This window comes from Synchiropus splendidus, chromosome 16 (assembly GCF_027744825.2).
Source record: "Synchiropus splendidus isolate RoL2022-P1 chromosome 16, RoL_Sspl_1.0, whole genome shotgun sequence".
Lineage (NCBI taxonomy): Eukaryota > Metazoa > Chordata > Actinopteri > Syngnathiformes > Callionymidae > Synchiropus > Synchiropus splendidus.
Window position 1 is genome coordinate 16,602,208 of NC_071349.1, and position 125,293 is coordinate 16,727,500.

The 125,293-nt window shown below is 43.3% G+C and overlaps 3 protein-coding genes across 7 annotated transcripts; 1 reads left to right on the forward strand and 2 right to left on the reverse strand.

The window, feature by feature from the left end:
- Nucleotides 1-12,541: 12,541 nt before the first annotated feature.
- Nucleotides 12,542-38,745, reverse strand: rnf144aa (ring finger protein 144aa). 2 transcript variants are annotated; one of them, XM_053845311.1, is made up of 9 exons: nucleotides 38,635-38,715; nucleotides 38,228-38,446; nucleotides 27,454-27,604; nucleotides 26,604-26,708; nucleotides 24,751-24,811; nucleotides 22,068-22,284; nucleotides 19,361-19,508; nucleotides 18,377-18,466; nucleotides 12,542-16,395 (listed from the first exon to the last, which is right to left on the reverse strand). In XM_053845311.1, the coding sequence occupies exons 3-9, from the start codon at nucleotides 27,586-27,588 to the stop codon at nucleotides 16,264-16,266; spliced, it is 888 nt and encodes a 295-aa protein (XP_053701286.1). In that variant the 5' UTR covers nucleotides 27,589-27,604; nucleotides 38,228-38,446; nucleotides 38,635-38,715; the 3' UTR covers nucleotides 12,542-16,263. The 2 variants fall into 2 exon arrangements, with proteins under 2 accessions (XP_053701286.1, XP_053701285.1); XM_053845310.1 differs by having other exon boundaries at nucleotides 38,228-38,745.
- Nucleotides 38,746-39,278: 533 nt separating this feature from the next.
- rsad2 (radical S-adenosyl methionine domain containing 2) lies at nucleotides 39,279-41,241 on the reverse strand. Its single transcript, XM_053845706.1, has 6 exons — nucleotides 40,908-41,241; nucleotides 40,687-40,848; nucleotides 40,384-40,613; nucleotides 40,162-40,311; nucleotides 40,031-40,063; nucleotides 39,279-39,941 (listed from the first exon to the last, which is right to left on the reverse strand). Exons 1-6 carry the CDS (start codon nucleotides 41,239-41,241, stop codon nucleotides 39,777-39,779), a joined length of 1,074 nt encoding a protein of 357 aa, XP_053701681.1. The 3' UTR covers nucleotides 39,279-39,776.
- A 490-nt stretch (nucleotides 41,242-41,731) lies between these two features.
- Nucleotides 41,732-121,187, forward strand: cmpk2 (cytidine monophosphate (UMP-CMP) kinase 2, mitochondrial). 4 transcript variants are annotated; one of them, XM_053845704.1, is made up of 6 exons: nucleotides 41,732-42,336; nucleotides 43,337-43,451; nucleotides 44,293-44,494; nucleotides 44,591-44,824; nucleotides 74,289-74,332; nucleotides 113,812-121,187. In XM_053845704.1, the coding sequence occupies exons 1-6, from the start codon at nucleotides 41,755-41,757 to the stop codon at nucleotides 113,850-113,852; spliced, it is 1,218 nt and encodes a 405-aa protein (XP_053701679.1). In that variant the 5' UTR covers nucleotides 41,732-41,754; the 3' UTR covers nucleotides 113,853-121,187. The 4 variants fall into 4 exon arrangements, with proteins under 4 accessions (XP_053701679.1, XP_053701678.1, XP_053701680.1 ...); XM_053845703.1 differs by lacking the exon at nucleotides 113,812-121,187 and adding an exon at nucleotides 83,703-94,965; XM_053845705.1 differs by lacking the exons at nucleotides 74,289-74,332; nucleotides 113,812-121,187 and adding an exon at nucleotides 64,542-68,346.
- The last annotated feature ends 4,106 nt before the right edge of the window (nucleotides 121,188-125,293 follow it).

Consider the following 125,293-nt stretch of genomic DNA (forward strand, 5'->3'; position numbering starts at 1 on the left):
GGCAGGAGGGAGAACAGTGCATAGTTTGGATGAGTAGAGTCCGCGATGATCCTTTGTGCCCTGGATAAGCAGCGAATATCTGCTATGTCCTTGATGGCAGGGAGCGGGGTCCCGGTGATTTTCTCCGCTGTCCTCACCACCCTCTGCAGAGACTTCCAGTCTGATGCACTGCAGCTCCCAGACCAGACGGAGATGCAGCTGGTCAGCAGGCTCTCGATTGTTCCTCTGTAGAAGGTGGTCAGGATGGGGGGGGGCAGGGAAGCTCTTCTCATCCGCCTCAGGAAGTGCAGACGCTGCTGTGCCTTCTTTGCCAGGGAGGAGGTGTGGAGTGACCAGCTAAGATCGTCTGTGATGTGCACACCCAGGTATTTGGTTGTACTCACCACTTCCACAGCCCTGTCGTTGATGTAAAGAGGGGCATGGCTGTGTCTTGATCTCCCGAAGTCCACGACAATCTCCTTCGTCTTGTCGAGATTCAGGGCCAGATTGTTTGTCTCACACCAGTCCACCAGATGTTGCACCTCCTCCCTGTAGGCCAGTTCATCATTGTCCTGGATGAGACCCACAACCATTGTGTCGTCCGCGTACTTCAGGATGTGGTTGCTGCTATACTTGGGGCGACAGTCGTGGGTCAGCAGAGTGAACAGCAGTGGGCTGAGGACACATCCCTGGGGGGAGCCGATGTTCTGGGAGATAACACTTGACGTGTTACTTCCTACTCGGACAGACTGGGGTCTGTTGGTGAGAAAGTCCAGCAGCCAGTTGCACATGGAGGTCTCCACTCCTAGTTGCTCCAATTTATGTACCAGGTCCTGTGGGATGATGGTATTAAAAGCTGAGCTGAAGTCCAGGAACAGCATCCGAACCAGAGCGTTCTTCTTCTCTAGGTGCTCCAGGCTCAGGTGGAGAGCAGTGGAGATGGCGTCCTCAGTGGAGCAGTTCGGCTGGTACGCAAACTGGAACGGGTCGAATGATGCGGGGAGTATGGAGACGATGTGGTCCTTCACCACCCTCTCGAAGCACTTCATGATGGTGGATGTTAGTGCAACGGGGCGAAAGTCGTTCAGACACGTGGTGGTCGGTTTCTTGGGCACAGGAATAATTATGGCCGACTTGAAACATGGAGGGACGACCGCCTGGGTCAGAGAGGTGTTGAAGATGTCCGTGAGCACTTGGGACAGCTGGTCAGCACATTCCTTAATCAGTCGTCCAGGAATGTTGTCAGGGCCTGCAGCCTTACTTGCGTTCACCTTCCTCAGAGTTCTCTGCACCGTAGCGGTGTCCAGTCTGAGCGTCTGTTCGTCAGAGTGGGTGGCAGCTTTCCTCGCAGGGTTGGTATTGAGAGCTTCAAACCTTCCAAAGAAGTTATTCAGCTCATTGAGGAAGCTGATGTCGTCACGGCAGGGAGGGGGAGAGGCTTTATAGCCTGTGACCGTCTGGATGCCCTGCCACAGTTGCCTGGTGTTGCTGGCATTCTGAAAGAAGCCTTGGACCTTCCGACTGTGGGCGCGCTTCGCTGCCCGGATTTCACGGTTCAGATTCGCCCTCGCTGATCTGAGTGCCGCTCCATCTCCAGATTTGAACGCAGCATTTCGCTCCCTCAGTCTATCACGCACCTCTTTCGTCATCCAAGGCTTCTGATTGGCCCGAGTGACGATGGTCTTGTTGACTGTGACCCTCTCCATGCACCAGTGGATGTAGCCAGTCACCACTGACGCATACTCCTCTACGTCTGTTTGCTGACTGACTGACTGATAGAATCTAAAGGGTCACCTTTATGTGACACTTTTACGATACTCCTGTTTAAACAATGTGATGCAGACGAGTGCGACGCTCGGCCGTCATGAACGGGTCAAACACCGGTGCCACCTTGTGCTGTAACCGGAGGTACCAACTCTGTTAACAAGCGCGGCTGACGGCATGGAAGCGGAGGAAGTCGCGGACAATGTCAGCAAATATTTGAGGAAGAAGTGCTTCATGTTTTTATTTAACATTTGACATCAATCTCCAGACTCTTTTATTCAAACCAGTTGGTTATGGAAGCGATGACCTGCACTTAAGAATGACGCTATGGCGTCGGCTTGAGTCCGACTGCTAATAAATAGTGAATATAAATATGAAATAACAACTCATCATCTCTCCGATGGCGTAATAAATTGGCGCTTGGAAAGTGGACTTTTGTGTCCTATTCTGATGAAAAAGGCAGCCTTCAGCGTTGCATGTTGAAACATAGGCGTTTCAATGGATTAACATTGAGAATGCATGAGGCAGGGGAGCGTGAGGAGCATCGCAAAGGATCGGGAGTCGCACAGAACTGCTCTTCACTGAATCATTTTGGATGTCAGCTGCCATTTACAACCCTTGAACATGTTAGGTTTAGAATGAATGGAGCACCATCCCAAGACTTAATTCCAATCTTAAGAAAGGTGAACAGTGATCAAAGGGAGCAATCCTTTCCCGGTGACTGTCAGAACCACTGCTTCTCTCCGTCGCTTTTCACATTCCTTTTTGTTTATATTTGCAAACTGTGGGTTTTTGCAGTCGGTTTCGAACCCGTTTGAGGCAAACTTTCAGGCCAAACTGGAGTACAGATGATGCAGAGGGTTGCCACTCGTCCCTTGTTATTTTAAGGTGCTTCACCCATTTCTTGTGACGCTGTGCATCTTTTGGGGAGAACAGGTTTGCATGGTCAATGGCACGACTTGAAGATCCAGTCTGTGGAACACTGTGGAGTAAATCTCTATGATGCTGACGCTGAAGAGCTTCTTTACCCGGCACTTCGCGGACTGGAGCTCACTCTTGTGATGAATTTGAATTCATTTTTAGACGTATTTATTTTTCCAATAAAACATTGCCAACAAATTCATACACCATTCCCCAGCCATTTTGGTGAATCTTAAAGCAACAGTAGTGAGTCAATATTTGGTGTGTTATTGATAGCGTCAAGACTGGTTCTTGCATTGAAGCGAATGGTGTTGGCAGATGCTGAATGTAACACTGAGTAACTTGTCGTTACTGTTTTAGATGGCAGTAATGTGTTTGTCGCGCTGTGCATGCAAGAGAGTCAAACTCAACAAACTCTTCATCCATGTTTGCCAAAATGGCCGCCAAAGTACCGCCGTGTTGACTTTGTGTCTGGCTGCGGTCATTGTTGTTGTTCTTTGCTTTCTTTTCTTGCCCGAGCAGCGATGAGGTGAACGTATCCATGAACGTCTTGTTATCTGCTACACAGTGATGCGGCACTGAACACAACACAAACTTGGAGAAACTTCGAGAACAAGCTACTTGAATGCTACTGTGAAAGACACGGTCGAGGGAGCCGAGTGTTACTCGGTTATTCACTAGTTGTGTACGTGTTCCGAGTACAACCTGATGCGGCGGAGCACTTCCCTGTCACCAGACTGATCATATGAGAAAAATGTTCCGCATTCTTCGTCTGATCTTCAGGAGGGAAATTTGGGGGCCAACTTGTCGCCCGGCTCATTGGTGCATCTTTTCCGTGGGAGCACTTTGGCAGGCACCATTACCACCCAGCACTAAATTGCCTTGTAAATTACAGTGCTGGGTAATAAAGCCAGATTTGTACATCACCGGGAGTGGAGAGTGTATCTGTCTTGTAAATTTAATTAAACAGCAGGTGCAAAATCAGGTCATATGGCTTTGATGTGCCCCATGTGAGAATGACAAGCAGACAAAGATTCTCGTACAGGAAGCATTTACATATTTTTGCATGTGGCTGGAGGCTTGAATGGAAGCAACAAGATCTTCAACTATCAGGTTGTTAAGGTTGCTGGAAGTTAAAAATAGCTCGAGCTAGTGCTCGCTTAGTAGGTCTTTTCTAAAAAAGAATGGTACTTTGTTTCTTTAAAATGCAGTTTCTTGGGTTACATGAAAGCAATTGTCACCCAAATGTGGTGCGCCTTCCACCTCAGCACCATTTTTCTGTGATTCTTTTTGAAGGTTAAGTGGAACTACAAGTATATTCTTAAATTTTTAGTTTTTTGTGGCAGTAACACAGTATACTACCATCTGATGTAGTATCCTACAGTATTACAGGGTCGATGAAACTGTGTCCTATTTTTCAGATGCCACTAGGTGGCGCTCTTGGTTTAGAGTGATCTGAGGTTTCATTGAATTAGTTGTTCAAGTCCAAACATTTTACAGCCTCTGAGAGTCAGGACACTGTTTCATGAAACCCCGTGTAGGCTACAAAGCTGGAGGCAAAAAGGTGCAGTAAGATGGTGGCAACTGTTTGTCACATTGCTTATTGCAACAGAACAGAAATTTTGTTTTTCTGGAGCTCTGTTCAAGATCGTGAGAGGTAGTGGGTGTCAGAGGGGATTGAATTTTCCACATGGTCCCCTTGTTCCAGTGGGCATCTTGACAGGCCCACCTTCAGCAAGTAACCAATGTTTGGACCCTAGACTCAAGAAGGTGTATCACATTTTGGGGGTTCGAGCATTGTAAAGTAGTGGATGAATACATCTTGTCTGAGAACACCAAAGATGGGTGGGTCTTCCTTCATAGAGCCTGTCAACACTCCTCAACCCAAGAGAAACCTATGGAGGGTCATTTGAGCTCCAAGAAAACACAGTCTTGAAGGACTTTCTGTTGGCAGAAATGGACTCTCAACATGGTGACCAACTCGTGTCTCAAAACTGTGTTTTTGTTTGTTACAGACGTAGCTTGTTGGCGACAAAGAGGTTTGCGTCCGGAGACTGTCGTGGAAAGGAACAAAGCGCCACCCTCTGGGATGTGTTTCTCTGAACTGGTTTCGACAGTTGCACCCTGATGTAGAGGCGCAAAGCTGTTGGAACAAAGACGGATCGGAAGCGTCCCGTCCCAATTCGAGGGTAATGAGTCTTTGACAAAAGGTGTTCTCCATCTGTTATCATCATGTCGCTGGGTCTTCGGGGGTGGGGCTTTTGTCTCCAGCCCCCCTCTCCATTACTATCACCACAGTATCATCGGAACCATTACGAGTCGCTAATCCCAACCATTCCGAAGCGGAGTATTTAACAGCTAAAGCAAAACCAGACGTCCAGGCTCAACGGTGCTTAGTTAGCCTATGCTATGCTGCAGCGCTACAATAGGAGACATCAGAGCGTGTTGGAATTATCTTATAAGCGGTTCTCATGCTTGATCACACATGAAGAAATCGGCCGCCCGCATGATAATCTTAAAGAAAACACGTTTTCTAACTGACATTGATCTCAGACTGCTGTTCACTGGAGCCAAAAATCTCCCTCTTAAAGCTTCCTGTGACCTGTGACTCTGTCAACATGGCGTCTGGGCTCCAGACGGCCCTTATCTGTATGACGATTTGAGTCCGTTGCCAGAACGCCGGCGAACGTGTCAGCGGCATCAGTTGACCCGTCGGCAACACCTTCACTTGTTTCTTCTATTTTTTGTTTGGGAGGAAGTGGTTGATAATTACCACCTAGGATGTAGCCATCTGTGCCGCCCTTTCACGGCCTGTTAAGCTCGCTTCTCACAAAGTTTACTGTTGACAGAGGGCACACAAGAGGAGCGAACACCAGAGCGGGTTTTAAAGTCTGCACGCTCAGGCAGTGAAGGAGGTGCTCCGAGGAGCTGTTGTTTTCTAGTCGTGGTGGCGGAGCATGTGAGTAAAGCCTGGTGAAACTGTCCGATATTGTATACTCTCAAAGGTAGACTCAGTTGTGTACAGTTGATATTTGAAAATATACTCATCTGAAATCTTGGTAAAGCCCTGGACTAAAGTGTTGAGTTAATATTGAGACTTCTTTTCGCAGTAATTATCCTAAATTTACGATTTTCTTGACCAGTTGCAAATGTACAGGGGTCCAGTTCCAAGCCGGAAAGGAAGATGACATCCATGAAAGTTATCCACACTTGTGCCTTTTTATAAACAGCTTCTTGAGAAATACTAGCTGTGTTTGCAAGAAGAAAATCCTCAGGATGAAACACAAATTCGCAGAATGTGTTTGTTTCTATTGCCGCATTTCATTGAGTCAAAACTTCCTGCTTATGTTCGGGGAAGCCATTTTGGATCTTGCCGTCGGGGTGGTGAGGATTGTCTGACTTTTCGACTTGGAAATTCTTCTTTGGTTGACGTCACCAGGGGGCGTAACTAAATATTTCCCACCTCTGAGCACAACTCTCAACAATATCTTTGTGGGAACCAATAGCTTCTTCTCCTTGTGCGCCTCGTCTTTTGGCCACTGTTGTCTATCAGGCCACATTTACTCCCAGAAGTGTTGTTTGCGACATTATTTTTCTCTCTGATAAAAACCCTGGCCATTTTTTCCTTGATCTTTTATTGTAACTAGCAGAAAACAGAAGGCCTATTTACAAGCCGTTGCTATCCCGCTAGCACTGTTGCTTCCTCCTTAGTGGCCCTAGGCTACATGCTAGCTGTTCTTTGGACAGTTCTCTCCACCTTTGACTGTGTTTTTTCGCAAATCTGGATCTCGTAAAGAGGGCAGTGACGTGTCCGAAAGAAAGTGTTGAGAACTGCCCACTCTCTTGGACGGATCGCTGGAACGGTGGAACGGAACATTGTCGAGTAAGGGGAGGCCACCATGGGTCTGAGACTTGGAACCATTTTATCATCAATATTTCCATCAAGCTAGTACGATGCTCACGATGTAGCCGTCTGCTGTGTCCTTGAGAGCAGTGGAGAGGGTTGCTGGGAGGTTCAAGGGTTGCTGCAGGAAAGGTGGCTGCAGTTTCTGAACAGAGTGAGGCTCCCTTGACCTATTTCTCTTTAGTAGTTTGAAACGCAAAGAAAATAAACACTACATTATCAGGAGGCCCATTTTAGCTCGGGCTCCATCTCAAAACAAACAAAGATATGCTAGTTTTCTCCATCTTGAGCCAAAAGAACGTCCATTCATTTAGGTTCGATCTTTCATTTTTTTAAGGACGTTTCAACTGCTGATGTTGTGCCAGATTTTCTTCAAGTCTCGCGAAGCTATTGTGCTGGAGGAAATCCATTTTTGCTGCACTTGAGATTCATTCTGGACCAGCTATTTAAACCTCTTGACGGTCATAAAAAATGGTCTGGCGGCCTGGATGTGGCCCCCGGGCCGTGTGTTTGACGCATCCTTATGGTGCACCTGCCCGTGTTGGGGGGTCATTCTTCAAGTGTCTTGGTCCACCTTCTTCTGTCACTCTGTTTTGTCTCCATCTGTTGGCGACACCGGTGTTCCTCCAACAGTTACGGTCGAGCTGCCAGTTCTCTGTCACCACGGCAGAATCTACCTCAGCTGTCAAAGGCTGCCTTGATAGGAAGAGTGCGTGCGACAAGCCGCCCGACACACTCATGACTGAGAGGTCGCAAGAAGTCAAGCAGCAGTTCTCAAACTTGTTTTCCAGGCTAAGTAACTTAGAGCGCTTGAGGGAGCTGGAGAAATGTAATTTAAAGAGAAAAACCTGCTGTGAATGTGACAGAACCCTGGTCGGCTGTGTTCGCAGGGAACGTCTTCCTGACAGGAAACACTTCCCTGGTGGCTCAGGTGAAAAACCGCAGGCAGAATGGATGAGTTCCACCGGTGCAGGGAGGTGAAGAGACTTTTATGAAGGTGCAGGACGACCGGAGGGAGACGCCGGCGAGGAAGAGGAGTGTTACATTTGCTTTTCCTCGCCGTCACGCCGCCAAGTTTTCTGAAGTGGAAAACCCTCGCTGGTATTTACAAGTGCTGTAAGGTTGTTTGTGCTACTTGTGGTTCATTAGTCGCCCTAATGTGACGAGTCAAGCTCTGCCAGCGAGAGGATGAGAGGGCAGCGCTATTAATAGCCGATGAGCTGGAATCATCGGGCCCAGAAAAAAAAACACACAAACACGGCTCAGCAGCTCAAAAGGCCAGCGAGCGGGGCTTCAGATGAAGTTGGTGGAGTTGTGATGCAGCCGCCTGGCAGCGTTTCTGAGCGAGCTGCGGTGGAGTGACACGGCCGTCACAAGGAAAGACTCTCTGGGACGATGGTTGCCTCGCTATTATTCTTATTGTCATAGAAATACACGATCGGAAATGAATATTCTGGTGACGGGGTGAGCTTTAATGTTTATGTTCTGGTGAGTGCCGCTGCACCAAGGTGTCATTCTTTGAGCGAACTTGTGAGTTTTCCTTACGCTTGCATGAGGTTTCTCAGGCACTCTGGTTTCCTCCCATGGTCCAAAACACAACCTCAAATGAAGTGAGAACTCAAAATCCTTTTCTGCGGATGGTTCACTCAGGGTGTGTCGCTGTGACTGCCTTGCTTGATGGAAGAGACTCGCCAAAGAGCTGTCGCTCCTCCACTGACTTCAGTCTTTGTAGGATGCTTCTCTTGTTGGGTGATGGGTAGATGAGGTTTCATGAAACAGTGGGTGATTTTCAGAGGCCGGATGGATTTGGACTTGAGCGACTAATTCAATGAAACCTCACAACATTTCTAAACCGAGCGCCTCTGAAAAATGGGACGCTGTTTCATTGACCGTGCAATACTGTTTCATGATACCTCATCTACCCACCAGTATTAGGTACTCTGCCAATGGCCAACTGTGAGGAAGCCCCGGGTCGGACCCAGGAAGTGTTAGACCTGTCACCTGAGAACAATGTCATTGTTCCCCCAAGGGAAACAAGATGGAAGTCTGGGGCTCTTCGCCTTGGCTGCTGCCCCCTTGACCCAACCTCAGAGATTAAACTATAAGTTTAAAAGTACTGTGAAGTAAGTCATAATATGCACCTCTTTATAATTTGAATTTTATCAACAGTATCTCTCTTTACGGCTTTGAGGTGTTGCTCTCTTTAAACACTATCTGCTTCCCCTTACACCAGACGTAGGCAAAGTGCGGCCCGGGGGCCAAATGCAGCCCTTTGACTGTATTTATGTGGCCCCTCGAGGAGTCAGAGTAAAACTATAAAACTGATATTGTTTTTTTGTTCATTATGATTGAAGTGAAACATAACTTTTTCGTGCGATTATTTTTCTACATTGTTCATCTTTTCAGTTAACTATTTTAGGAGTATTTCTAGTCCCTTAAAATACATCGCAATTGAAAGTAGATTTTGAAATGTCTGAGACACAGCGAGATTCTTTAAATGGAATGTGGTTTAAAGTCAATAAAACACAACAAGCCAACATTTTCTGTGCATTTTTAAAGTGTCATTTCATCATCACACATGATGTCATCATTTGATTTTTATTTCCAAATTTTCTCTCCTTTCTTTGGGTTTGAATGCTCCTTTCTACGGTGACAATATATAACCTGGCGCCTTAGGAAATTTAATAGCCCACCTCTGCCTCATACACATTACTTATAAATAAATAAATAACCGATAAATAAAACTGATATATGCATTGTGCAACATGGAAAACTGAAAAATAAAATAAAATAAAATAAAATGAAATAAAATAATGACACAGCCTCAAGAATATTCAGCAGAACAGGGAGAAACAAAGTCACGCTGTTGTCGAATCGATGATCCATGTAGTTTCCTGCCTCATGTTGTGTGGCCTGGCCGCCACAAAAGAGACATCACATCACGTCTTCCCGGGTTGTTGACAGTCCACAGCCTTTTGTAGCCCAAACCACAGGAAGCTAATGAGCGCTAATAGTTGTCACCGGAGCGAAAGACAAAGAGCAGAGCAGCGGCCTGCTGCGAGTCGAGAGCGGCCAGAATCGCTCCTGTCATCTCGTGTCACTCAGACGTTTGACGGCCCCCGGTCTCTTGTAACGTAATGGCCTGGCTATTATTAACCCTGGCTCCCAGACAGAGCTGGCAGAGGCCGACGGTTCCCCAGTGTCACTTGTGTTTACCTTCCAATCCCTCCACAGGAGAGGCCCCTTCACGGAGTTATTATTCATCAATATTCATATTTCTGTTGCGACTCTCTCAGTTCTGAAGAGCAGCGTCTGATGTCGGAGTGGATTTAATGCTGAGAGGTACAGTTTGTTGTCGACCAACAGGATGTGTTGTTTATAAACAGCGCTGTGGTTCCCTCTTCTGGTCTTTTGTGGCTCTGGTGACAGTGAACTCTTCAGATGTATGGAGCTGAGTTGTGCGTTTGTTTTGGGGTGTTAAAGAATCGGTATGACAAAGAAAGAAACACAACATTGAAGATTCAGGCGTGTGCAACTTTAAGTGAATTTTGCATGAAGATAAAAATTAAATAAAAATAATAATAATAATGCTTTTTAAAAAAGCTTGAAAGGCACTGATATTGTGGTACTTTTCTTATATGGATGAAATGGCACGCTCCCTCGTGCAGCAGGGGGCAGTAGCGCACACAAAGGAAGCAAAAGCACAACTTTGGCGTTTGAAAAAAACACACAATTTTCGGTGTTCTCTTTTCAACTGGAGCCATGTTAGCAATACATATTACACAGCAATGCCTCGATTGTAGTGGATAGTCGAGGTGGGAATAATAATAACATAAATATATATATAGGAATATATAATATAATTATAATGAATGGAAAAAGCAATAATGCGTTCCAAGCCTTAAAATAGTCTTTTGTAGGAGTGAATGTAGAGTGTGTGCTGCAGGTGGCTGTTCCTCTATGTGTGTGGCCGCTGCATGTGGGAGGGGTTGCCGAGTGAGTGAGGTCTCTCCAGAAGTGAAGAGGTGCCCGGTGCGTGTCCAGCTCTGAATGTGCGCTTCTGTGCAGTTTGGCTGTGACAAAGTCATAAACCAAGTCACGCTCTGTCCCAGACTCGCCTCATCCCTGTCCCAGCTCCAGCCCACAACAGGACATCAAACCCTGGAGTGAGCGCTCCAGCACCTCCCCTGTGACACTCTACCACGGTCCAGTGCTGAGACAGGAAAGGTTTTACACCTCAATATGAAGAAAAAACAGTCAGTAAATGGCGCTAACGGGACACGTCTGCATACAGAGGCTGCGTTATACACAATAACAGAGCGCGTCGTGGGTCAGCTGATCGGTCCGCGCACCGGCTTTTTTCGGGGGCATTTGAGTTCTGGATTTTCGTTCGAAATCAGAAGCAAAAAAAACTCGAAATTTTTGTTCGAAAAGCGAAGTACCACTGCAGTTGCCAAACATTACAGGGGAGACAGTGCCACCTATTGGCTGCTGAATATTAGAGCACTGCTTCGTGAAGCGCTCATTCGAGTGTTAGCCTCGGCACAAATCCAACTCTGGTGAAGAGAAGCAGGTGCAAGAGGCCTCATCTCTTCATCTTCACCTGGCTCTCTTTGTCGTCCACCGTCCAAAGCCACTCGCCCCCGATAACATCCTCAAAAACCCTTGTCGCCATAGCTCCCGGCGAGAGCCACTTCCTGCGGCGCTCTCCCGCGATTGGCCCACGGACCTCCAAAACAGAGAACAGCTGGCGAGGGATGATGTATCACCCATCGTTTGCACTTTCATTTCCAGCGTTGTCTTGTTAATGCTCCCGGTTCGGCATCTGGCAGGAAGTCGACACAAAGGAGGAGGAGAGGGACAGAACAACCTGTTCTTTGGCAGACCTCAACAAAAGCCTGACACGTGTCTGATGAGCAGGAACAGAGAGCGCGGCGGTGAATATGAAGGAGAGGGCCGTGACGCCACTGAACAAAGAGGAGGCAGCAGACGGCCTGAACATGTGAGGAGAAGAGTTTGATCGCTGAATTACAAAGTGACAGTCTCCTTTCTGCGCTGGAACAAACAAACAATCCCAACAACAATATGGCTGAACCAGAATAAAAGCAATATTTCCTCCCGTGTGACACAGGAAAGATATCGCAAAACCAAGACAACACCAAGTGCATCTGTTTCCACAGGAAAACAAGGTCAAATATTTACACTGAAAACAGTTTAAGTTTGAGTATAATAAATACACATTTAGTGGAAACAAAGTATAAAACTTTGAGGGAATTCAAAATATGAATTTAAATTTAAAATAAAGATTAAACCGGATGCATATTTGTTCATTAAATCTTCAGAAGAATATTGTATTTATAATATTTTTTTAGTTAAACAATAATTTTAAATCAAGCAAGTTAATAAAACAGACGTACTGTATAGCTTTAAAACATTATTTGTTCCTTTTAATGAAGTCCCCACGTTCCACCACTAGAGGGAGCTCATGTGGTGTGTCACGTTTTATTAAATTTTCTACGTTTTTATTGAAATTCTAGGAAAGAGAAATACATATGACATGTATTTATGTATTTTTTTAAAATAAATTTTGAGTTTCAGAATCATTGCTCGTGAGATAGAAATAAATCCTGAGCACTGAATCCTTAAAACACTGAATTGTGGACCACTAATGAAAATTCTTTAAAAAGAGAGTATAGAATATATTATATTTGATATAAAAATAAGTATAAAAAGGGGGAAATTTACTTCAAAATAACACAATTTGTTATTTGTTGTTATTGTTATTTGTTGTTCATAAACTAAAATAAATAAACTCATTAAATACACATTTAAATTGATTCATTTTAAGCTGAATTCCCCTTGTAATATTTTAGAATTTCAATTGAAAGTTTACCATTACAGCCATAGTTTCCTTTTCTGCCACTAGATGGAGCCAGCCACGAAAGTGTTTCCGGAGAAAGAAGGAGCGGGTCATGGTCACAAAAAACATTTAATACCTGGTGTCACAGTGTTAGTGGAACCGTAGATATATTGAACCGATACATATGCCATTGTACAATGTCTGGACCTTCTCTTTTTTCTTTTTTGAAACACCAACATGTCAACAAACGGCACTTATATTCCGACAAAACCGAAGTGAGAATGGTGTCTGCCATGAACTTAAAGTCACAGAGAGGGAAGAGCAACTTTATTGACCGTCGTGGTCCAATTCGAAAGCAGGATGAGAAGCTACCGTTCAGGTGGTGAGGGCTACAATATTAAACAAGTCATGCAAGTTCCTGACAAAATAGGTACAAAGACGTCGTAAGCAAAGTAGCTCTTGTTCTGTGCTGCTGTAGGTTGGAATTGTCGAGTGGATCCTGATGGTCGCGGTTTTGGCCCTTATTCTGTTGCATATTTGATCAACCAGTTTCGTCAAAAACACAGTGGAAGGGATGAGGATTTGTTCGACGCCATATTGTGCCACGTGAAAGTCTCCCGCAGTCGTTTCGATGGTGTTGACATCAAGCTCAGCTGCTGCTTTCGGTAAACACACCAGCTCATGTAACAACTACGGACAGTAGCAGGAGAAGAAGCGTGAAAACGGAGCGACCCTGTAGGGACGGTTCATGAATGGACTTCCGGTCTGCTTGGCACGATTGTCGGAAACAACAGGAAGATGAGTTTGAGACAGGTGAGATGGCTACTGCTGTTAAAAGCTACAGACGACAGGGTGGAACAGCTTCTCCAAAAACAAGCTACCTTGAATTTTGGTGTCTGGAGCCGCACATGGCTGAAATCCTTTGCTACACGAACACTGGCGTGGCCTTCCTCAGTAGAGCCAAAATAAAAATAGGAAAAAAGTGTTTTGTAATTCACACAAAGGGCAGCTCAGTGGTTTCACCAGTGCAACAGCAGAGTGGTCTTTCCAAGATTTCGCAGTGTTCCTTCGCATCTTTGCCGTCCTTTTTGGTGCTCCAGGATGCGTTCAAAGAAAGAGCCAAGCCAGAAGGCAAGCAGGCATCTGGACCTGGAGGTTTCTAGGCCACTTAAATTCACCTGCTGCCCCTGCGATCCGAATTCATACAATGGAAAAACTGACTTTGTCTTCTGCTGACACCTTCTGGAAATTTTTCTTGAGAGATGAAATTGATGAACAATATTTTATTTTAGTCTGGTCTATTCACTCATCTTTATTTCCATTTTAATTTCAATTATTCTATCCCTTTCACTATTTTAATATCTTTTTTTGAAGTTACTTTTTAATATTTATTTCCAATAAATTAAATTAGTTAATAAGGATTAATAACGTTTTTCTGATTCTAAAAAGTTCAGTGAAAACATAATTGAAAGTTTTTAAAAAAGCTCTTTAATAAGTGAAAAATTATTATGAAGAAGAGCACGACGGTCTCAGTAGCAGAAGACGCTTCTTGGATGTGGATGGACGGCTCTCTACTGACACCTACAGGACAACAAAATCACATCTTTTTGTCCACTGTCAAAAAACTTGCAAAAAAAGTCTATTACAGCCAAGTAGTTATTCATTTTTGTTACTATAAAAGTTCTATTTTTTTCCACTTTATCAGTTAAATCAGAATCACATCTAGTAGATCAATTTAGAATTGTTTGATTTGGTAAAGCAGTAAATGAAAAAGCAGCAATCTTTCTGAGGTTTTATGGATCAGTTATTAGCCACCAGTGATGGGTAGATGCGGTATCATGAAACAGTGTTGCAGGGTTCATGAAACAGTGTCACTAGATGGAGCTCTTTTTTTTTAGAACAGGGGTTTTATTGAATTAGTTCAAATCCAAACAGTTTACAGCAGACAGCGCCATCTGGTGGCCTCTGAAAATCAGGACACTGTTTCATGAAGCCTCAGAAGTCTCTTATGGCTCCGCCCTCCACACATCAGTCGGATCTTTTATCGACCCTTCAACAAGTAAATAACTGAGGGTTTCATTCATATTCATATTTCCGCTCACAACTCTGCGAAATCCTGGAGCGAGCACGTTCATCTATGATCGGTTGTTAGGTGAGGATTTTACTGACAAAAAGACTGAAGACTCAGACACCCACGTAGAAAAACGAATTTCCTTCCCCTCTTGAAACAAAAGATATGCGCGTGTACATTCTGTAGCTTCACTCCGCAGCGAACCCTTCCTCGTGACAATGTACAAACTTGCATAGATAAAGTGATATAAAGAGCAGCCTCGTAGAAATGTGCCCAAAAATGTCGACATTCTTGAATGTTTTCGGAGGGAATAGCTGCTTGTTGCTGGGGTCTGACGTCCAACAGAAACTACACAGACCACTGACATATGCAAGTTTGTGATATGAGCGGGGCGGGGTGGACCCGACATGAGAAATGGACGACATCATAGAATCTTACTCTGTAAAGGGATCGTAGTCTGCATTTGCTTTTTCTTTTCTTTTTTTTTTTAATGCAGAGGGTAGAATGGTTTTGGCTAGTCACAAATTAAGGCTTTTTCTTTTTGTTTGTTTTGGCTTTGGGTTTGGGTTTGAGCCCGAGTGGCATCTCTGTTGCTGAACAGGAGGAGTGATGCTGAGGAACAAAGAAGGAGGAGCGCCGCTCGGGTTCTGTTTGACAGACTGGACTTTTATAGTGCGTTCACTTGTGGTGCTGCGGGTTATGGCTAACCCCAGCACCTCAGATCCCACCTAAACTTCTGAACAGTCCCAGCGCACTTGAACGCACCACTTCCATCAGAATCAAATGGCAGCCATTTTATGGCGGCAAGAAATCGACAGGTTTCTCTTTATATTTTGGTAAATTTCTGAGTCTATGCTCTTACTTATGAATCATTTTGAAGGTGTAACATGTCACCCCACTTCCTCACCACTTTTGCCCTCACAGTGTTGCCATACCTAGCTTCACTGTTCCAGTGACTACGGAATCCCAGGAGTGCCAAAATGAGAAAATAAATGTGGAACTAAACACAGAAAAGTAAACAAACCTTAAACGGAAATGCTCTTAAGCATCTCGACTTCATGTATCCATCTTTTATATTTCCTCATTTATTTCCTCTCTTGCCACTCCTAGTTGACTACACTGTTTTGTGCTTCGGTCATTTCAGAGCATGTTGCCAGTTCAGTTATTTTGAACCCAGCGGGCGTCAAACCGAGAGGCGCTCCCCGCTGTGTGACACACTCCCGGGCACAAGACGCGACACACTCTGAGCACGGTCCTGTTCAAAGCGAAGGGTTAAAAAACATTGACATCATCGGGAGGACGTACGCTGAGCTGAGCGGTGGCGCCGCGTCTCTACGTCAGTCGTGGACGTGACCTGGTGTCCCGTGTGCAGGTCGAGCGGTGCCACTCAGATGCTACTGACTGATTCTGTAGAGCTACATGTGTGTGTCGTTGGGGAGTGTCGCAAAATAACGCAGGGCCTCGCTGGCTCTTTCTCAAGTGGCTCGCCGCGTCACTGTTCGAGCCGTAGTTTTCTCGCAAGACGCGCCCCACGCCCCCAATGCGCCGGCGTCCTCGGCCTTGACAAGTTTGGCCTCTTGACACTTGACCCCGCAGCTCTCTGCCGGCAGAGCTGCAACAACCAGCCTCACTCATGCAGAGCGATGGATCCCCGAAGCAGCCGCAGCTTCGCAGCCAAAAATGAAGCAGGGAGTACGATAAATAGGTGAGAATGAGGGAAAATCCATCCTGCGAGGCCACTTACTGCCCCGCCGGCAGGAATGCTTAAGTCGGCAGCGGGTCGTCGTCGCCTTTACTGCATTTACACTTGCAGCAGAGGACGATGGGCGTGGCCAGGAGGAGGAAGGGGGAGGCGACGAGCAGGAGCAGGCCGAATCCAGCGAAGATCCCCACCACCTGCAGGGGGCAGAGTAGACTTAGCCATGTAAAGAGTCCCACTCAGTGGTCGTCTGAAGACAGATCCCAGCAAACTGTTCATTCGTTCCTGAACATGCTCACACTCTAAAAGTGTGGCAAAGTACCTGGCGGGAAAATATTTTCAGGGCGTGTGCAGTACGTATTCCTGACCGCCAGATGGTGACAAACTCGACAAAAGGTCAATTCCAGGATCAATAAAACAAAAAAAATCATAATATGACTGATCATTTTCATTTGTATTTTGTTGTCAATATAACCTCAATATGTCCTCAATGCGCATTTGATTCTGCAGAATTTAATTGGCACCACAACACTGCCATTTTGAAAGACTATCTTTTATTTTACATAGCCAACTTATATTATTATCATGCATTATTATACATCACATTTCATATTAATATGAACACATCCTTCCTGACTAAATAGTAAATCGATTATTACCTTTGCTACGTTCTCCCATTGACATTTTTTTATACGATCATTTTTATTTTCTTTGATAATTTATGAATAATCTTTTTATTTTTTCCATCAAATTACTTAAAAAACTGGTGTTTCACAGAGTAATTTTTTGTCGGATCCAAGAAGTTTGACGGGAGTTGTCTGCAAATTAGATGCTGAAATATTGCGAGAAAGCTTTACAAGCAGGAGTTAAACAAATAAGGCTGTTTGCTTTACAAGTAATGTACTTGTGGCTTAACGATTCCATCTATTGTATATAGCCGGATCAACAATTGTCTTTAATGAGTAGCTTCACTCATCCACCACACGGGGGAGCCAGACTCCAGAATGTCTGCAACCAGTGCGGCTACATAACAGTCACATGCAGATAGCAACTTATAATGGCTCTATAGATGTTGTCTTAAGGTCAAATATCTGGCATCAAAACAAGTATCCCGAGAGTAGAAGATATTTTTTTGATCAATAGGAAGCAGATGATAGGGATTAGGTCCTCACTAAGGACGTCACTGTCTGGGCGCACTCACAGGTCCGGGTAATGGTTTGGAAATGTCAGGACTGTGCAGCGTCTTGTCCATTACTGTGGTTAGAAGCGAGTCAACTGAAGACAAACTAGAGAAGATCAACCTGACCACCAGCTCATACACTCATCCTGTGACTCAGTCGGGCCCAGTGGGCAACAGATGCCACTGTGTGCTTACGACGGCAAACTGACGCCCATGCAGGACAAGTGGACGTCACTGGATTTAATAATAAACTAAAGCGAAAGAAGGAAAGGAAGTAAAACTGGCTTCACTAGTGCTTTCAGGCCTGGAATCTGAAGCCAGTTGTGTATACTTATGTATACTTCATTAGACTTCGGAGACCACACGGCTACATTTTTGAAAAACCTCACGTTGTTTTAGTTTTTCTCTTTTTTTTTGCTCACATGATGAGGAGTCACATGGGAGTTGCACAGTCGAGGCAACAGCGGATCATCAGAACTTATAAAAAAAAAGAAAATTAAAAAGGGGGGCTTGTCTCAGCTTGTCTCAATTTTAAAGTAAAAGTAAGGAAATCTGAAAGCAGTAAACCAGAGCTTGTGTCGCCTCCAGCACCACCCAAACATGGATGAGACTCAGGTGAAGCTCTAACACACGAGTCGATAGTTTCAGGGCTCTCAGTGCAATCACAACTGAATGAAAACCAAAAACTATAGTGGCTTCTAAAGGCAGAAAACAAGAGTTGATCCAGTGATGTAAGCGACATCATCCAAAGTGTGGCGTGCGTCTGCATATCGACGGTAATGGCTAAAAATTTGTCTTATGTTACAGAATGAGAGCAGAGAGACCACCAGGCTGCTCCGTCCTCGCACCCCAGTATGAGTACTTACCCAGGGGTGAAAGTAGTTGCCAGTTATTACCCTGTTATAACATGGCATCTAAGGGGCTTCGATATATGACAGAGCAAACCTGCGCTCACGTGTTTCCACCGCTGAGGCGGCGTGAGTCTCCGGCTTTCTCACCTGTGTTCTGTGCCAGATCACGGACGCTCTGGAGTGTCCCAGTTTGTTCCGACAGGGTCCTTTGTCGTAGTGGATGAGGAGGAAGTCGTCCTGTCAGCAGAAAAAGCACAGACACAATAGAGATGAGGACGATAACTGCTGATTGTAAGAGACAGGGTCGGCTGTTGGAAGAACCTTGCGTTGCAGATGCCCTCTGTGGCGGCGCATGTGGGATTACGTAAGACGCAGTGGCTTATTCAACCTGAACGGTAACCGCTCCTTCTTCACTGTGGCCATGAATCACTAGAAATACTTCGACCACAACTTCCTTAGAAAAGGTTAGAGCAAGGTTTCTCTCCTTAATAGATGCAGTTCTCATTTGATATTACATCTCTATTTGTCATGTAAAGCGTATGAGTTAGATTTTAATATTGTACTATCTAATAAGGGCTGGGACTCAAATGTATGAATTTAGATTAAGTTATTGCAGTAAAAATAAGTTGATGTAGAAAAACTATTTTTCATTGCACCAGTTCCTGCTGCATTTCATTATACAATGTGATGTCATAACCAAAACATCCATGAAGAAGGAGAGTAAACAGGATTGGAAAATTAATTTATATATAATTTATAAATTACATTAATTTATATATTTTTTTATCGAACCCCACCTCTGACATACATATTTTCAGAGTCCCTAAAAAGACGCTGAAAAGCACCGCTACATGTTGCTCTCTCTGCTCACATGAATTAAATATGAATATCCTTGACTTCATTTTTCAGCATCACATTACATTGTAAAATAATGAACTTGACTCTCCCTGCTAAATGAAAAGGATCATAAAATAAACAAGCTGGTATTTTAACCTGGATGTAGATAGTATTTTTTAACATTTCAATCGGTCAGCATCAGTGGTGAGGTAAGCGCTGCGTTGTTTTAGTCAGTAAAAACCTGAAGTGCTGAATGCTAACCAGCGATTCCCGGGGATTGAGACCCAGACTCACGTCGAGAGACTCCAGACAGTACCAGCAGAAGGCGTGCTTGCAATTCTTGCACATCATCTGTGCGCAGCCCTCGTCCCTCTCGATGTAAACTTTACATTTGGGGCAGCGTTTGATTGGTGCGTCGTCCTCTTCGTTCTTGAAGAACGAGCTGCGAACAGAAGCAGGTTACAGTGTTACTACACTTGCGGATGAGCAAAATCGGGCGAGTTGAGGCAGCCTTCTCTTGTTTCAGCGGCGCCGCAGTGAGGCAGGTATCTGTCGCAGGCTGACACGCTCACATTGACAGGGCCTATGAATCGATCTTGTGGTGAGTTCAGAGAACCATCTGCTCATACTCCATCCTGTGACGCATCTGCACCAGTCTCAGTGAGAGCTCGTCGATACTGCAGTCTATTTGTAGACATCACATTCCCAGGTGACTTCTCAGGCCTTTTCCATCGTCTCATATAAAAACACTGAACTTGGACGTGTTTAAAGAAAAAAACTACAACACATTGTTGGTCAGCTAACACGACAGGTCCTGATTTACGAGTCCAAATGACATCACAACACCTTACAGTGACGCAAAACGCCGACGGAGAGAGTCAATCAATCATCCCGCAAGAGGCAGGACAGGACGCCCCGAACATTATTTATACCTCCCGTTTCCACGTAGCCGACGATACACTGGTGAATTCTCAGAGCAAACCCACTTTATTGCTGTTTTCTTCTGCCGAGCAACTGTCCACAGAGAGTTAGTTATATTCCGAGGACGCAGCTGTTGCAGAGATAATACGCTTCCCAGTTTATATTTGTGCCTTGGCTTCAGGTACATCTTACTTTTATCCAGGAAAAAAAAATAGATTTTAGAGGCTGCTTCTGTGCTGAAACACACAGGAATACAACGCAGGGAAAAAGTCAAATAAATACACTGAATATATATGCTATTTTTCAGTGTGTTTTAATAGAATTATACATTTTCTGATCAATTGCGTATTCTTTGTCAGATACTGTGGTCTTTTCCATTTTTTATTTAACCTCATTTTCCCATCTTATTCAACTGTATCATCATCATAATTTACTGTAGTAATTCTGCTTTACACTCTTTCTTGTCAAATTATTAGTTAACATAAAGAGCTTTGTAAATTCTGTTTTTTTTTCACAATACAATGAGACCACAGGTCAGAACACGCCCTTGTGTAGGTGAGTTTAAAACGCTCCCAGCTGGATGGAGGAAACTACCCGCCAGACTGAGAGGACCAGATGGAGAGATTATGTCTTCACTCTGGATTAGGAAGGTTTTAGGATCCCTCAGTCAGATCTGAGAAGTTAGGAAGTTACTACTGACACTGCTACCGAAGAGTAGTGGCAACTGATCAATGAAGTTCCCCAAGGGCTGATGGGAAAAAGTGTTAGCTTTCCTACGTGTGTCGAGCCTGACTTATAAGCAGTGCATTATACTTGATAGATACTGAGTTTATGGCCCTGTAATGTAGCACCATAAAAGTGGTCAGAGCCGAGTCTATTCAGGATCGTCCTTTGAGCTCGAAGTGTAGTTCCCCCCCCCAGCCTGAGTCCACCTGTTAATCCCCCCCGCGGTGAGCTCCGAGCCAGATAGTCGAAAGCCTGACGGAGCTAATGGCATTTCCCGAGTAATAGGATGACACAAAGAAAGGGGTCAGCTCCAGATATTCAAGTCAGGTTTGTTGTCTTCAGACACATCCTGGATTCTCCGCGAAGATTACGTCAGACTTCGCTGCGCGGTTTTCTTTTGGCAGATTGCTCTTTAGTCCCATTAATTAATGCCTGAGCTCTTCTGGTGCTCTTCCGAGCTGCAAGACAAACCAGCTGTCAGACTGAGTTTAGAGACACGCAGGCTGAACGTGCCGCTGTGCTTCATCCAACATGGCACCTGCCATTTTCGGAGATGACTAAAAGGGCCTTCATGGTATCATTGACTGACTGAAACCCTAAAAAAATAATGTATTTATTGATTTATTTGGGGAAATGAACGTGGTTTGTGCATTAAAATATTCTAAAGAAAATTGTACAGTACAGTTTATCATGTTTTATAATAATATTTAACATAAACTCTGCTCATCTGCAGGGACCCTGAGGCCTTCCCAGGCCACCCGAGAGACATATTCCCTCCAACGTGTCCTGGGTCTTCCCTGTGGGGAACGCCCCTCTCTAGGGAGGCGACCGGGAGACGACCGAGCCAACTCCTCTCGATGTGGAGGAGCAGCGGCTCTAGTCTGAGCTCCTGTCTCTGAGGGAGCGCCCAGCCACCCTGCAGAGGAAACTCATTTAGATCTCTTGTGTCCGGGACCTTGTTCTTTTGGTCATGGCCCTGAGTTCATGACCACAGATGAGGGTGGGAATGTAGACTGAGTCTGTCTGACTGAGCTCTGCTCCTTCATCACGACGACAGTCTGGTACAGCGACCGCATCACTGCAGCCGCTGCACCAATCCGTCAATCTCACGCTCCCCTCGTCCCTCACTCATGAACAAGACACCAAGAAACCTTAGCTCCTCCACTTGAGGAAAGGACACTCCACCGACCTGAAGAGGGCAAAGCACCTTTTTCAAGTCGAGAACAATGGCCTCGGATATGGAGGTGCTGATCCTCATCCCGGCCGCTTCACACTCAGCAAAGTTAACTTTTTTCCTCAAATAAATACATGTAATTGCCGGGCAAAAACAAATGGCGAGTATTAGAAAGAGTACCTGTTTTCGCCTGGTAGGAAGGCTGTGATGGGCAGGTTGTTCTCTGGGCAGGCTTGCCCCGGGTGCCAGTTGGCTTTGCAGACCGAGCAGAACTCCAGGGCGCAGACGGCGCACTGGACCAGCTGGGGCATAGCTGGAGAGTCTGCTTCCTTAAGTTGGCACACCGCCTGGCAGGTGGACGAAGGGCACCACGTCCGGCACGGGTCCAGCAGCACCTCTGGTGACACGGGACGCAGCGAGAGACGAGTTTTCAATGAGAAATATCTTGCTTCATGAAGCCTGGCGGCTGACAGTGCATTGATCTAAAGGGTTTAAAGTCAACGAGGCAGCGATAATCTTGCTCACGTTTATTTACATGCTTACCTCACCTCAATTAACTAAATAGAAAAAGAAGGTAAGGCCTGCAAAGGCAGCATATTTGTGGTCCTCTTTTTGTGATATTTATGCGGGTTTTGAACCAAATAGAGGGCAACGGTATCTTCCAAGCATATGGCCGGAGCTGAAAGCGTTTGCCAAAAACATTTTTGACTGTTCTCTTTGCCCAAGAGCGGTGCTAGTTACCAGCCTTTAGCTGCGCTCCATCTGCCATGAGGTTGGTGAGGTCACATCCAACAAAATTGCTTCATGGCCATGAGGCGTGACAAGGCAGATTTAGGTGCACGGCGTGATCTAAGCCCCAAGACTTCCTCTTTCACATGGATCTTGTGCTTTTGTGAGGGTTGTTTTCATCATACAGGGATGACAGTTCATTTATGTGTAATCTCATACCCTCTGACTCACTGAAACCATAAAATAATGCTAAATAAAATAATAAAAAAATACATTTAAACAGAAAGTGTGTGGAAATATATTGAGAAATATATTTGAACACTGAATGATGAGTCAATATTTCAAAAAGCTGATGCAACTTCATTGTAAGCAACACTACCGCCCCCAGTTATATAACTGATCAAACTATAAGTTGAGTAAAGGCATTAAAATCGTCTTATTTCTAATAAACGTGAAGGAGAGGACAATAACACGCATTACAATTGGACAAGAGTCACTTGCTCTTTCATTTCTCGTAGGTTTCTGATCATGAATATACAGTAGATGAGGTGCCAAACGCAAACACAGACTCATATTACATCAGATTTGCATCAGTGTTGTTTCTTACTGACAGACTTTGCCTTCCTCTTTCAGAGGGAAGTCATTGTTTATTTTTATTTCAGCGAGATTGATAAGCTGTAAACTGTCATTTTAACAGTAATAAATTATATATATGTGTGTGTGTATATATATATATATATATATATATATATATATATATATACTTTTCCTGACCAAAAGTATATATATATATATATATATATACATATATATGTATTGTATTCAGATGACATCAAAGAGTTCATGCGTGACAAGGAAAATCTGCTTTGGACAAAGTTAGTTTCCTGACCAAAAGTGAAAGCATGATGCGCATGACCTTTTCGCTTCCTCTTCTCCTTTCTGCCAAGAACTTGACGCACTTTTCCCACATGCACTCTTGGCTCCAACTGACAAATAAGGAGTGAGAGTAACAGCGACTGTTCCGCCTCACTGGTCTGGTTGAGCACACTTTCACAGGGAATGTTAATGGCTCTTCTCGAGCACTTTCATCCGTTATACTCGAACTTAAGCTGTGAATGGACATGGATGACTTTTGTTTGTGCGCCCCCTGGCAGACATGTCTGTGACTGATGATCACACAGCAGGACACTCTTAAGTGTATCTTCAATGCAGAAGTGTTGTTGTTCCTCGATTGACAGAATGTTTCAGACGTTTCACACTGATATTAGTGACAGTCAGTGATTGTGTTGGAGCGTTTACTCGATGTTTATAAGATAACTTTGAGCACAATTTATGGACACTTTGCCGTGTTGTGATCAAGTTACAAAATATAAATAACCCTACTCTTTTAACTCCTGTTTAAACATGAAGCTTAGGACTTGGTTCGGTGTTTACTCACAAGCAAAACAAAATAAATTAATTAAAAAAAACAATAATAATTACAGCGACAACATTTTTTTTCTCCTTAATAATTTTAAAAACTAAAAACAAAAAACACATTCTGAGGAAGCTTTTTTTTTTTTTTGCTTAATCTATTACAGAAAATTTGAATATAGAGATTTTAAAAAGGAATTATGACCGATTTAATTTTTAACACACAACTCTAATTTTACAAACCTTAGAATTGAGTCCTGAACATTTGTTTAATGGAAAAAATATATTTTTCCATTAAGAAAACTTAGATTACAGTGAATGAACGATGAAAATGCTCTCATCAATCTGCTCTATCATTTTAGTTGACTTGCCAATTCAGTCTTTGTCGGACAATGTCTGCTTAAAAGAAGAACTGCTTCAGAAATATTCTGAAAAGCCATTGCAGCGTTTGAATGGAAGCTGGAGTGGAAATACTAGGGCCACGAAAGAAAACGGAGGTTGCTGCTAATTTGGGTGAGAGCTCTATCTATTTCCGAAACTCTCACACTCGATATAAATGTCCAGAGTGGGCAAATGAGTCACTCGCCCACCGGCAACACGTGCCAGACAGAGTTGGCGTCATCCCTTTGTTTGTAGCAGATAACAGCAGCCGAGGACAGTGAGAAGCTCGGCGGGTGTCTGTCATTGACAACATCCTTCGGTTGCTCTCACGTTTACTCACCTCTTTCAAACTGTAGCTTCTTGTATCTCTGCATCATCTCTGACGCCACCATGCACTCGATCTACGGGGGCAGGGAAGGGAAGAGAAGTGGGGAGGAATAAACGGGTCATTATGCGTATTTATAGACAACAGCTGCGAGACGCGATTACGTATGCAGAATATGCATCATCTTTCCACTTCAATGTCAAATCAAAATTCAACGGCATCAGTGTCTATGCAGGAGGAAATGTACTTTGACAGGGGGGCATCACTGCTTTAAGAAAATTCTAAATGCACGTCACTATAAAAGCTCAGTGTGTCGGAAGGAGTGCCTGCTTGTTTCTTTGCTATTACAATGCTATTACACTGTAATTCATTGGTCTGACTGGCACTTGCACTGATTTTTGAGGTGGTTCTTCTTTTGTGTGTGTTTTATGTTGTCAACAAAGTCAACAAAAACAATTTGGTTGCTATTCATGAGCGCAAAGACGTCATTGACTTGGGAGCCAAACAAAAAACCTTGAAATCAAACCAGGGAATTGGCCGACTTTGACAACAGCCTTCGCAGTTCTTATCACAATAGAAAATCCATTGATGTAGTATGAAAAAGATGCGAAAGTTTCAACACTCGGAGGCGGAAAATTTGAGGAATCAGGCTTTTGGGTTTGTAAATCGGAACGATGGAATGACCAGGGTCCGCCCCAGGAAGTTGCATCACAGAATTCAGACCGATGGTTTGTGACTCTTGTGACTTGTGTGATGCAAGACGGGATTGAACAATGCGACGCCAACACGACTGCTTGGAAGGCTTGAGCCAGTGAATTTCATTTTTTTGGAAATCACGATTAACAAAGCCAGCGGAGGAAAAATGGGCCTTCCTGCCGAAAAGTAGTGAGATAGTTTTTAGTTTTGTCATTTCAATAAGCTCATATCTGCACCATTAAATTGGTCTATCGATTTGGTGCACCGTGAATTTCAAACACGCAAGTGAGAACGTGACTGAAACCCCATAGTTTTAGCTTGTTTTTTCGAAGTACATGTTTCTCACGTCTGAAAACAGGTAATCACTAGTGACAGGAATGTTGTCTGGACAGATACAGATGGAGCTTTAACCGAACCGGCATCTCAGGTTGTAATAAGGTTCAGCCACAGAGATTCATTAGATGGACGAGGCCGGTAGCAGCACCAGGCTTCGCTGCAGGGCCACTGAGACTGAGTGAGTCCATCAGCCAAAGTGCCTGGAGGATGGAGAACACTCTGCTCCCTGAATGACCTCAGCGCAGAAAGCAAGCATGTCGAGGCTCTTGTTCTGCAGGAATCAATGTGTTTCAGGACAGGAAACCTGTAGTTTAGCAAGAGAAATGTAGCTGTTGTTTTCCCCAAAGACCCAGTCGGTCATGGCGTCCAAAGACTCCTATGTAAGAAATGTTAGCGTCACGTTTGTGTTTTGAGAGCTTAAAACTAGTGACTGAAGGTGGTGGTGAAATATGGAGCCAAGTGGAAGCAGACCGCCTCCCACTGACGCTTCCTGTATACTTGAAACTGATTTCTGTGGTGGGAAAAGCTTGGACGGTTAAGCAAGGTTGAGACTAACTTGTAATACCAGAGTTTTCAATTACATTTTGCTTGTATTGTACCATTGCATGTATCCCCACACATACATAATAAATAAATATATACTTGCATTCATTCATTAAAAGAAGGTGTACGTATGAGTGAGGATTAAACACCAGAATTACGCATGAAAAAGTAATATTTTGTTTAATCCCCTTGCTAATAAATTCAGTAAACATTTGACCATCATGGACTAAATTGCGAGGTGATCTAAATGAAGCGAGGCTTAGCTAAACAGGCACAATATTCATCGGCAGTACCTCATTTTCCTGCAAGAGTCCTCTTTTGGGACAGGCAGAATCTGGACAGCTAATTGCCGTTTCAAGGCCTTCTTTAATTAAAAGTTCCACGTACTGCTTCAGGCACTGCGGGAGAAAACAGAGAGAGTCAGTCAACAAGCTCTAATCCCGCATAAACAGACAAGCAGTTATTATGTTTTGAAATAGTGCAGCAGTTAAGTCAAATTTTTAGACTTAAGCGATCGCCCCCACCGCACGGGCTGGGCATTAAAAAGCAGCTATTTTTAGTGGCCATTCTTGGACACTGTTTCCTTCCTCTGAAATGGGTTAAGCTCCACCGGTCAGAGTGTTGCTGTACAACTCTGTCAGGAGGGAAAGATGTGAGATGATATGCAGTCTTGGTTGAAAACGTAGGAGGTTTGAAAACCAATTTAGATCAGACAAAATGCTTTTATTTTTGCAGCCACACAGTTTTTCACCCGGCCCTGTCAAGACCGTTTCCATGGCACTTTCCGCCGCACAAATATTTAGCTTTAGAAACTCACTGCTAGCTTCTTTAGCATTCTTTCAGTGTTGTTTTCCAGTGCCAGATCGTGTCAGGCTGCGGTCCAGTTGATTTGTGATAAGATTGCTTCTTTGTGGCCAAAGTGGAGCCTCACATCTCAGGCATGAGGATTTGTTTTTTTGACCTCCTGTCAGAGCCTTTCGTTGCTGAAGGCACTCTTTTAATGGATGGCACGGTCGTCCACAGTTCTCTTCTTATTATGCTGTCCTTCAATTTGCTTTTACTGATGCAGCCAGCTATCAGACAGTATTTGAGCTCAACCCTGTCTATGTAAATACATCACAACTCAATTTTCCTTTGTCTCACCAGAGTGCAGAAGACACATTGGCACTGTGTGATGGTGGTCATCTGCTCTAGAGGGAACTCTCCAAGGCACAGCTTGCACGAGACCAAAGGGTCCACAGCCAGCTCCCATGTGGGGCGGTACCGTGCCATGGTCATCTTTACCGCCACAGAGCTGCAGGAGACAACGGAAAAGGTAAGAATGACTTCATCAACGCATTTTTTAAAGAAGCACCATCCTGGCGGGACGTGAAACGAATACAAAATGTGACCTGTGGGATTTGACTGTGGGGGAACAATGAAAAAACACAGCCAAGTATTTTTCAAAAGACAATAGTTTTCAGCGTTGTATTAAAGTCTAGTATGTAGCTACCAGCAACAGTTCACTCTGCATGATGGGTGCTCTCATGCAAGCAGCACGGCTGGAATCATCTCTTATTCGGCCAGATCCCTTCTAGCAACACAAAAATGCAATTTGCTCCGGTTCAGAAATGCGTAACCTCTACATCTCTCACTTCACGAAAACTATTTTTACTCGTTGCATTATTTTATTGTAATTTCTCACTCTCCTAAGGAGTGTGTACAGGCATCGCACTCACACAACGTAAACAACCTCTACACTGTGCTGCTTAGCAACCGATCCAGGGAGCGTTATGGAGGTGGTAGGGGCACAGAAAGACAGAGGAAGATTGCTTTAAATGAGCTGGTTTTATCTGCTGGAGGCAAACTTAACTCACTGTTTTGAACTATGGTATACTGGACCGCTGTCTTAGTACAGATCCTCTGCTTTGCAACAAAGCAAATGGGGGGGAAAGTTTCCTTCTTTGTCCTACGGTGAGGCCAAAGATAGAATGAAAAAGGTTTTCTTTGAGCGCGCTGTTTACGCCTGGTGGGATGTGTACACCAGGTACAGAGAAAGCATCACTATTACACATGTTTTCACTCTCACCTCACATTTGTGTTGTGTCCGTCAGGAGTGAAAACAATTTGTAATTGTAATGTCTATATAACTGGACTGCACAGGTACACTCCCTTCTCTTCATCTGGATAACTCTCCCCCTGAGCTCTACTTCTAAGTCCAATGCAAATGAATGGAGCAGGAGGTTTTCTGCCTCTTTCTGTATGCTGGCCTCGGGAAAGAGGGTGGGAAAACAACGAAAGGGAAAGTGTATCTTCTGGAACCAAACTAAGGTGCAGTGCGGCACACGTGATGCATTATTTACAAGATGATCCATCACCGTTCAGGAACACACAAACACACACACAGCTGCAGTTTAGACTGTATAATTTTCTGTCCTGTCACATGGCTTCAAATAGATGGAGTGGCTTTATACTGAAAAACAAACGGATGCACTAGGTCACATGGACACTTGAGCAAGGCCAATGTGCCAACATTAGCCAACAGCTTTACCACAGAATCATCATACACATGTTCTGTAATATCAGTGAGTCCTCTTTCTTTTTGCCAGCTGCTTTTTTCAACTACTTTCTGCACAAAACATGAGGGAATAAATGGGTTATTTGTGTTGTGAATGATCTTTAGTTACCAACCAGAAAGCAGAACAAAAGAGAGACACAAACAGTTCCTAATTTCCGAGCTAGCTCTTGTCTTTCTTTCAGTCGGAAGTTACAACATAAAACAACATTAAAAGACAGCAAACAATGCACCAAATCAGCATGAGATGGTGACAATAACCAAACATATTTATTCATGTCAACAAGGCTGTTGGAGCCTGTTTTTGCTGCAGTTTGTTATCATGCTCATGAACAAGCTGACAGCGTCTGATACAGTAAAGATTATTCTTGGGGTGCAGGAAAATTCCCTGCTCTTACTGGCAGAAAAATAGATCAAGTTACTTCTTGTCGACATTTCTGTGACACACTGGAATAATGTGCTCTTGTCTAGACTTGTGCACCTGCACTTGATGGTTTTTGGGAAAGGAAAATCACACGTATCTCTAACAGTGACCACTTTTGCATGGACGGGATAGTCGCGGGATTGCATCTGAAAACACTCTGTGAGAACTTATACAAGGAATAACGCCACTATCCGATGGGTTACGCCGTACACGCAACAATGTAGGGAACTTGACACATTATGTGGTTATAGATTGCCACACAGGAGAATTGTGACATGCTCCAACATGCTTGTTTCATCTGTTGGTTTTCAACTAAGGCAGACAAGACTTGCCTGGTGCTGATTTCGATTTCTCATTTCATTTCAACTATCGTAGAAGCCTTCATTTCCACTGCAGTGAACAAGAATTAGCTTCAGAATCATCCGTTTGGTTTGTTTTTTATAATGATGTGAGAGCTAATGCTCATCAGCAACATAGCTAACAGCAGTCTGAATGGTCGAAAGGTGTCGACATGGCTTTTAATCGTATTCTGGTAGAGGCAGTGATTTGGTAAACTGAGCTCTCATATAGCTGTTGCGTCATACTTCAATGCAGTAGGCATTAAAATCCCTTATAAACTCAGTGTAGCAGCATGTATGAGAAAAGAGTGCTGCGCGGTGCCATGGGGTAGAGCCTCCTCCTGTCTTTTGTTTTGACGTTAAAACATCCATTTATATCCATATTGTTTTTGCTCATCCACTCCATCAAACACTCCCAAAACCTCTGAGAACAGTAAAGTACACAGAGAGCTTTCCGCTACACAAATAGGTGATTGTTTCAACAAGCACACAAAAGTGTGATTTTTTTTTTTTAATAATTGAATGCCGCGAGTGTCATTTGTGCTAGTTCATGAAATAAAAGACGGCACTCCTCAAAAGACAGATTATATGTATAAGAAATTAGGTGTACTATTTGCCCAAACATAACTTCACCAGGGAAAAAATGGGATTTCTACTTGACAAACCATCAGAGCAGTGGATTTATTTATCTTTGCTGCAGCGTTGTGATGACAGAGAGGCTGACCTCGCGTTCGGTTTTCTGATCACATTTCATTCTTTCATCTCTGGTCAATAACTGGATCATGAGCAAATAAAGAGATTACGGACACAAATGAATCTGGCAATGCTTTGGTGTCACCCAGTTGCTGCTGACTGTAGTTGCCTGAGAAAATAATACTAAATGAGTTCAGTCATCTGCAGAGAGAGTTGGACTGTCTTTTTGTTTAGATAACAATGCAATGTTGGTATCATAAATGATTTTCTAGTCATGGTCAATGAGGACAGCAAGACATTCCAACACAAGACTTGCATCCTCTGTACAGCCACATATTTGCACGAATAATAATGACAGTTATTTTGAGTTTTGTGGCCCTTCGCCCTCACCTTCACCAAGACGATGATGTAAAATATGTCCATCTGGATCCTGTGAAGTTTTGAAGGATCACTGACTTGTATGGCTTCCACTGTGCTGCGTCCAGAAATCCCATGACCTTATAAAACTCAGTTAGTGGTAGACCACGGGGCAGGATGCTTTTCATTCCTTCATTCTTTCACAGTTATTAGCTCATGTGACATTGAAAAAATGACTCAAAATGTTCATGTATCTGGGGATATGAATGCACTTCTGGCTAATCCAGGAAAGATCTCTTGTGCACTACCATTACATACTGACCTATATTTTCTGTTGCACAAAGCAGTTTCTGGTCAGCGCAATCTTTCAATAGGACTGGTGACAAACCATCATGAGGAAACGGCGGCTGTCTGTCCTTGACATGGATACACGCCTGCCAAAAGTAATGATAGGCCCAGTTCCTATTTTCTCAGTTACACAATCACAACAATGTATTTTTGCACGCTGATTGGTGCAGAGAGGCCGTCTGTGTCTATTTGCGTGTGGGTCTGACAGTGCCAAGGAGGTAAATGTATCTTTGGCTGTGGGTCAACGGCCATGCCTCGGAATGTAGGGCAGAAAAACAAAACCTTGCATCTCTACCTTGAGATTTTTTTTTATTCCCTTTGCTGCAGTGCGGGTTGTGTTTGTTGTGGGGTGCAAAATGAGAAGTGGGTGAGGTGAAAATATTCCTCCTCCCAAGGTTGCGTGGCGGTGATAAACCCTGACCATCAAGGTCTTTTCAGAGAGTACAAAAACAGTCAGACGAGGACGACTTTATGAAACATTTCACAGGCTCCAACTATGGGGCTTCAAGCGTGACTTGTACTTGTGTCCATCACAAAATCTCAGTTGACAGTAAAAGATAACCAGATTATCTGCACGGATTATAGTTTGGGATTAATCTGATGGTCTGGAATGCACTTGTTGTCGCACCATTATCTACTATCTTTGTGCAACAATATATATTTATTGGATTAACAAGGTTGCATTTCTGAAGAAAGCAAGGATGAAGATAAGAAAACAATTGAGGCGAAAGACAATTCATAGCCCTTTTCTTTGCAATGTCAAGGATACTTGGTTTGTGGCTGTGTTCAGTCTCGTAAGGTTGAGTAAACATGTAATATTTTGATTTAAAAAAAGAGTGTTTGGTGACATAGGTGACTTTAATTTACTCAGTTATGAGCTTAGTTCCTCTCATAACAATCTGAATAACAGGAAGAAAAAGTATCAGCGAATGAGCCAAAACGGGCGCCGGGGTGATTCTTTGTTGAGAACTTCACGAGAATCCCAAGTGACTTGTCATTAAAGCGGTGGAAAGTGTAAAGAAATAAACACGGAGAGCAAAGTAGATTTAATAAGCAGACAAGTTTTCCAAAAACATTTGGCAGGCAATAAGAACAAAACGCCCACACAGAGGTTCGAGGCAGAAAACCAAGCAAATAACGACGGCAGAAACACAGTCTGAGACCGACCCCCTTCTGTCAAGCTCTTATTTGCATATAGATGAATCCTCTGTAAATACCTAACAGTCATGCTACTTATCGCGACGCAACAAAGATAACAAAGCAGCTAATTGTATTGGTGTGCAGCATGGCTTTGTCTTCTTTTCTTTGCACCATTTTTTCAATTTTCAAAAGCGACTTTGCTCCTTTCTTCTCGTTTTTACACATTTGTTGGTCACAGGTGACCTAATTGAGTTGTTGTGTATTTGTTGCTGATGTTAACAGCATAAGGACTTGGAGGGTTTCCTTGTTACGGCCAAGAATCTCAGTTAGCTGAGGTGGTTCATTCGACAACGGAAGGACCACCTGTGAAGTGGAGGCTGATGCAACAGTAACAGCTCCAAAACGCTGAAAGAGAATGTGGAAAGTTGAATGGTGTCAGAGCACAACGGGCATTGCGTCACGTTGCACGTGCGACATAGATGAAAGTGCCCACATTACTGGGCAGCACAGCTTCACCATAGACTGAGCTGAGGCAAGCTCTCTTGTTACACTTGATTAAATACAGCACAAATAACATGCAAAGTCGAGGCGATGCGCGTCACTTAACTTGAACTAAACATTTCTCAGGAGCGAGGTGAAGTCGTATCATAGCAACAATCTGATCCGTTTTATTGAAATGATTCTAATGACAGCACTGCATAGCAACAACTACATGCGTCTCGGGTGGAATGTCACTCTGCAGGACAATAGAGTTTTTATGGCTTCGGGAGGAGAGAAACGCCCAAACAGAGGGACACTGATAGGCAGATATGTGAGCTTCAGTGTCACTCGCACGTCACTAGCCAGCAAAACAATTCACAAGCAATTCCCCCCATGGCTGCTCTAGAGACAAAACCCAGAAGAACGTGAGTCATGATCGGATCTCAAGTGTCCACTTTGGCTGAGGATGTTCTCAAAAGGAATTCTCAGATCACAGATTTCACACTAACTCCACACTCACTTCTCATTTTCATCTGCATGCCAGCATTCCAGTTGCCGTTGGCTGGCTGCTGCCTTGTTAAGCAAACCCAGACTCTAAGTCCCACTGCCGGAGAATTGGAAAAAGGAAGCCAAAAACTACACGAGGAAATGTGCCGACATCCTGTTGTTGCGTTTGCTGCAGTTGTACAGAGACAGAAAATTCACTAGACTGGATGATAGCAACTGTAGCGAGGAGGAAAGGTGACTGATAATGATACCTGCCAGGGCGATGACTTGTCATTATACCATTAGTAACAGCTAAAAGAGTCAAATAATTACAACAGACTTCATTGGCAATTTTAGTACTGCGAAAGAAGAATGTGACTGGTGATAATATCGCTGAAGAAGCTGTCAACACGCCTAGACTTCAAAGTCAAACAGTTAAACATCAGAATTATGGAGATATTCTTGTAAATCGCTTCAATCCGCGGGGAACTGTGTCATTCGAATGGTCACACCTTTCAGTTTGTCAACCGTACGCCAATAAAGTTTGTGTGAGAAGCAGCTGCCTTATTTAAAAAAAAAAAAAAAAAGACAAAATTGGAATGACAGTTTCTGTGAGAACACGCACAAATGGGCCTGCTAATAACTGTCAAGTAAATCCCACATGAGGCGCAACTGAGCCGACGATATGTTTGTGAACAACTGCAGTCGCTGTTCCTTGCCTGGATCTCAGTCCCAGTGCAAGTCCGTGCAAATGGGAAAAAGGTTGCGTAAGGAAGGGCATCTGGTGTTTAACAAGAGCCAGATAAAACATAAGGTTGAGCCGCTTTGGGGCGAAGCTTTTCGAACATAGTATATAAAGAGAATTATGGAAATACAAATGCATTAAAATGAGATGCTTTGTTATTTATTTGCGGGAACGATTTTGTCATTTTGTGTTTATGTATGTCACTTTAAGTAAAGATAAATAACAACAAGCTTGAAATCCAAGAGTGGCTCATTATCTAATAATCTATATTAATGTTTTACACAACTATGCACATTTTCTAATTAATCATACCTAATAATACATCATAATAAATGTATATTTCTTGCTCATTTATTTAACACAGTTAGACACTGACACAGTCAGATAGCCATTCACAATTAAAAACATAAGGAATTATGATACTATGGTATGTATTTAAACATTTTCCACAAATACAAATTCAGCAGAAAAAAAACAAAAAAAGTCTTGATGTGAATAGGAGATAGAAAACCAAAGCATGCCATGACAAGCTGTGCCACTTTTGACTCACCTGTGGCACTAAAACCCATGACTCACCTCTTACTCAGAATAAATTAATATCTGCATCCTCCCCGGGTCTTGAATATGTTGTAATATGCCGCTATTAAAAAAGAAGCCCTCCAAAGCTTTAGAACACGAAAACTACTCATGTTGTGGTCATCAGGATAAACAGCACCCTGCTTTAATTCTGGATTTAGACCAGTATCATTTGTGAGATCATAAACGGGATATTAAAAGCAAACAATTCTATCAATGAGATGCGCCTGTGTATTTTCCCCCTGCAGCTGTCATCTGCTCTTCCACGTTATTGTGTGATTATTTTTATCTCCCTAGTCTTAAACGGCACAGCTGCTTTGTCCGGCTGAATCGCGAGCGCTAGCTGCAACCTTCCAGGGATGCTAAATCTTGCAAAGTGTGAGGCGGTCAGCAGAATCCATGAATTTATTATACAAGAGTCTCGCTTCATGATCGCTACCTATCCGAGATAAACGCGCCCACGAGAGCAATTCAAAATGACGTGCGGCCTCCTGGAAAAAGCAAGACACGGTCAATGTGATGCTCCTGTTAGAATCCCTGTCTCTTGCAGGCACTGCCTAAAAACTGAGGACATAAACACTGCAGTGTTACCGCTATGTGCTTCATGAATACAACGGTTTGACTAAACAGGTTTTCCTCTTGACGTGAAGCGTGGAATTGAACAGTTTCATAGCGCCCTTATGAAGGTTGCTTATGTGATGGCTTGGTATCACTGTTGCCACTGACTCTAATACTGTGCCCAGAAATGACTGTGGCCACATCTGCTGCTGATGAAAACAAAACACTGAGTGGAGCCTTTCAATTGCATCACAACAGGCCAGGCTCAGATAAAAGACTTGATGACTGACTCTATGGAACATGGGATGGACTGGCCAAATAGCATCTTGCTGCCTCCGCTTTACAGCCCTGACTGTCGTAGCATGTTGCAATACGATGGCAAACTAGCTTGGATGTGGGCAACATGAGGTCCAGGGGCCACATGTGGCCCTTTGCCTGAGTTTATGTGGCCAATTCGACCTCTAGATAAAGCTTGCAAGTTTGTTTCCCGTCTCACATAATATGTCTGTTTTTCTTCCTTCATAGCTCTTCATTTTATTTCATATAATATCTAATGATTCATTCAATATTAAAAGGCTAAATTAAAACTTGAATAGAGCTCAATAAATGTCCATTAAAATAAAGTTTTGCTAAGACATTCTCAACTTGAATAGATCCTCGGATGATAATGATTAATGAAATGAATATACACTTTACTGTTATGTCATGGTGTAATTACTTTTTCCTTTTTTCCCCATGTTTTGTAGTATTTTAGCAACAAAACGCAAGTTCAATTTATTTCTCTGTTTCATCTTGACGGCGCCTCTAGAGTGTCACAGGTTTGGTGAGAAACTGAATTGCTCTTGATGTGAATTGCGCTTGGGCATTGTTGACTGCTAATAGGGCAAAACATGCTACTTAAACAAGACATACAAACAGCCTGCTCAAAACTGGAACGGCCACTTTCATCCTGTTGACATGACATTTAGGAGATTTTACTGATCAGTGCTCCCAACGGCTTTTAACTGACTTTTTTTATCCTCGCAAAAATGCATGTTGTGGTCATTCAGTCAGCTTCTAAAATGGTTCACAGAAAAACATGTCCTTGTACTTTTAATAACATTTAAAATATCAGTTATAAAACACAAAAATCCACTCACAAGGAGACAGCAAGGTCAGTACGACCTATGAGCTTTCCAAAACATTCACACAATACAGTGCATCATTTAGCACTTGAGCTTGTACACACTTGATCGCTCACCTCAGGCAATGTCTGCGCAAGCAAATGCCCCATCATCACAGAACACAATATTTCTATTCAGGAGAGATGTTTTGGAAAAACACAGCATGATATTTCTCAGAATGAGCAATAGCCAAGGTTGAACACGCCTGAATAAACGTCAAGCATCCACCAAGAGAGATAAAAACAGAACAGCAGAGCAGCTTCTCGAAAGACCAAGAGTTCCCTTCATATGTGCTTATCTGAGTATCTGCCGTCATGTATGGGTATTTTTACTCATCCTCTCTCCACAGCCTGGAACAGCACGTCAACTTCTAGGCTCGTAATCTCATTCTTTGTCAAAGTAAACTTGTCTTCCTCTGGGGATCACTGCTACTGGACACACAGGGACAAGTGTTTCTGTTTTGGACAGACCCTCTTGAGCTGAAGAGGAAAACAGGCTTGTGCATGACAGGATGAACAAGACTCATCTTTCTTTAGCAAAAAGCAAAAGCCTGAATGATGCGGCAGGATCAATGCAATGTATCAGTTTACCCACCGGTTATGCATATATATCATATCCATGAACTGTCCATCACCGGAACTTTAAAGGTCATTGTTTTTCTTCATGTGAAATGGGCATAGAATGACTATCTTGACTATCAAAACAGTGACACAATACATAGAAACACTTATATAAGAGGAGGCCAGACACACAGAGAGCAGAGACAAGGGAACACGATGGACGAAGAGCAAAGGAAGCATCAGCCAAAAGAAGATGAAGGAGACTACAACTTGGATTCATAGATGGGATGAAGGAGGATAGAAGAAGAAGCATCTGATGAGTCTTTCAGAACTATACGAATTACAATATTACACATTAAATGCAGACATCGTGAAAGTAGTTATTATATGTAATTACCAAAGACTGATTCACTGAGATAAAAGTGGCTCCTTTCCTTTAAGGTTTGTGTCGTGCTGGTGATGGTTGGGCAAGTACAAACGTGGACTTCAGTGATGAGTCAGACTGTGGCACAGAACCGGATGCATTTCTCAGAAATAAAATTCTACAGTTGGCAATTCTTGGCAGTACATGGAGTAGGATGATATTCAGTTCAGCGTTTTCACTGCTTGAGACCAGGAATGCCATTTAGATTGTAGTATCAAGGATCTGGTCTTTTACAGTGGTGTGAGGTGCTGCAACCGACCACAGCTATAAACTGGCCGAGGACTGGCGTATGGTTAGTGTCATGTATATTACTGCTTATAACAAAGCAGAAAATGTTGCCTGAGCTGGGCTTATACAGCACAACACTGCTATTCAGAAAAGGCTTGAATTATGACTATGTCACACACTCCACCTGTACGTGTTATTACACGGTTATTATCTGTAACGTACCTGTAATGTGTAATATAACACTAATATCCTAGTGAAGCTGCTATAACCTTATACATCAACCATCAGTGTTTATAAACCGCTGACTCACCAGTTTACAATTCTCTTAAATGAATATTACACTAGGATTAGAGATGGAACAGCATGTGCTGGCAGAAAGGCGTCACTGCACCCTAATTTTTTACTCTTAAAAGGGTCTCAAGAGTGACAGCCATTGCTAGTTGTAACCCGATGTGTTTCTTATGAATATAGCTCTTCGCTAGGCACATTTTTCAAACATGGAAATGGCTCAATAGTTGCGTTGTCAATGTTTTTTAGATGTTTAAGGGAAGCAAATGCTCCCTGGTGTTGACGACTCGCACTGTCATTCAGCCTGGATTTCATAGATTTGTCTACAATTTGACTGCTCGAATGCAAATATGAGTCCAATAACTATATTCTGTTGAAGGGTTGTTGCATAAAAATAATGCAGGGTGCAGAAAACTAGAGCATGGGTGAAACACCCCACTAACAATGCTATTAACGACAGTCGACTGGAACAAAATGCGACAGAATAGAAAGCGCGTATCGCAACAACCGCTGGCCACGAGTCGCCCTGCGTGCAAGAATGGGAGCGACACTCACCTGGCTTTCTGGGACAGAGCCGTGTTGCTGGTGTAACCTCGGGGAAGGAATGAAGAGACGATCTCCTGAATTGGATTAGCGAAGAGGCGGCCGAGTCAGGCGGAGGAGGAGACGACTGGGGAAGGGGTGATGCCCATGTTCACTCCGTGTGCCTCCGGTGACGAAACAAACGTAGGACCTGCTGCTGTCAACGCCCGCGAGAGGCGAACACCCACCGCCCTGGAGAGAAGGCAGCGCGACACCAGACCGGGAGCATTAGCTGCAGCTATCCCTCTTGTTTGTTTGTATACCGCCGCAGCAGCGGGCTACTCTCGGTCCCCGACGACCCGAGGAGCCTCCACGACACATCCAGGCGGGAGATAGCGAGGCTGGCTGAGTGCACGGCTCCGGGGGCGGGTCGTGTTTACCTCCTCGACGCCTCTGTTGTCGTGTTAGGTGAGAAATCAGCTGCTCCGCGCTGGAGAGACGCCATTAGTTCGCGAGCGCTCTGCCGTCTCCAGTGCTGCTTTTGTGAGGCGCTGTGGTCGCGTTCCACTGGCGACACCGCCATCTGCTGGCCGTGTCGTGTAATACCGCCGTCAACCATCAGAATGGAATTTATTGCCATGGTCAGTGGGGGTTCCAGCAACTAGGAAAGTGCTTCGAATAAAATAAAATAAAATAAAATAAAAGTTGATCACAAATTTAACAGTCTGATGGCTGAGGGGAAGATGCTGTTATTGTGACGGGAGGTTCTGGTCTGGATGGACCGTAGCCTCCTGCCAGAGGGAAGAGGAACAAACAGTCCATGACCAGGGTGAGAAGGGTCGGCTCTGAAGGCACGTCTCTGGGTCTTGGAGACATACAGGTCCTGAAGACGTGGCAGGCTGCAACCCATCACCTTCTCAGCAGTAACTACGTTTACAGTATATTTACTAGGAAAAGCCCTCACTTTTTTTTTTTTTTTTTTTTACAGTCCAAAGCCGCTGTTATGAAAGTAAAACTGGCCGTAGAACCTTCCGGGGGAATAAAAAAAATGTGTTGACTCTGAAATAATTACGAAAGATAAGACTTTATTAATCTCACAAAAGAGAAATTCACTGTAACAGGAGCTCTATAAATGCTAAACTGGGAATATAGTACTTTAACATGAATCCATCCATAATACTAAACGCGAGTAAGCGCACAACTGTATGAAGTTTTCAGACGGCAAAACAAAGACTGCTTGTTTTATTCTGGTGTTGATGTATTTAGGCACATCAATGTGGTCTCACGTGGACCAAGCTATTAGCTGGAGCTGACATTCAAAAAAACATAATTTGTGTTTATTTCAATCTCCTCTAACACACTGTAAATGCCATACATGCAAACTATCATTTTTAAATTTATTCAAACATTAATGTTGTTGTACTGTTGTACCAAAATCCATATATTGATACACAGATTTAACAATAAAAAAACACAACATAAAAAGACAACACTATTCCTCAGTAACAGGTCACAGGAAGCCATTTAAAGTTATGAAAGAAAGATACACAATATATATATATATCAAAATGTCACATCTTTGTCACCAGTCCAGCTTCATGTCTGCCTTGCTCCACATGTATTTCCCTCCCCTCTTCAGAAACATTTTCTCGTCGAATCCGCTGAAGTTGATGGCTTCCTTCACACCGACATCGAGGATAGACTTGGACGGGTCCTTTCTTCCCTCGCGACAGTCTAGGAAACGCATCTGGACCAACAAGAAAAATGTGTTGATCATAAACCGCCTGTAATAACATTGTTATAATGCAGTTTTATTTAAGTAGACTAAGCACTTACATATTCATCCAGGATTAAGTATGAGTTCCTCATCTGCCAAAACAAGGAGGCGGTATTTAATGAAATGTTCCGTTTCCCAAGCTTCAATAGTGTAATGCATCAGTAGAATAATAATAAAAAATCTCTCATACCTTTTCATTGGACTCTGGAACGAGGCAGGCGACACTTTTGTGTCGATCCAGAAATTCCTGAAACTGTTGATCGCTGACCACAAACGTCTCCGCCTCTCTCAGCGCCTCCTCTCCTGCGTTTTCCCCGTCGATCAGCAGACACTGGAACACCTGAACACGAGCACCAATATTCAGGTATATACAGTATATAAGATGATCTGGATGAGCGGGCATGACCATGACCTTCCAGCGGACGGGGTTGAGCTGGGTGATGTTGGCGCTCATGTCTTCCTCGATGTTGAACGTGTTGATGACCGAGTTGATCTTGAACGCCACTTTATACTGCTGGCACCAGTTTCTGATCTTGTAGAGACTGTCCAGGTGACTCTTCCTGCCTTGTGCTCTGCCGATCAACTGGTTGGTGTCTTCATCAAAACTGTCACAGGAGATCGCCAAGATGTCCAGAAACTCCCCTGAAGGATACATGAGAGCAGGTTTATATGATCACTCACATTATAACGTGTGTATTTCCAGCCAGGGTTTTACCATATTTTTGGAACCACTTTTCTCTGATCAAGCTTCCGTTGCTGACGATGCTGACACTTGGGAGTTGCAGTTCCTGTTTGCAGAACTGAACCAAGTTGCCCAGAAAGTCTCCCTTGTGGTGCAAAAAGGGCTCCCCTCCTGAGAAGTTGATCTTTTCCATCCCTGGAATGCACTTTGTTAAACCACAGAGCGAGGTTATTTCAGGGTTAAAGGCAACTCACCAGCATCTTTCAAGAGTCGCAGCCCTCTTTTGGCTTCCTCCAGCGGCAGGACGAAGGACGTCTTGGCCGTGTGGAAGCAGAATCCACACTTGTAGTTACACTGCCGTGTGAAGTGGTAGTTGACGCTCGTTGGAGTCGTGGCATCTTCGACCTTTTCTTGCTCTGGCTTGCTGTCGGAGTCGAGCGCGGATGAGGCTGTTGCTAGGCTGTTAAATCCTCCTGCACCCCAGTTGCAAACTCTTTTTAAAAGCCATCCCAGGATGCTCTGAAGCGTGGCCGCCACGAGCCGCACAAGCAGCGCGGGAGACTGGACCACAGCGGAGACCTTCATCATTTCCATCAGCTGATCTTGTTTACAGTGCCCCTCCTTTTATACACAGCCCTGCTAAGTTTCCGTTTCCAGACAGAAGAGAAAATGAAACTGAAGCTGTTATGAAGGGGTGCAGTTAGTGAGCAATGCAGAACGGAATGTGAAACTTTTTATCGTATATGAGAGGATATAAATGTGCCTTGCTTATGCCATTAATAATAATTAATATGAACATTGTTTTGTTAAGGCGTGTAAATATGAGGAATATGCAGGAGGCTGTCGTAGTTTTGCATCGCAATAATAACTGTTAATAGTCGGTGATCTGGCGCTTGACAAATAGGTGAATATTGTATGGAGAGGAAGAGTGAAATTCATACGCAGACTCGATTGAAGATGAATATTTATGATCAAATAACACTAGTGTTCCGGTTCCATTTCAAGTCCGCATCTCGTCACCGCGCCCAAGTTTCGTTTCTCCTTCCTCGGCTGTTTACTTTCGTTTTCCCGTCTTATATTCACTCCGGCGTGAGACGCGTCATGGCTCGCAGGATGGTGTCTCTCCTTCCTCGCTGGCGCTCCCGGACGTTCTCCGTCCACCTGGATGGAGACCGCGTTCACTTCAGGCTGCAGGAAAGTCCGCCGGCAGGTGACGCGCCAGCGGTGTTCGGGGCCGTGACCGCGACCGAGAGATGCTACTCTCTTCTTGTTTACAGCGCCGACCGCATCCAGAAAGCTAAGTTCTATTCGGGGCTTAAAGACAAACTTTTAGCCGGTTTGCCACCGCAGTGCGACCTCTCTCATATGACGTCACACGTTCCTCATTCGAGAGATTCGCTCCTCAAAGGCTACTTTATCAAAGATTCGTCCAAGAATTCCGCGTCGACGGAGCGATTCCTGGAGCATTTGCAGCAGCACGACCCTGTTCTGGTCTGTTCGTACTCGAGGGCTGCAGATGATGGAGCGTGGACTCAACAGCTGTGGTCAGAAGATCTCACCAACACATCCAAGTGCTTCCACTTGGTCCCGACAGAGGAGCCAGAATGTCATCCCTCGATCCTCAACATCATCAACTCGGACGTTTTCTACAGTTTCCAGGAGGCGCTGAACATTTTGAAACAGGTTAGTGTCTATTTTGTCATTCATTATTTCAGATATTATTTAGCTCTACTGTAATGTAAACTTGCGCCAAGTCAATTGGGGAAATGGCACCCTCTAGTGGTCATATAATAGAATTACCAGCAATGACAAACCTGGATGTGTAGTAGCTACACGAGTACTACTGCTGTAGTACTTTCAAAGGATACTGACCACTGCACAACGAGCACAAAGGTTAGTGACGTAATACCCTTTAAATAATTAGCGTTTATATTCAATATTTTTTTAAAATCTTAAATATTCTTTAAATATATATATATATAAATAAATGCATACAAAAATGCTTCGACTAATAAAAACATGCTGTTCTATAAGTTCTATATTTTGACAAATTAGAATTTAGGAAATTTCGCAGGTATTATTTTCTGTACTTACATGTTTTTCTTTGAACTGCCACAATATACATATTTTCTTAATATATTTGTTTAGAATTTACATTAAAATCTCTCTGTAGTTCATACCTGACCTCTAAGTACAGTTTCCCTACATTGGACGCTAATTTAAAAATAAAATATTGATTTAAATATGCAACGATGAGACCAACAGGCAAAAACCTATTTCAAAAAAGAACCGCCCAATTTGTATTTAATTCTAAATAAACTGAGTTAAACCAGCCAGTGGCTTCATCCATCAAATTTTTACGAAACAAAAAAGGAAAGCAAGGAATAATATTCATAATAATAATCATAAAAAGCCCCACAAAGATTATTATGATGTGTTCCCTTTTAAAGATTAGCGTATATTTATGTACAATTTTATTTATTTTTGAAACTCTCTAGTACTCAGACAAATGCACACCACATGAGGCGCTTGTTTACTACAACAGTGGTGTTAGCCAAAACACTGGCGCCAGAAGTATGTTATGACGTCGCGAGTCTTCTTCCCAAATAAATCTGATCCGTGTCTCTGAACTCCATTACACGCTGCTTGAGGTAATCCTGTCTGTCTTCTCTCTGCTGGACAGTGCGGTGACATCATCCCAGAGGCGACGTCCGTGCTGCAGCTCCTGCCCAGCGGAGTGGAGTGCAGAAGCAAAGCAGACTTCCCAGTGATCGTCTTAGAAGGCCTGGATGCCACAGGTTAATGCCATTAGGCCACAAACAAATACCTGGTCAGGGTGATGCATAGATGCTTTGTCAGAGTGATGGCCGCCTGCTTGCTCTGCCAGAGCCATTATCTGCACGCGAGTCGCCCTAATGGAATATCGCGTATCATGACCTCAGGAGAGTGAGACGGCTGTTAAACGCTTTATTGAATAGCTCACCAACTGTAAAGCCAAGCGGCTTGAGGCAGATGTTTTGTGAAACACTCCTTTAAATGGCATGTTTTCGACTTGAAAACCCACTCACCGCCTCTAAATTCTGCCTTATATTTTGGTCTCCCTTTGTAGACTGTGGAAAAAGCAACCGCTTTCCTCTCACTTATTGCTCAGCTGCTGCTGGAAAACTTTATTTTCGCTGGACAAAAACAGCCTTTTTGCTCTCATCCCACCTTAATTTGTGTACGACCAGATTTTGCAGGCGTCCCATCAACCCCTCACTCATACTGACAATTTCTCCATTTGTAATTGGGACTGTGGGAGGAAACCAGAGTGCACAGAGGGAACCCACACAAGCACAGGGAGAACATACAGTGAATAAAAACAAGAATATTCATAGACATACGAAGGTATGGTTTTCTGGATGGATTAGTAAGTCTGCAGTCCTGACACCACCACCATGCTTCACCAAGAATGGACTACATCATGGAAAATACTTTAAAACAATATTAAACAATCCTGTAATAAACATATTCAGATAAGAGGCACAGCAGCCGTGGGATTAAAGCAATCTGGAGACTCAAACAGGAACTGGTTATCCACATTTTTCTCAGACCTGAGTGATGCATTGTCGCTGATGTTCTTCTTCATATCTGCTACAGGTAAGACCACTTTGACGGAGTCTCTGAGGGACACTCTAGGGGCCGCGCTTCTCTACTCCCCTCCCAAGTGTCTCTCTCCCTGGAGGGCCCGCTTTGATCAGGAGCCTCCCCTGATCCGCCGGGCCTTCTACGCTCTGGGGAACTACATCACAGCACAGCAAATCGGCCAAGAGGGCTTGAAGAGACCTGTCATCGTCGACAGGTAAGAGGTGGAGGGAAGGTGGCTCAGAAGGTGGCGCTGGGAACGTGTAAGCCGCGAGGAGCTCCGGATTCTCAGGTCGTGCTCTCCGCGCCACAGGTTCTGGCACAGCACGGCAGCGTACGCCATCGCCACAGCTGTGGACGGGCCGGTGTCGAGCCTTCCTCACCAGGGTTCTGAGGTCTACCTCTGGCCCGGGGATCTGCTCCAGCCGGACCTGGTGGTCGTGCTCACTCTGGACCCGGAGGAGAGGAAGAGAAGGCTGAAAAACAGAGGGCAAGGAGCGACCCAGGAGGAGAACGCTTTGGAGCGTGACAGGCTTTTCAGACTGAGGTGAGGATATGATGGCGAATTTAAGAGTTCAGGACCGTCTTATCTTAACAAAGACATGTTGCTTGGGTGAAATGCTCTTCATAACAAGCTTAGTAGTTAAGTTATAATAAGTTACATACCATAATTATATTATATATTGACGTGTAGAAATCTGTTATAGTTGTTGTGTAAAGAGAAGAAACGTTTCATAAGATCAAAGTGAATAAACATGCAGCTCTTTTCTTAGTTTAGTTAGGAAAGAAAAGTTATTATTCAAGATTGTTATGTTTCAAATAACACTTTCATTTTGCAACAAATACCTGCAGCGAGTTAGATTCTAATTTGAGCTCAGAATAAAAAAAATAAAATTAAATCACATATTATGTTTGCATGGAATTGCTGTTGGCACTCCCACTGTCTAAAATATTGACTACCTATGTGAGTTGTCCGGGGGCGCCCCCTGCCTCTCATCCCACGCACTGCAATTCGGATAAACTCGAGAGAAAGTGGAGAAATATGTCACATTATGGAATTTAGTTTAGCACAATAATTGGATATTTTAGTGGGAAAATAAGTTGTAAAATAATAAATAAAACAAAAATAAAAATAAACAACAAACAATAAACAAAAATAAAAACAAATCCCTTTTAAAAATTAACAATTTCTGCCTCAATCTCAAGTTAAATCATATTATTATAATGCTATTGACAGAATTATATTGATCATTGTTCCTTAAATTAAGGCAAAATAAAATGATCAAAGTGATGCATGTGGATCAGTGATTTCAGTTGAGTTCTGGTCGTTGCTACGAGGCGCTTGGACTCCACCTGTGAGACGATATGATCACAGTCGCGGCTGCAGACTCAGGTCAACACCGTCCTGCACTGATCTATCAAACACTTGACCGTCCTGTGGGGGGAAGCAGCTCATGAACAGGTGATTCGTTGCGGAGCCGTTGTGCTCCATTAGGCTAGTCAAAACCTACTGGCACCGCCGGCCCAGTTAGTCGCTGCAGACAGGTCGACGGCTGCGCTCATTCATCTAGCATCCGGATGTAATGGCCTTTCCACACGGGACGGCCAGATGTCGGAGCAGCCGAATTAAAAAAAAAAAAGAAATCTGGCGTCGCTGTGAGAGAAAGACGTTCTGCAGACTTGAGTTCAGTCAGGATTACGTCGACTATTCCTCATGCGTCTCAGGAAATGGCCCTGCTCTGAGCCATCTGTGTTGTTTCTTTTCTCATGTACTGCATTTCACAGATGTTTGCTGCTCTCATGACCTCGGCCGCAGAGGTCATGCTTTTAATAACAATAATAATCACCGCGCATATAAAATGGTGCGTCTTTGTAGGGTAGAGGAGGCCTACCAGAGGATTATCGGTCCACCCTGTGTCACAGTGGACGCCAGCTCCTCTGCTGATCAAGTCCTCCAAAACGTCCTGCGGTTAATTCAAGCGAAATGCAGCTTGTGAACCGCCGCGCAGTTCCACGCTTCGCCGCTGGGTGCCAGTAAAATGCTGCTGATGTGGCGGCGCGCTGCACTCGAGAGAGGAAATCTTGAGCGAGAATGAGTAAAGGTTTAATGGCCCGGGGCCAGAGTCACATTCTACTATCAGAAATACATATTCATGCACATTCACATTGTCAAGAAGACTGTACGTTTAACTGCTGCAAGAGTGAAGCTGCATCTTTAATGACAGAAGATGTTGCAAAGGATGTTTTTGAATCATGATTTTGTTCATCGGAAAATGATTTATAAATGAAGTAAAGCTTGGTATTCTTGGGGCTTTGTGTGGGTGAGTCTGTCTTATGCTTATGTATGCACATTTACATGCTTGTTACAGCAGCTAATTGAAACATTCTCTACAGATATTTATCGTTATCACAAATAAAAACATAATTATTTTGACTCAGTAATGAGCCTCGAATTTACATTCTCTTGAATAATATCATTTATTAAGGTATTTGTTTCTCCAAATACTATTAAATTAAAAAAAGCAGCGTGTGTGTATTTATGAAAACGTATTCTTCTTATTGTTGTAAAAAGCATGGTATATGTCAGTTTTATTTCAATGAAAATAAGATTTCGCTCTGGAACATGGGAAGGTTCATATCAGGCAGATGAGGCTTTTTTTTTCTCCTAGTAAACTACTACTGCTGTCTGAAAACGTTCTTCTTCATTCATTGTTTCACATCGGAGCGAGTGAGTATCCTCCACCTTAACCTGCTTGATGATCCTCCTCAACGCACCTGTAGTCTTCATGTCCTCCTTTATCACATCCAAGAGCTAAAGTAGTTGACTTCCTCCTTGTTTTACCTGGAACATCCTCCTTAAAACGTATCCCTCCCACCATGTATCGGCTTTCCTTATTTTAAGGAACAGTTTCTCTGTTTCTTTTTTACGTTTAAATATATTTTTACCTCTGCTTGTCCTATTGTTTATATGGCATTGAAACTTATTTTTATTAGTATTATTTTTTTTTATAGTCAGCAGTTTTAGACAATGTTTTCCATTTTTAGTTTTCATTTCTTTTATTTATTCAGAGCTTCATGACACAGTGTTGAAGGGTCTAACACCATCTACTGTAAGTGTTTTTTTTTTATTGGGAGGACGTGTAAATTTTGTCTTCATGATGGGAAGATTAATTGGGGTTTTATGTCATTATGGGTTTGGCAACGCAGGGCGCCGGAGAAGACAGAGTGACCCATCTCTTTTACTGTGATGCATCAGCAGAGCGCCATCCAGTGCAGACCCTATTCATATGGCCATTAATGAAGCGCTGTACATCAGTGTCATTCCACGACTCCCCCACATCAGCGCATGGATTACTCCTTCCACCAGTTACAGCAATCCGATGTTTCAATGAGCGCAGAGGTGCTGCCGATGCAAATATCACCCTCGGATGTGATCACATAAAGCAAAATAAGGTGCCGTTAGTTTTATGAAGCATCAATTCAAGTGTCAGGTGAGTATCTCCCTATTCATAATCTATCGGCTGATGGAATGAATGGGCTGTACGACATTAGACATTGAGCTCGGCGCCGGGTTTGATCGCTCTCTCCGCGCTAGCCTCCCTCCAGAGAGGCACGATTTATGGATTTGGAGAGCAAAGCAATTAGGCATTATGCTATACATCATACCTGAATGTAAAGTTGTTGGAGGCTGAAGTGTCAGCCATATTTCTCGGGCAGAGGCTGTTGTGCTTTGTTATCCTTGGCAACAAAGGGGAAGCCGTGATTTCGTGCCATTACTGGCCTTCAAGATCACAGTAATACGATGTTAATGGTCTATAATCACGACGTATTACACGTTTACAGGACTGTTTTGGCGGTGTGGCGTCTGCTAGTGTCCTGTAATACATGTCAGATCTGTGGACCTGGAGATAGAGATGCAATGTTCTACGTAAGTCGTGGTTAAAAAATAAACATGAATTCTAAACTGAATTCCTTGAGTTTAATCGAGTACTTGTTGATACGATTAGTTTATCGCATCTATGGTGCTCACTCTAGAGTGGAGAAGTAATCCCTCTGCCTGGTCGACACAGTCATGACAGTATTGAAGGTATCATGAAACAGTGTCCTGATTTTCTGAGGCCACCAGATGTGGATGTCTGAAACATGTTTGGACTTGAATATCTGATTTAATGAGACCTCGAGTCATTTCTAAATGAAGAGCGCCATTTAGCTTGCTGAAATTTAGGACACTGTTTCATGATACCTCATCTACCCATCACTACCGACACCCTAACAAAGGTAAAAAGTGAAGCTTTTCACCGTGATTTGGTCTTCATTTTGATCAAGAAGAGCGTTTGTTCATCACTGACTGATTTATATTAAGATTTTAAGAATGCCTTGTATTGTGAAGAACCACACGCTTGGGACTTGGCTAGTGACGCAACAATGAAGCTTCGTGATACAAAGTTGTCATTTTTACACAGAAACAGGTGGCACTCGCTCTGAAAATGAGGGCACTGTTTCATGAAGCCTCATAAGCCCTTAGTCAACTTGACCAACCCTAACTAACCCTCTAAAGACGGAGCCTCAACAACAGAGATATCTGTTTTATACCAAAGGCCCCAGATCATTTATACAATATTTTCCAACATGAATGTATTTTCGCTTGACTAGTCACCTTGTGAGCAACTGTTACTCAAAAACTTACTGACTTTTTTTGAGGAAAAGTCCTGATTTTTGGGCTCCTCTGGATCACCATCTGCACGCAATAATTTATTTTCAAAAACTTATATAACAGTTATAGTTACTGTGCATTGCCACTCATTGTTGCCATCCATCTATGATCCGTTCAGACACTTCATCCTCTCACAATAGCCCGAGTTGTCATTTCCACAACGACATGCTTTAAATAAAAACAAGTTATTCATTTACATCAACCAGCTCTTCTTCCTCAGAAACTAATACCTCATTGTATGCTGATATTTCCGCTCCTTCCACCACTTCATTGCACAGCTCACCAGTGTTTTTGTTTACGTTTGGTACCTCCAGTGACGTCACAGCATGGCGGCTGATCTGACCCACTTATGAGAACCTATCCGATTCATGAATTCATGATGGGCTTTTGTGTACACAAAGAATGAAAACCCAGCTTTTGAATGATGTATTGGATGATGTGGATATTGGCAACATTTTAAAATATTTCGTCAGTTGATTTTTTTTATGTATTTTGCCCCCAGTTTCCTGTTCTAAGCCTCGATCATGTAAATATTCACAGACAGATTTTTGACTCCATTTTCCTGCATTTGTACATGTGTACATGTATACAATGTCAAAATGATTGAGATTGAGATGCTGTTACACTGCTATTTTAAGCTTATATCACGGTGTGCTATACGGACCTTACCACCCCATGAGCCTTCTGTCCCATCATCAAGACAGAAGACTGATCCACATTCATGTCAGAACCAAAATCCGTCTTCCGGCTGCTCTGTAAGTTTCGGCCTTACGTGTCCAGACACAAACCGAAACACACACACACACCTCACTGCATGGGGCCACTTTGCACTACACTCCTCAACTTCAATATTTCATCGACACAACAGAGAAGGAGCACCGGTGACGAGGAAACCCTCCACGAAATAATTAAAGATCCAGCAGGGATGCAGCAGCACAGCAGCCGCCGTCCCGTCCTAAGTAATAGATCAAATGAAAGCTGTCCCTCAGATCATTAATAATGAGCGTGGTATGGAGACTGAGGGGGGGAATAAGAGGCCACGGAGCTGGTACAGTTTGGGGGAGGAGGAGAGGGCACTTGGGAGGCACAAGGTGTTTTTTTATGTGCAGGCTGGGTGTGGGTGAGGGGCTGGGATAGTAGTCTGGGCTCTCCTGGCAAAGGCCCCAGTGGGCCTTACTTGGCAGCCACAAGACTCAGCAAGAGGATTCATGCATATGATTTGGCTCCGAGTCTGCCAAACTCTAAAGACCCCTCAGCAATGTGGATACACATCTCCCGTCTAATAAAGAACATCCCAGTGACTGGGCAGGTTAGCTGCTGCTAATAATAGCGCTTATTTTACTCCGGGGTGCCTCCGAGCTATTGTCAAAATTTGTGAGTAAGCTCAGTCAAGGATGAGCTGGGTTTTTTAGAGAGGGGGTGGCGGTGGGTGTCGATGAGAGCCCAGGAGCTTGGGGGTAAGAACGCTGGCATCGGTGGAAGCTGGAATACACTGAGCGGTTGGTGTGAAAGACAATTCCAGGATTCATTTCAGCACATCGGCGAGTGTTCGGCAAACTATTTCCCCCTTTCCGCTTTTTATATTTATGTAGTGAGTGTTACTCGGAACCTCCTTAACCATGGTGTGATGCTGTTTAACAAATAGATTTTATCATGGTTTGGTGACAAGTTATATAGTGTACATTCTTAAGAGATCCTGGTATTTGGGGACACTTGGATTAGCATGTCCTTAGCAAGCTCCGCCTACTTGTAGCGCCCCTCAATAACCGTTATTTTTATGAGTAAGGACTCACTGTTTTAAAGCCTGCTTCTATATGAGTGAAACTCTGGACTCTAGAAATTGTGTTTTTTATTTTCTGACTGAGGACATGTTAATGTTTTGGTTACCCTTCAATAGAAACCATCTGGCGACAGATGCTGAAGTGTTCCCTGAGTAGAACAACGCTTTCCCATCAGCCGCTAAAACCTTCCCTGGACTCTATTCAACATCAACCTCTTGATTGTGGTTTTGACTTCCATGTGCGTGAAAGCTTTTCACCAGATTGGACTCATGGAATCTCTACAAAACAGGTTGCTTTAAGCAGGGCACATAATGAAAATTGGGCTTTTATTTTTCTTTGGTCTAGATTTTGCCCGTCCCTTACCTTGGACAGCAAACGCCTCATTATTGTACCTTTTGTAAAATAATCCAATAAAATAATTGTGTAGTGTTAGGAGTAAATTTGTACGGAAAACATCGTAAATGTGTCCAGTGCTTACGATATTTAAAACCTTTTTTTTCAGTCCACCGTTCCTTCTGGTGTTCTATTGGCAGGACTTTCATTCTGAGACCAGTTGTGTTCCAGTCATTTAATTATAATTATTCTCTGAGATTTTTTTACATAAAACTATGGCAAGATTCACATTTTAATCCCAATTAATCGCTGAGTTAACTCGCGATTTTCCCCACACATTTGTATCTGCTCACTATGTAACTTAAAGGGAAATTGAGTCAACATTAGAATGACCTATGATGCTTACAATGTTGTGCTTTTAAGCCTGTTCAGTGCCTCCGAGCTTATTCTAAAGAATGTTCTTGACAGTATACGTTGACTTGTAGTAGTAAACAAATTGTTGTAGTAAATGTAAAACAATGCATTAATAGTCCCTCTAGTGTTGATCAAATCTTCCATTAAGTTACACTTAACGGATACAAAATGTGTGAGTGATTTCCCATTAATCGCTAGTTAACTCACCTCTAGTGCGATTAATTGAGATTAAAATTTTAATCTAGTGACAACCCAAGTTGTTCGGCTCACTTTCAAGTTGTCCTCCAGGATATTGGGATGATTCTTCTTTGTTTTGTAAAGATTTTTGTCAAGGTTTAGATCAGTCTGAAGCTCGATGCGTTTGGCATTGAGGGTATCTTCATGTGTTGGGTCAGACAAAATCAATGTTTTGAGGTTCATAAAATCCTTCTCTGTGCATCCCACTTCACACAGCGTATCCTTGAGTCCACCAGGTTTCAGTCGTATCCAACAAACCTCAACAAACACTTGTCTTTGAGCACAGCAGGTGGTGGCAGAAACCCCGGCTCACCCTTTGTGAGTGAGTGATGGCTGGCAGGGTTGTAACTGAACGGTGAAGTGTTTTCAAATATCATACAGTGAAGTTCCAACGGGACGCAAGAAAGAAAAGTTAACGGTGGCAGTGAGAAATAGTTTGGAAAATACCTCATCAAAAAAAAAAAAGTATGTATAATTCAACAGCTTTTTATCATCATGCTCAGCCTTTGTCGTCGCACAGTTATTTTCAGGGGCACAGAAGGCAGAAAGGTGCAGGTATTATTCCCAGCAGGCCACGCGTCTCCACTGCCATTATATATTCAGCCTGTGCTTATTTTCTGATGTTTGCTGCTGTATATTCAGCGACGACTGCGTGAATCCTCTCCAGTTTTGCCTGGCGGCTGTAAGGCAGGCTTCACCAGGAACGGTTAAATATTTAAACACTGCTGTGAAATCTCATTAAAAACGGCGCATCAGCCCCCACTAGACCCCTACAGCACTCCCTCTCACACTCCCTAAAAAACCCAGTTAGAACTCAGCGGAGTGTGACAAAACAGTTATTGTCTATTTACTGCCGAGAACTTGTGATAAATCATCATGTGCTGTCAAACCTGGCAGCTGGAAGCTGAGTTTGACGAGTGGTAAGTCGTCGCGTCGGGCAGGGAAATGATTGAGATTCTGTTTTGACAGCGGCAGACAAGCAGGAATATGCCAAAAAACAAATAACATGACAACAGCACCAGACTAATATTTCCATAACACACATTTGAGAGCAAGACGGAGAACAAACTTTGTTGTCTCTGGAGGATTCTTGCCTTCTCATAAAAATCTGGGCAATTATTCCGGCGCTATTGTTGTGTGTGGGGGGGTGGAGGGCTCACTATTTTTAGTCTGGCTGCCCTCTCAAATAAATTGATTTCCTGTGGCGAACTTGGAATCTTCAGTGTGTGCCATCTTCCCCCTCCAAACACACAAATACCGTTCCCCCAGAGGAATAAATCAAAGGCAGCGCTGCCAAGCTCTCCGCAGCTGTGTATGCGCATCTCGGTTTCAACTTGAAAATGGTTTATTTTTGTTTCAGTTCCATTAATGCTCCGGCATGTTCCTGGCTTCATCAGGAAGCAGCAACAGCTGAGAAGTGACTGGCTTGACAGGCAAACTCAAAATACCTAAACAGACTCTTCTCTGGTTTTACTCAAGAATGAAATCTCTCGTGAGACGCGCGTTTCTCTTTCTCCTGTCGTCCCCCACCACTGAAATAATGGCGAGGTCAAAACAGACCAAGCTCCCAGACGATATTTAAACATCCAGGGCTGTGCATAAATAAAAGCAGAGCGACCTGATCCCGGATTTTTGAAGCGGTGTCAAGGGAGCCGACGGTCTTTGATGAACGCAAGCGAGGACTGGGGGAAGTTGCACTTGCAGAAAGCTGAAATTACAATGTGCCGAGTGGAAATCAAGTGAGAATAACAAAGAATGATTAAGCAGAGCAAATGTTTGTGCGACTTCGGTGGGTGGGCCAACTTTGGCAGGAAGATGTCTCGCGCTCCCGAACTGGTTCCCCGACTGTACCCAACCATGGAGGCCTGTTTTTCAATGATGTTGACCGCCTTTTTTGGGGGTGTTTATTTAATCTGGGGGTTTGTGTGGAATGTTCCGACAACCATTTATCCAACATTAACTGAATACTGACACATGGAGTTGAGTCAAACTCTCCAACTCTCATGACTGTTCCTTGTATTCTGGTGGTGTTGACAAGTATTGGTTGCGACCTTCTTCCTTTAAAGCACCTATCCCGGTCCACAGCACCCTTCTGTTATAATTCCAGCGTCTTCCCATGTAGCACTCGGCTTTAGGAAAATGAGCGGCTAGTATCTTCCGACACCTGCCGTCTACAGCAAAATGTAAAAAGTCCACCGCATCCAGGCAATGTCTTCCGCTGTGCAGTGCCCACTGTGACATTTGATAAAGCGCCTAAAAAGAAGCGATGCTCACAAATACCGAACTGTAACATGCGCTCCAGGCGAGTACAAATGATGGTTCAAATATGTGGATGTGAAAATGGGATGGAGTAGCCAGTCCAGAGGCCGCTAGGTGGCGCTCTTGTTTTAGAAATGATGTCAGGTTTTATTGAATTAGTTGTTCAAGTCAAGTCAACATTTCGCAGCAGACAGTGCCCCCTGGTGGCCTCTGAAAATCAAGACACTGTTTCATGAAACCTCATCTATTCACTGCATAATACTGTGTTAAATACTATTCACTCAATATTATAATCTTAATTTTTACTTTTGAACTAAAAGTTGAATGAGTCTGGTCGTAGTTGGAACTCGGGGTGAGTCGATGTAGTTTGAGCTCCGTCCGCAATTTAATTTAATACCATTTAATTTTGTTGAGTTTTTGCCATTGTCAACTGTCACTGGGTCTCAAACATATCATAACATTGTTTGGAATAACCAAAAAGTGAGGTGTATTAATATGTTTTGTTATGTTTTGGAGAAGAAGAAAAAACAGGCACCTTTGCTTTTCCTTTCTCTCTTTCCCAGGTTAACTAATGCTTCCTATGCGATGCTTTCTCATTCATGGGTGGAAAAATACATGTCATGTAGATACGCTCTTTATTATTACTATTATTAATAATAATGTTGTTGTTACTCGTCTGTTGTATCAAATGGCAAGCTCTTAAATCTGCAGCAGCAGATGTGAGTTTTTTTTTTTTTTTTCACTACAATGACCAGGATTTCATGAGACTTATGTTTCAAATTCAAGTCTACCTTGGCAGACTTCAGTGTGAGAAGAATAAGCTAGTAAATAAAGCCTTTAGGGTGTGAAAACCAGATCTCAGTACTGAGACGGAGGAGGGTGAGGAGGGGGGCAGCCGAGACACAAATGAGAGAAACATACAACTATTGGGTTTCTTATCCTGACTAAGCCATTTGAATCCCACTACACCCATTTTACTTGCTCTCTCGGTGGCTCTCCTGAGCAGAAGTATGCGGCTGCTTTATAGTCTTCTCCCTGCAACACGGAACATATTGAGTTCATAGCTGCTCATCTCCATAATCAACACAGCAGACCCAGAAGCCTACGAGTGGGACCGTAGGCCAGCAGGGAAAACACTCAGGCTGGCTTTAACTCCATCCCACGAGTGGCTTTTCCTGCTTTCTAAACAGAGTTTAGTGAGAAGTCCTGCGGGACTGATAAAAGACCAGAAATGTTTTGACAAGCCTTGTTCACCGTGGAACGCTCCCAGTGCTGTCCATCTCTGATAAAAGCACTTTTAGCAGGCAAGCCTGTGGTCAGTTTGGTATGGGATGCGATAAGGAGTGTGTGTGTTTACATGTTAACATCCTTTTCGTGCTATACATTTTGGCGTAGTGTCACCAAACATGACCCCTTTACAACATTATATTGTGTCGATTGTGTCGTATGAATGATATTTTTTTGACGCTTCAAGTTATTCCGATGAGCACGGATCAATTGTTTCTGACCTTCTATGTCAAAACTAGGCCTTGAGTATGTTGCATCAATGAACGTTCAGTGTCAGATCAGACTTTGAAACTGTCTGTATTAAGTGAAAAATACAGATTTTGAATCTCCTTTTAAACAACAATGTCAATGATCTTTCATCCCGATAGTTCTCACAATGCAACGACAACAATAGCGGACTACGCTCCATCTGAGGAAATCTACTAAACTTTTTAAATGTTTTATTTAAAAAAAAATCAGACTGTAATACCAGTGTGGCCACTCGTTTATGTGTTTGTTGAGTTGTTGCCAAGTGTTTTTATTTTGCCCACCATGTTTGTTTTGTGCTCTACTTCTGCGAAAAAAGTGCTTTTATGAGCGCTCCTCCTCCTGGGGTTGGTGTACTTCATCGCTTTGAGCGGGTTTTGTGTAGCTACTTCTTTGCTACACTTGAAGTTGGCAGAGGAAAAAAGAGGTAGGAAGAGATGTCAAAGACCTTGGGTAGTGATGGATATATGAGGTATCATGAAACAGTATTGCAGGGTTGATGAAACAGTGCCCTAGTTTTCAGTGGCCACTGGTTGGAGCTCCTGGTTTAGAAATGACGTCATGATCCATTGAATGAGTTCAAGTCCAAACATTTCGCAGCAGACATCGCCATCTGGTGCCCTCTGAAAATCAGGACACTGTTTCATGAAACCCCATCCACCCATCACTACCCATGATTTATGGTGATTTATTTTTTATTAAATTTTTGCCGCATCAGTCACTTAAATACATAAATATATGAAGGACAATATGAAGAAATATATGAAGAAAGGAAGAAAATTTGCTGGAAGGATGTTTCAAAATTCGTTGCTAAATTATGACATTTCTTGTTTATTTGGCAGCAGAGCAGGTTGTTTTGCTACTGTACATTTCCTTGTCTTGGGTTTTGCCTGAGGTCCAAACACAGCCTTAACCATAAAAACCAAAGAGCGCAACTACTTTTTTAGCGTAAAATGAGGTAGTTTGGTTATATATTTTTTATTTTAGACAACTTTCAGTCATTCCACCCCGTAATGTGTCAAGAGTTATCGTCTAAAGTGAGAAAAGACCAAAGGGAAGCCAGTGTATACTTGGGGCGTCCTCAGAGAATTCAAATAAAACGCTCTAAAGCATAAATATCACTTCATTCAGGAAAATAAATTGGTTTGAAACCTAGCTTAACTGCTACAAAGCTTCAGCTGTTGCAGTGCTTCACAGCACTTGCGCAGTCGCATGAGAGTTGGGGTCAAGTCCATTGTCCAAACCATGAACCTGGAAAGACAAAGTGAATTCGGGTCAACGTAACCTGGCTTCCAGCGACATGTTGTGCTGTGAAGGTTGTAGTACGAAGCACTTCTGACTTATGTTGTTTAGAGTAGGCTGATGGTATCACAGGCGGTGTATGGGTTTGCCCTCCCTGAGCCAGTGGAAGGCATCGCTGTTGATCAGAGGCAGTTTCCATGGCCAGACAAAGGATCTTGCCTCATATTGAACACCACACTGTGCTTCTCTATATCTGACATGCCTTGGCTGGCGGAACAGAACTTGAACTCCACTTCTGTGAGAAGCCAAACAAACCAAAATATGAGTATGCCTTCCAAATCTCCTCTACAGAGCGGGGTGATGATGTAGTTGGTTGGAGCAGTTATCCATCTCGCCCTGTGCTGCCAGCTGTCAGAACACACAGCTCCGGCGAGCCACCGGTGGCAGGTGTAATCAATATGGACTCCACAGAGAGTTGCACTACCAGAGGCCAGTCTCCACTCTCTAACCCGTCTCTGTCTCTCCGGGGGGAACAGTAGGCAGGCGGGCAGCGAGAGTGTGTTTGATGTCTCCTCCGGGCCAAGATGGAGCAGCGCACTGAAACTCCGCAGCCGGGAGACGATTAATCCTGTCGATTGGATGCAGCATCGTGTCTGAGTTGGTTGTTTTTATCAGACCCATGCAGTCTGGTGCCTTTGGCTGTGAAACAGGCTCTCCACCAAAAAGTACAATTGCCAGACTTATTTTTTTTAAACAGCAAAACAAGCAACAACTTGTTCTCCTTTCCTTGTTTACACTTGATTTTGTACGTTAATTATATATAAATATTAATCCTGTCTCATAAATCCAGACTTACTTTTTGTCCACTTCAGGCCACCGTAGATCAAGCCACTTGTGCTACCTGCTTCAGCTGGTTTTCTTTTTTCATTTCTTTTACACGTGACGGTACGCACATGTCATAGCTACAGTTCACTTTCACTGCTTTTCTTCATTTACTTCGCTCTCTCCGGAAAAGCGTTGGGCTACGTAGCTCGGAGGCAGCGGATGTTCAGGAGTGTCAGAACATTCTAAACTGGTCAGAACAACTGGGGTTATGATTGCTTACAGGATTTTTGTGTGGTGGGGACAAAAACAACCTCAGGCAAAAAGTGATGCCTATGATCTCCTACCATTCCATCCTGCCTTCCCTCTCTTATTCACCAAGTGTAAGGGGGCTTTCATTGTATGCACAAGTACCCAAGTAGACTTCGCACTCAGACATGTATCCCTTTCATATCTGTACTTGGCCTAGCCAGCTGGGGGCGGTAGACAAATAACTGCGTTCTAGACTCGAAACTGATTCGACTACAAGCTCTGTCGATGCTCCGGAAAGGATCTGCGTTGTATCAACCTACACTGTAACTTAAATATAGTCCTGAGGTGACATTTCACGCACGTTTGCGAGAGAAATCGAGCACGAAATCAACAACACCAGCCAGACTGAAGTCGGGGCAGAGTATGTAGTGTGAAAACACCCTTAAATTTGCTTCATACTATTGATAAAGTGTCATATAAATACAGGTGAATCATGCAGCTTATCTCTTCTAGAGTTGTGTACCAAAGATTTGATCACTCAATGCCTTTCCAGTTGCTATTAATATTAGTACTATTTGTTAGTTTTCATCTTTCAACCTCATCTTGCCTTTTAGTTGCTTGTTATACCATAAAACAGTGAAAAGTCTTTTAATAATTTGAATAAATTTGATGTTTTTTTGGCTGATCTCCAAGATACAAAGTGAGGAGAGAGGAGCGCTACTATGCTAATATGCTAATGCGCACAGCAAATTAAAACTGAAGAAACATTTACTAAATGAAAGTAGCTTTGATATGCAAAACATACCAGTGGTAATCATATCTGGAATGAATATGCACCTTTAGCTGCCCGTGTAAGTGGTGCTTAATCTGGCACCTGATGAAGTCGACAGCTAACGTTTCCAGCAGGTTTCATCCTCCTTGCACTCTCAGTCATTAGCGCTAATGGTGATGTACAGAATCGTGGCAGCCGTACGCATTATTAAAAATTCACTAGGCTGTCAACTTGTGTAGGAGTTTTGACTGATACATCATTAACGCGCATTTCAGAGGGGGAAGTGGCGCCTCATAAAAAAAAGGCGTGCACACATACGCGGCGTCCCTGAAGGTGCTCGCTTCCCCGTCTTCGCCGCGTGCGCTGACAAAAATGAGTGATGACGAACAAACAGGAATTTAAAACCGTATTTAATTCGAACGACTCGAAAGTTGTTTGTGAAAATTAATAGTTAAAGTGTTTTTGAAGTGCGAGTCAGCTAATTTAGAACAGCCCGGAGCGTCTGTGTGTTTTTCCAATAAACGCCCCCTGATATACAGATGCAAAATATTTAAAGTATCATTTTTTTTTTTGCAAATTTCTTGGCATTCAGTCTGTTATTGATGGAGTTTCTCGCTGAGCGGTGAGGATGCTGCTCTGGCTTGTGAGAAAGCTCATTAAAAGTGAAACAGGAAGGTGAGTCAATTTAAATGTTATTGGAACCAACAAGTACTTTTTAAAAAAAAGTAATGTGTGTAGTGTGAAAGCCCAGAAAGTCAATACGAGTTAGTGCCATAACTCAAAACAACACTCCAGTAATTGCTGTTGTTTGAATTGATGCAATAAATAAAGACTTTTGTTTGAATTGATGCAATAAATAAAGACTTTAAAACACAAAATACACAGTGAAATTGATGATTTTATCCATAACCATCCTTCTATTCCGCTGCTTGTTACACAAATATAGACCGACAACCGCTCACTTTGTCGCACTGTCGTAACTATTTTGAGCTTTCACTGAACCTCTCTAGTTTTTTCTACTGTGGGAGGAAACCAGAGGCAACGCAAGGGCCGCATCTCGACTCCACAAAGACGTGGAGTGTTTCTGCATTTCATTCAAATGTCTCACTCCTGGCGACCAATGAGGTTTCACCAAAAGAAAAGAAGCAGTTCTAGGTCAACACTTCTCCACAGTGAGGCGGTTAATGTATATTCGCCAGTAGCCAAACAGCTCAAACACCCTCAGGCCATAATACTCATCTATCTTGCTGTGATTAATATGCACGGAGCGACATTGTAATTTGAAAAGTTACTGGTCCGCTGGATCTCTGCGTTACGGGCCTGTCAGCCCCGAGACACCCACCCCACATGCCGGCAGACTCTGACACCCGTATTGTTTGGCCAGAAAACACTCGCTGTCTGTCCCTCCGACTCTTCAGTTGTTTTTCCTTTTAATCTCTGGCTGTTTGGATGTGTGTGCGTCTCCTCTCCAGCCTCATGAATGTATCACAAGCAGCCTGCAGGCAGCAGATTCGTGGCGTTGCGCGGGGAGATGCGGCGCGAGATAAGATAATAAGAATCGTGGATGTACACGTCTGTCTGAGGCGATGATGAAAGTCTTCTACAAAGTAAAACAAGGCTGGGTAAAATATTTTCACGGACTTCTTGTCAGATGTTTGGGCCGACCGCCATCAGGGAGTCTCTTTCTCTGGCTGGTTACTCCTGTACTCCCACATTCCCTTGCATCTGCTGACCTCCACTTTCTGCTCTTTCTATTCAGATGACCCCAGATTAAACCCTGTTGAAGAATAGGTGGCTGGATTAATATTAACTCCAGCTGTGAAGCGTTTGACAGGAAGCAGCTAGTTAATGTGTCTGTTCAGGAAAGACGGACAGTTAAAATGTGTTGGCAACAGCGTCACTTGAAAAACAAAAAGAGTCAGACACTGTGTCTTTGGTACTGTTTGAAGTAACCTTCGACAACTACACACAATGCCGATGACGTTCAGCAATATTGACGTAAAATTTTGGAAAATACAGCATGTTTTCACAGCCACCTTGTGTTAATGCCCCCCCCAAAACAGGCACATCCAAAAACAAGATAAAACTGTGACTAAATATGTGCTAAAAACAAATGAAATTATCTGTTCATGCAGCTGGATAATTTCACTTGACTAAAGATTGGCATATCAAGAAATGAGATGCATCAGTGACTCATAAAATCAGCAAAATAAGTAAATAAACAAATACAAAATGCGGGTTTTAAGTCGGCATTACTTAAAATGTAACTTTTGACAGCCCAGAAAAGAGTATAATGTATTAAATTTGAGCATAAAATAGAAGAACATTTTAGGTTTTAAGATGATTTTTCTTGGATCGAAGCTTTAAACAGCCCCAGAACAAGTGCAATAAATGTCTGTGTGAAGAGTTTGTTCCAAAATCTTCAAACAAGATTTATTTTGACAGGACACGGCACAGATGTAAAACATATTTTAACAGGTATTTGCCTCATTTCAAGATTTCCTGTGAGAAGTCGAACATGGAGATGAGTTTTTTAGGGTCTTGCTCTTTGTATTTGGTCTCAGACTGGCTGGACTTTATTCACGAGTCATAACTGGTAAAAGGATTCTGGCTTTTTGTTCAGTTTTGTTCACATTTTTGTTCCTAACAAATTCCTAAGTTTCTGAAAACAGTTTGTCAGACTGGTGCTTTTTGTTTCAGCAGAGACCTGACTGGTAAACCAAAGTGTGCCTGCATGCACTGGAGCTCAATTGTGGATCAGTTTTAGACTATCGTCTTGGTCTTGACCTCCAAATGTCTTGTCTTGTCGATAACATCTTGGTCTCGGTTGGTGTGATCTTGACTCCAACACTAAGTCCAACATACTGAAACTACATGACCAACAGAACCATTCCGTGCTGCATTTATTTCAAGACGACTGAACAATTCCTTCCCAATACCTTCACTGACACTGCTATTTGGATGTGTAGTTGAGCCTGTAGCACCGTTCCAAGCGTGATGTCTCCCATTACTTCTTTCAATTGTTTGCAAGCGGCGAGGCAAAGATCACACCTGTTTCCAAAGAATAAAAAAGCCTTACTGGAGGGTTGTTCCCGACTCTAATGTTTATACCATCCACCATGTCGTCCCCACAGGCCACTAAAAAGACTGTGGATTATTTAATAGCGCTGTACTCTGATGGCAGGCTACAGTTTCACTGCCACTTTATGATCCCACGCTGGGAAAGCCATCTTTTGGCGGAAAAGATGGAGAATGCCTGAGCAGCAGCCATTATTCATGCGCTTCAGATGCCAGCACTTGTTACTTATTTGTTTGTGAGGTGTGCGGAAGTCGCGAGGCGGACGAACATCCCTGCTCACATTAAATCCAGGACTGCGGATAAATTGGCGGGAGCTCGGCCGGAGATTGGTTTGATTTACAGCGTAATTACAGTGGTTTTCCGCAGCGCTGATGTGCCTGGCTGTCTTGTGTACGCTTAATAACAATGAAGCTGTCAGGTCTCCAGGCAGCTCTGATGCTACCGGTGGCACGATGTGTGCCGTGGCATATCTCATGTCGCAACCACAAGTCATACGGAGGCATGTTATATGACACCGCAGTCTCCAGTATGTCTGCGCGTTTGAGAGAAATCAGATAAGATAATGCAGTGGAGGGAGAGAGGAGGGCAATGACTAGAACACTCACTGTCAGGGAGGGAGGGCAAGTCTCAGATGGACTCCACACCCCCTCGTGTCTGAGGCGCACTTAAGAAGCCGCGTCGCCGCTCGGAGTGAAAAGGAGAGGCGGAGAGGATGTTTTTCAAAAGCGACTCGGTGCAACTTTCAGGTTTAATTATGGCTGAGATCCAATTGGTTCTGGTGGCGGAAGAGGTGGGTCTCGCTGGAGGTTCAACCAGAGGCTAGAAGTCTGGTCACACAGCCCAGGCTCATGTTTCACGCTGTTGAGTGGCGCTGCTGTGGGTCTGTTCTCATTCACTATTTAAACACAACTTGTGATGTAACATTAAGGTCACAGCACTGTTTTTAATATATGTATCGAGCCCGTCTTATCCATCCTGAGTGAGGCTGGCTTTCTAAAATGTTCATCCCAAGACTCCCACTGCGGAATGCTGGGCTCCTTTCCAGTGAAACCTGTATGTCACTGAACAACTGGGGACTTTCCTGAGCTCTAAATCCCATGTTTAAATGTGGAGACTGGCAGCCATTGAATAGATTTGAGACTAGATTTGAGACTTTTAAACGCCGCATCAAATCAACAAAATGACCTCCATGTCTTAAGGTTTGGGTCTTAGGGTGAATTCCAATTCCTTGCTTAATCCTCAATCTAAAAAAAGCACACCACCGCGGAGTGCAAGGGCTGCCCTGGTGCTCAGGAAGTTGGGTAGCAAGACTGAGGAAACATCCTCAATTTTAAGATATGCCGGCAAGTGCATTAGGCATTGAAGAATACCCATAATGCTTTGCGTATTTTCAGCCAATAGAAAGCAAACAATACCTTGAAAACCAGTGTAATATCTGAGACCATTTTATGGATTCTTTACTTCCTTATCGCATCACGTTTACTTTTATTTGACCATGTTTTGCCAGTGTTCTTCTTCCTCTGAATTGAGAGACTGAGTGCCACGTAACGCTGCTCCCCACAGTCTGAGGACGTATCTGCATTTAAGTTGTCACACATCAGTCACGCATCAGTCATGTCTTTTTGAGGGATGAGGTTGAGGGTTAAGACTAAGAATTGTGTTCGTGGGTTAAATATTGAGGATTTAGGTAGGAAATGGAATTCACTCTTGGTCTCGCCAGTGATGTCACCAGTGTTCCAGAGTCATCAAAACATGCGTTGTTTTCTCCAAACATGCTTTGTGTTTCAGTTCTGAACCAAGCGTGCGGCACAAGCTGCGGCACATTAAAGGCAAAAGGAATGATGATAGCCAAGTACGTTACGCCATTTCGTCCTTTATACACACACAGTACGATATGGAAGTGGCATTACATGTACAGAGCAGAAAGTATTGGTGAAAAATGTACCATAATCGTATGTGAACCGTAGCTTTCAAGTGTGATGTTCATGGGTAACACATTGTAGCCAGTGGTTGCAACCCAAGTGCTGAATTATTCCAAGTCAAACTCGCTTCTTTGGCTCCTGTAGTTCATTGAAACTGTAGCGGCGGCACACGTCAGGATGTTTCAGGGCACTGTGATGGCTGTGTTGAAAGGCCTCTGCTTTTGTGTCAAACGTAGCCTCACCAGCAGCTGACATGACCTCCCACCCTACACGTCTGCTCCCCGGCTCACTCGCCTTCCATCTATTTTCAGCGGTGAGTTTTTTTTTGCGTGACATATATCCACCGCCGCGTCCTCTTCACCTCTCCTCCGTGTCCCCGTGCCAGCTCGGCGCTCTCCTCTAATGCAAAGTGGTCAGCTCCGTCTGATCGCTGGGCTGAGCAGTTCCCACTGCGAGGGACTTGTGGGGCTCGACTGTGTGATTTAAGCAAGCCTGGCTTCCACCAAAGGGCCACCGGAGCAGATGTTCTCATTAAAAATGCAGGCTCTGTGAGCGATGGAGATTGCCTTGTTCCAGGCAGAACCTGGCCGGAGGTTTAAAGCTCTCATTCCTCTCACTTTAAGGCCAGCCAAGACTCAATGCCTACACGTCCTTTCAGCTATGTGGCAGAATACATGAATAATTCCAACAGCACTGCAGCTTAGTTTATTCTGTTTAATTCTCTATTAAAGGAATGGACGCAATCCAACTAGTTCCTTATCAAATATTCTGTTTAAACTCCCACAGTTTGTGGCACCTCCATTGACTTTTGGGTGTTGAGGTCCCTGAGAAAACAAACAACGCCAATAGTGCAACATTAGCTTAGCGCTAGCATGCAGATGACTGTGAACACTTTTGGTTTCAGGGGCTTAAGAACAAGCTGCTCCTGACAGCTTGGGATGTTCCGGCCTTTCCAGCTGGCACCTCCGGGGCTCCTGGTGCATAAACAGGAAACTTCAGAGCACTAAAGGGTGATGCAGCACTCCAGAGGGAAGAGCAACGACAACAGCACGCAGATGCTTAATAGAAAGAAAAGTAAGAGAGCCATTTTTCTTCCCACAAAAACAAACCAACAATGGGACTTCAAGAGAAAGCTTGTAGTTTGGGCGTTTTTATTGGACCAGCTACCTTTGAGGATTGTACCTTGACTGACTCTCATGACCTGAAGTACATTGTTTATCGTTTTGTCACAATTCAGTGCTGTTGAAACAGTATTTTGAAAAAAAAAAAAGACTATTTTTTCTGATTTAACACAGAAAAATAGCATTGTTAAGCACAAAATGTCCTTGAGAAGAGGTCACTTTGCAAGAATATGAACTGAAAAGAAGTTCTGCCACATCAGCCAGCCTTCTCCATTTTAACCTTTCTTGGTTGTCGTCCCTTGTCACACCTGTCCTCCGTTAGTTGGCTTCCTCTTCTTCCTTTCCTCAGCACCTCTGCCCACTCTTTTGCCTCTTGATGTGCCTAAACAACTAGTATGGCAGCCCCAGCTTCTCTCATATACTCACATTTGATCTTGTTCTACCTCGTAAAATTCAGTATCTTAATCCTTGCCACTTCTATCTCTTTGTCTCTAAAACACCTAACACGGCAGGTCTATCAATAGTCCTGTTGAGCTTGTCTCCACCCTGACTGCATTCTCTTCTTCAACTCCCTTGAGCTCCATTACTCTGGATCCTAATTCTTGGAAATCGCTTTTCACTACCTCAACCCTCCGCAACTTCACTCTAGTGTAATATGTGTGAGAGTTCTTGTTTATCCGCCTTGTCCTGGGACCCCAGATTGCACCATGCAGGGACCTTGTGTGGTATTTCCCACAGTGTCCTCAGTTTCCCATTGGCTGAAGAACATCCTCAGCAAGGTGACCAGTTCTTAACTTCATGAAACTAACCCCAAATAAAACCTGTTTCAGCCTCTTTATTTCATTCCCAACTTAGCTACTTGAGATACACTCCAACAAACATTTCACTGTGGTTCACACCAAGATCATCAATATGTAAACATGAAATTTTTCTCCCTGGAACATGGTCCCCCCCAAATGAGTGAAAGAAAGGACCAAGAATCTTCATGATCCTTCCGCATAAAATCTCTGATTTATTAAGTATATTCTGGCAAATAGTTTCTACAAATGGATCTGTATTTTCATCCAACATGAGTGGTAATGGTCGTGTCACACACACCGACTTCCCTGGATATTTCCCACTGCTACTTTGCAGTTTGACCTTCCTGGTCAACTTTATTGAAACAGTTCTTTGTGCCGGCTGTTTTTCTCCAATTTACTCCATAACAAGGTTTGGTTTCCTGAGATACATGTGACCATCTTTAGATCTGTGTCTGTAATCTCAGGCGTACGGATGGGTGCTCCTCACAAGGCTGTGTGCGCCTTATGTGGGAGGAAAAGGTACTGATGGATTATGGTCCTCACCTTTGAGACTGACCCCATTACTGGCCTTTAACCTACCCTCCCACTAACCCACCCTGTAACCCTTATCCTTCTGTTCTCTGAGCCCTTTTCCTTGTCCTGCTTTACAAACACAACATCCAGTGCTGACAACACATTTTTCACCGGACATAGTTTGTAAAGATGCTGATGTTCACCAGGGCCCTTTGTGAAAAGTAGTTTATTGAAATGTACGATGAGTGCACTTATTTTATACAAAAACTGAGGAAGTATACTGGAACTTACTTTTGAAAGTAACACACTGACGTATACTCAAGTATGCCTAATAAAATTAACTTCAAGAATACTTCCTTCTTAGGGATTTCAAGCATATTATTGAGGCGATCCAGAAGTAAACTTTACTTTTGCTCTGGTATTTTGTTGTCATTTGACAGTTTGTGCTCTCATTGAATTGCGAGACAACTAATTCAAGTGTGGCCCTCTGCCGGCAACCAAATGATATATATGGTAGTTGACTATAAGCACATCACCAGCTGTATATGTCTGGAAGGTGACTGTATGCTCCATTGGATGGTGCACATGGTTAACACTTTTATAGCATTTTCACCTGTAAATAATGTGATCTTTTAATATACAATGAATAACTGAAGTGTGGATAAGAAGCTTATACCTAGTACACTAGTTGTATACTTACTGAATACTTGAAAGTTTACTTAAAGTGTTCCAGTTTGAAGAGATATAAAATGAGTACACTGTCTGTATACTTCCTACTACTCAAGTGTACTTTATAAAATTGACTTCAACTATACTAGTTTTCACTGGTGGTGGGAAGATGAGGTTTCATGACACAATATTAAAGGGTTGATGAAGTTTCATGTGAAGGTTTTTTGCCCTTTTATTTTTGTACTTGCTCTGAGAGAAACCTTCCAGCTGCTTGGGAAAACAAATATTTCTTGCAAAGATCAAGCAATTGTTCCAGGCATAGGCCAGCAACGACCAAGAAAGTTAGTGCATGTTAAATCACTCACACACCGTTGTTTATGGAGCATTGTTTGTAGCACCCATCTCAATGATACTCACTAATGATTTACCAGGGCAATATGAAGGGAGAAATACTGCCGGGCATTTTACATAATTCACTTTTCCCCCTCCTAAAAATGGCACTGATGTCACTGGGTAGATTATTGGCGAAAGAGACGGTTCATTATGCCCAGCGATATCTCTTCCTGTCTGTCAGTTGCTCTGAAATGTATATAGTCCATAAAACAAATGGCAGTTGTGTAGAACAGATTGTGTTGTTAAAGTAAACATTGTTTGTAACATTCGAAGGCAAGCAGAATTTCAACATAAAAAGAGCAATAACCTCTGTGTTACAGAGATTTATGCATCTCTGGATGGCGCGCTTCCTCCGTGCTGAGGATTGCCAGGTTGTAAATTAGGAAATGCCTTTTGGCAAAGAGTGTACCCACTTCTTATTCACACACAAACACACACATATGCTGTAGCAGAGTGTGAAAAGCTTAGAAAGTTTACGGAAGGAAGCACAAAAACATCAACCAGTAATGATAAATAAAACCGGGAAGGATGTGTCCTGTTGGGCAGCTTCTTTTATGATGCCCAATTCTGGTACATTGCGGAGGAAATGTTGCACTTTTGGCTTTTGGATTCAGCCATTCACTTGAGCGTGTTGGTGAGGTAATTCGGACAGACTGCTTGGTCCAAACGCACATCCATTTTTCACTTCTTTTTCTCGTTTCTTGTCATTAGAAACACAAATATATTTGTTGAAAATGACAAATTGCTTGTGAATACTAATGCTACATCGGTGTTATGTTGAGCTCACAGGGGTGCCACGCAATATGTGTCGCCCATCATACGGTAATTCTCTTTTTTTTATTACGATTTCATGCAACTTGTAAAGTGGTTATTGCTACTATTTTGCTGTCATCAATGGCTTCAGTCCACTTTATTCCTACTGAACAGGAATGTCAATAAATCATCCTTGAATCCAAAATGACTCTTTGTGGTTTCACATGTACTTTTCTTTTTTGCTTAAGTGTGTGCACTTCTTGTGGACATCGACGTTTCTATCGAGACGTGAAGTATTTATTGATTAAAAATCAATATAGGAAACTTAAAATGTCAATACAGCAGTGATGAGGTATCATGAAACAGTATCTCTGGATTGATGAAACAATGTTCTAATTTTCAGAGGCCGACTAGTGGGGCTCTTGGTTTAGAAATGGTGTGAGGTTTCATGGAATGAACATTTTACCGGAGACAGTGCCATCTGGTGGCCTCTGAAAATCAGGACACTGTTTCATGAAACCTCATCTACCCATCGCAACAATACAGTATTCAACTGTCCAACATTGCAAGATTTTAGTACATCGAAAAAAAACAACAGTTCCTGAAAGTATAAGCATTTTCAAAAGCGGAAGTGGAGTGTAAATTTGTGTTTATCAATTGACCAAAAAGACAGCTGTTGTGATGTATTTGTCAAGAACCTGAGATCATGTCGGTCACAAAATGCGTCTGGCTGTACCTTATCACGCACTTTTATTAGTTGCCAACAACAAATAGGCTCATTAATTGATAAATGACATTCAAATCTTGAAGTTAAATAGTTGTTAAGTCATTTAATATCCACATTAAACGTCCATATAACTTTAACACATCAATAAATTTCAATAAACATAATTACAGTGTTATAATATCAAAGAAAAAAAACTACCCTCCAGAGAGGCGACAGATCAACTGAAAAGTCCAAGTGCTTTATCTGTCTCTTGGTCTGGAATCAGACATAAACTGAGAGTCGTCTGGCTGATCCGCGTGAGCACTCTTGTAAACAGCAATTCCCAGTCTGGCTCACTTTATTGATGGAGTGACACGGCTGCATATCTAATGGAATGACAGAGGGAGAGTGAAGAGGCTGCTGGGTATGATCCATTTATAAGCAGGCTAATAACAAAGCATGGGCCTGGGATGAGCAGGAGGATCTCTATTTAATCAACAATCCATCATTAGGATGTGACTTTCCCGTAAGACACGGCGCATCATTAATTTACACACACCAGACGCGCGCACACACAGGACGGCAGTTACTGGAATATTAAAAAACTTTGCCACAACTCTGAAAACTGCACTCCATCCATTGCAATGTCACCCTCACGTTCATGGCCGCGGCAGCCTCAAGGGTCAGCCGGTGGTTTTTCGGGTGGCAGTTTGAGGTTAAGGTAGCAGGTCGCTGGTTCTTTTCGGTCACTCACGTACACGTGTTTCTCTTTGAAGGGGTTGGTTTTGTCTGGCGACAGCTGAGTGAGCTGTCGGGCCACTTTTTTTGTGTGTGTTTTCTTGTACATTATTTTCGCTCTGCTGTGCTTATACATGAGCACACGCAGAAGCATCCGACTTGCTGGCACTGCTTGCTAATACGGGATGGCAAACAGTGAGCGGGCCAGTTGGGCAGCTGGCCTGTATTAAATTGGATCTCCGGGTTCCCCACTGTTCAATGAGTCTTAAAGCCATATTAAAAGCAGCTCCCGCAGCTCTGTGCTAGTGGGAGAACGTGGACGTTGGCCAACGCGAGCAGTTTGGTGCCAACCGCGCCCCTGGAGGACTGCATCTGCTCCCACTAGCCGCCGTGGCCCCTTTACGTTCAGCGTGACATATCATCCCGTGGGCCCGTATGCTAATGCTACTACGCTACATGTGTTGTGACGCCGGCTGCCTGTTACGTCTCGTGATCTCATGTGCACGTTAAAGCCGTGATGACTTTATGAATGTTTACGGTATGGCTGTGTTTGATTCACGGGCGAACGTATCAATGCACAAATTACAATGTCTGCTGTCATTTGACTCCTAAGTGGTGATTTCCTCCCTTCTTTTGGAATTTATGCAGAGTCGGATTCAATCTGTCGACTTGCCAGTAGGAGGAAGGAATGTGTTCCAGTTGCTGCTCGAAGACCGGCCACTCAGTGAGGCGCAGATTGCGTGGGCAGATGCTGCTTTATGCACAGAGCTCATTTTTATCACCGCCGTGTACTTTACACCAGTGACATAAAGCTAGTGGTGCAGTCATGCCTGAAGGAAGTGAGAAAGGGTTCTTGTGAAATCATTTGCCTTTGTGTCTCACATATGAATGATCCTTGCCAAAACAACTACGCTGCGTTTTGGAGGAGATTAGAACTATTTCACGATGGAAGCCAACCGGGTTCCTTTTTGTCGACTGTCATGTTTTTAGGAAACATGCTCAACTTCTCGGAGTCGGATCGTGCCTCCGTGGTTTCAGTCGTTAAGTTTAAGGGGGCAGTTCCGTCGGTTGTAAACAACTTTATTTACACAGCATCTTCTACAAAGTGTTTTCACTGGTGGCACGGCAGAGAGTTGTTAGAGCTGTCACCGTCGCTGCTGCAGCCTTTTTACTCTTTCTGCTGATTTCCACTGTTTCTTTCCCTCTGAGAGTGTCTGGAAGGAAACAGGTATATTAGAGGGACGGCTCTTGTAAAACAGGTTGGAGACCAAGTTAGGGACACATGGTGCGGATAGTGAGCATGTGGGATGGAGGAGAATGTTAGGGCTGGAGAAACCGAGTAAAAAAAAGAAAATATGACAGGAATAACTTTGTCCTTGAGCGCATCATCGTACTTGCTACTACACTACACTTTAGCTTATAGGCACCTTCATAGTCTGTAATCGCACCTTTTGGCAACAGAACCATGGCAGAGTGCTGTTGTTTCTCAAGCTACATAAGAAAGCTAAAAAGATCGGAAATTCCATTCCAAAAACTCACATTGACAGATGAATCCCAGTGCCATTTCACTTCAGAAAGTGTTCTACCTAGCTGAAAAATATGGTAAGAAAACCATTCGTACGAACAGGTTCATACAAATGCGCACTAACACATCAATGTATATGGAGCTGCTTGTGACTTCCGTTGACTGAAAATGGCTCTACAAGTCCGCCTTTGTACGCCTGCTTCACGATCTATTGGCCACTTCGTATTGGGGTTCTACTGTTCCCCTGTACCCTCCATTTGTCCGAAGCACACTTGGGATGTCTTTGATGGCGCCATCTTGCCTTCCCATTTTTGACACCAATGTTCACCGAGAGTTCCGAATACCAATCTACATGATCCCAAGTGAACATATCATTGTGGCAATGTTGTAATGGACACCATGGTTACCTTTCCAATTTTGCTTAAAAGATAAGTCTATCCCTTAAAAAATGTATTTTGAGCCATGAATAGGATTCTCCTCTTAGCGTTGTACGATTCCCCACACATTTAAATCCACGTTTATTCCACCAGATTAGCATTCCAAGCCTAAACCCTGGTCTGTGGTTGAAGAAGACCTGTCTCTCCAGCTGCCACTTTGGCCCTGGCCCTGGGAGAATTGGAAGGGATAATGGGAGTCGTCTTATAAGTTTGTTTGCCTTGTTAGTGCGATTGTTTTCTCACAAAGCTAATTAACTGGCTTGGCCTCAGGGACCTTCCGTCCTACACCCCACTATCAGCACCCACCCACCCACACCCACGCAGAGATATACCCATTCATCTCTCCGTTCCCACCTTGTTCACCCCTTCAGCCTCCTCCCCTCTCAGCCTCAGCACCCCTCTGTCTTTGCTTCCTGTCATGTGTAAATTGATGGAGAGTCTCGTGATTGTCTGCGCGGTCCCAAGGTGCCTTTCCTCACGACTGAGGCATCCTCCGGATTCCTCCCGCTCTACAGTTGATTACGATAAATCAATCTGAGGGGTCAAACACTGGGGCTGGGGCACTGTCATCTCCAGTGGCTGTGCGGGTACGCCAGACCCGGATAAGAGCCCCTCTCCCGGAACCTGGCTGACCCCTCGACCGCTCTCGTTTCCGCGGTGAAACCTTCATTACGGGACAAATCTGTTCCCTCGCTTTGAAAAAAGGGAAGAAGAGGTGCTAGACAGTTGGGCGGGGGGGGGCTCTTGTTTTCATTACTTCACTCTCCTCTACCTCTGGTGGCCTTATATTTCTGCCTGGCAAGGCTGGAATCAGACGCCGTACAGCAGAGCAAAGCAATAACGCCATCCCTCTGGCCGGAGCAGCAAATAGTGCCAGAGATTGAATCAATGGCTCAGAGGAAAAGCAGGGCCAAATCAATAGAAACCCGACTGTTTGCTTCTCTGCTTTGAAGGTGAATCCAGGCCTTGCTACATAAATTGGACTAATTGAGGAGCATGCTAGGATACAAGCCCTGTACAAAGCACGACATGATGCTCACATGTGAAATTCATCATCCCCGCAAGTGCAGACATGGAGATAACAAGCGGCATTAAGTCCACGCAGAAAAGTGTCGGCAAGAAGTTGCGCCAGCGCAAAACCATCATCCAGGCTCATTAAAGTGGAGGTGCACACGCCTCAGCCTCTGGAGCTACAGAGCAGGGCTCTTCACCTTTTTCATCTCGGGGCCCAACCTTTTTCAGAACATGTGGATTCAGGGCCCATTCAAGGAACTGAACTGAATGACTGATTTCATTTGTGTTCAATAAGCACAGATGTCAACAAACCAAAACCTTGTGAAATGACATGAAACCATGTGATCAGCGGCAAAATTTTTGTCATCGAAACGATACACTTGATGCAAACTGTTGGAAAAACTGTACAGAATTAATACAATTCTGAATAAAATAAATATAATAAAACAATAAATAATAATGATAAAAGATTTAATTTTCCATAAACCCTAAAGAACACAATACATTGTCTCAACATTTTTGAATTAATTTGAATTTTAAAAACTGCTCCAAGAAGCTTTCACGAACAGTGTTTACTGTGAGCGGTGCCATCACTTTCTTTATCATTTTGTTTTTCAAGAACTTCTCCACAAATTTGCAGCTTAAACTGAGCGTCTCACAGCCCAGAAGTGTGTTGATTTCATTTGTGTTCAATAACCATATTTAATCTACTTTCATGTAAACAAAGCAAAACCTTGGGCAATGACATGAAACCATGTGATCAGTGCAGGTTATTTATTTGTCAGAGAAAAGTCCAACCAGCGGCAGAACCAGGTGCAAGTCATAGTCAGAAAAGTGGGAAAAAACTGTACATGTACATGAATAAAATTCAAAATAAAATAAATATAGCAAAGGTATGTATATATGTCAGTATAAATAATTTTATTTTCAAAATAAATTCTAAAGAAGATATAAGTAAAGTCTAAATGAAGCTATCAGCAGAAACTTTTCTAAATCATTTTAAGAAGTTTTCATGAACAGTTTTTACTGTTGGGGTGCCATCTTTTTCTTTATCATTTTTCTTTTCAAGAACTTCTCCATAGTTGGAAACTATCACAGATTTGCAGCTGTCAAGTCAATGCAGTGACACACTACTGCCACCATATGTGGCTAATGTATTGAAACTAAGCATCTCGTGGCCGACAGAGGTGTAAAACAAAAGGGGTGCCTCAGCCCGATGGTTAAGAATCACTGGATTGGATGGCTTTTATTAGTCCCACAGTGGGGAAACTCAACATCATACACAAATTAAACAAGTGAATTCACTTCCATCCGAAACTTTAGGTCACACTGAACATGTTTTGCTTCCACAGTATGCATTCATCTTTTTCACCTCTACACCCTTTAGTAAAAGTGATAAGTAAAAGTGACGTTTTTCATTGAAAAACTGAAGTGGAATTTTAAAATTCTCATTTGAATCTCAGAAATATTATGAGAAAAGTCAAAATACTCACATTAAAGTGAGTATTGAATTTTTATCTGGGCAATGAATTCCATGGTTCACCACTTGTCCTCTGGCCATAAACTACGCTATCAAAGGTCGTGTGTTGTAGCGTCAGTGATTTAAATGCTCCTTATTCAGGCGAAGTTTCTCGTATCTGCAACCTGAGCGCTGGTGGCTCGTCAGGAGAAATGCTTGTCGCAAACATGTTCGCTCCTCAGCTTCTTCAAAATCAAACCTCACATCTGCTTTGTCAAATGCCTACTTTTGAGAGTCAGTGGGAGAAAATATACTTCAACATTTTCTTCTGGACGGAAGTGTATTAGCACTCAGACGCTGCTGACTTTGAAGGTAGCCACTTTGAACTCACAAAGGCGTCAAATCCGTGCTTCAACCTTGATTTTAATAAGGTGTGTGTCCCCGTAAGTCCAGAGAACTCATCAGCACACACGACTAATTAAAAGCATCAACCTAAAGCTACTGTTCTTTCAATTATTTCCAGGCGAGAACGGCGCTCCAGCTACAACAAAAACACGATCGATCAAGGTGAGCGACCCTTCTAATCATGTATCTGTCACTGAGGAACAAATGCTGTTCAAACCTTGGAAACTATTGGCTGGTCAAGTTGAGATCTTCCTCCAGACCTCATTTCGTCTGAGGTCCCTGATGGGGGTGGGGTGCAAAGGTCAAGCTCATTTCGACCGGCCTGAGTTAATAAGTTTGGTCATAATGGCATGAACAACAGGGGGCGTTCACCCTGTTAGCGGAGCTGCATGTTAGAACACCGGCTCCGTCTAAAGGGAGCGAGGAGGGAGGCGGAATTGAAAGATCTCTGTTGTAGACAGGCTCACAATGTAGCAGGAGGGAGATTTGAGTCCAAATGAAATGATTGTATCAGATAGAAATCGATAGCAATCCATGCCTTCCTTAATCCCGCTCTGGCTCCCAGATCAGTCCCCAGAGCAGGCAATCTCTCAGCCGTCATTACGACACGCAGGTCGATAGCGGGCAGCGAGGCCTTTGCTTAAGTTTCTGGCTGCACTACACAAGTGTTGGAGAGGAGTAAGAGATCATGATGAGACACACAGGGTGCTAGTGGAGGTGAAGTACACTACTCCGAGTGTTGGACTAAATGAAAAAGAAAGGACATCAGTACCTTGGCATAGCTAACTTTTCCGTTGCTGTCAGGGGTTTTTGCGTGACAGTATGTCATGTCTGTTTTATGTGGCCCATGTTGTCTGTAGTTGCGTATGTTTGCCTTGAGATAAAGTGAGCAAATGAAATCAGGAACGCATGGTTTTAAGAAAGAGGAACAAAATACAGTGGTACCTCGGTTTTCGAACGTCTCGGAATTCGAACAAATTGGAGTTTGAACAAAAATTTCCAGATTTTTTTGCTTCAGATTTTGAACGAAAATCCAGAACTCGAACAAAAGCTGGAAAAAAACAGAACATGCGCGGACCGATCAGCTGACCCACGACGCGCTTTGTTATTGTATATAACGCAGCCTCTGTATGCAGACGTGTCCCGTTAGCTACATTTACTGACTGTTTTTTCTTCATATTGAGGTGTAAAACCTTTCCTGTCTCCACACTGGACCGTGGTAGAGTGTCACAGGGGAGGTGCTGGAGCGCTCACTCCAGGGTTTGATGTCCTGTTGTGGGCTGGAGCTGGGACAGGGATGAGGCGAGTCTGGGACAGAGCCTGACTTGGTTTATGACTTTGTCACAGCCAAACTGCACAGAAGCGCACATTCAGAGCTGGACACGCACCGGGCACCTCTTCACTTCTGGAGAGACCTCACTCACTCGGCAACCCCTCCCACATGCAGCGGCCACACACATAGAGGAACAGCCACCTGCAGCAGACACTCTACATTCACTCCTACAAAAGACTATTTTAAGGCTTGGAACGCATTAGTTCTTTTTCCATTCATTGTAATGGGAAAAATCGATCCAGATTTCGATTTGGAGAGATTAATTTTACAAAAATCTTCAGGGCTATGACTGAACATGCTTTTTAAAAAAAATAAAAAAATAAATAAAATAAAATAAGAATAATGCACGTAGTATAAAGAAGAAATATTTTTTCTCGTAAGAGCGGTGGATCAAATTTTAATTGAATTTATTAATATTTTATTTCGACAGTATAGTTAAAAACATTTCAATGTACATGGAACTGTTTTGCTATTATGGGCGATGAAGCCTATGTTTTATGTGTTTTATATGTCTATGTTTTGGTCTATAACCCTCCATGACCCTTTTTTTTTCCCCACCAAACATAACATTCATTAATAATTAAAGATAATTTCCCCAAACATGAGGCTTAAAGAGCCCAACAACAATTTACAGCAAAAAAAAAAGTGTTGTAAACAACAGCTAATTTGTGTGTTTATCAGATGAAATATTAAACTGGGCAGATCATTAACATCACTGTCCTGCGCGGTGGGAAGCTTTGATCAGTGCCGGTGGGTTCAGTCTCCTGTTCTGCAGTCGAGTCACAGCCTCGCTCCAAAATCCCTCCATTAAAACCGGCTGCTTTAATGATGGCCGTGATTTTAATCAGGGGCGCGGTTTTCCTCGCAGGTCCTGAAGGTCTGCTGCGCACATCCACTTATCTCTTTCTTAAGACTCCCATTCTAATTTCCAAGCTCCATCAAAGTTGGCTCCTGACGCGCGTCGAGCCGCTGTTTGGCTCTGCACATCCCACGAACACTGCAACAGTCATTAATTCCACCAGGATCAATATTCTATTCAGCGAACACATGGCACGGACGGCGGCGCGGGAAATCTGGCTGTAAAGAAAGGAGGGTAGAGATTTAAATAATAAAGAAAGGAGGTATACTCCGTCCTTATGTCTCCCATCTTCCGTGGATTCTCTTTCCACTGGAAGCCTGCTGGCAACAAGCCACTTCTCCCAGCAGTTCGGAAGGGCTTCAGACACTCGCTGTAATTACCACCACACACTGCTGCTGTCACAAAACTCCACTCGCCCTCTGGTCATAAAAAAACACTCAGAAGAATATTTAGAAATGCATTATTCAAAGTGATTGTTCGCGCTCAATTATTCATGGAGCTTGGGCGAAGAGGAGATTTGCATCTTCATGTTGTAAATATTATTAATCTTGCCAATTACAAAATTCTCCGCCGCTCCAAACTCTTCAAATGACGGCGAGCAATAAGCAGGGCTTTTTAAAGTTCGAATAAATGTTCAGACGCTGGGAGTCATTTGTATGAATTCCATTAGCTGATGCAGGTTATCGCTGGAGTGTGAGATAAATCCACGCAATCGCTACATACCATAAATAAGAGATGTATTGAATTATTATCTTTCTGACTTCAAAAGCTTTGTTTTGGTTTGGGAAGTCAAAGCTGTGTTTCCATTTCTTACATAAGAGAACAGCGGTGGGTGATGCTTCAATGGCAGTGTCTAGTTTTACATTTCTCTTCCCATTATTTTGGTTCAGTGACTTGTAGGTCAGTTGGAAAGAGAGACTGATTCTCTGAATACCTGAGCTGGAGATGTCGCCCTGAGAATGGTCTGCATCAGAATAAGGTTTTATCTTGTGAGTTTATTTTGAGTATACATGCAAAAATCTGGGATAAAAAATGTTTTGAAAAGTGAAATTCATGTAAATATCCTCCTCTTCCACAACCGTGACCTATCTTCACTAGTCATACAGTACCTTGCCTCATTTCGTACATACATCGGAGGAACGTTCCATTTAATGAGTCTCTTTAACACATTCTCACTCCGATGTCGTAGCATACCGACAACAACGGGGCTTCTACGTATTCGAATTTTAACAGATAGCGAACATAAGCATCAACGGCGGCACCAGAAAAAAAAGTATTTACACTTGGAGGAAGTGGATTTGACAGCGTATCGATAAAAGGAAATTCCGACTTTTTTCTCTGGAAACAGGCTAACTAGATTTGCGCACCAGGCGCCTCGAGCATCAGACTACAGCTATTATTATTTCTTTTGGATTTTTCAGTTAAAAACATGCCAAAAATGACTGTGATCAAATCCTAGACGTGTCACGATGTTTCCACCTGAGATTTCATCTTTAAAAAGAGATAATTTTTCTGATGTCATGGGGGCTCGCTGACATGTAGCGCACACCCTGCACGGAGCGGTGGTCTAGAAAAATGCTGTTTTTTGGGGGCGGGGTTCCTTGTGCGCCCTCACATTGGCTAAAACCAGTCCTGACACCGTGGCACGTCTGGACCGTCACGCATAACTCTTAATATTACAGTTGTTCTATGTCGTCTTTTCTACAGGATGGCTCGGGTAAGTGCTGACCAAATGGTGATCAGAGTTCTTCCAACAGTTCTAACAGTTCCATCAGGAATCTGGGTATGATCAGTGGTTGACTGTCAGCCGAGTGTGTTCTGTGGCAGAGAGACGCTCTCATCTACCCATCACTACTGTACCTTATCTTAACAGTTGAACTGAAGTGACTTACCCCTACATCACTTTAGTTTTCTCGAGCCAGAGGCTTATGGGGCTAAACCAGCGTCACCTTATATTAGCATTGAAAAAAAAGAACATTGGCTGAAAAAAAAATATAGGAATTGAAAAAAGGAATATTGGCTGAAAAAAAAAAGAATATCGGAATTGAAAAAAAAGAATATTGGCTGACAAAAAAAATATAGGAATTGAAAAAAAGAATATGACTGAAAAAATAATATAGGAATTGAAAAAGGAATATTCTGTGAAAAAAATATAGAAATTGAAAAAAAGAATATTGGCTGAAAAAAAAATATAGGAATTGAAAAAAGGAATATTGGCTGAAAAAAAAGAATATCGGAATTGAAAAAAAAGAATATTGGCTGACAAAAAAAATATAGGAATTGAAAAAAAGAATATGACTGAAAAAATAATATAGGAATTGAAAAAAGAATATTCTGTGAAAAAAATATAGAAATTGAAAAAAAGAATATTGGCTGAAAAAAAAAAAAATCAGAATTGAAAAAAAATGTTGGCCGACAAAAAGAATATAGGAATTGAAAAAAGAATATTGGCTGAAAAAGAATATAGGAATTGAAAAAAAATATTGAAAAATATAAATATAGAAATCTATTCTTATTTTTAATATTCATACCATTTTAGTTTTCTACCTGAATACAAAAATGTTTCAGCCAATATTCCGTTTTTTCAATGTGTCGTTCGAGTTCTCTTCAAGGTGTTTTAGCGTGGAGGGCGGGGTTTGCGCCGTGTCTGCAGGTCATCTGCATATTGGTGTAACGTTCAGTGTTCGACACTTGGTTGCCCTGTGTTTCATTTCGGCTATTTCCCCCAATCTGCATATTTTCAATGCCTCAGTGAAACTTCTTTGTGACGACCGCAGTTGTCCGACACTGCATTCCCAGTGTTTTCACATGAAGGTGTGTTTGCGCAACACAGAGAAGCTCATATTGATTCTCAAGCATGATTGATCTCTGGATTAAACCGATAAATTCATTATTCATGGTGACACATCCTCCTAAGTGTCTCCATAAAATATGGCCTTGGAGAGGCTTTACAGTAAAGAGCGCTGGCGTGTCGACAGCTGAGAAACCAGCCCACTGCATTTATCGATTCCTAATCTCAACCAAATCCATTGACCTGCCGCGGATGACATCAGCATCTGGTTTTGACAGTTCCTTTCACCCGGCTCTTACAGTCTGGCTCTTGTGATGAATGGGAGAGTGACACGTCTCAGTGCTTCAGGATGAGAAATTCACTCTAATTGGCTCTGGCTTAATGAGTCTGGGACTTCCCTTGAAGGGGGAGATAAATCCCCTCCCCCTTGGCACAGAGTCCTAAACTGATCAGACAGACAGGTTCTAAAGCAGAACCAAAACATTTGTTTTTTACACATGCTTTTCCATATCAAGTGGATCTTTCAAGACGCAGCCTTTATGGGTCAGTTTATGATCCCAGTAAATTCCATTAGGAACGGGCTCATTTCACCTGCTATTGGCAGCACCTGAGATGAAACAGATTCTAAGAGCCGGGAGTAAAAATACAGAGCGGAGAACGTCCGAGTCAGCACTTTGTTTTTGCCTAGACTGTGAGGATGAAGTAAGAAAGGAGGAGGGTATGGTTCCTCCTGTAGATGGTGCTGTAGTGAAGCAGAGAGCAGATACAAGAGTGGATCCCATTCGAGTGTTTACATATAAAAAGTCAGAATGTAGCAAGTGCTTACTTTAACCAAGTACTTAATGAATGAAAAGTTTCTTGAGACTGCAGAAGTGGGTGATGTTATCGCCGAACAATACGAGAAGAAAGAGTGGCCATGGAGTTGGAGTGTTCAGCAAGCGCTGCCATTCTTGTTGACACGACTCTTGGCAAGCCAAACAACAAAATCAGGAGATGTTACGAGATTTTTCTGCCACTCCAGACTCTTGATTCTCAACCATCTGGGGCTACACAAGGGTTTGCATTGATGGAGACATATTTCTATTCCAGCATGAGAGTGAAATGATGGCCCTAGATGTCGAGCAACCATGGAGATGTACCGTAAAAACGGAGGCCTCGCCCCCTCGCCATTCTTTCTCACCGACCTTCACACTGTAGTTGACTAAAGAAAACCGATAACTTGTCGATGAAGTTTTCAGTTTAAGTCCAGGGTGGTTTTTAGATAATAGATAATAGAAAATACTGGAGCGATGTTTGTCGGACGATTGCGACACAAACTGATCTGGCGCCCGCTTAACCAACAAATTTGACATGAAATGTAGGATAACTTCGCACACGAAAGTCTTGGATTTTGAGTTCTTTGTTTTTGTTTCCAAGAATCCGGCATCTCTTGACCGCTGTAAGCAGTTTTGAAAACAAATCTGCATCATAAGAGCTCTGCTGCGTCCTAAAATCTCATCATTATGAATAATTACAGTCAACAAATAAGCTGTTTTTTGATGTTCGGAACTGTGTGAAACACAAGTTTGTTCACCAGACTGTGTCACACTCCAGTCCAGCGTTCATGTTCCCTGTGATACAGCGTCTATGTCCAGACAAATCAAAGCAGATGCCACATTAAAATGTATCAGAGATACTTTCTTCAAACAAAATGAATCACGTCAAATCACATTAAACACACTGCTCTGGGTTGCTGTCAAATCTGATTCATGTCGAGGAGCGAAGAGAGCGAAAGAAAAAAGCTTAAATATTGAGGGACTCGGAGGGAGAGGACATGTTTCCTTTGTATGCAGACCTTGTTGAAGCTGTGGCAGAGTTCACACGGGGCCGTTTCTGACATATAAATCATCGCCTTTAGACGAATGAATCAACAGTGGCCAGATGTTGCTGCTCAGGACTGAGTTGAGAGGCTGTGACTCTTGTGTGTTTCGGCAGTCCTTTGATGTTTGTCCCAGTTAGGGACACTTTCATCCATCTTAAATTATGTTTTTTTTACACGTGTTCTTTCTTTCACATGATGTATTAAGCTGTGACCTAAAGAACCAGTCGCACTGTAAAAGAGACCTGGCAGAGCTGAGAGAGTTGAGATAACAATGCAGTTTACCTGTTTAACTCTCTTGAATGGCAATTTTTGGTGATAGGAGCCACACATTGCTCCTCTTGCTTTCAGTCAGACATCGCACAAACTATAAGAGCCACTGTCATGCCAGTTTCACAGGTCAAACGACTAGGATCCGCTCGAAAGGTTGAGCAGTCAAATCATGTTTCTACCTCCAGTGAGACAAAATACGAAGCTGCTCTACTGTGACTCCATTGCAGCCCATGATTTGCTCAAAACAAGTCTGAATTTCTGCTTTAATCCCAATGTTTTCAGAAGCAGCAATGCATTTATAAAGGTTTCTGTAAGGCTGACACACTATGTTTGGGTTTGACTTGTGCAGTTTTCCAAGCTGGTTTTCTTATTTTGCAGTTTGACTTGTGTGATTTAATACGTTTCACTTGTAAGAACCGGATCTCTGTCATAACAGACCTGGGCAAACTGCGGCCCGGGATCATATGGGTCCAGATCCCTGTATTATTGTGGCCCTTTTGACGTCAGACTAAAACTATAACTGTTATGTTGTAATTTCACCGCTTCAACAGTAAATATAGCATGTTCTTGTTTGAAGACTACAATTTTCTTCTTTTGTTTCGCTATTTTTTGGTGTTTTTCAGGTTCCACAAAATATGTTGAAGGAATATTGAAAGTAAATTACCTTTTTATCTTGAACATCTTGTCCATAGTTAATTTATATTCAAGTTAAGTTCATATGAAATGAAATATTTCAATAGGTTCCATGGCATATTTACACTTCTTAATATCTTTTCTTACATTTAATCTTTTTAGGTCAACTATGTCCTTGTTACTTAAATATATATTTTGGATATTTTTCCGTTATGCTTTGGACTCATCGCTTTCTTTTCATGGCCCCTCACAACAGTTACAGTTTCAAATGTGGCCCTTTATGAAATTTAATTGCCCACCTCTGGTTTGTAAAGAGGACATTTCTCCATTGATCCTCAACTGTTAATCCGTTGCCGGGTCCCAGGGGCAGCAGCTTCAAAAAGGTGGCACTAAAGACCCTTCTCCTGGTTTCCCAGGAGAAGGGTCTCCAACTCGGGGATCCCAAGATGCTCCCAAGCCAGTGAAGAGATATAGTCCCTCCACCTGGTCCTGGGTCCTGCATGACACTCCTCCAAAAGGAGGCGTTCAGGGGGCGTCCTCATGAGATGCCCAAACCACGGCAACTGACTCCTCTCAATGCAGCGGCTCTACTCCAAGTCTCTCCCAAGTGACAGAACTCCTCACATGTCTCTACGGGAGACGCCCACTACCCATCGCAGAAAACTCATTTCAGCTGCTGGTACCCACAGTTTATGAGCATAGATGAGGGTCGCGGTGAAGCTCTGTACATAGAGAGCTTTGCATTTCTGTTGCCCAAAAATGACACACTGAAGATTCATCCAAACATTTCTGATGTTCTCTCTTAAACGTTAGTTTTGCACAAACCGCGACTAGGTTTGATTGTGAGAATGATTTTGGAAGTTTTGAAGGTCAATTTTTAAATAATTCAATATTTTAAAGACAATCTTCATTTATTTTTGCCTCCACACCTCTTCTTCATGAGCTGATTCCACTTGTTCATGAGCAAAAAAGTTGAAATTTGCGTTGTAATTTTAACAAAACACGAAGAACGTAAGAGCAGAAATTTGATGCCCTTTTGTGAAACATCAATATATTTCACCGTTTTGCCATGTATGGGGCCAACTGTGTGTCAGCATGTTTTCCAAGACATATATAGTTCAAATATTCAACATTATTGACTCTCACTGCTTCATGTTGCGTCCCTGAATAAGCGAAAGGACTCAATCGAATACCTCCGTTGCCCTTGAAAAAGTCAGATTACACAACACGGAAATCTAATAAGCAAGTGCCAACAGCTTGGACGGCGCTCGCACATGTGACACAGCTGTCACCTGTTATGTCTCCAGCGCCGCCATGCACTTAAGGTAATGGACATATTTGGTCTGTCTCCCATTCATTTTCCCTGAAAACATTTAATACATCCCGAACATGTTCTCAGACCTTGACATGAAGAATTCCTGAACTGACGCTGAACCCACTGGCCCCCAATGGCACCAATCCTTCCTGTCTGGTCGACTGCTGATGTCCTCTGTGGGGGAAATCACTCTGAGAAGTTTACTTTGTGCTAATCTCATAAATGCCCTGCACCTCCCCTGGCCCTCCATGATGCAGGCACGCAATAAACCACTTACATAAACCTCTCCTTTGAGACTACAGAGGGTAAAAAACAGCTGACATATTCAAAGTTCCATTCTACCTCTCTCTCTCTCTATATATATATATGCCAGTGATTTCCACCAGGGTTGCTTTGTTTGGATCCTTTATTACATGTGATGTCCCAATGTCTGAAGGGCAGTTTTAATATGTGATTTCTCCGCTTTGTAGCTCGTGAAACAAACATGAGGCAGACGGCAAAACTGCGACATTTATGAGATCCGTTCAAGATGGCCACTTGTTGTGTCGACGGTGAAGTGAGGTAACCGGTGGTTGGGAGACTTATTTTGATTCAAAGCCTTTTAGTGAGCTGCATATTTAAACTGAGCTCAACAATTTCCTGTGTTATTTCACGTTTTCGTAAGTCAAGGGAAGTCATGAGAGAAGCTACACCTACAACAGGTTGCTCTCATCGGTTTCTTCTTGCCACAGTGAACTTAAAGTGAGTATATTAGTGTAAGATTTGACCAAGTTTTGTCGGACATTTAGTCGCAACTCTCCGTATTTACACCTCATTTGGCTGAAAACGGTTTTCTGCTTTGGCCCCCGAAACAACATGGCCGTCATCAACAAGAGATTTTCTTTTGAATTGAATTGAAGTAATAAGTTAAGTTAAGTATATTGTGCGTTGTTGAAGTGCCAAGTAAGTAAATCTTATTTTAGCTATTGATGTATTATGTAAATAATGAATACTACTTCATGTCCCTACATTTTTTTTTTTATTTAAGTCACATGAATGAAGTGGTGCTAATATAATATAATAGTTACATATTATATAGAACATTTATATATAATATCTATTTTTAATAGTTGCCTTTATTTTCAGTTTCGGTTGATAATTTTTCAGTACGTCTGAAAAATTATCGGTAGTTGTAAACTTCTGCAAGGTTGCTGTACAGAGTAGATCCTGCGCTGCCACCACTAAACAGATAAAAATAATGGAATGTGTGTAATATTTAACTAGAAACAGACTTGGAAGTGCATAAAACACAAAAGAAAAATCAGGCGGCTGGGAAAATGGAGAAGGACGATCATATAAACAGGTGCCGAAGCGGGAGCTAGAGAGGTTAGCAACACTCATGCTAACTGAAGTAATGTTAATAAAGAATATGCACAGCTTGCGGTATTAAAAATGAATAAAAATCTGACACAAATACTACTCAAGAGAAAGGACCAGGACAGTAACACATTACACAACATAAACATGGCACAGATACAAGAGTATCAACATCTAAGTAACTCTAAAAAATGAGGAAGTGGCGACTAATTCAGTCGCTTCAGAATATACGACTGTAGCGGGAGAGGACCCAAGCTAAGTTGCTGTCATCAACTGGAAGAAGAGGGCAGAAGAGAGTGACAAGGTACAATGAAGACGAATCAACACATATTGTCCAGGATAATTGACTGTCAGACTTTGTGAGCGCGGGAGTGCTCAGATGACCCTGGGCTATTCAAGGTTTTATATTTTGTTGCTTTTCTGCATGAAGCTTTAAATTGCCACAGTTATCAAGGTCAGTACAAAAGTGAAAACTCCAATAGAAGCCGTCACTATTTGCACAATTTCTGTTGTCCGCATAAGCTGTTGAAGTGACATGTCCATGAACCCGCACATTACTTTTCACTTTAAAAAAGTTTTAGGAGTTCTCTGACTGAACCCAGGGACGACTCACTAAACCAGAAAATTGTTGGCGGAACTATCAAACAAGAGATGGAGCTTGAAAAGAAGAGAAAATGTAAAAGGTAAATAAACATTTCATAACATACAACTAGAGTGCAACTACAACTAAAAGTGCTAACCGAGTCGCCATGGCAGTTCACAGCGTTGCAATAGTAGGTGGCTCATGAATTTAAACCAACATAGAACAAACTGAGCAAAAACGGAACTAACTGAACTCAACTGTTCTAATATAAAACGTTGCTACCAGGTAGAAGTGAGTGGCTAAAAGGGTTTTGAGCACATCACATTTACATTATATCCGCAAATAAGGGTCTCCCTGGTACCACATCTCTGGCACCCTAGAATAATTTCCGACATCTAATGGTGCAGACACCTTTCAAGATCCAAGGTGAATCATCATTATTCAGTGTCTGTTCTTCCTTTCTTCCCTTGCACCTTTTTCAATCTCCTCCAGTTAATTCCCTTGTCCCTCCGTGGCCACTGCGCTCTACCTGCGATGTGCCATCACACGCACCTCAGGAGAGCCATTCCGTCCCTGAATGGTGTCATAATTGGTCCGCTTCCCTTTTTTTAATAGCCAGCGCCACAACACCTCGCATGCGGTGATGGTTGAAAGTGTGTGTTTTGCGGCGCTGTGCGCGCGCGTGTGTGCGCATGACACCTTTGTGACTGCATGGATGAGCACGGGCAGATGTGCCCAGTGGAGCGGAACGGCTTCCCGTGTGCGACGACTTGGACGTTAATGCGATGGCGACAAAACTTCCTGCCTTTAATTAAAGACGGTGAAATCCAGCTATTTACGACAGAGGCATTGATGAGAAAACAGAAAGGTTTCATGCTGGGAAGATGAGAAGATGGATGCGGGAGATGGAATTTAAGATGGACTTGTGCCAGACTGGGGCTTCATTCATGTGTTCATGTTTGTTCACCTATGTGAGACATCACTGTCTTTTGGCATTTCTGGTTTGCCAGAGCGAGTCAGCCTCCTCCACCTTGACCTACCTCCGAGTCAAACCTATCCTCTTCAAGCACTCCTTTACCATGTCCGTGGACGTCACTGGTTATCTTCCTCTCCTTTCTTTACCTGGTCCCTCAGCTATTAGTCCAACACGACCCATGTCTCTCCTCCTCATTTGTCCGAATCTCCATAACTTTACCTTCAAACTTCTCCATGTATTTGTTTTGGATCATGTCCTTTCAAAACCTCTTGAATGGTGCACCAAAAAAAATGAATAGACCAAAATTATGTTCTCATTCGCATTGTGTAGCTCACCAACACAAATGTCCTCAAGTAAAAGCCATGCATTTGTTTCCTTCCCAGTTTCAGGGGCAACATTTGACCACCATGAAATGGTTGAAAACATGGCATAGATAAATATCCCCAACTTGTTTCTATGCACCCAACCTTTGCCATTTGATATCCATCAATATATTGGCACTTTCCCCCTGGGGTTCTTGGATCGCCGGGACAATAGTCTTGGTTTTCAGAACCTCCTCCACACTAGTTCGAAGACACAGGCCGAAGGGGGCTGTGACATCAACTGTGCTCAAAGTAAAATGTGTCTCGCAGATCACACTGCAAGCATTCGACGCAGTATATATATATATATAAAGAAGTCTTTCAACAGCTCCACAGACTCACAAGAGATGGACAGGTTCGATGTGATGGATGGCCACCGACAGGCGAGAAATGCCATGGATTTGTTTGTTTTGGCATCAGTTTAATATCCAATTGTTACAATGACTAATGTTACGACTGACCCCACCGCCACATTTCCTTCATTCCATATTGTCCCTGTTTAAATGCAGAATCAAATAGAGGCTGCGAAAGGGCGTTCGCTTCTAGAATCTGTCATGGAAAGGGCCATATAGATTTTGTTGCAACATTTAATTCAAGGTAAAGTGAAGTATCCCTTTGCATTTCCTTTCCTCCATTGCTGCCTTGGCTCGTAGTAAACTTTCCACAAAAGTTTCACCGATGAGTTTGTGCCATCATCCGACCAACTGACCGGCATATCTGACCCCTCGGCTCTTTCGCTACATCATGCATATTGATGCATTCCCCATTCCAGAGCTGCAATTACAAAATAAAAATAAGATAAGCGGCGTAAAGGTACACGGGTGGTGTGTCCTGCTCACACCACTTTACAGTATGCGGTGGGTACGTTGGACCCTTCAGCAGTCAGCATTGATCGACTTCCCTTCCCTGGACACTCAATGCGGCGTGACCCCTTCAGCAACCAGCCAGTAATTGATCCTGTTGTACTGCTGTGGATTCCCATGACACACCGCCTCTACATGTATGTGCGGGTGTCTGCTACATTTTCTTTCGACTTTGCTCCTAGCAGCAGGCGCCACCTTCCTAACCTCTCCATTCCATCTAGAATATACCCAAAGGCCATTCTGTTGGCCAGAGCTGAGTCTGTACTTACAGCGTATACAATTATTTTCACCCTCGTCTTGGCTCCTGCCATTCACGCTTTACCTCTGCTGTGAATGTAAAATATTTATTGGACAGAGAAGTTTTGGGCTATTGTGAGACATACAAATAATTTCTACAATGTTTATACTGTTGACCAAATGTTGTAACAGACTTATAGGTGTCAAAGGAGATGTGTTGCATGTAGAACTGTGAATTGTTTGTAGGGTTGAGGTGCGTGTGTGTTTGGTGATCACTCCACCATATTCAATGAACCTTTGACATATTTTTGACATGGTTGTAACACATTCACTCTCACTGTAAATTTTTGACTATTCTCTTTTGACCGCTGGTGTTTTCTAGTGACAGGTAGAGGAGGTGTCGTGAAACAGTGTTGCAGGGTTGATGAAAGCAGCAGAAAATCGGGAGAGTGTTTCATGAAACCCAACACTTCAATACTGTTTTCTTATTCGATGTTGCCAAAGCAAAGCAAGGAATCTGAGGTGAGCCGTGATGCCCTTACTTGGGCATCATATACTGGCGATCACACGCAGACTTTTGTGGAACATTTTGACACATGGGAGTTTCAATGGAGTCAAAGGTTCTCCTTCCTGTGTGCTTCACTCGTGCTGCCAGCAAGTGCATGCCATGACATGTCACTGAATTTCAAGAGTGAAAATTTAAGGAGCTTTACCTTGATATTTAAAGCCTTCCAAGTGAGAATGCGTTCCAGTCTTGGAGTGTGGTCACAATTGTGGTCTTAATTTCACACTGTTACATTTTTATTTTATTTATTTTAGCAGTTTCTGTTGCCCTTCTCATCATCCATGCGTTTTGATATAGATCTGTACTTTTTATTCTCAGTGAAATTACTCTTAGCCTCTTCTTACTACAATGATGGATTCTTTGGCACGTTTTTTCTCTTCACTCTGTCCTTGAATCTGTTTTTTCTTGTTTCTCTTTTGTATTGCTTTTTGCATTTTATAATATTATTTCTACTTTTATTGTGATATGTTGGGTACAGAGCATGTGACGAAAACATTTTGGGATTAATAACGTTTTCTGATTCTGATTTGTATTCTACAATGAGATGCCAACAATAACAATTTTATATATTTTTTAAAATAACAAAAACCATTGGTGCCTCTTTATTTGTTAGTTTTTTGATCGATTATTGCAATAGTGTCGTATTTTCATTCATGCTTAAACTCCCTCCTCCCTATTTTCTCTCTGTTAAGTTTCCCTCAAAATGTTCCCCTGGATGATCAAATAGTCCTATGATTGTACGTTGATGAAAGTAAATCGCAGTCCTCAGAGCTCTTTCAGCTTCGCCACACTTGATTGTCTCAGCGTTCGGAGCGACTCACCTGCCATGAAAGACCTCATTTCCCTTCCATTCTGTTGGAAACTGACAGCAAGGGAGGCGAAAGGTGCCAAGCAACTCTCGCATTTGGTGGAAGATTAGCAGCTGCCAGGAAGCTTCCAAACAGTTCCCAAAACACATTCTTACAGCGTCAACACATCTGCACGCATCGACGGTAACACATTCATACGCACGCTCATCCGAAAACTTGTGCAGTTGGAATTTCTTTTGGTCTCCGGATTTGCAATGCAAAGTGCCGCGGGCTTCGCCTCTGCCAAATTACAAGCTCCATTTACCAGGCTAATTCATGGCTCATAGTCCTCAATGAAATTTATTGCCGTGGCCGAGCCCCTGCCAAACCAAACAGGAAAGACCTCACAGATAACCATAAACCTGGCGATGGAAACCAACACCTTGAAATAACAAACTTGTAACCAGGACTCTGTTAATATACTTCCTTTCCACCCGTCTGTCTCTCTCTATCGGCCTCTCTTCTCGCTCCACTGTCTCGGCTGACAGTTACTTGACTGTTTCACTTCACCGTCTCTGTGGTGATGGTTGTTAGTGGGGGGAGAACCAGGCGTGCAACCTTTTCTTTTTGACCGCAATTCACTGTATGTTTGTCAGCAGGCGTGTTTGTGGTCAGTACTGTTGTACAGTGAATCCACAGACGTTCCTGTTTGTGTTGGTTCCTGTTTAAAAAATAAACAGCATCGAATAAAAGCACTGTTAAAATCTCGACATGAACTTTCTATATGACTGATCCAGCAGGATAAATCGTCTGCCCAGCAACTGACAGACTATAGGTTCCAATCCAGAGAGCACCAATTGCCTTCCCTGGCCAGCTGTCACCATTCCTGTGGCTGCATTGTGACGAAGGTGCTGAAAGGTGTCCAAAGGGGACCTCCGTCATGTGGCTGGAACACTCTGTCAAGTCCTTGCATCATGCTGAGGCACTTAGTGGCATTGTCCTTGGTGGGTCTATTACAGAAGGCTGGGAATGAAAACATGACAAAACATCTTGTGAAGGGGGTTCATAAATATTGGCCGTGACAATACCTGAGTCCAGAGGGGTTTGAGATACGGATTGGCCGCGCCACATTCTTGATAAATATGTAAGATGCTACACCTGAAAGTTATTACATTACAATCCCAGACTATAACAATGAAATAAGTGTCTAACACGATGATAAATGCCTATAGATCTTAGGCAATACCCAATCTCCTGAGCCAAAGTCAGGTGGATGGTATAAAAACGCTGTAATTTTAAAGGCTAAGGTTTTAGGTGGCAGAATATGAGTCTCATGAGAATGTTTTCATTTATTTGTTGCTCTTTTTCTGCCATTTTTTCAGGGATCTGTGAGGGTGAAATCGGCGATAAACACACTTTCAGACAAATGACTGTAGTTACCATATATCCTGTGAGGCTGCCGCACTTCGTACAATGCCTTAAACATGCTTTTTAACTTACAAGAATTTTCGCCATTGAGAGAAAGTGTATAAGAATATTTGCAGAGAATATTGTCCCTATCGTTGCGCTGCAACTTCCACGATCCCGTCACGAGAGTATTTTGTAGCTTTTAATTGACAAATCATGGTAAGTTTCCTGTCATTCGATCAAAGATTAATACACATAATCCAACATTGTGTTTAGTCATAACCTTGAACCTGACATAACCTGAATGTAGAATAAGGGAAACGCTAATGGGGGGTGGATGAGGCATCATGAAACAGTATTGCAGGGTGCATGAAACAGTGTCCTAATTTTCAGAGGCCACTAGATGGCACACTTAAAGGAAATGACGTGAGGTTTCATTGACTCAGTTGTTCGAATCCAAACATTTTACTGCTGACAGTGCCATCTGGTGGCCTCTGAAAATCAGCATAGTGCTTCATGAAACCTCATCTACCCATCACTGAAGATATCAGGCCTTCAGTTCGGTTGTGCAGTGGTATATGAAGTTATAAGCATTCCAGACATCTTCAGTGTAGCTCCATCCAAACTTTGAATTGGATGTCTTGTTTAATACTGAATAAAAAAAATAAAAAAAACTAGAATCAATCCACAAACTTTGACTCGCATAAATGCAGAACCCAGACTCAGCCGATTGCCTCCATGTTGCACCACATGAGTAGCCTTCCCCTGCAGATTTCACAACTACCTTTCGTTTGCAGCGCGAGCTACTGAGACAGAAAGAGAAGACTGACACGTTGAGCATGAAAAATAAAGCACTTTTTTCCCCTCTCATGTTTACAGGCCAGTGTTGCAAGACTTTCCTTCACTTCTCGTGGGAGTGGCTCTCCACCGTAGGAAGAATCAGTGTATCAATCAAACAGAAGGGTAAATGAGACACAGAGGAAGGCAAACATAGCGCCGTTGCTAATTGATCGATAGCCTGTTCGAGGAATTAAAAAGGGGAAGGCCGGCTTCATTAGCACAAGGTTCTAAAACCTTTAACTGCTGCTGCTTTCCAAGAACATCGCCAAAGGGCATTGTTTGAAAAGAACAACGGGATAAGACTGAAAGGAGGAAAGAAGAGAGAAACCTTGATTCAGAGATGGAGGGATTTATACTGACCCTGGCTGAAATGCTGCTCAAACTAAAGAGCTGAAGTAGGTGAAGGCGTTTTGAATGTTACAAGCCTCTATATGTTCGGGCAAACTACAGAACTGGTGATAACATGGTGTATAATGTTAGCACATGCGACTCACAAAGTTTGAGAGGTGGATTGCTTCCTTTTAAATTGACTCAAGCTGAGTGATGGGTTGGTGAGGTTTCAGGACACAGTATTGGAGAGTTGGCGAGGTTTCATGAAACAGCGTCCTGATTTTCAGAGGCCACTAGATGGCACTGTCTGTTGCAAAATGTTGGGACAAATTCAATGGAACCTCATATCATTTCTACACCAAAAAGCGCAATCTAGTTACATCTGAAAAGTCGACCACTGTTTCATCAACCCTGCAATACTGTTTCATGATACCTCATCTGACCATCACCATTGGTCCTGAATGTGTTGTTGGCTTAAAAGAACCCGCGCTCCACATAGTGCTACAGCTAGGAGGGTATTCCTGAGACAGGTCGAGACAGGGCCAAATATAAACTGTTGACTGAGTGTGGGAGGTAATCGGGGTGGCAGTAGAAAACATGCGCACATGGAAAGCATTTAAAGTCCATGGAGAAAAAGTAAAAAAAAAAAAAAGGCACTAGACATTTTAGTGCTAGACACTTTAGCTAGCAAATTACAGTGGCGCAGAAAATCACATGTAGCTGATGTTTCTTTCTGTCTGTCATCTGAACTCAAGGCACCGAGAAGAAAAGTAAAGTTGTCCCAAGAAGGTTAAGACAAATAGAAAAAGGCCACCCTTGTTTCTCCACTGTCCAGATGCAGATTTGCATCATTTGCCGTTGCTTAGTAAAGAAACAATAACCAAAAAGTGCATTTAAACGGTGTCCAGAAAATAGTTTTCCCTTAAGCAGTTAAACTAATAGCATTTTTTTTTGTAGACAACCGAAAACATTGCAAGATTGGTGACCCACATGGGTCTCAAACGGTCATGTTGAGATATGTCCAGGACAGTAGGCTTTTGTGTGGTGTTACGAGTACTTTAACTATAATCCGTAAAGTAGCTTCCAAATATCATGCAATTGGGCCACATATAAATAAGACTCCGCAGCAGCTGAAACCATATTTTCCACAGAGGGTGGCCATTAGGAGTGAAGAAACCGGACTGGGTTTAACTTGTCATCCGGCTTCAAAGAAGATTGTGTGGGCCTCTCGGAAGCCTCCCCGGCTGATGGAGAATTATTGATTGTGTGTTCAGATATCTTGAGGCACTGGTGTATAACACTGGGGTTTAAATTCAGCCCTGATGCACAGCCCATGCATAATTTATGTGGTTCCCATCAAAAGGTAGTTGCAATGCAAACTAAAGAGGTCTCAAGAAGCTTTTGTTGAAAGTTTTCACACATCAACAGGCTCAATGCCCGGTGTGATGGTTTCTCAGCTTCATATCACAATGTATGGCGGGGAAAAAAATATCCGTTTACCAACAGAGTTCTGTTGCTGTCTTGCTCTTCCCAAGCGAAATAACCACCATAACTCATGAGCTGGACCTTCTGAATGTGTGGCGTGTTCCTTTTTTGTGGCTGTGGCTGATACATTTTTAATGAAACTGTGTGACTATTACACGACGCAGTGTTATAGGTCACACTATTTTTATGTCCCCTTTCATGTAAAGCCTGCATTCATTTATTGAATAAATAAAGGGCCATTCATATATTGATCCGTCTGTCTGCATTGACCACTGCTGCCCTTGGCTATTCTTTTCCTCGCTGCATAGACATTTATTTGAATAGATAGGTGCATTTCCTTGTAAGTGTGGAAAGGAGTGAAAAAATAGGGCTCGTTCACAGGGATATTAGACGAATAAATCTGCCTTGAGTGGTCAGATTCCTCTTTATTTATGGTCTTATGGGGAGAGACTTTGAATGGATGCACACTGATCTTGCAGATGAACTTCTTCGGTATGGCTGTGACTTTCAAGCTTTGTTTCTCCAGGTTACTGAAAGGATTTGACTTGTGAGGCATCATGAAACAGCATTGCAGGGTTGATGAAGCAGGGACCAAATTTTCAGAGGCCACTAGATGGCGCTCTTGGTTTAGAAATGATGTGAGGTTTCCTTCAGTTAGTTGACTTGCCACCTGGTGGAAAATCAGGACGCTGTTTCATGAAGCTTCATCGACTCATCACTAGATTTGAATAAGGCAAATGGGCTCTGTTTTTTTTCTACTTTAGAGTTGATGATTTATGTTTGCTGTAAAAAAATTGAGAGTTTGTTGCTCGTGATCCTCCGTAGCAGCAAGTTTTGACCGCTGTGTGCTCACCATTACTCATCTCAAACTGGACAATGTAAGGCCTCCATGCTAGTTGCAATTCCAGAACTTGAACCAGCTGTTTTGTTCAGACAGGAACAAGTAGGTCAAGGCCCGAAAAAGTCGGTTCTAAGAAAGTTGGTTCGAGCTTGCAAGCCGTGATGAATCGTCTGTGGGCGCGTCATTTTCAAGAGTCATGTCGGCGAAATACGTCGGCACCTATACACACGCACTTTGTCATACCAGGTGCCTTCGACTTGTCTCCGTCATCATCAAAAGGCGTCGCCTGAAAACAAACACATTCCGTAAAGCAACTACCTGTGGTTTTGACTCTATAGTGCACTAACCACTTTAGTTCTGCTTGAACTTGCATGAACGCAGTTTCCGAAAAGTGCCGTTCTCGAAGATGCGCTTGTGTTTCCCGATGAGCAGATGATGATGTCAGAACATATACTGAGTCACGGACTGTCAGAAAGTTTTGATGATGGGAAAAGGAACATACTATTAGGTGGTCTGGATCCAGGGAATCGTTGATGGCATTTGAGGACTCGTAAAACTATCTCTCTGATCCAAAGTGACCTGAATATTCATCGTATGTGAATTGCTGTTATCGGATCTGATTCCCAAGAACACGGAAGAATGTCAACTGGCTCCTGCGGCAGCGATTTGCTCTACTTAAAGGAGCAATTCAAGATGACAATATGTCGAAATTTGCTCCGGCAATAACAGGTAGGGAAACTAGGCACGAGTTCAACTCCTCTTTCCCATTTCCTTATTTATATGTTCTGCTCATTATGCCCCGGTGCCTGTCTGGCACAGCGGGACGCAGGGTTTTGACAGTGCCCGTCCTCATTACTGCGCTTGCAGTGCCTGAAAGATGAGAAGCATCCTGACATCCAGGGCTGATTCTCACCTCCATTAACACCAGCAGGGGGTCGCCATGATCTGATTACAGAAGAGGATGAATAAGGACGGCGGAACGTTGGGAAACAAGAGGGGAGGTGAAAGAGGAGGAAGAGAATTAGGTGGGATCGAGGACAGAGGAATGGACTAAAGGTGATGAAGCGAAGGAGAAAGAGAGGACGGAAAAGGGGGCCGCAAATGACTGCTGAGATTATGAAAGGGGGTGCGGGATTGGCTGGTGCACCGGGAGGGAAAGGGGGGTTGTGTGGGGGGGGGGGTGATGACAGCAACACTTGTCTGAAGTGCAAAAGCCAGCAGCCGGGGGGCTTAATGATGGAGGTCATTGGCACGCCGCTCGGTCAGGATCAATACCACCTGATGAGGTGTCTGACTTCTCTCTGATGTGCATCAAAATGGAATATGTTTTTCCTCCCGATTGAATCGGCGGGAAGAGTGCGAAACTAATTGGGCAAAATCGCAGGGGCACCTATTGATTAATCATGCAGGAAAACGAGAGGCGCGTATCAGGATGCCGAGGCGCGACGTGTGAGGCCCGCGACATGGTGTTTTGATTGGCGAAATGAATCGATACCTTGGAGTCATTGCCTGCCGCATAAAAGTTGGAGGAGGCATGAAATATTGAAAGGTGCCGTGGCAACAGCACCTGCAGATCCACAGAAAAGCAGAAGAAAAACAGACTGGCATCAATTTTGAATGCCAGACCGTCACATCCCGTGGATGATGGGATTTTTTCTTCTCTCCTTGGAATGTTATCATCTTTTTTGCCAGTTGCTCTTGTGTACAACATTTTCAATATACACTCAAAGTGGTGGCGCGAAGCATGCCTTATAGATTTTCCTATCTTTTCGCCCCCATCACAAAAATCTCACGCTGCCGGCTCTGTTTTACATTGTGGGAATGTGTTTGAGAAAGGTTTGAGCACGGTGGGATGTCACAGTGGGGTTTGCTGAAGGACATGAATTGTGAGTCCATAATCTTGCGTCTCTGTGGTGTCAAACCCCCCGGGAGAGTTGGATCAAGCCACTTGATTCAGCCTTTTAGTTCCACTATGGTGCACTATAGCATATGCCGGTACACAAGCCATCTCCCCTGTCGAAGAAGATGGAAATAACAGTGGTGGGGGTGGCGGGTCGGATGCTGCCTCTGCCACCAGTCCGCTCTTGTGTTCCACATCACGAAACATTCATATTTGTGCCCTTTGAGTCCATTTGTGGTTCAGTGTAAAGAATCAAGTAGAGCCAATCCCACCTCCTCAAAGGGAAGTTGTGTCAGTGGAAAAGGCAGTGAGATGAAACCCACAAAAGTCCACTCCCACTGGAAAACGGGATGAAAACATACAGATGTATCGTGTAAGCCATAAACTATACTTACGAAAGAAGGAAGAGGAGGGAAACTCAATGATGCCTTCTAATGTCAGTGACATGCCCGGAGTGGATGAACCCGGTTTGTTATTCACGCATATAACGCATCCTTGAAGGGTGATCAATCTGCTGTGACGGGAGTCACAGAGTCAGATAAAACTTGGATTCCTCAATCGGCCAGTCCATGTACTGGTCTGCACCATGACCCCCTCTGCTACTAAGGCTTCTTGTTGACCTGTAGGTGGCGAAAAAAGGCAAATATATAGTGATGATGTCACCTCTGCATATTTGCTCAGTGTTACGTACGGATCTGGATACGTACGGATCTGGATACGTACGGATCTTCATTTCGTCCGTATTTCTGAGCGTTTCCACAGCGCATATGGATACGGATCAAACGGAGCAGTACCACCTGAGACTGTCTGGGCGCTGTTGCTGTTACTAACCGATACGTAGCTCTAATACATAAACACATAGTTGTAAACACATGAGAATGGGGAAAATTCTCCATCCTCCAGTGCTGATATATTTAATGGCCTCACCTACGACGCTGCCTCCGTTTTCCTCTTTTGTGCAAGGGGTACATGATCAATACTTCTTTCACAGCCGCAATGTTTGTTTTGGAGTTTATTGTTGTCATAAGCTTTTGACTCTGGGCTGCTCCCCCTGGTGGATATATTGGTGAACAGAAATACCAACGTAAATCACACATGTGATCAGTGATGGTAACAACGTTTGAAACGGACCGGTACAATTTCGTACGTAAGCTCGGCCTTTACAAATGAGGCTAAGATGAAAACGAAAAAAACTCCCGAGCAGAGATCACAGAATATGAAGCGGAATTCAGCAATGCCTTTTGGGGTCACCGAGGTGTCAGTGTGGAGGAGCCCTCGGTGGCTCGCCCGCACAATTTACTTAAAGAGATGTTAACAGTCAGGCTGCCACTGGGAGGCGGTTGATAAGCGTCGGGATCGTGACGTGACCTATTTGTGACCTCCTAATTCTGTTGCTTGCCGGCCAGGGTGAGCTGGGAGCCTCGTGCTTCTGTGGCTCCTGGGTCCTGTCAGCACAAAGGCTCAAGGCCACATTATTCTGAGTGGAAGTCCAACGGGTCCCGTTGTTTTGACCCAGTACAGTCCGTTTTACATACTAATGAGAGGTTGACTCCCCTCACACCACTGGGGCTTATTAACTTTAATGTGTCTGTCCTGACCCAGAGGTGCGTCTGCGTGGACAGTAATCCATATAAACAAAAGAGTTTGAGAAGAAGCGCATTATGAATCCAAAACAAACAGGGGGTGAAGTTGTGGTGAATCGATAGAGTAAAGCTGCTTGTTAGGTTTATAGCCGCCGAACTGTCATACTTTGGCCTCGAATCAATACCGCCGGCTTGACGCAAATATTTTAATGCAAGCAGCTTTTTATAGTGACAGAGTCTCAACTTCTAAAGCTAATTTCAAATCCGCAAAAGTAGTAGTAGTGCAGTGCTCATTGCGACTGCACTTCACACACAGTTAAAAATCTGGGCATGATAATATTTATTCTGATTTACTCCCACAAAAATCAAACTTTGATGTCTCTCTAAGACAAATTTCATTTCACCTACTGGCAGAAAAAAAGATGGGTGGATGAGGTATCATGAAACTGTATTGCAGGGTTGATGAAACAGTGTCATCATTCTCGTAGACCACCTGATGGTGCTCTTGGTTTTGAGATGATGTGAGGTTTCATTGAGTTGGTTGGTCAAGTCCAAAACATTTTACAGCAGACAGTGCCACCTGGTGGCCTCTGAAAATCAGGACACTGTTTCATGAAACCTCATCTACACATCACTAGACACGTGCATGGTCTTGCTAATAGCATTTTGTTTTTTCAAAGGAGAAGCCATGCGAGATAAATAACAAGGTTGGTGCAATGAGACTGCATGTGGCTCTTCTTCAGGTGCGAAAGTGATAACGTTCTTCAGTCACTTCTGATTCATCTACAATATATGTATTTTTACACCACTACTTTTACAGCTATTTTTGATGCCCGAAACAATTGTGGACTTTCCTTGATTCGAAGAATGAACTTTTATCAAATTTATGTTATTTATATTTCAGCATGTTAATACTGTACATTGGCCTTGCTTTTTATGTCATGTCATATTTATTTCCCATTTATGGCACAGCTTATTCTAAGAATCCTCTATGATGATTGTATTATACTCCGTGTACTGAAAATAAATAAATAAATAATAAAAAGCTTAATATGAATAACACTTTTTAGGCCACAGTTAACAAAGTGTTTTGCTGACAGAATTGAATTTAATTAAATAATTAAATATGTTTCTCACAAAATACGTCAGAAGAATAAGGTCCCTATAACTACTGACACTGAGTAGCCGAGATCTGGTTTTCCTCCCCTCAATTTAAGAGTGTTACAACTCTTGTAATACTTGACAGCAGTGACACTCCAGAGTCAGAGAATGTTTGTCGCTCTGGTATCGAGACACGCTTCATGTCTCTCTGAATAGTCAAGATGCTGCTCTTGACAAAGCTGGTGGAAGGAAGCTGTTTTTTTTTTTTTCAGACAGGAAGATAAGGAAGCAGGAGCAGGTTTTATAGCTCCGAAGCAACTCAGGCATTTCATTTAAGGAGGGAGCCTGAGTGTTAGAGAGCATGAGCACAGCGAAGAGTCACTTTATTGGAGCGTCCTGGTTACAGTGACTAACTCCTGCACATGTCTTACAGGTAACTAGCCTTCAGAGTCGCTCGGAGCAAATCTCTGAACACTGGGAGCTGAGGTTTAAGAAGGTAACAGGGGCGGCAACAGAGGCTCTGAGAAGTCGACTTGCATTTACAACCTGTTTGGGATTTGGCTATTGCACCGTGACTAACACCCCTGCTGCACCGCATACGCTGCCGAATTTTAAAGCCTGGTGTGTTGCGGGAGGTGCGACGTCGGTAAGAGCAAAAGAACAAATGCCATCTGTTGAATAAAGGAAATATCTTGCAGGGGAAACTTTCCTATCTCTCAAATGAACGCGCGCCATTACGCCTTCTTTCCAGACGGATAATTATGTTTTATTTTGGCAGTTAAAGTTTGTGAATGAGCGCTGGGTTTCGCTCGTAATACATTCACATTCGCAGGCTACCACCACAGGACTTCTCCCGAAACGGGCCCCTTGGGGGTCCTGAGGCGGGGAGGGAAGGTACCACAGAGTGGAGGCAGCCACCTGCATGGCTCCGTTAATGCCATGTGTGCGCCAATTACTCAGTGACAGGCAGAGCGAGAAGTCTGTCAAGTCGTTGCCGTTTGGCAGATGCCACGCACAAATGCTTCGCGCTGGGCTAAGAAGACGACTCGGCCTGACAGCACACTTGGAGCCGAGCCAAGTCGGAGAGCCTGGGAGTCATGGCCGTGGTGTGGTAGTGGGGGTGCTTAAGGCGGAGGATAGTGCAGTGGGTGGATTAATATTGCATCGCTCCGTCTGAAGTGTGTGACAGGACTATGACAAGCAGCATCGGGAGGAAGTTTGTCCTGTTTTCACCGTGAACTATTCATGTGGTCGACAGTTTGGTGGGGATTTAAAGTGGCTTCGCCCAAGGCGGTACGGGAGCACGGTGTTTCAAATTTGGATTATGTAAAACTGGCAGTTGTCATACAAGCTGAGAATAAATCATCTGTCCACCTACACTGAGATTTTTCAACACACTCCAGCTCCCTGGTTTTAACTGGCCACAAATATACTTATTGTACAGACGCGCGCAGATGAGATGATCCTTTTAGTTACAGTAAGAGCAGTTTAATTTGTTTTTTCAACAGAATTCGAGCGCCACAAACGCGCCATTGTCTACGTACAGTAATGAGAAAACCATTGACTGACAAGGCCTTTTCTTTATTGCAGATGTCTCAGATGTTCTCTGTCAGAAATAGAAGCACAAGAGATGGCTAAATAAAAGAAAGCCTGCGAGTGAGTGTGGCAGCAAGATTGGATGCAATTGAGGGGTGTGAATGGATAGGAATATTTATCCTCAAGGTGCTCCCTTATTCCGGTGCGCATGTATCTGTCAATTCAAAGGCAGCCCAACGCGAGGTCACTGTCATTCATGTTTCATATGTGGCATGATTGCCAACACACAAACACAAATGCGAGGACACACATCAACGTGCAGCAAAAAAGACTGGCTTTGTCTGCATGTCGGCTGCCGTCCCACAAGCCTGGATGGGTTGCGTGACACGGTCACACTATCCTCAGAATCCCCGCAGGCCGCCTCGGGAGGAGCGGCTCATCCTCCACCCCTCCCTCACAGGTGAATGGCAGGAGGGGTCACGCAGCGATGATGAGGACGAGGCATAGGAGAAGCAATATACCTGAGGCCTTTTGCCAAGATTGAGAAGATTCCACATCTGCCACAGTGGCCACACGGCAAAATGCATACGCACGCGGCGAGCGGCGGGAGAGAGCTACTCAGACGGGCAGTTCTGTCACCAGTGATTACCTCGCTGCCACTCTGACATGGAGAGATTGGGGCCATACGAACGCCTCTGTCGCCCTAAGCGATGTTTAGGGGCAGGAGTTGGAGCCACGCGCCAGTCGCTGCTTATGAGAGGTCATAATCAGATGTGAAAGCTGTCTTGTACGCTTACAGGCAGCATTGTGGCGAAAGGCAGCGCTCGCTGTAATATTGATGCGCGCTTTCATCCGACCGCATTAAAAGAAGGGGAGGAAATTGGAAACACATTAGCAACACCTGATGGCTCTGCCGTTTCAGGTTCAGGGAGTCTGAACTCATTCGAGCCGGACAAGGACACAGAATGTTAATTTTGTTGTGCAGCCGGTGCGAACTTCGGATTGGCAACCAGGAGTCCTTTGTTGTGACGGTTTCATTTGCTTTACTCCTTTTCCAAGGTGAGAGTTGTCTTTGTGAGTGGCACCTTCATTGCACTTTGCTTCACACAGTCATTGACGGAAACATTCGTTTTTAAATCCTAAGCATGTGAAACACTAAAAGACGTGAGGTTTCATGATGCAGTATTGAAATGTTTCATGAAACAGTGTTCTGTTTTCAGAGGTCACCAGATGGTTTGAACAGCTGATTCAATGAAACCTCACATCAGCGCCATCTAGTGGTCTCTGAAAGTCAGGACAGTGTTTCATCAATCCTGCCATCCTGTTTCATGATACCTCATCCACCCATCACTACCTGGAGGTTTCCCCTGCTATTGGGTCACAGGATAAACAAAAATATCTCTAGATAAAATGTATATTGATCCCTGGAAAATCAGTGTGCTATTCTCTTCAGTGTGTCACCGGTGCGCCCTGGGGCTTCCCCCCAATTGTCTAGAACTCTTCAACTGGGCTGCTTCTAGGCTAGTTGTTTTTCTTCAAAATGAAAACCTCACCTCTCCCGTTCGCTTGTCTTTTTGCCTGCTTGGATCCACAATCTTCTGAGAATACACTGTAAATCCAGTGATACCAACGTACCCCACTGATCCACCTCCTTCCTTTCCTTCCTAGTCCGTGGATAAGGACTCTACCTTGGACTTTTTTATTCTATATACGCCCCATAAAACTGTTCTAGCAGATGGTGTTATTGCCATGATTTTTTTTGTTTTGTTTAAAAGGCAAAACCCTTCTACAGATCAGCTGCCCTTAACTATAAGGCTAACCTTCCGGTATAACAAATGGCTTTCTTTTCCCGTGGACACCAAAAGCAGGCCGTGAAACTGGATGATACGTTTTGTTTTCTCAGTTTTCCCCGAGAGTCATTGCAGTGGAAACTGTTTATTAACCAGGTGCTGTGTTGTTGGTTGGTCAGTGGGAGTCGTGTAATAGGTGAGGGGAAGCGCTTGTGAAACCTTAGATTTATTTGATGCCACTCTCGGGTTTTCCAATCTAGTGGTTCTTGATGGCTCCGGCGCTCACATATAAACAGGGCTGAAAATAGCAGAAAGCACATCTCGGGATGAAAGGTGCCTCAAGGGTGGCTATCAGGCCTGAGGAACACAAAGTAACCACCTCACTCACATGCACACCCGCAGCCCTCAGGGTCTATGGGAGTGATGAGAACTGACAGTAGCTTGTGTGCAATGACTGCTCCTGCGCTTGTGATCCGCCGCTATTGGGCAGCCTTCTTCACCATCTCCTGGTTTGAACTGCTTCAACCTCCATATTGCCCAGAAACTCATTTATTTTTCTGAACCGAGACACCTGGGGCCACGCCCCAAATGGTCCATCTGTGAATTATTCGACATGCAAACTGATGTAAGGAGACAAAAATATCTTTTAAAGGATCCACGCGTCTTCACCGCATGCATAATTGATACGTACATTAGGCGTTAAACAATAGTTAATGACATGAAAGTGCTGACCAGTGAAATTGCAGACATTTAAGGGAGTCAAATGAAGGTCTGAGAGACTGTCATTTGGGCCCGTTCCGCTCACGCTCCTTCCCCTTCGTGAGAGTTTGGGATGCAGTCATTCATGCCAGAGTAATGGACCACCATATGCATAAATGATGAGCGCGCTCTCCCCTTTACACCTCACCGAGGCACTGACTCGAGTCCCTCACAATATTTCCGCATGTAAACATATATAAACCTGAAACTGAAACCTTCAACGTCGTCGCGTCGGATTCCTCCCCACGTAGACGCCGAGAATGTGACTTGTGCACCGCTGTGACTGTGAAAAATCAGATTACTGGCGTTAATTTATATATGCAAATGTCACGGACAACACACGCTGCTTTAAAAAAAAAAAGGCAGAAATGATAAATTCATCTCCATAATTGTGGCGATGATTCAAGTCAATGAGCAAACAAATTTCATTAATGGATTAAAAGCTAAAAATGGTCTGTTATCCAGCACTTAGAGGGCGGGGATTAGCCGGCGACCACATTAGTCTTATCTTCATATGCAAATGAAAACGATTAGCAATCGCCGGCTCCTCTAAAAGCAACAGCGGCAAATAAAGAAAGTTACTGAAGTCGAAACAATGATGTGAACTGCTGAGGGGAAATTGGCTGATTGTTTTTAACTTTGCCGTTCGATCAGGCGAACGCTGAGCGACGTGGAACCCGTACCGTTAAGGTCTCGAACTCCAATGAGCGGAACTAATGAGTTTTTATGATTTCGTTTTGGTTGCCACGCATTAAAGCCCGAGCACAAGGCTTGTACTGCTAAGAGAAAGTACAAGTGGTTAACACGTGTCGTGCTCAGAAGCTCCTCCCTTTCAGTGGACAAGTGCTAACCTTCAAACTTGCATTGAGTTTTCCTCATCTCCTTCACTTCGGAGATACTTGGGCTCTCAAATAGCTGGTTGCTATTTGGTTTTAAAAGCTCCTCAATACTGGAGCATTTTTAGCATTTAGGATACAGTAGCGGTAGTTTTCCGCAGTTCTCCCTGGCCGGATTCCGCCTTTTAAGGAAGACCGTTACGGAGGGTTAAGAATGTATGATGCACTCTGCCATTCTCCTTCTTCCCCGGACAAATTGCACCCCTCCTTGGAGCACTGACCTTCACTTGTCAGCAGTTTGTATCACTGTCGCGGCGGCGACACTATGGAGAACCCAGTACTCATGACGGGTGAATGAGGCATCATGAAACTGTATCGCAGGGTTGATGAAATAGTGACCTAATTTTCAGAGGCAACCAAATGGTGCTGTTGGTTTTAGAAATTATGTGAGGTTCCATTGAATCAGCTGTTCAAGTCCAAACATTTTAAAGGAGAAAATCAGGACGCTGTTTCATGAAACCTGTATCCATTTGGAGGCCAATGTGTATGGACCATGGTCCATGTGAGACTTCTGAAACTACACAAATATGCAACACCCCAACTCTACCCACTAGTGATGGATGCCAGCGGATAAAATGAGAACACTGTTTCATCAACCCTGCAATACTGTTTTGTGATACCTCATCTCCCCAGCATGACAATACACCCTTTGCGCAGCAAAATGTCAGAAGAGTCAATAAAAACTGCAGCTGAAGGTCAGTGTTACGATCTTGACCATGACATTCTTGTCCTACTGTGGTCAACCCTCTTCGGTTTTATCTGTGCGAACACAAACCTAGAAATTGAACTGACTTCTGGATGCGTTGTGTGTACATCGACGATAGAAGTAGCTGGAGTGAATGAATGATCACGGCTGCGGCGCTGACTGAGGACAAATTAAGACCCAAAATATTTGTTATGGTCCCTCTATGTTTGCAACTTACTAATTTTCACTGGTCCATTAGAGGAAGAGGTGCATATTCGCCATCTTGGCTGACAAAACAGTGTAAATAAATTGATGCTCACTTGGGATTTTGGGGTTTAAAGGGGGTGGAATTATGACCAGATGCATTAGTCATAATGAAAATGGAACTAAAAGTAAAAGTGTTGGGTTAAATACGACGCCTGTTCCATTGGGATCTCGTATCATCCGAACCATAATTTTCTCTTTGAACTAAAAAGTAAGTGTCGAGTAAATCACTGGCAGTTGCTCTGACCTCAGACGGTCAATGATTCAGCAAGTAACTGTTAGTGTCTGCTTCATATTATTGTATTCATTCATGAAGAAGTTTTTCTGGTGTTCGGTTGAAGCCTCCCCAGAAGACATGAAACATCAAAAATGTCGTCTACTAGCATGTGAGTTGTGAGGATACAAAACAAAAACCTGTCCAATAATTTCGATAACTTATTTACGCCAGGTTGTTTCGGATAAATGGAGCAGAAAGTCATTTTTATGATGCCTTCAGTAGTGTTGTGCTTGTTGTCTCATGGTGCTTCTATTAACTCCGCCATGTTCTTTGATGCTGGCCCAAGCTCATATTGAAGCCTGTGCCTTTCGGCTTTGGCAATTGTGGCTTAAAATGCAGCGCTCCTTCTCAGCGGGGCTGATAACTCTGATCTCATCTCTGGCAACACGAGCCGTACAGGACCGGGGGGCTGGCTGTACCTTCCTGGACCCCGCAGCTCTCTCTCTCTCTCTCTCTGGGCGAATGGTCTCTGAGGGCTCAATTTAGACTGTAGATGGTCACCCCTGTCTCCGATTAATCTTGCAGCGCCGGGCCAATTCTCAGGGATTTGCTCTGGCATGTTCAGTGGGCTGCGTTAAAGGTCTCGCCGAAACAAACCCTGACACATGCGTAATGGTCAGACAACTGGACTCACTGGCGTGAACATGACTGGTGGTCACTTGCTTGACTGATGCTTTCGCTCCCCCTCTCTGTCACTTTCATAAGACCTCCGTATTGGATTTGGATTTATCCAGCGCCATCGCAAGTCCTCCAATTGCCTGTGTCGTTCATCTTGAATTCATGGCGGAAAGTTTGAGCGAAAATCCTAATCCCTTGCCTCGTTATAAAACCATCACACAACAAATTATCTGCAGTGTCGGGGTGCATTTTTTTTTTATCTCCCCAAGTCCAAAAAGCTTTGGCTGAGCTTGAGTAGAAAAAAAAGAGGGGCACTTGTCAGAGTTTGTCAGTGCAGCGGCTCAACAGCTGTTGCTTTGATGCAAACACCTTCGCAGCAACTTATCGTCTAAAAACCTCTTGTAAAAATGGGTGACATTCGGTGCTCGACTGAAAAGATCAAAGACGACTTGAATATTGCCTTTCATGTTGATTATTGAATTGGGCCCCTCATTTAGAGACAGACCCCTGGGAGGGGATTGTCAATGAGGAATTGCACTTTTTTTCTATTTTTCTATTACACTATTTTCCGATATTTGGGTGGTTTGTGGAAATTCTACGCTTCTTAACTTATTTGGATTTTGCACCTTTGAGGGCAATGGTTTCCAGCAGCGAAGGGCGTATGAGGCTTCATGAAACAGTATGGCGTACTCTGCTCTAAAATCTTTGCATTTTAACATTTATTTCACTTAAACCTCCCATTATGATTTAACTGAGTGCGCCACCTGCTGAGCTCCGAAAATGAGGACACTGCTTCATGAAGCCTCGTGAGCCCATTGCTACCTGTTGCCCATGTTTGGACAGAGTTGTTTCATGACTCCACGATGTAGTGATGGGGAGATGAGGCATCATGAAACAGTGCCGTACTTTTCAAAGGCTATTAGATGGCGCACTAGGTTTAGAACTGATGTGAACTTTCTTTGCATTACTTGTTTCAGTCCAAACATTTTACAGCAGACAGCGCCATCTGGTGGCCTCTGAAAATCAGGACAGTGTTTCATGAAACCTCATCTACCCATGACTAAGTAATTATTGCCATACAACATGCATGAGCTTATTTTATTTTATTTTATTTCATTTCATTTCATTTCATTTCATTTTATTTTATTTTATTTTATTTTATTTTATTTTATTTTATTTTATTCCGAAGCACTTTCCTAGTTGGTGGGATCCCTACTGACCATGGCAATACATTTTGATTCTGATTCTGAGCTTTTGTAGTTTCCTAGTCAGCACGTTTTTGACACAAACGTGCAAAACTCTGTTTGTGTGCATTGGCCTGAAGTTGTGTGAACTCTTCCTCCATCACCCTGTTTGACTGCGGATGAACTCAGTGAACTCCCTTCACATCAATACTCACATTTTTGAGTACTTTTATGTAGAATCAAAGCTCAGATGTCTGTAAGGACTGCCTGTATGAATGCTCTTCGGGAAACTTCTTCACAAGGATCTGGACGTCTTCGGCTTCTGAAGGACCGGGTTGATGTCACAGTAAAAGTCAGGAAACCACTTAAACATGTGAGATAGTTTTGGGCCTCCGTTCAAGCATATAACTAAGTGTAACATCCACCAAAGCGGCGTTTGACACCGCCGAAACTGAAATGACTGATGCTCTCTCTTCCTCAAATCCTATTACAATGAAAGCCTCTTATATAATTGAGTTAGAAATTTCACAGTCGACTAGTAATCGTGCACTGCGAAGACGTTCAAAGTCCGTTTCCATGTCAGACACCGTCTAATCCCGCCGTTTAAAGCATCCGAGTCCCCTTTCCGTCGGACCTTTACGTTCTCGTCTCTGGCTGCGTGATAATGAAGGAAAAGTATATGAAACGGGGGGATGGAGAGAATGTTTGCTCTGGAGAGACGGGAAAGTTTCATCGTTCTTTAGACTGTGTCCTTATTAGGGCTCCGCTTTCCAAAGCAAGGTCGGAGCGGCAGCCAACTTTTCGCTTTATTAGCCGCGGGCTTGTCCTCAGGCACTAAGTGGCTGCACGCAACTCTATAGAATGCAACCTCTGATTGTGCCGTATGTCTCACTCTCTTTGTTTCATGTAATGCATTAGTGCTACCACCCTCTCCGGCTCATCCACCTCTCTGTTGCTGGGGCTATTGAAGTTTCCCCCGAATCTCTCCTCCGCCAGAGCTCTCCTCCAATCCTCCTCATTAGATTCTCCCTGGATAACCTGAGAGAAAGCGCTCCTCTGCCTTCTTCTCCTCTCCCTCATAGCCTCTTCCACCTCGACCACAGGATTCATCTGCTGGCGTCGAGCGACCTTTGACACGCGCGCCTCACAGGCAGGATTACCATTCAGTCTGGCTCGCGCTTTGTTCCTAGTAGCCGAGGGAGCAGAGAGGGTCTTTAATGAAATTCAAACTTTGGGTATGAGGAGCTGTAGACATCTGAAGACCTCACTTCCCTTCACCTCAGTCGCTGCGTGTGGAGATCAAAAAACCTTGAGCCAAGCTGCACAGAGGATTGTTGCGCCACTCTGTGAATGCACAACGATGATGAAAAACAATTGTGGTGAAAACTCTGTTGCGAAGGTTCTTCCTTCTGGAAAGAAAAAAAAAAAAAAAAACATGAAAAGTTCCAGCGAAAATAGGACCGAGCCACCGTGAAATAAGTCATCGCACGTAATGTAAGTTAACATCTCTCATTTTCATTTAGGGCTTTGGGAAATATAGCAAACTGGCCGAGGCCACCGGGTTTATCAGGTCTGTCAGGCACATCTGTGAAGCCATCCATCTTCCCACTTGAGGTGCACCGCCATAATAACTGGGGATTCCATATGTTTCCTCGCCTCCCCAGATTGTGTCAAGGAAGTTTAAGTGTTTTCATTTCCACTCGGTTCATCTCTGTGTGCAACACTGCAAGTGCAGGAAAACAGCCCGAACGGACAGCAGCCCAGTGAAAAAGAAAAGAACCAAGAGGTGTTTTTATGGAACTGACGCTAAATAAATAATTCAACGCTTCGGCCATTAAACAGAATATATCTAGAGCTCTGCACCTCTGATGGGTAGGTGAGGTTTCATGAAACAGTGTCCTGATTTTCAGAAGCCACCAGATGGCGCTGCTTGCTATAAAATGTTAAGACTTGAACAACGGATTCAATCAAACTGAACACATCAGTTCTAAACCAAGAGCGCCATCTAGTGGCCTCTTTCTGTTTCCCCCAACCCTGCAATACTGTTTCATGATACCTCATCTACACAGCACTACTTTGCACCCAAGCTACTAAATAACTCCGAGAATAACTCGTGATGTCATGGTAATACGTGCAATCGCATTTCTGAAAAACGGTGCCAATAGGTTGCTGTGTTGTTCGTAATTGCATTGCAACTTTTCTGCACGGTCCTCTCTCAACCATATGGCTGAGGCCCATGGTTGGGCCGTGAGCGCCCCCTAGAGGGCCGCGAGAAGTTTTTTTGTTTCACGCCTCAAGGCCGCGAGACGCTCAGTTTTTATACACTTGTCACCTATGGTGGCAGTAGTGACTCGTAGAATTGACTTGACAGCTGCAAATTTGTTATAGTCACAAACTATGAAGAAGTTCTAGAAAAGAAAAAAATGATAAAGAAAGTGACGGCAACAGAAGTTTGTGAAATTAATTCGACCAAACATTTTACGGAGGAACTTTCATTTACACGTTACTCATTTTCCTTCTGAGTTTATTTATGAAAAAGAAAATATTTTATGATATTTAGACGTTGTTTTATCATATTTATTTTATTCAGAATTTTATTCTTGATGTACAGTTTTTCCAGTTTCCTCAAGGATATTTTTTTTTCTTTTTTTCTTTAGTGAATTTGATGACAATGACTTGGACCTGATTCTGCTGCTGGTTGGACTTTTCCATGACACATACCTTTGCACACATGTTTTCATGTCATTTCACTAGGTTTTGTTGACATGTATGGTTATTGAACACAAATAAAATCAGTAATTACAGTATTATCAGTAATTACACATTACTGACTCATTCTATGCCTTGAATGGGCCCCGCAGCCATTTGTTCTGGAAAAGGTGGTTCCTGAGATCAAAAAGGTTAAGAACCCCTGCTCCAGTGGTCACCAATATGCGAATGGAAATCCCTGTTTCCAGGTTCCAGTGAGCCTAAGTCACATGATAGTGAGCTGTTTTGCAGCGGTTAGTAGCAAACACTGCCAATAATATTCTGTTTTTGTATTTATGGTGTCAAAAATATTTAAGCCCCCCTCCAAAAAAACCAAATAAATAAATAGCAGAGAGTCAATGCACCTAATGGTTTCATTATTGGGCGAAAATAATAAATATATTGGTGATTAATAGGAGTTACTCAAAGATAAAGATCAAAAAGATGTTTGTTTTCAGAGCCAATATTAAATTGAAATGCGTATTTCATCACGTGCTGTTGAGCAACTGTGTTTTGAGAACAAACAATATGCACAAAGATAATCGTGCAGCCGGTCTGGACTCTAATTGGAAGACCTGTGTGACATCTGCGAAACTCCTTTTCTGTTGGATTTGTGTTTCGGGATGTGTGCCGAAAAAAAAAAAAAAAAAAAAAAAAGAATCTTGCCATGGTAACAACTGTTGGGATTATTGCGCCTGCTGCACTCAGATCTGTCAAACAGCCTCCGTGTGCCAGGAGCCAGAAACACACACACCCACACACATGAAAATAAATGAATTTATCACAAGTATTTTCTTCCACTTTTTCCATCCAGCAAAAAAACTGAATAATCTATTCCTCATTACCTTGTAAAGTTTGCTCAATATTAATAATTGTGTGATTCATTTCATGATGTTAAGAATGCTATAAACAAATATTGTAAATCGCTGCAGACAATCCAGACATCTGAAATGAAAAATAAAAAAAAAGAGATCAGTCGCGTAATATATTGAGATGAGGCTGGAAATTGTTGTGGAGAAAGGAAAAGCAAAGGAGGACAAGAAAGGAAAAAAGTAAGAGAAAATCCTAAAGGCCCCATCAATCTTCAGGGAGGGGGCGCCGTCGCTCGAAGCCCTGCTCCGGTTTTGTCATTGACGAAAAATGGCTCCGCACAGAAAAATGAGCGCGATCACACCGCCTGCTCCCGTATTGATCTTCATGGCGGATGGTGGGGCTGGCGAGTAGCGGAGGCAACGCTCTCAGAGCAGATGTCTAATGGTGTTTAGAGACTCTCCACTTTATCACGGCAGGGCAGCGCTGACAGCTAGATGCTGGAGGGCAATTAAAATTAAAGCCTGCCTGATTAGAATATCATATTCATCTGGATGGTAATTACTATGTCTGGCGCCGTATAAATAATTAATTATGCAAAACCCATGCAGCTGCCACTGGCTAGAGTTAACTGACTTTCTGTCAACGTCTCACAGTTCGAGAAAGGATAAAGAGATTTGGGAAATAAGCTCTTTAGCTGCTATCTGGGAGCCTGCTGGGTGCGCGTACAGCGCCCGTTGAAACAGTGGCAGCCTGCCCTCCGTGTGCAGGTGGCTTCACCAAGACGTGCCGGGGTTCCCCGCGCCACATACAGTCAGTTAGCGGTGAAGTGCTTGTTTATTGAAATCCTTTTTCTTTGAGTCGTCGCTCTCTGCGCTTGTGTCACCTTGCGGCTCAGTTATTGGCATTTTTAGCAAATGAAAATGCAGGCACTCAGAAGGACGCCGCGGTAAATCGTGCCCCCATAATAAGTCTTGCATTTCCTGCCTCTTGTTTTCAAAATAATAAGAATAAACAAAAAAAAAAAAGTGACTTTTTGACTTTTGATTTGATTTATTGTGCCCTCAATTGCGTTGTTTATGTTTATGTTTCAATGTGCTACAATGTGTCGCAGTAGGGCGGAGGAGGGCTATAAGATTTAGTAAGGGGCCAGGTTATATGTTGTGACCGTTGAGAGGGGCCCTCAAACCCAAAGAAAGGAGGGTCAGAGAAAATTGAAAATAAAAATAAAGTGATGACATCATGTGCGATTATGAAATTCTACATTGAAAATGCGCAGAAAATGTTGGTTTGTTGTGCTTTATCTACTTTAAACCAGATGCATCTCATACATTTCAAATTCTGATGTATTTCAAGGGACAGGAAATACTCCTAAAACAGCCGGCAGAAAAGACGAACAATAAAGAAAAATAATCACACAAGAAACTTCTGTTTCAGTTGCATCAGAATGAATTGAGTGAGTCAACAACAACGTCGTTTTTATAGTTTTACTCCTACTCCAGGAGGGCCACAAGAAACTATTGTGCCCTCAATTGCGTTGCGATGTTTATGTTTCAATGTGCTACAATGTGTCGCAGTAGGGCGGAGGAGGGCTATAAGATTTAGTAAGGGGCCAGGTTATATGTTGTGACCGTTGAGAGGGGCCCTCAAACCCAAAGAAAGGAGGGTCAGAGAAAATTGAAAATAAAAATAAAGTGATGACATCATGTGCGATTATGAAATTCTACATTGAAAATGCGCAGAAAATGTTGGTTTGTTGTGCTTTATCTACTTTAAACCAGATGCGTCTCATACATTTCATATTCTTATGTATTTCGAGGGACAAGAAATACTCCTAAAATAGCCGGCAGAAAAGACGAACAATAAAGAAAAATAATCACACGAAAAAGTTATGTTTCAATTGCATCAGAGTGAATTGAGTGAGTCAACAACAACATTGTTTTTATAGTTTTACTCTGACTCCAGGAGGGCCACAAGAAACTATTGTGCCCTCAATTGCGTTGCGATGTTTATGTTTCAATGTGCTACAATGTGTCGCGGTAGGGCGGAGGAGGGCTATAAGATTTAGTAAGGGGCCAGGTTATATGTTGTGACCGTTGAGAGGGGCCCTCAAACCCAAAGAAAGGAGGATTAGAGAAAATTGAAAATAAAAATAAAGTGATGACATCATGTGCGATTATGAAATTCTACATTGAAAATGCGCAGAAAATGTTGGTTTGTTGTGCTTCACTTACTTTAAACCATATGTATCTCATTCATTTCAAATTCTGATGTATTTCAAGGGACAGGAAATACTCCTAAAATAGCAGACGGAAAAGACAAACAATAAAGAAAAATAATCACACGAAAAAGTTATGTTTCAGTTGCATCAGAATGAACAAAAAACAATGTACAAGACAAAAATGTCAGAGTCAACAACAACGTCAGTTTTATAGTTTTACTCTGACTCCAGGCGGGCCACATGAATACAGTCAAAGGGCCGCATTTGGCCCTCGGGCCGCACCTTGCCCAGGTCTGTTTTAGGGTTTTTGAGGAGGAAAACATGTTGACTGATGACTCCAAATGCTCCCCCACCTTTCCCCAGCAGTAGCTGGGGTAGGCTCCGCCCCTGCGACTCCGTCAGAGGAAGTTATCCAAAGGTCGATGGCGAAACATGATGTTTTGATATCCGGCTCTTTCAAACTGTGAAGTTGTGTGTCTGTGTTTGTGTCTGTCAAGATTAGAAGCGGTGAGGCAGAGGGTTAGCTCGGGCGGCCAGAAAAAAAAAAAAAAAAAGACAATAGACGACAGCCACAGGTTCATTACGTCGCTCTTAAGATTTCTAATCACGCAAATATAAACAATTAGGAATTGTTTAATAAGTGAAGCCGGAATCTGCCGCGCACTTCATTACCGTGACCTTCTCCAAAGACATCCATAGCACGCAAATTAGCTTCGTGCTGTTAAGAACCTTAATATGGTAATCGCATTCTGAAGGTTTAGAAGCAGTAAAGGTTATAAAAAAAAGGTGATCGGGAAGTGGGTGAGAGGACCTCGACATCTCTGGGCGAATACATCAAACTGCGTGCGTCACCTCACCGGAACATTGAGCGACGCTGCACCTCAGCTTGTGCACTGAAACATTTGGACATGGAAAAGTCATTGATGCATGATGGCTTCTCCAAACACTCTATAATGACATGGCACAGGTTTCTCTGTAATCCACAATCGCAGCTGCGCAACAATGTTTGGGGGCTTAAACAAAGCAGATGTGGATCAGCTGTAGATAGATTCAGCAGACGTCTGTCAGGAAAACAAATGGCGTCTGCGAGGGCCGCGGAATATTCCCGGTGAAATCCTTTCAACTTTTCCCCGATGTCGACTTTTTAGAGTCTTAATAAAAGGGAGCGGAGTGTTTCATTGTAGTGTCCCCTCCGCGGGACAGTTAAACTGGAGACTTCCGAGACAGTGTCAGGGCCGGTTTGTGTCTCAGCGTTTAAAGAGCAGATGTTATTATGAAGTGCCTGTTGTAATTACAGCATCAGTACTCAATAGCACATCTGTGGAAACCGTTTTATTACTTGTTGGTTCGCGTTGCGTTGGTGTTGAACCACAGAAGAGTTGTCTTGGCCTCAAAGATGGACAGAGACAGATGATCTCAGTTTTGCAAGGTATGCCATGTACCCTTTTTTAGCTTTCCTTGGATGTTTTGTTTTAGTGTTGCTGAGCTAGCAGAATACCTTGCAACCATCCTCCTCCTCCCGTTGAGCCTATGGATGTTCTTTGTCACTTTGTTTTTGTTGCTTTTCTTTCCAGAGGTTGGACATTCGCCTCCATTGGACCAAGTCCTCCTCTGAACACATTTAAGTAAGTCTGCGACGTTGTCCGAACGCCACACTTCCATCCTGTAATCCTGAGTGTGCCATGTTTTTTTAGCTCCAATTTTTCTGAACCTCATAGTCAGTCGATTTTTGTGTTATCCCTTTGTCCGACGTCCTTATGACTGAGGTTTGTTTATTAGTTTTCAGATCTGCCCCACTTCGTACCCATCCGTTAACTCTTTGTAAACACTTTGTACCAGTGATGGATGGGGTTTCATGACACAGTATTGAAGGGTTGATGAGGTTTCGTGAAACATTGTCCTGATTTTCAGGGGACATCCAATGGTGCTGTCTGCTGTAAAATATTTGGACTAATTTAAATGAAACCTCACATCAGTTCAAAACCAGGAGCGCCATCTAGTGGCCTCTGAAAATTAGGACACTGTTTCATCTACCCTGCAATACTGTTTCATGATACCTCATCGCCCCATCACTACCTTGTCCTCTTTTCGCAGATACCTTATGGAATCCTTCTACCATTTTCATCATAACATTTTGGATTATGGTTATTCTATTTCATACATCGGAGGCGCTGCATTTTTTTTTTATGTTGCTTTGGGGTCCACTAAAGTCAGAGGGTCAAATTTGAGGCCACGATAAAAGTACATTTATTCACATTTCTATTTAAAATAGGCTTGAACGGAAACATTCGCAACCAACCACTGTGAAAAGAGTTTTTCCGTATTCAGCCCTTTTGAAACGGCCCCTAAAATCATCATCACTGTACATTGAAAATGGTGAGGCACTAAGCAAAGAGTCTGAAAACTTGAAATGCACTTGAGGCAATGACGATCCGTGTTTTCTGGTGTTCAACCCATGTTGAAATTGATTTTACGTTTTCCAATGACCACTGGGATGAGGTAGCTCATTGTGTCTCGCTGCATTTTACTTGATGTATGCGTGTTTTTCTACTTAGCCCGAGGAGTCTGCGGCGAAACATGACTTGCTACATGCCTTGTTTGATAATCTTCTCACAGTGGGAGGTTCGGCGATTATGGAGATCTCAAGGCTGAAGCTGTACGAGCCAAATGAGCCTCGTTCTGTAGTGGTAATATCGGCTTCCAGACACGGCCCAAATCACTGAAACGGTTTCCAGGAGTCAGAAAAACAGCTTTTTTTAATGTTTAATTAGGCGCAACAAGGATACAAACATTCATCACGCAACTTTCTTAGTTAAGCAGCACAAACAAAACTAATGTCAATATTGCCCTTCGTGCTGCGGAATACTCCAAAAACACTTCCTTTTCCACCTCATTTTGCTTTGGCAAATGGCACATTGGACCGCACTGCACCCAGGGAGGTTGATGTTTTTGGCATCATTTTAGCAGTCGGAAGGTTACAGCTGCAGCTTTCGTTGCCTTGTCACGCACCGGTGCTTCTGCTTTGCCCACTTCGGCTGGTGATGCCAGGCTCAGAGGGCATATCGGACACCAATTCCAGGTCCAAAACTTTTACAGTGTGAATGAACAGTTAGGAAATCGGGAGTCTTGTGTGGTTTCAGAACCAGCTTGAGTGATTCAAAAACCAACATGGAAGCCAGTGAACACTTTAAGATCTTCTACAGTTGAATCGATGGTTTTTTAGATGGTCGTGTGTGCTGTAGCTTGCATAGAGAAACATCAAAAATTGATCCCTAACGTATAATTCGCCGTCTCCACGATGTTTTCATTTTCAAAATCAGAATCAGAATCAAATTTATTGCCATGGTCAGTGGGGATCCCACCAACTAGGAAAGTGCTTTGGAATAAAATAAAATAAAATAAAATAAAATAAAATAAAGTAAAATAAACAAAGGCTGTTCACGAATTCAACAGTGTGACGGCTGAGGGGAAGAAGCTGTTCCTGTGATGGGAGGTTCTGGTCTGGATCGACCGTACCCTCCATTTTCCAAAAATATATTGTAAACATGCCTATGACTCTAGAAAGCACATGCTTGCATGAGTTCTGCACTGGCTTTTCTTATGATCCTTCACCACGAATTCGGGTAAATATATGTGAAACGGTTGAACAGACCTTATGAACCCAGAAGCAAGGCTTATAGGCAGAAAGTACAAACAAGATCTGTTATATTCACACGTGTGTGTAAGGGTCAAAAGCTCTGGAGTTGGTCACCGGTGGAAAGGTTCCTCGACACTTGTATAGCAGTGGGAAATGAAGGAACAGAGCTGAATGAAGTGAGCGATTTGATACATTAGGTCATGTCTAAAACGTTGTTGGCAACGATTTCTACCCCTTGAAATTGCTGAATTTAGCCTCTTAATACGACAGCTGTTTCTCACTATGACTCCTCAAGATCCCTAGCCAAGTTCGGCCTAAAAATGAATGCAAGCATGTTGCGTCGCTAGTGTTGCAAGCGATTTATCTAGCAAAAACACACTCTAACCTGAGAAGACAGTGAAGAGAAAAAGAAAAAGCTGATTTAATTTAAGGTATTGTGGAGTCGCAAAAGAGGGGGCGGGACCACTGTTTTGTACCTCAACCTCCTCTAGTTTGAGACCAGTACCAGTGGAAAATCTACTGCCCAGGAAACACAAACAGTTCCGGCAATACGCAGTCAGCAACTTCACTCTCTTTACCTGCTACATACAAAATGTCCGTCGTGAATTCGGAGGTGGCATCAAGGTGGCGCTGCTGGCGAACACACCATGGCTCGGATACCTTTGCGCTAGCAAACGTGAGTGGTTTGTGGTCAACATACGCCGTGAACGGTGCTGCATGGCCAGGTACAACGCAGGGGTTGGACCACGGCAAAGAAACCTGAGGGGCTGCCATAAACCTTCCTGCAGTACTTGCTGCAGTACATATAGAGTATAAAATGTCAACATAAAATGTTGAATATCTGGAGAATAGAGAGTCATTGAGATCGGTGAAGAGGGGAGTGCAGGCTGGGTGGAGACGATGGGCAGGAGTGATCTGTGAGGAGCCCCAGTTTGGGGCCCTCTGAAGATGTCAGAGGAGCCAAAGGGGACAGAATTGTATACATCAGGAAAAAACAAGACTAACTGTGAAGGTGCTCTGCGTATGTTCTTTTGTTATGAGACCTATACTCCGTGTTTAGATGGCCTAAATCTGCATATATGTGTGGATCCTTTAGGGGTCGCCAGTCAGCTATTTGAGCAGCGTTGACCCATGAAGATATGTAGAGGATTGATGTGACTAAGGAGGATGCCCATGATAGGGCAAGGTGGAGGAGGCTGTTGTAGCAACCTTGATAGGAAGTGAGGCAAATACGTTTTTACAGAGAGAGATAAGAAAACTTCACTGCAATAGCTCTCTCACCTTGATGATATACCTCTGGAAAAGCTGTGTTTATTGGAGAGCAGAGTCTCACTCCGTTTTCTTGAGTTAGCGCTGTCTATTTGTCATTGCGTTTTTACGTCCTTTATCTAACACATTATTTCTTGTAATGAGCCGTTCGCACTGACAAATCTTCTGGCTTCCGTTTTAGCTTTATTGTACTGTATAGATATACATTTGTTTTGTTGGTGGTATGAATAGTATGATGAATACATTCAATCTCCATCCAGTACTTTCACCAAAAAGTGAAAATAAAGTGGAGTTTCGAGCTTAGTTCAGCAGCAGATGAAAAACTGTTTTGTGAGAAGAGTACAAATGAAGTTGCCAATACTTTTCCATTTTCTGTATCAGTGCTATCTCTGAGGCCCGGCTGAGCACCTGCTGAGGGCAGATATCGACTGGAGGGAGAGAAAAAAAAAAAAAAAAAACAGTTGGGGGTGAGACTCTGGCGAACCGAAGCAAGCTACTACAATGTACTTCCCCATTCCTTTGACTGGATGTTGAAAGGCATGACTCCACCAGGAGGGAGCATGTGTGTCTTGAAGGATGGGGTTTGCAATTTTGTTTGAAGAAGTGGCGAAGAAAAAAAAGAAAGCTGGAGTAAAATAAATCTGATTCATTCATTGGATTTGCATTGAAGGAGCCCTTTTGTATTTAAAACTGACTGACAGTCATAATGGCCTGTCAACTCAATGGAAAGGGGCGAGCCGTAATGGGCAGGTCTCATTTCAGCGAGCCAGCTGATTTGTGTGTCGCGCGGCCTGTAAAGAGAGCGGAGAATGGAAAACTCTCCTGTCCATAATTGCAACACATCCAGAGGAGAAGAATAAAAATGCTCTGGTTGCCTTAAGTGATATAGTCTGAAGTGCCCAAGCCGTACTTACTAACAAGCTCATAAATAAGCTGCAAGGACACGACGACGGAGAGCGGCTGAAAGAATAAGTGGTGCTTGTTAGGGAAAAGAAATAGACTAGCCGGCGCTCGGGTAAATAAACTGCTGCTGAAGCTGGATTGTGACGTAGCGACGGTTTCTTCTCTGTGGTCTCAAACATTTCAATGATTTGATGCGTGTGACTGTACTGTTCGGGTACTGTATCTCACCAACTTTGAAGTGACGACATGGAGTCGCCAGTCTGTGACCACTTGTTTCGTCCGCGTGTTGTTGATTCCAATTACACAGCGGCGGCGGCGGCAGAGACGCGCGGTGCAAGGAGGCTGAGTGGTAATTCGACGCGTCTGTAGTGGATCATCATCCCGCGGTGGCGGCGGATCAGTCGGAGGCAATAGGAACGTTTAATTTCCAGCCTCAGAACAAGCAACGTAAAGCCGCTACAATACATTGTGTTTCATCACCAAAGTCTGTGAGGTGTAGCAAGAAAAATGAAGCGGCGACAGCCCTGCTAATTGAAATAGTCATGCTCCGCGGTTTCCATTAGGGTAATTGGCATATCTATTTAGAACATACATATTTTGAGGGAATATGTGCAACCTAGCTGCAAATGATGTATCGCCAGCAGAGGATGTTGTGTAAGAGACAACAAGACATCAGTGCAGGGGCTGTGTTAAGTATGTGGTGTTGCTGATAAGATGAAACCCAACCACAGTTGATTTTTTCGGACGCTCGGATTATGAGTTAAAAAATGCATCGTGAAATGTATTTGACAAAGTCTATTGCATGAAGCGCTAATAGCAGGAAGGTTCTGCCGCTAACTCATTTGTATTCATCGCTCCCAACGTGACGTGGAACATGCCTGGGGCTGCACACAAGAACTTTGGTTCCACCAGCTGCGCTAGTGTTGCCGTCTCTTTGTTATGTTTCTCACAGGATTTTCCATTGAGAAAACACCATAACAGTGACCACTTTTGTTACATGTTTTTGGTGCTGGTAACTGTGATGTTTAATCATGTGTGGTCACGTGAGATTTCTGGAGTGAAGAACAACCTTCTCAATCGCTGGTTAGAATGTTTACTTCTACATCTGTCAGCGTGAAATAACGTGAAATTTTATTGTAATTTTACTATATACAAGTCGCCCTTGAGTATAAACAACTTAACTTAAAGTAAAGAATGTGTTGTGAGGTGTGAGGACAAAGTGGTCTTCGGTCATCAGCATATAAAAGTAACTTAGGTCCACCTGTACTTACGACGTATTTTTTATTTTTTTATTCAATGTCTGGCACCGCAGCACGTAGCAGCCGGGCAACGCGTACCACAGTTACGGCAGCACAGTATCCCAGCATCTCACTCTCACACAGCTATCTACCACCGCAGTAGTACCTACAACCCTCGCGTCGGCCATTTTGAATGGCATTCGTGGCATACGTCCAATCTGATCAATGACCAGTTGGTTGGAACCGATCCCTGTCGGAACATCACACTGGAGGGGAAACATTTTAGCCCATTCAAATACCTATTCATCAACATGCAACATAAAAGACTGACTTTGGCGCCAAGACTGGACACTAGTGATGGGTGCATGAGGCCTCATGAAACAGTAATGGGTTGGATTGATGAAACATGTGTCCTCATGTTAACAGACCACTAGATGGCGCTCATGGATTAGAAATGATCAGAGGATGAATTAGTTGTTTCAGTCCAAACATTTTACAGCTGAAACGGCGGCTGAAAACCAGGACACTGTTTCATGAAACCTCATCAACCCATCAATACTGGACGCTGAGATCCAGTTGCACATAGTGCATAGTACTCTGATCTCTCTTCGTCCCAATATTGTGAAGTGCCGTTCGAGGTCCGAAATGATGTGTCATGTGGGATGGCTATATTTTTATTGAGGCGGCTCCATGTTCATTTTGTGAATGAGCGAGTCCATGCTTTTTTATAGGATGAATTGACCCGACACTACAATATTTTGTGTAACAACGGAAAGGAAATAAGAATGAAGAATTTGATGATTTAGGTTTAGGACTTAAAGATCTAGGAGGCCTGGTAAATATAAATATTCTTCAACCCACTTGTCCTAAAAGCAGCAATTTCTTTCTACTTCAAAGCGATTTATTATGGAAAATACACTTGATGTACACAATTTATCCAGTCTCAAAGTGTTTCATTTTTATTTCAATCCTTCATGAGTTGGAAATTGCTTCATCCGAAGGGCATCAGATCATGAACATGTGGCGGATGGGCCCTGGATGGCCGAGCGCCCACCATCACTGGGTCATCTCAACCATCAGAGCACCGACATCAGGTGACCGCTGACGGGAACTTTTCTCTGCTATCGGAACGCAAGAATGAGCCAAGTCACCCACACGTGCGCCAGCTCGCTAGAACTGGCACGAAAGGTGTTCAGACACTTCAGCCGCTATTTTTGGCCGTGAAGTGATACAGACTTTTTTTTTCCCATCAGTAGCCATTTGAGTGTGACCTTCTCAGAAACATGCCCTCGTGTGATTCGTATTCAGAGCAGCAATGACCCACTTTAACACGGTCTGAGTGTAGCTCATTCATTTATTACTGTTTGCTTCGATGCAATATTTTTTTTTCACATTTTCAAAGTCGGTGTCTATTACAGGACAGTTGTCAAGGAGGCAAATAAGATTGTGTCCTTCATATAATTCAGTTGCTAAAGTGTCACTAACTAGACATGCAAACTCTCGATTTTGAGAAAGAAATTCAAAACAATGTGAAGCATATTAAGTATGGCGATGAGGTGTCTGGGTCAGAGTGGCCTTCCTGTAAAGTTCTGTCCTTCCCTGACCTAATTCCAGACAAACTGAAATTTTAAAAAATCAATACAGTCAAGACAGATTATCTACTTTCGATTAGCTTGTTGTCCTCTGCTAGCTTAGCTGACGCCAGTGCTGATACTATGTGAAACATGAAGCAGCATGAGACATGATTTGATTCACTATTTGATAAATGTTAGTTGTGAATTTGTGATGTAAATAATGGTTGATGAACTCCAAATTGTCATCTCCAATGTAAAGAGAAGAGGTACTAAGCTGTAAGCTGAGCTAACCCGAGTGGCATTACTAAAAAATGCTCCATGAAATAACATAATACGGTGCTTAAAAAAACATCATGAATTTGAGATGTCAATGGCATATATATATATATATATATATATATATATATATATATATATATATATATATATATATATATATATTTGTATCACTTCACAGCCAAACATAGCGGCTGAAGTGTCTGAACATAACTTAGCTACATTGACTGACTGTTTTTTCTTCATATTGAGGTGTAAAACCTTTCCTGTCTCCGCACTGGACCGTGGTAGAGTGTCACAGGGGAGGTGCTGGAGCGCTCACTCCAGGGTTTGATGTCCTGTTGTGGGCTGGAGCTGGGACAGGGATGAGGCCAGTCTGGGACAGAGCGTGACTTGGTTTATGACTTTGTCACAGCCAAACTGCACAGAAGCGCACATTCAGAGCTGGACACGCACCGGGCACCTCTTCACTTCTGGAGAGACCTCACTCACTCGGCAACCCCTCCCACATGCAGCGGCCACACACATAGAGGAACAGCCACCTGCAGCAGACACTCTACATTCACTCCTACAAAAGACTATTTTAAGGCTTGGAACGCATGGTTTCTTTTTCCATTCATCTTAATGGGAAAAATCAATTCAGATTTCGAACAAATTGCTTCTCGAACGGCTGTCTGGAACGGATTGTGGTCGAGAACTGAGGTACCACTGTATATATATATATATACAAAAACTGTTGGACAAGAACACGTGCAGTGGAGTTAAAAATCTCTCGTGAGCCTTTGGCGACAGGTGAGGCTCAACTCTGAAGGAGAATTTCTTCGCACTAATGTGGCCACTGGTCCCAGAATAACAGTGAATGTAAAATGTCACTGATCTAAGCGCTGCACTGTGGGATACATCTCGAATGCTTTTAACATCCGTTGACATTCCCAGACTATTTAAAAGGAGAATCTCCCTGCCAAGATTTGTGAGGGAAAGAAAAGAAAAAAAAAAAGAGTTGACCTTTGTTTGAACGGCACGGTTAGTCATTTTCAACCTCCCACTCACATGCTCACAGAAGACATCTATTTCTGTGACTCTTTGGAATGACACTAAGCTGGTCAAACAATAACAGAGACATTTGTGCTACAGTGGAGTTTTTTTCCCGCTGAATGTAGGTTAGAGGTGCATGAAATCTGTTCCAGTCAATCAAAAAATAACATCACCGGCGACTCCGAAATTGGCAAGGGGCTTTAATTGTTCCCATCATTTGGCAGCTTTCAACCTTTTCTTAAAGCGGCTGCCTAAGACTCACATTGTGGTGTTTGGATATGCTTCTTTTTTCTTGTGGCTTCCTCACACGGAGGCAGCTATCTGAGGCGTCCACGCTGCTGGATTATCCCACAAACCACCAATCCTTTCTCAACAGTTGAGAGGATGAGTGCGCCTGTTGGACCCCCTCCAGGGCCTGCTGCCGCCTTTTCTTCTGCTCCCCGTCCAGAGCCGGGCTCCAGGCTGGGACCCGATCCCTCATCTCATCGTGCCATCCGTGGTCCAGGCCGCAACACTGCCACACGAAGAGTTCAGAAGACTCTGAAAGTTGAGCGAGGTCCAGCATCCATCTGCTTCACACTTTGAGGAGGAACCCCTTTTAAACCGCACATGTGGGAGTGAAACAAGCTTTTACAAACAAAAGCGGAGACCGCTCGCATGCCGCACACGTCACATAGCCATGATCAAACATGCTAATGTACAAATATACGTGTTCTACTACAAAGAAGCACCTGCTCCGAAGACACAGCCAAACACACCCACGCACATCCCGCATGTACACTTCCTACCACCCACACAGAGGCTTTTAATGCTCACGCCTGATCTGTGTGAGGCCAAGCTCCATTCACGGAATTACAAGTGGGGCTCCGCAGTCATGCTAATGCTTTAAGACAACACAGTCGATGATGAGGAGATGGTGGTCTCTTAAACCCAGCATACATTCGCAACCAGCCATCAGTTCCTTGGCTTCCCTTCAGGCAGAATAACCGGCAAAGTGTGAGTGAAATGGTTTGGTAGATGAGGTGCAACTTTGGTGGTGTTTGTGAAGCTGGAGGTGTCCATGCAAGTGTAACCCCTCTATTCCTTTGCTGGTCCAGCAGAATGTGTCCACTCAGGTTTCAGGTATTTTAGATTTCTTTACTGGACGTCTGAACAAAGAGAAAAAAAACACATCAAATTACACAGTCTCTGTGAAGCACGCACATCCACGTGGCTAACAGTTTAGCACACTTTTACCGAACATGGCAACTCCATGAAACATTCACAAATGGTCACAAAACCAAAAGTTCATGGCGCTTATACCAACAGAACAGTTCTTATCGCCACTTAAATAATGACTGGTTTCGATGTTAAAACATTATTTTTCAGCAGAGCGGTGTGTTTCAGTCCAGCGAAAAAGAGAGCGAACTACTGAACCTCTGTCACAACGCAGAGCGTTGCCCTTCAAAATAAAAGTCCCCAAACAAAAGCAAAGTAATAGCTCCCAAAATAAAAATGGAAAACCAACAGCAATGAAAGGAATTTTGACAAACTCATAACAAAAACATACTTGTTGCACAAGTATGGAGTGAGGTAGAGTGTGAATGACAGTGTAAGCTAAGTTACAACCCAAACAATGTCATTTGAATATATATACATAAGTAACAAGGACAAAATGACCCTACAAAGATTAAATGTAAGAAATGATATTAAGAAGTGTAAATGTACCACGAAACCGAGTGAAATATTTTTTTTTCAAATGAACTTAACTTGAATATCAATCGTCATAACTATAGACAAGATGTTCAAGATAAAAAGGCAATTTATTTCCAAAATATATTTTCAATATCCCTTCAATGTATTTTGAGGAACAAGGAAAACACACAAAAAAGAAATTATAGTCTTCAAACAATCAGCGATAGCTTTAGTCTGACGTCAAATGGGCCACAAAGATACAGGCAACTTTGCCCTGCTGTAGAGAGATGATCTGCTTTCGACTAGCGTGTTGTCCTCTGCTAGCTTCGCTAACGCCTGCGCCGCAACTACGTGGCACTTGTGACGCAGCATGAGACATGATTTGATGAAAGCTAGTTGTGACTTTGAGATGTAAAAAATGGTCATTGAACTCCAATATTGTGATCTTCAATGTAAGAAGAAGAGGTACTAAACTAAGCTAAGCTTAGCTAAGCTAACCCGAGTGGGATTACTAGGTACGAAAAATGCTACTTATGAAAAAGCATATCATGGTACCTCACTCCACAAGTATAGAGTCAGGTAGAAGGTGAATGATCATTGTTGTGTAAGCCAAGGTGGAACCCAAACAATCTCATTTGTGGACGATTTGTATGCAGTTTTAAGGCGGAACTCTTGGTGCCTGCAGCAGTCGCAGAGGGAACAGACAGATAGGCTTCTAATGGTTATCCAATATGAGGCAGCAGGGCGCCTATGAGTTGTTTAATAAGGTGAACTGACCTTTCATCGCGGTTATAAATCAATGACATTTGCTCACGTGAAAGCGTCGCATGCAAATGCAAATGATCTGGCCCCATGTTCCAAAGTGTGAGTCGGGTGAAATTGGTGTTTTTGGTTTTAAGGGATGAACTTCTGCTTAGAACCTTCGCTCTGTTTGCTTTAGCTAAAGGTGATGTAATGGTGCGGTTCAGTTCATTTCCATGTCAGAAAGTGGGAGAATCCCGAGTACACAATCCAAGATGGCTTCCCCGAATGTAAACAGGAGGTAGAAAATTCGAATCAATGAATGACTCAGTGAAGTAGCAATGACATTCTGCAAATTTGTTTTGGATATGAAAAACGTATTTATCAAGAAGTAGCTTATATCCGGTCAAGACGTGAGTACAGCTTTCATGTATGGCGCTAGCTTCTTTTCCGACTTGGAGAAATGAAACACATGGAGTTCGGCTGTGATGTCAATCCCCCATAAGAAGCTCAACAAACTTCTCTCTTCCTGATACTTTTGCAGACAGTGGGCGTTTCATGCAAAAGGTCAAAGCTGCTCTTTTTGTGTCGGACGATCTAAGAAACTTAAATGTACTCAAGTCAGTCTTTTTTTTTACATGAAGAAGACAGTGGTGTCTTGACTATCATGGAAGCTACATTCTGACAATAAATGAAAATTCTTCTTTTG

What these genes read in the sequence shown, in the direction of transcription:
- rnf144aa (XM_053845310.1), bottom strand. Translation starts at nt 27,588, where the DNA reads ATGACCATGGCACGGTACCGCCCCACATGGGAGCTGGCTGTGGACCCT. An exon ending in GAAGCTACAGTTTGAAAGAG is followed by an intron (nt 22,285 to 24,750) that starts GTGAGTAAACGT and finishes CCGTGTCACCAG; the next exon opens with AGGTGCTGCTGGACCCGTGC. An exon ending in TTCCTACCAGGCGAAAACAG is followed by an intron (nt 19,509 to 22,067) that starts GTACTCTTTCTA and finishes TTCTGTTCGCAG; the next exon opens with CTCGTTCTTCAAGAACGAAG.
- rsad2 (XM_053845706.1), bottom strand. Translation starts at nt 41,241, where the DNA reads ATGATGAAGGTCTCCGCTGTGGTCCAGTCTCCCGCGCTGCTTGTGCGG. An exon ending in AAAGTGGTTCCAAAAATATG is followed by an intron (nt 40,614 to 40,686) that starts GTAAAACCCTGG and finishes TGTATCCTTCAG; the next exon opens with GGGAGTTTCTGGACATCTTG. An exon ending in TTCCAGAGTCCAATGAAAAG is followed by an intron (nt 40,064 to 40,161) that starts GTATGAGAGATT and finishes TTGTTTTGGCAG; the next exon opens with ATGAGGAACTCATACTTAAT.
- cmpk2 (XM_053845702.1), top strand. Translation starts at nt 41,755, where the DNA reads ATGGCTCGCAGGATGGTGTCTCTCCTTCCTCGCTGGCGCTCCCGGACG. An exon ending in AGAAGGCCTGGATGCCACAG is followed by an intron (nt 43,452 to 44,292) that starts GTTAATGCCATT and finishes TATCTGCTACAG; the next exon opens with GTAAGACCACTTTGACGGAG. An exon ending in AGACCTGTCATCGTCGACAG is followed by an intron (nt 44,495 to 44,590) that starts GTAAGAGGTGGA and finishes TCCGCGCCACAG; the next exon opens with GTTCTGGCACAGCACGGCAG.